Genomic DNA, 126,649 nt, shown 5'->3' on the forward strand with positions numbered 1-126,649 from the left:
GAAATGGCAATTTGGACTTTCAACCCATTGTACCCTAGTGAAGTCCACTATATGAAAAAAAATCCTGAAATGTTTTCCTCAAAAACCTTCATTTCTTTTCAACTGAAGAAAGAAAGACATAAACATCTTGGATGACATGGGGGTGAGTAAATTATCAGGACATTTTAATTCTGGAGTGAACTAATCCTTTAATGTCTGCTACTCATAGTACTAGACCATAAAAAAAAAACACCAAGGCATTTTTCTAAATATCTTCTTTATGTTTCACAGGAGCACGAAACTCAAAGCGACATGAGGATACATAAATGATGACATATTCTTCCCTAGACTCTGTCAGTGATGTCTTCATGTCAAAATGAGGATGTTTCCTTAAAGAAGAGAGGAACAGTGCTGTCTGGAAACTAGTGTTTCTGTTTCTGTAATGTATGCATTATTGGTGAGAATGCTAATTTGCATTGAAATTCAATATTCCTCTTTTTGCAAGGAGTCCTAATCCTTTTGCGCTGAGACGTAAAGACCATAAGCCCCCGTCAGCTCCTTACTTGAGACATCACCCTGACTCCACGCAGGTAACCTAATCCACAGCCATTTCCCAGCACACCCCAGCTGCTTGCTTTCTCCTTCCCTGTCATCACACATGAGTCCAGTCAGGGTCCATTTGGAATGTGATTTATGGGCTGAGATGGCTGCTCTGATTTGCGACTGTAAATCTGGCATGTCCTGGGTTTTTGTGACTAACAAAGTATTGATGAGGCAGTGAACGTGGGCTGCAGAAATTTAACTGCACCACTGTGTATTTAATTTACTATTAAATTAGTGCTCTTTATTAAAGGGATAGTTCACCCAAAAAAGGAAACTCTGTCATTATTTATTTACCGCATGACTTCTGTGGAACATAAAAGGAGTTTCTGCACATATACACTGTACTTATGCACTATGTACTCAACTGTGTAGTGTATACATTTTATAAGCTTATTTTATCATTCAACATTTGAGTCTGATAGCACCGCCCCGTCCACTATGGAATTAAAGCTGCGACAGAGTGCATGAAGTGTCCATCATTCCCCACTTAGTTTTTTCGGTTAATTAAGTGCATCATCTCGGTGTTTAAAGTGCACTTTTTCTTTTTGGAACTTTCAGTATGAACATACACACTATTTATACTATAAAATGTCATAGAATAGTGCACAACTACGTGAATTGGAACACCTTGCGAATATCATTCTTTAACCCTCTGGCCCTCTTTGGTCATTTTTGAATGAAAATTTTAATATTTTGAAATGTTAAAAATCGTACCTTCATCGGAATGAAATGACACTTGGTGACACCGCCTTGGTGACAAGTCAATAATTCAGCCACAAAGCAGTAAAAAACAATTAACAGCAAGTAAGAGGTTACACTCAAAAACAGAGAATACGATATTGAGAATACAAAACAGAAACACCCACTCAAACACACACTCACACACATTCACAGACACACACACACACCATTATGCACACACAAATGAACCAGTGTGGCTGTAACAATATGGTAAAATTGAGCCAAAACTCAAATTAGAGGTTGAAATCAGATCAAACCTTATGCTGTAATAAAACATACCTGTTCATTTTTGTTATATTTTTTTTTTAATTTATTTTTTGATGTTACAGTATGTGTAACAAAATGCCCTCCTCTGTGTTCAGGTTTGACTGTAGTAAAATGAATGCAAAAACTGACACTTCAAATCAACATTAAAAAAAAAAAAAATCTAAACCTTGACAAAAAGCAGTCTTTGAGAATGATAACTTAATAAAAAACTTAATAAAAATAAGTATGTGTGTCTAAAAACCACTAGAGTATTTATGGTAACACTTTACAATAAGGTTCATTATTAACAAACATGAACTAACCACGAGTAATACATTTGTTACTGTATTTACTAATCTTCGTTAACATTAGTTAATGAAAATACAGTTGTTCATTGATTGTTCATGTTAGTTCACAGTGCATTAACTAATGTTAACAAGATTTTAAAAAATGTATCAGTAAATGTTGAAATTAACGTTAACAAAGATTAATAAATGTTGTATAAGTGAAGTTCATTATTAGTTCATGTTAACTAATGTAGTTAACTAATGTTAACTAATGAACCTTACTGTAAAGTTACCAAATTTATAAGCCACTTTATATAGAACTCCATAGGAATCTAGTGGCTACATAATGTTATTACATAAGTTTTTCTTTTTTTACCCCCACCAGATGGCACTAATCTACCTTCAAAAAATGTGATTTTAAATGCCTTAATTGAAAAAAGGCTTAAATGCTTTTATTGAAAAATAATTTAAAAATATATTAGAAAAAACTGTATTATTTTCAATGGGGAAAAATAGCTAATATAAATTGTATAAATATTGCATACTATCATAAAATACCCTCAAAAGTTTATATAATAATCTAAAAATATTATTAAACAAAAATGTATTACATTGGTTTTCCTGAAAAACGAAAAAAGTAACATTTCAAGGCTTCAGTCACTTTTGACCACAAAGATGACAATTTTGGGTGAACTATCACTTTATTGGAGTTTCAGAAAAAACAAATATGGAGACAAAAGCTACAACAACTTATTGGTAGCACTTTATTTTTTACAATACGTATACTTACAGTGTACTTACCCAAGAAAGTACTGTAATATAAGGTAATTACATGGGTTAAGGTTAGGTTTATGGATAGGTTTACAGTTAGCACCTATAGTTATAATCCTTATATTGTAATTGCTATAATAAGTACATTATTATGTACATGCAGAACAGGACTATAAAATAAAGTTAAAATATTGTGTCATACATGTATTTACTATAGTAAAACCAGAAAATGTTGCATAATTTCAAACAACTAACACTAAAACAAACCCTAATCTTAAACCTATAGTATGTACATGTTGTTACAAAATATTGCTCAGTACTTATTTGTGTAATTACACTGTAACAAGGAAAGTTTTAAATAAAGTGTGACTGGTACAACAATACAAACATTTAATAGGTCCTCATGTTTAGTTTCCATTTGGCAGTTTCCCTCAATCCATCTGTTTCAGCTGAAGGTAATGCCTCTGGGTTTTGAAAGAATGGAAGGTTACATTTAATTTATCAGAAGTAAATTGTAGCTTGCAATTTAATTGCCTGATAAAGACAAAACACTTCAGTAACAACAAAACAAGGTGTGCATTTGGAAGCTGCTCCCAACAGATGTATTAATCTTCCATTTTTTTTTACTGCAGATGTTGCAGAGGTACTGCAGACAACCAACACAATTATCAGGTAAAAACCTCAAAATCCATTTAAATTACCCCAATTTACTCTCTTCCTTCCCTCAGACCTCTTGATGGTAATATTCATCCATCTTGAATTATTCCCTCATCCGGAGTTCATTGCACAGTTTCTTCAAGGGGGCTCTGATGAAAGCTTATCATAAGGCCCTTGTATATTTACAGCGGCTCATGACAGCTGCATAAGAGAATCTAGCAGTTGATATACCCTTGCCATCTCCTTGCTCCACTAACAACTAAACGTTCTTGACTGAGGCTGCGGAATGTCTTAGGAATCATAAATCAAGGCCTTGATAGAAACTTGGCAGCCGCCGCAGCGATCCGTTGTAATGTTACATTAGAGTGGACTGGTTAGAAGTTACCAAACAGTTCAGTGATGGACGTTTTGCAGAGGGACAATTTGGTTTAATGATAATTTGAGAATGTCTCTCTTTCGTGTCACTGCGGCCACTGCGAAAGCCCATCCAGAGAGCTGCTCCACATTCCTGCAGTAGATAATTACTGTGATCGACGTGGGGATGCGCACATCTTTTCCATCTGTCTATGATCTACAAGTCGCTTGCTGTGCTACACCTTAAGCAGACACACACCATACAGAAATCCCCTTCCCAACAAAGCATCCCTGCTTGCTGCAGGAGAAACCCAAGGCTGTGTGAGAATGATGCTGTGGGAGTGGGTGAGATCTATTGAACAGCCAGTCACGGCTCAATATGAAGTTTGTTTGTTGCCTCCCTTGTCTGTGGCATATGCAAATCAGCCGAGTGGGAGGGGTGCGTGTGTGTGTATGTGTGTTTAGCGGGGTCAGTCTGTGGGAAAGTGAAGGAGCTAATCCTGAGTGTTTCACAGGGGAGGAGAGGACCATTCAGTCGCCCGCCCCTCCCGTGAGCCCACCCCACCACTACAGCTCATTGCATGCCACTTCTCAAGACAAGGACGTTGTGTTTTCTCTTTGTATCAAAGTCCCCTCTCACCCCACCCCCCGTATACACACAAACACTTTAATGCTGAACACCTGTTTCTGTACACACACATCCCGCTGATGCAGAGACATGATAAAATCCCACGCTCCCATCTACCGTGGACCACAAAAAAAAAAAAAAAAAAAACTTTCGCATACAGTCTGTGGATAATCACAGAATCAAATGGTATCAATCTAAACTGTCAACCTTTTTATGCATTCTTCAAAGTCTAAAATAGACAAAAGTATTCAGTTCCTTAATTAGAACATTTGCAAGTAAATCTGGCACCATAACCCTAGTTATCCCACGCTTGCAATCGAGTGTTACACAATAGAGTTTTACGTACTTATAAAACGATTTCATAACACGTTTCATAACTGCCTTCAAGTGTGCATGGGAAGCTCCTGCTTCCAAGTTATGAGATCACACATTCGAGTCATCACATATTTCACTGGTCAGAGGAAAACTGGCCCCCTGAATGAGCCTGGTTTCTCCCAAGGTTTTTTCTCCATTGTATCACCTGATGGAGTTTGGGTTCCTCGCCACTGTCGCCTCTGGCTTGCTTAGTTGGGGACAGACAGTGCTTAGACAAAGCTACAATTAGGCCTTACTTTAAAGGAACATTCCACTTTTTTCGAAAATAGGCTAATTTTCCAACTCCCCTAGAGTTAAACAGTTGAGTTTTACCGTTTTTGAATCCATTCAGCCGATCTCCGGTTCTGGCGGTACCACTTTTAGCATAGCTTAGCATAGTTCATTGAATCTGATTAGACCGTTAGCATCGCGCTTAAAAATGACCAAAGAGTTTTGATATTTTTCCTATTTAAAACTTGACTCTTCTGTAGTTAAATCGTGTACTAAGACCGACAGAAAATGAAAAGTTGTGATTTTCTAGGCTGATATGGCTAAGAACTATACTCTCTTTCCGGCGTAATAATCAAGGAACTTTGCTGCCATATCATGGCTGCAGCAGCGCAATGATATTACGCAGCGCCCGTGAGCCCCTGCTTGCACAGGGAACATGCCTTGCAACCATGAAGACGTTTGTGAGAGACGCTGCGTAATATCATTGCGCCTGCTGCAGCCATGATACGGCAGCAAAGTTCCTTGATTATTACGCCGGAAAGAGAGTATAGTTCCTAGCCATATCAGCCTAGAAAATCACAACTTTTCATTTTCTCTCGGTCTTAGTACACGATTTAACTACAGAAGAGTCAAGTTTTAAATAGGAAAAATATCAAAACTCTTTGGTCATTTTTAAGCGCAATGCTAACGGTCTAATCAGATTCAATGAACTATGCTAAGCTATGCTAAAAGTGGTACCGCCAGAACCGGAGATGAATGAATTCGAAAACGGTAAAACTCAACTGTTTAACTCTAGGGGAGTTGGAAAATTAGCCTATTTTCAAAAAACGTGGAGTGTTCCTTTAATGTCCTAATTGTACTAACTATAAATGTGCTCTAAAAACATTACTGGTGTGTATCAAGAGACAAAACAATGACAAAACAGTGCAAGTTTCTTTCAGTTAAAACAGCTCAAACATGCATTTTAGTCTGTGAAACCGGGGTTTAATATTCAGCAGTATTATTGATTTGACTGACTATTGGATGAGAACTGAACTGAGCTGGTTTGATTTGATTAAAAATATAGTAATATTTTAAAATATTATTACTATTAATATTACATTTTAATATAGAGTACTGTGCAAAAGTCTTAGCTTTGTTGTTTTATAAATGTTTTAAAGGAGGGGTATCACACACAGTTTCTGCCAATCGCATGTTAATCTTGAATACATATAGAGTAACAATGCATCCTTCATATCTCCGAAAAGTCTTTCGTTTTGTCATATTTATAAAAGACAGTTACGCTAAACTGAGTCTTTCCGAAAAAAAGCTTAGCTTCTGGAGGCGTGACTGCTGTCAGTGCCGTGGGCGGAGCTAAAGAGTCACGAGCACGCACAGCTTCTGCGTAGATATTGCATGCTAGCTCCGACATCTTTATAAGTAAAAAGGGAACAAAAACATTCGTGTTGTTTACATTATATGCGCTTGTGCGCCAACAAAACACAGACACCTGATGCGGCTTTACTCACCACACGCGATCTGCAAATCCAGCGCTGAACTGGGACTTGTTTACAAAGTATTCATCACTGAATTCCGGGGAACAAACAAACATACGTGCACAACGCCGTTGCTGCCTCGAAAAAAACAAACTTCATCCTCTGCTCCTTGGGTTCTTTGGGAAGCTGAAAAAGGTCATCTTTCCCTCACAACCAAAAACACACTTCTTTGGTGAAAGGAGCTATGTCTCATTTTGGAAGCTGTGTCCTCTGGAGGTCATCAAGGAGTAACCGTAATAAAATTGACTGATATTCATTGTGAGGTGTAAAATACTGTAATTTCTTTCTTACGTTGCAATCTAATGGTTATTTTTCTTAAATGAGACCGATGATGTATGAAGCCTTCAAAGGGTGCACCCCCTGAATTGGAACACAGCCATTGTTGAAAAATCTCTCTGCTTCCGTATCCCGAATGAAACGCGTTGACGGGCGTGCTCTTGCTCTGGGTGATGTGTGTGTGCACGCTTATCAGGGAGAAGTGCCTATACAAGGAATTCCGCTCTCTTTTGACATCATACAGGACACGCTCGAAAAAACCTCTCCGAATATTGTACTGAAACCTGAAGTAGTGTATTCGGCATAGAAATAATCTCTCATATGCCCACTTGTGTTTTGAACCTTTGGCCATGTTTAACGTGACATTGCAACTCTTTAAAAGTGTAAATAATTCAGAATGCATGAAACAGCATTACCCCCCCCCCCCCTTTAATGACCATCTATATTTATTCTCTTAATCTCTTTATTAATATACAAACAGAAAATACAGGACATATGTACAAAAATGTAAAAAAAATAAATAAATCAGAACAAAATGGTTTCTTCAGGCAAAAATCAGTATTTATCAAAGTTTTTCTCAAAGAAGAAACAGCCATTACTCCCATCCTCAGTGATCCATCAGAATTCATTCTAATATGCTGTTGAGTTGGTGCTCAAGAAACATTTTTTTTTATTATTATCAATGTTGAATATCGTTGTTCTGCTTGATATGTCATGGGAAACGGTGACATATTTTCAGGATTCTTTGAATAGAAAGTTAAAAAAAAACAGCTTTTACTTTTTTGTAACAATGTAAATGTCTTTATAAAATAAATAAATAAATAAAAACAATTTAAAAAATCCAGGAAAATCCCCAAACCTTTGAAAAGTATTGTAGGATAGTTTTATCTATACAATATTTCAGAATTCCAGAGTCCACCTGAAGGCCTCCCAATCCCCCAATGTCTCCCAGGCCGTTCCATACCTATAGTGTTTCATGATGGTGTTCACTTCATCCAACCGTCTACTGCCCCTCTCTCTGAAAACAAAGCCAATCACCCAGAATCCTGCTGTGCCTCTGCCCCACCATTATCAGTCTTCAACGTCATCAAATCACCAACAGCAGGCCTTGATAAAAAAAAAAGCCTTGGAAAATATGCGGGACACTCCAAGAGCCAAAACCCTATACAGACTTCAGCCGCACTATTGAAGCCAGATGTTTACTTAACGGGCCAATTTTGATAAATGGCGTAATGATAACCATTATGCATTGGGGTAATTTTATATCAGCGCAGCTCCACATTGTTTTTGTTTCGCAGCCAAACAAAGTCTGTCTGTGCCCACGGCCAGGTGCTGGTTTCGACCTAATTGATAAGCAGTCAGCAGGACCGTGGTTTTCATGTTCTTCCAACATGGCATCCACAAAGGCCTAATCTGCCTTATTCTCAGGCTTCAGTGAACTACAGCATTAGAAAAGCTTTGCTATGACACTAAGTGTACTCAGTGCTTATGGCTTATCAAGTGGACACAGTGGTGGGCTGTTGCTGTTGTTGTGTAATCACCAATCCACACATAGACGTTTTTTGCAGTAAAATATCCATAAAAATCAGAAGATTGTTAGCATGGTAATGTATATGACAATGTTAATGTATTTGATCTTGGCAGAATAGATCTGCTATGCTGCTGCTGTAGATTATAGCTGTTGTTGTAGATTATTGCTGCTGCTGCTGCAGAGCAAGTACAGGAACTTGCTACTGCCAATACATACGCCGATACGATGCTGCTGCACAAATGGCATATATCAAAAACCCATATCAGATCTATACAGGTGGAGCTGGGGAAGTTGGAGGGTTTTAGAGGAACTTTGAAGTGCACTGCAACTGCTATAGTGTATGTAACGAGCCATATAAATGTATGAGCAACAAACTCATTGGCTGCAGATGTGATATGGACCAATCAGCTTGTGCCAAGTAGTTAACGCTTTAAGCCGGGGACACACCTAACGATTAGCTGAAACATTGTAAGACTGAACTGAACACACAAACCGATTGTTTCCTTCGACTGGAGCCGATTTTAATCGTTGACAGTCGGAGAAGAACACAAAAGTTTATGATTGAGACCGCTGCTAAGCAACACACTGTGCGCGGGATCTTGAAAATGGATGTAAACAAACAGCTGGCGCTCTTCATCTGCAGCTATATTTGTGCGGAAAATAACTGAAAAAGTGGAAAAACGCGCAGGATATGTGTGAGGTCCTGGCTGGAGAGGCAACATGGATTTGTTCTCTACAGAGAGAATTTGAGGTGAGTAAACAAAATCTCAATAATAGGTAGAATATTTGTAATTCATATGCTTAAATCTATTTTTAGGGCTTGCACTCCGGTGGTGTCGGCCGTTGTTAAGCAACGATAAGCTGCGATCCTCAATGAAGCTTGTTCGACTTGAAACGGCACTGTACAGACCATTACATTACCACAGAAGTAACGTTAACTTTATACTACCACAATGCGACCTCAAAGGGCACTTTCACTTTTGCGATCAAAGGGGCAGGGCTCTTTATATTCTCTCTGTATATATTGTATCAACTGTTAATTTTGTATCCGTATCAGATAAATAATATTGGCTGGTGCTCCAGGACACTCGCCCAATGCCCTGTACATTACCTGACACGTTTAAAGCTTACGCAATAGCAGCCCAGCTTCTTTCCTTATCGCTTCTATTATGGTATTCCTTCGAAGATATGTTGTATTCGTACTCTTGCCAGAGTTCAACCAGTTTTTCTTCCATACCGGTTGTCCAATGTGTTTTTATGTTTCAAACGTTTTTGACGCCATTTCGCCGCTTGTTTACAATCGCCTGACAGTCTCCAAGGAAACAGAGACGTCATCGGTTGCAAATATTATGCTGCCTTCACGTGCTCTCAGTGCTATTGTAAAGATGACTTTCCTCGAAAAACAAAAAACGAAACTTGAATGCAATTTGCTCATAATCACTACTTCAGAAGTGGGAATTATCAAATTTGAGAAGAATCTTTGTGAGGAGGACTGGCAATGACTGTTTCTAAAATTCTAAGACTAGAATCGTTAGACGCAGCACACTGCACGATTTTAAGCACCAACTGTAAACACAGACTGAACGCAACTGGCTCTGACTCGGGCCGATTGGACATGATCAGTCGTAAGTATCAAATTACATTCATAATCGGGCTTACAATCGTTAGGTGTGTCCCCGGCTTTAGGACCCATCAGTCTGCGCCATCTAGAGTTTCATGACAGAACTATGTATATACTGCAGTCTAACACACCCCCGCTCCATGTCATAACTGATTTTTTGGTGACGCATTTTTTTTTCGTTGGGGAGATTGTAGAAAACCACACAGATAACAATTATTACTATTACATTTTCAGTGTGATTATATTTCCCACTTGAAGCAATATGCCATTTTTATTCTCCTACAAACAATACTTTTCATAGTTGGTCATTGATATATTACTTCTGCAAGAAAAACATTTTGAAGATCAGCAATGAGTCCAAAACAACAGTTGCTTTGTAGCATAGCTCATTTTATTGTTTAAACAGTTTTGCATAGGAAATATATCCACTTCCAGTAATTGACTGCAGTAAAAACAGCTGCTAGCAGTATAGGCTGGATATAACAGTAACAATCACAAAAAAGTCAAGCGTTATTTACACTCATTTGTAATCTTGTGGCATTTTTAGCCCCTGCACCAAATTCAACCAACTCGAAGGCAAGGCAGTGCCTATACTGTTTATAGCTGTGAAAATGGAAAAAGTTGAAATCAACAGAAAATAAAACAAGGCCTTCACTATACAGCTTCTTGAAGGACACATGTGTTTCTTAAACTGTAAGTAAAAACACAAAAACTTGATAAAGTGATTCTATAATGTACATTCAGAACATACAGTAATATTTGCATACAACTGCTGTTTCCACAATCACTACTAAAAACTGTTACAACTTATTTGTTGGTGTTAGTGTTGTTGTTGTCATGTTATAAACTCAGTTACCACAATACCACTGAATTTGCAACGGGCATAAAAGTGCCACAAGACCCCCCTCCCCCCTTAAAAAAAAGCAAAAGAAAAAAGAAACAAGTTTACTGTGGAGCTGGCAAAAAAAAATAAAAAAATTCACCTGACATTTTTTGTCATCTATTGTAGTACTAAGTGTAGTCTAGAGAAACACACTGCCCAACTATTACTTGATCTCTGTGAAATAGAGACTGGGGTATCCCATTTGACTAAATTATTCAAAATTGAACAAAGCACAAAAACACAAAACACAGAACCAGGACCAAAAAAAAAAAAAAAAAGCAGAAACATTTGGGGGATAATAAAAAAAAAAAAAAAAAACATGGGAAGAGGCATCCCATAGATTCTATTTTGATTGGAGATTTTTTTGTATTCCCTAAAGAAAATTCCATGTTTTTATATTTACAAGGGAAAGTCCACTGAGACTTTGAGCTGAAACAGGCACTGCTTGAAATATTTTTCCTTTTTTTTTCTCTTTTTTTGTGTTGTTTTTTTGGTAAACGTCTCATAATATGCTGGTTTTTATGTTCCTATTTATGTCAATGATCACTCATGCTGTTGTAAATGCCCTAGAAATGGAAATATGAGAGTAGATGTGGACCAAAATGTCCTCCTGCCGTTTCCCTGCACTGACACACAGAAGAGCTGAAAATAGACATTGCATGAGTTCCACTGGTCCTCCTTGCATAAGTTATTTACATGTGGCTTCTCTAGGGCCATGGACCATGGCTTTCACAACTCGACCAGACCATCATCTTACTGCTTTCAACTGCTTTCTGAATTCTGCAACAAAACACTGCTTTCAAAAAGATCAGCCCTTTGAAAAAAGAAACTACTCTAGATCGCTACTTCTAGCCAGAAATAAGGTTTAATGTGATCGCCGTATAAGCCTCGTGACATTGTATGCTGTGGTGAGGGGAAGTGCCTCGAGCTACCATGACAACATTCGTAGTTCCGAGGCTAATCAGAGCATCATCGCTAGCTAGACGTAATCCAAACAACAAACAAATGTGCCAATGAAAGGGCTAGTGGGAACTGCGGAAAGTGCAAATGCTCAGCTGTTTTCCTCTGTGATGGCAGCATGAAAAAGACATCTGTGGGTGCACACAAAGGCTTCTGGGAGTACCGAGCCTGCCCTGAAAACTATGCAGCATTCATCCTAACATGGCGATCCCTGTCCATGGCGGACATATGTAAACACTGCAGAATGGAGGTGCCTACGTGCAGCAGAAAAATCTCAGCCTTTCAGCCGGCAAATTCTGTACATGGTATGGTGGGTCAGCCTCTATCGACGGGGGAAATAATGCATGCTTTACTTTGCACAAGACAGCAGAACAATCTGTGATGTCGTGTAGCGACATTACCCTGGTAGTTGTTGTTGGGAGACTCAAATCAGGTGCCTTTCTTCTAAAGTGACTAGGAGTTCCCCAACGGTTCAAAAGAACAAATAATGACCCTATTTAGCACAAATTTCCACATTATTTCTTGTCCCATTTTCAATATCACATAATCACATCACACACACACACACTCTATGGCCACACTAACAAAACAACACTTCAAACATTTATGAAATGTCTCAAGGATCCAAGTTAATCAACACGAAATACAACAAAAGACCTTCATCATTTTGTTTTAAACATTTACAGTCCCATACGGGAATTCACTCCACTTTATAAGTACAGGAAAATAAAAATAAAGAATTACATATTTAGCCTCTTTCTTATGTATCGGACAGCTGTCGAGTAGTAACACAAATCGAAACTCAAAACGGTTTTGTATTTTTTCGTTGCTTTTTTTGTTTCACTAAAAAATATGGACATCACTTAAATTCACCAATACAAGTTGTTCTTTTTACAAACGGGGAAAGAAAGAAATTTACAGTGTACACACTTTTGTCAACAAGGCAGGCATTTCAATAGAAGACCCTCATGTACTCTCCTCTCGTAGTGTCAGAGTCATCTTGAAACACGCACTCTGACGTATTCATCTACACACACACACACACGCACACGCACGCACACACAGTTCACATAGCTGCCAGAGCAGATTTTAACCCATAATGACTACTACTGAAAACTATTGCTATTACGATGGCCATCGAGATGATGGCCCCTACCTACGTCCTCCTTCACGGTTTCCAACACAAGAATGACTCAATGACCCTGACACTCCCACCACTTCAGGAGGAAATGCTCAATGCACTTCAGTGGCATCGCGAACGGCCAGAAGGCTGCAAAGCACTTACTTTTTGCAAATCAAAAGCAACAAAAAGACAGAACAGTGCACATTGAACGGGGCGACTCTAGCTTAATATTATATATACCGTATATATAAACATCTTGGTGAAGGAGGAGAGATTCAGCTTGACTTGAGGTCTCAGAAACTGACTGATTTAAGGGCTACAATTTGAAATGTGAGGGGGATTTGAAGTGAACTTTATTAATTGATGCTGGTAATGCCCTGTGAAGCAAAACGCCTGAGATTTTGTGTTGTTCTGTATTTAATTGAAAGACACTATGGGTGGATGATTGCCTATATGCTGTAGGTGCAAAACCTTTTTTTTTCCTTCTTGATCCTCAAGACCATAAGAGCATTAAATTATTCCCTTTCCCCGAAGTCTAAAACAACTCGAAAATAATTATAAAAACTTGAGATAACTATAAAAACCGATTCTCCCCATGGGGGGTTTTGTTGACGGACTACAACCTCAATAAGGCTGTAAATTTGAGCACTTCAAAAGGGAAGAATAAAAACAGTGATATTTACTGATTGTGACAGATTTAACACGCAGCAACTTGCGTGACAGTGATTGTAATGCATTTTTTATAACAAGTCACTTGTTTGTAAAAATTTAAGGCATCTACTTGGGAATTGCATATAGCTTTTTACTGGACAGGGAGAACGGGGTGGTGAAGATATCTGATAAAAAGATGCCAGCATTGAATACTTTGCCCTAGTGTGCGTAATTCGCCGGTGATTGTCGCTCTCAAGTCAAGCTGTCTCCTCTATGAAAGTCGTCTTCTACCGAAAGTCAAACTAGCACCCCATGTGGGAAGTTTGAAGGAGTTTGTTAGTCACAGTAGGCAAATCAGTGACTTTGCAGCCGTATTAGACCAAATGGTGCCTTCTTTGCAGACATGCTTCAACGTGTGGAAAAAAGTCCTCCCCTTATAGAGAATACGAAATAAACGTCTCTCCTACGCACTTCTCTGCCTTTAGGTACACTCAAGGGAAAAAAGACCTTGTCGCACACTGCATAGAAAGCAGTTCCCACTTTGGTCAATTACAAATAAAAAAAAAAGAAAAAAGGAAAACAACAACAACAACAATGTCAACAACAGCAACAACAACAACAACAATATCAACAAAATAAATGTTTACACTATTTGTATTTCTGTACTAGCTTCTAATAATCCACATAGCTAAAAGCACTACCTACATAGGCAAAACTTGGTATTGCATAATTCTTATAAATCTGGACCCGCCCTCCCCAATAATGACTGGAAGATGGAGAAATAAACAAACAAACGATTAAAACAGAATCAAAAATGACAACCACCAAAATACTGAAAAAAAAAAAAAAATGCTGGTTGATTATAAACTTTAGAACGGTAACTATACACAGCCTTGATACGCACTGTAAATGAGAGATAAAGTAGTAAATGAAGCTAAAAATCAACAATGTCACAATTTCATCCAGAGTACAAAATATTTCTTATCATAAAAATGTTACTTTTTTCCCAAAAACGATAGTAAATGCAGCAAAAACAAGTGTAGTGATGTTTTCTAAAGTCGAAGGCAAGGCACGTAACGTGGACTATATATTTTCGTGCAAATTAAGATTATTGGAAAGATTAATTATATAAATATGTCTGATTGGAGAGACAATGGCATTGTGAATGCCGGGAGCAATCGACGATTTCTGGGACTGCGACTGTTGGGAACTACCAAAGTGGGTTTGAAATAAGCACCTTGAGACCTCGCCTCAACCTGCAGGTTAGTGTTGAAATGAGTACAGCTTTACACACATACACAATTTGTTTTAAATTACTCTGCGTTCCTCTTGTTTCTCATGATATCAAAGTGTAAACAGTAGCTTTACAAGCTAATAGCCGACTAAACATGCATACTAGATCGGTGAGTAATATGTCAAAATAAGCCATTTTACACACGCTGTGTGTCTGAGTCTTTTTTCACCTACTATAAGTTTTCATTTTAATAAATAAAAAAAAAACTACCCGCATGTTTGGGTACGGCTCAAAATAAGTGCTGTCTTGTTCGTGTTCAGTTCTGCTCACGTAAACGTTCACTGTCAATCCCACTCTTTTCTTCCACCCTTAGCTTTCCCTAGTTTCCCGAATCAAGGATGTGATTTTTTATTTTCTTTTTCTTTTTTATGTTTTAAAGTTCACCTAAAAACATTTACTCCCCATTCCTTTAGAGTCTTAGGGCAGACAGACTATGATAGCTTCCCTTCAGTAAAATCATTTAAATTGCACTTGCCTCTTATGAGATATTGTCTTATTTTTCTCAAAATCCTTTTCAAAGGAAATATATATATAAAAAATAAAAAAAAATAAAAAAAGGGGTATTGTATTTCTTACCTAGTAATATAGGCCTTTTCTTTCATTGTAGGAAAAAAAAAAAAAAAAAAAAAAAAAAAGGTTTTCAGAGTTCTTAACTCTGGAGAGTAAATTCCAACCTTTACCTTTAAAGGAAATAAGTACAGGACTGACGAGATTACGGATTCAAAAGATTTTCCACTGTAGGTAAATTAAATGTTGAGGCTAATATGAAAATAGAAACATTCAGTTCATTGAAAATTGTTCCTGTGTTTATGTTACGAATACGATGAGCCTCTGATGAAAGTTTGTTCGAATCGCAGCCCGCTTTACAAACCATCCATCCAGCCAGCCCTTGTGTGGCCGCCCCCCTCTAAATCGTTTCGTAAACCAAGACTAGTAATCGTGACATAAGAACAAGAGAAACACTAACAAGAGAGACTAGCATGTCATGCATATACAGTAAGGCATCTAAAGTTTGTATGGTAAAGATCACAGTATCTCAGTTCAGGGGCCTCCTTACACAATGACTGACTGGTGTGGAGAGGCTCATGTCAGATGAGAACACTTTGACCCGACTCACTCTACTGCTCTAAGCCAATGTCCTTGAGAGGGTGGGACAAAGGTCCATGTCGATTGTATAAGTGCTGCTTGCTGGTTTGTCCGAGGACCTGTCTCTCCTGGGTCCAGTTCAATTGCTTGATTCTGCCTGGAGGAGGGGCTCACCAATGATGTTTATGCTGTAATTCTGGACATTTGTTGGCAGAATCGGAGTCCCGTTCGACACTTGGAATGGAATTAAGCTCGCCCAGGTACCAGGACTGCAGACACACAGTGGAAAGACAGATTGTGGGAGTTATTATAATCATGTTACATACACACTTAAATGTGCTGTCAAACGATCAATCGCGATTAATCACATCCACAATAAAGGTTTGTGTTTACATAATGTACGTGTGTACTGTGCATATTTATTATGTATATGTAAATACACACATGCATGCATATATTTAACAAATATATATATATATATATAGTTGTATATAAAATATTTATATATAATATAAATTATATATAAATGTAAATATATATACACATGTAAATATTTCTTAAATAAGTATGTGTGTATTTTATATAGATAATACATATACACAGTACACACACATTTTATGTAAACACAAACTTTTATTTTGGATGCGATTAATTGCGATTAATCGTTTGACAACACTAAATATATATATATATATACACACACATATACATATATACAATTATATACTATATAATGTATTAATACATTTAATTTTTAAATAAAGTTGGAACATCAAATTCTTTAAAGCTGAATCAGTTAATGAAAGAGACATATCAAGTCTAGACTTTTTCCCACTCTCTTTTGAAAACTACCCCTTTCCCTTCTATTAAATACACACACACACACAGACACACACACACACACACACAATAATGGGTTCGGCATAGTGTCAGGGAACAGGATATCCCAGAGAAACAAAGCACCCTTAGTGCACATGCAAGGGGGAAGTTTCCCCAAGAGCACGCATCCATCTCAGCCCCCTGCAGCTGACACCCACTTTTGGATCAATAGGGTTAAGTCAGCGGGACCGTCTACAGACCTTTCCTATCTGCATTCAGCACGTTAACGGCACTACAACACGAGACTGTTAATTGCGAGCTGTGGTGCGAATCTCAGATGCAAAAGCACCAGGGTGCACAAACAGCATGTTGTTCCCTGGGGGGAGGACAGGGGGGCTGAATGGTGCGTACATGTGTCGAATAATTAGGCAGGCCAGAAACCAGAGCCCTGGTATGCCCCCCTCCTTCTCTCTGCCTCCGTCTGAAATACCTGTCTCACCCAATCACCGAACACAATCTTTCTGCTTGCAGATTACAGGCCGTACTCCTGCTCTGTCAACAGTGCCCGGCGCACACAGCCACCTCTTTGTTTTTTCCCCCTCTCGTTTCTTTTTTTTTTGCCCCTGAAAAAGAAAGGGGACATGCTCGAGGAGGGGTGGAGGGTGGTGGGCTGATTGAAGGAGAAGGAAGGGGACTGTTGTCTGCAAAGACTTTTCCCTGGGTTCACTGCTTTGGATGCAGGTGCAAAGCTTTAGTGGGCTTTTCTTCTGGAGTTTGTTGTTTGTTTTCTGAGGGGGAGACGAGGGCTAAAGCCAGTGGCTGGTGAAGGACAGGGACCCAGCGGATGTGGAACAGTGACTTTATTCTTCCTGAGGTAGCCCGGGGTGATACGGCTGCCTGTCGCCTTGAATGCAGCTAATGATTCAGTCTGAGTTTTATACAAATGACTTGCAGCCAAAGCCTGAAATCTTGGTTAAAAAAAAAATTATGATTCAAGTGCGCACTGGGTCAAACTTTAAGGAGAGAGAGTCACAAAGTTGTTGTATGAATGGAAACTAAATCAAATGTGCACTAAACTCTCTTTAAAAAGCGTTTAATATATCACATGAAGAACTAACTGGACTCGGTCTCTCCTCCCTCCTGCTGCCCCTTTCCTCTCCCTATCTCTGCCGTTCTAGCCTGCTAGAAATCATCTAACAGGAAATGAGAGATTAAGTGTTTCAGAAATGTGGACGGGAAGCTTTGGGGCTCAAATCAGACTCAAGTCACAGTTTGGAGGATTTATGACTTGACTTGATAAATATTAATGTACTTGAGACTTGATTTTGACTTTGATGCAATTACCTGTGAGTTGAGCTGATGACTAGAGACCCGTCATTTCCTATGAAAATCCAATAGCATTAAAATTGTGCACCAAAGTTTTTTCTTCTCTCTCTAAGTTTTACCGGACTGAAAAAGCAAGCAGTACATATTAAGTAGTGATATCATCTACCAATATATGCTGGAGTAATGGCTGCTGAAATCCAGCTTTGCCATCTCAGGCATCAATTACATTTTAAAATATACTCAAACAGAAAAACAGTTATTTTAAATTGTAATAATTTCCACAATATTACAGGATTTAATGTATTTATGATCAACTAAATGCAGCAATGGCAAGACCTCATTAAAAAATCGTTAACACTTTAAAACAAGATTGCATTTGTTAACATTAGTTAGCTACATTATTTAACAAGAACTAACAATGAACAATACTTCTACATCAATTAATAATCTTTGTTAATGTTAATTTCAACATTTAATAATACATTTTTAAAATGAAAAATGTAATTTTATCTGTTAACATTACTTAATACCAAAGTCCCTTTCAAGGAAAGTCTGTTCACTCAGCGGCCATATTTGTAACGCCTTTGGGCAGCTATTTTGGGAATTCAAGACCAAGTCCTATCTATTTGAATGGGGCAATCCTGAAATCTCAAAAACTGCTTTGCAAACTCACAATTAAATAACATATTTAAAATCAGCAACAAAATCTGACATTAACTGTTTCATAAATGTTGTTTCTTATGCTTAAATAGCTTTAAAAAGCTTATTTTTCAGGCTAGACTAGTCAATGCGCATGTGCAGTGCTAAGCACGGGTTTCAGGTTTCTATGGGAAATGGCAGCTGCAGTGACGCAATTACATTATCAATCAGCGATTGGCTCTTTTACTTAGAAGGCGGGATGGATTCTTTCGTATTGCGTGTTGCAGTTTCTCCCATTCTAATAGGAGAGAACCATTTTTCTATACCTATAGTCTTTGTTAATGCACTGTGAACATGAACAAACAATGAACAATGGTATTTTATTAACGAACCTTAACAAAGATTAGTAAATGCTGTAAAACACATATTGCAGTTAGTTCTAATGCACTAATTAATGTTAACAAATGAGATCTTAATGTAAAGTGTTACCAAAAACCTTACTGACCCCAAACGGTGTAAATTATTTAATATTAGTTATTTTTATACTATAATATAACTATAACTTAGTATATTTAATACATTTAATTACTTTACAAAAGGTGTCTTGCTAATCAACCCTGCTAAAAAGACGGAAAATACTATCATTCCCTTGTTTTTCACCTGCAAAAAAAGTATGGTCTTTCTTTAAAAGATCATGAACAAAGATCTTGCTGGTTAGATTAGTTAGGAAGTTAAAGGTGCTAAAGAGGATGTTTTGTTTTATACATTTTTGCAATATTACTTGAAACTGTCTTTACTAACTGATAAAAGACTATTTATTAGGTGCACTGAAAGGAATAATATTAATATACATCATCTGTGCACGAGGTAGGGCCTTAAAAACATCAGCCAATCGTTTACCCGATCATTGCGTAAACGATTGGCCCTCTGGCTTGTCAATCACTGCCATGACGTTCCTTGTGAGAGACGTGCGCAGATTGGCCCTCTGGCTCCAGTAACTTTTCACACTCTACAGGCGCCGCATGCGATGTTTTTGTCAGGAGACAGGAGTAACAACTGCAGATTATGAGTTACCTGCGGTGAGTTCTACATAATGAATCCACTAACACGACACAGCGAATGCCGGTGGTAAACACTCATGTTCCAATACTCGTGCATGAGTTTTGGGAGGCGTTCCATCGAAATGAGCTGTGAAGGAGGGGGGTTGTTCTTACGCATACGCTCATTTCAAAAACTCACCAACGTCTTTGGTTTCTCAGACGACGAAAAGATCGGAGAAAAGGATCCAAAACAACATAATGTATGCGGGTCTATTAAACAGGGAAAGTAAGCACAAAGGAACTGCGCTTGCTTTCTGCTTCTTTCCCTGAACGGTAATTCATCGGTCCGTTCCAATAAAGGATTACTAATGGGCCAGCAAAACAGACTACCACCCATCAAGCTCGTAAATTGTCTCATGTACTCCTGCCTTAAACTTTGCCTTTGCAGAGCATCAATAAACAGTGTCTGATTGAGTGCCATGGGGTGGGGTACTACCCCTTGTTTTCCAAGTTCAGGGTTCAGTGTGGTGTTACCTACTGTCTGGTTTCCCCAGTTACCAGACAAGTGCAGATGTGATGGGCCCCCTTCACAAGGGAGATGGGTGTTATGTGGGATAAAAGGGAGAGAAACAAACAACTCTGTTCCCTTATCAGAATCTTGCTTCTTCATGAGCCGCTTACAGGTCTTTCATCCTAAACGTGCACCCTCTTGCAGGAGCAAGCACGGGCCTGCTTCATTTTGGAATCAGACGCTAAATTAGATTATCTAATGCCATCTTAATGGATTGCTGACCCATTTCCTACAGGATGGCAACAAACAAGCCTGGCTTCAATTCAATTTGGGTTGAGCTGTGGACTGGCATGCATCACACTGCGGCACTGCATCTTTGCAAGTACATGCAAGCAACAAATCACATTTCCAAGTCAATGACCTGAACTCAACTCTTCAACTGCTTCAGCTTTCATCTGCAGCACATTGCCTTGCTTTCAAATCACGTTCTATCCGGCTGCAAGCTTGTTTTTTTGCAGTTGACAGAATCATGGTAATTAGTAAACTTTTTAATGAATATTTTAAATGTAACATCTGGGCTTGGTTTTTCAGTGATAAATGTTGAAGCCTGTGCCCCTATTTTATGTCGATTATAAATTTCTGTACGTAATGTTAGAGAAACCGTAAAGGGTGAGCCACTGCTAGAGAACCTTTTTCCCCTCATTCTCCGTGTGGTCTATTATGAGGCCAGAAAAGGGGCTGGAATGAAAGCAGGGGCCTGTAACACTGATGCCTACAGAAGGAAGTGAGAGTGTGTTCAGTGCGACTTCACTTTTCCACACACTTACTGCAGTGAGGAAGTGCTGAGCAAGGCCTTTCCCACTGCAGGGAGCTGGAGAGACCAAAAAAGTGGAGGAGAAAGGATATAGCTCAAGGAAATGTAGCTCACACTAAGCCCACCTAACACAGGGATTGGGTCGTGACTGCTCTAAGGATTCATAGAAGCACAGCTTTCACTTAAAATGTAATAAAATGAGGCAATGAGGTTTATGTACAAATAAACAATTTGTACATAACATATAATTTAACTATAATGACAAAGCAAAAACATTTATTATAACTTTTCAAATTTATTAAATATAAAAAAAAAACCTGAAATATCACATTAGCACAAGTATTCAGACTTTGCTAGACATTTGAAATTTAGCTCAAAAACATTCTATTTTTCTGAATAATCTTTGAGATGTTTCACATTGATTGGAGTAAATCTGTGTCAAATTCAATTGGACGATTTAGAAAGACACACATCTGTCCATTTAAGTTCAGAGAGCTGAAAATGCATATCAGAGCAAAAGCCAAGCCATGAGGTCAAATGAACTGCCTGCAGCGCTCAGAAACAAGATTGTGTTGGGGCAAAGATCTGAGGAAGGCTACAAAAAAAATCTGTTGCATTGAAGGTTCCCAAGAGCACAACGGCCTCAATAATTCTTAAATGGGAGTTTATAACAATCAGGACTCTCCCTAGAACTGGCCTCCTGGCCAAACTGAGCAATCTGGGGGAAGTGCTTTGGCAAAAGAGGTGACCAAGAACCTCAAGGTCACCATAGTTGAGCTCCAGAGATCATGTGTGGAGACTGGAGAAATGTGCAGATGGACAAACAGCACTACAACACTGAGCTTTATGGCAGTGCATGACATATGAAAGTATGCTTAAAATGAGCAAAAAAGCTCCTTAAGGACTTTCAGACTGTGAGAAAGATTCTCTGTCTTGATGAACTGGATGGTCTGGAAAAAAACAGGCACCGCTCATAACCTGCGCAATACCATCCCAACGGTGAAGCATGGTGCTGGTAGCATCATGCTTTGGGGGAGTTTTTTTTTTTTAATTGGCAGGGACTTGGGAATTGTTCAGTGTAGACAGAAAGCTGAATGTAACTAAATACAGGGATATGCTTAAAGAAAACCTGGTCAAGAGCACTCAGACTTGGCCATAGTTCATCTACAGTGGCTTAGGGTAGACTTTGTGAATGTCCTTGTGTGGCCCAACAATCGTCAGACTTGAATCCAATCAAACACCTCTGGAGAGACCTGAAAAACCCCAGTCAACCTGACAAAGCTTGAGAGGATCTGCAGAGAAGAATGGCAGATAATTCCCAAATCCAGGAGAGCAAAGCTTGTCACATCATACCCAAAAAGACTCAAGGCTTGAATTGCTGCCAAAGGTGCATCAGCTAAAGCCCAAAGTATACTTCACTTTTTACGCATACGCGTGGGTTAGCGCACAGTGTTCGTGATGCAAATTTCATCATCAGAAGAGTATGCGCATACTGTACGTGCACTGCCTTTTTGTAATCGCGCGTACACAGGTCGCATATGCGCATTTCATTTTTTTTGTTGCAGTAATTAGTTTATCCACAAGGTGGCAACCATGCCCTAGGGGCGTCGATTCACAAGGTAGTCAAAGAAAAACTGCATAAACAGAACAGAAGAGACCGGAACGCATGCAAGCTACAGTGACTATGGAGGCCTACATATACGAGAGATTGTGCAAAAAGGTTAGAGAGTACCCTCATTTGTACAATGTGATGTTAACATTTGTTGTAATTTGTGGCGAAAGATTGTTCAAAGATTGATGCGTCGACCGGCTGTGTATGCGTACGAGTCTAATGAAGTACACAAGGCTGTGCGTTTGCGTACGCGTAAAAAAATGAAGTATACCCAGGGCTTAAGTACTAAGTTAAGGGCCTGAATATTTATGTGATGTTCATTTTAAATTTGCAAAGTTATAAATCTGTTTTTGCTTTTTCATTATAGGGTATGGAATGTAGATTTATGTGAAATAAAAATGAATTAAAAGCATTTTGAAGGTTGCAATATAACAAAATGAAAGGGTCTGAATGTTTTTTAATCTATTATAATTATTAAAGTTTCATAAATTGTTTCGTTTTGTAACTATGGTAAAAATTAATTTCTGTGCTTGTTCAAGAGAGAGAATGTTGCTTGATGCATAGTACCATTACCAAAAAGCATCTGGAGAGAAGATAGATAGATTCGATTTCAGTCTTTCCCCGTCAGGTATTTATGAAAATATTTTTTTGAGAACAGTGCAAAACTTTAATTCACACGGGAGGGTGAGGTGATTAAACAGAGCAAACAGTCTCGTCTGCCTCAGCTCTGAAACCCCAAGCTTAGTGGTGACCTTTGCAAATATGCAGCTCTCTGCTGTCAGTGAGCCTCAGACAGATGCTACTGCACTGGAGTTCTGCACTTCCCAGTAGTAATCGTCTTCCTAACTTCCATTCTTTCAGGGAAATAAGGATGTTAACCATTAATTACTCTGATTTTCTTTATAACTGAAGAATCATCAGAGGTCATTTTGCTCTGAGACTCCTATAGTCTCATTCCAGAGGTCTAACTGACCACGAATGTCAAAGGAGGCTACCCAAGTGTGACTTCTCATACATACTGAAACAAAATCTTGGAACAACATTCATGGGGAAATCATAAACACTGTTGTCTCTAAGATGGGCAGAGGCTCTTATGACTATTTTGAGCTGGTAACAATAGCTCAGGATGACTGGCTAAAATCATCCAACATCCGTTAGGAAATCTCGATTTTGTTGTTATTGTGGTTCAAATATTTTTAGCAGCATTGCTTTAAAGTGAATGGAGATGGTTCTAGAGTGCTGTGTGCTAACATTAACAATAATTGCTGGATGCCAGTATATCAAAACCTCTGAGAAGTTCAAATGTAGCACCTACAACCATCAAATCCACCACTTTCAATGATAAATTTGTTCATGTTAATGCATTGTGATGTGTGAAGTCTTTATGAATTTGGCCGCAGATTGCTCATCCGGGTTTGCACAGTAACAGTCTTGCAACAGCCTGAAAAAAGTTTTGTGAAGTTCCACTTATTACACTTTGAGAAACCAAAGTTTAATGAACAGCAAAGGAGATGGACCTAAAACATTTGGAAATATAGTTAGAAGTCAAAATGCAAATCAACACATATTCACTTTTCTATACTGTTGTTTGCTTATCTTTATCTTTCATGACATATTTAGCCATTACGTGAATGAGTGATGCACTCATGGCCTTAAACACGAATACATGAACAAAATTCATCACAAATACACTTTTGCGATGAGTGTAAAAACACAGAAAAGGGGGGCTTGATCTGGACTGGGTTGGAGGGGGTGTTGGACTATTGCAGATATAGGTTGTACATAGTAATATTTAATGGAGAGGTGGGTTGAAAATAAAGGAAACGTTTACCTTTGCCAAGAAATCCCCAAAGCCTCCTCTGAGCCATATGACCTGATGTTTTGATTCACGGGCCAGTCACAAATCCTCAGCTGTCAATCAAACACCTCTCAGTCAGACAACTGGGCTAGCACAACGGCACTAACACACATTTAGCATGCAACAAGACCTGGAGCAAGACCTAAGCTCATCTCAACACATATTCTTACATTTATCTGATGTTAATCTTACATTACTACATTAAGAAAACACCATCACTTATCGTCAGGATTAATAATTCTGCATTATGGATTATATATTAGATCTTCTGTTTTAGGCCTAAAATAATGCCTAATTTAAATTACAATTAGATTCCATTGAAAGAAAGTTGCCATCAAAAATGCAAGCAAACAAAAGGCAACTGTCATATGTGGCATGCAATACCATTAGAGGTCTAATTATTAACCGTCCTGAAAGCAAAAGAAGAGGTTAGTATACAAAAATGGGGGCTGGGTTACATGGAGGTTATTAATCTATCCCAGAATACACTAGAGTGGGAGGAAGCACATGCATTCCAAGTGGTGCATGCAGTTACAGTCACTTCACTGCTGTTAGATACTGTCAAAGCAGCCTGTTTTCACTGAAGCATAACATGAAACATGCTATGCCTATGTGAGAGATTAATCTTGGTCACAATTTACAAAGCACCAGTTTTTGAAAATGTCAGTGTGGATGAGAGGAAAAAAATAAACAACTGGTCACATTTACACACAAGCATGCAACAATTTGTATGCATGGAAGTGTGAGAAGCCATCAACAAACAACGGCATTAGAGTAAATCATGACATTTTATCGAACATAGCATTTTGCTAATGCACGTCCACACCCTGTCAGACACACAAGTGCTATATGAGCCTTCATCAGGTATATTCGCTCTCTGAATATTCAATGGTACTCTGTCAATAGTTCTTGCCATTTCTGGAAAGTACCTGTAGACTCCCTTTCCACTGCAATAAATCTAGGAGGGTGAATAATTGATTTTCTATATTTACTTCAAAGATGCTTTTTAGTGTTCACCCGGAGACATTCGGGTGGCTGAAATACACATTTCCCAGAGTGAAAGCCACATAAATTAGGTGAGCAGTGCTAACACTCAACAGGAACTTCACTAGTAGCATGGGGGTCCTGTCATGGGTGTTGTGGATATATATCAAATTATATGTACTACAAATTCAGCAGGGAAAACACGGTAACTACATTATGTTGTACATTGTACCTACATTGTAACTATGTGTAAATCAATTATTTTTTACTATATTTTTAAACTTTAATTCATATTATACACTGGTGTTCAAATGTTTGGGGTCAGTAAGATTTTTCTCTTTGTAAAAAAGTCTGTCATGCTCACAAATGCAGCATTTATTTAATCCAAAATACAGTAAAAAGTAATATTGTGAAATTTTCAGCAGCCGTTACTTCGGTCTTCATTGTCATATGATCCTTCAGAAACCATTCTAATTGACTAATTTGGTGCTCAAGTAACATTTCTTATTATTGTCAATGTTGAAAATAGTTTAATATTAATATTTAATATTTTTTTTGCGGAAAAATGGAAAATATTTTTGTAGAGGACCTTTTTTTCAGGATTCTCTGATGATTAGAAAAAAAAAGTAGTCTTTAGTGTCACTTTTGATCAATTTAATGCATCCTTGCTGAACACAATTATTAATTTCTTTAAAGAAAAATGTTTTGATCTTGTGAATAAAGTGACATTTAGCTGAACATGCTCTGAAGAGTGACTAACAGAGAAATATGTGAGGTATTTTCACATTGCTGTGTGCGGATATCCACCTCCGTCAGTACTGCCAACTCTACTTTAACAAACTCCAGCAACGAGTGTGACACTGTGTGTGTGTGTGTGTGTGTGTGTGTGTGTGTGTGTGTGTGTGTGTGTGTGTGTGTGTGTGTGTGTGTGTGTGTGTGTTCTCGAGTGACCTGAAGCCAGAAAACAATGGCACTGGGGCAAAGTCTGAGGTCAGCTATCAGACTGTTTTGGTAGTGCACATTCCTTCATCCTGTTTTGGTCGACCCCACACATTGAAAAAACACACACACTCATACAATATGCTGAAAGGCTCCTAGATGTATTGTACTGCATGTAGCCTCTGTGTTTAAGTTCTCTGGAATTAAGAGGGGAGATTTCAGATCTTCAGATTTGGTTAATTAAACAGAGACCAAAAACACAACCAACACAATAAATTGGAAAGTGACAAAAAAACAATGGTACTGGTTAAAAAAAGGTTTCTTAAAAATGTCAGCACTGAGGCCCCGTCCACACGTAGACGCGTTTCTGTGTATATGCACAAATTTTGTATCGGATAGGTGTTTCGTCCATACGGACCTGCCGTTTACGGAAGGTGAAACCGCTATTTTTTGAAACCGGGTCCCAGAGTGGATAAACCTGAAAACGGTGCCTTTGCATTTTCGTGTGTACAGCCTATCCGTATATTTTGTGAAATGATGATGCCAACACCCCACATGTCGATATGTACATTTTATATATATATATATATATATATATATATATATATATATATATATATATATATATATATATATATATATATAAACCAGTCTCTCCCAATATACCTTAAATTTTAATCTAAGCACAAGTGTTATTTAAGTGGAATAACACTATTAAATGAACTAAGTGGTCTTATCTGCAATGGAACAGGTAAAATAGGTAAAAAAAATGCCACAGTATGTTGGCATCAAAAACATAATAGTGAGAGACAAGCTCAAAGCTTGAGGTCGGCAGTTACCTGATCACGGGTGCCATCTGTCTCTGGCACTAGCGGATCGGATCACAGAGGTATGCTACAGCAGTGCTAGCACCTTCACAGCTGTGAGTGGTGGGTGCTTTAGCATGTTTACATTAGATAAAGCCAAATAAGATTGTGATCACTGGCCGAGAGAGAGAAGGGAGGGAGAGCAGAAATGCTGAAAGAGAAAGGGAAGAACCCCTGGGGAAAGTGGCTAATGAAATCTTCTCATCACTGGTGTTTTCACAAACACATTACACAGGGGTATCAGTCTAGAGCAGGTGCTGTTGGGTTGTGTGCACGAATGCTCATCTGTCATTCTCCCCTGTGTGTTTGTGTTTTGAGTAAGTTGTGAATGAGCTTGATTTAACAACAGGGCCATTGTGATCATACTTTAAGGCAAGTGGGGAAATCTCTGGCCCTCGAGATCCAATTCGATGGATGGATCTCAAGGGCCAGAATCACCCGCCACTGCTAAAAGGATATCTGTCAATAACTGGTCATCTGATGTCTGTCTGATGCATTATATTTACAAACACGGCCTAAAACTTTTTGCCACACCTGCCAATGGCCAGTGACTTAAGAAAAGGTACTGGCCATAAACATTTTTTAGAAGCCATGAAACATAGATTAATCCTTATTAAAGTAACAAAAGTTATTCGGTCAAGAGCAATGAGTGATTGTTTGTTGTTTTTTGTTGCCTTATTAACATTAAAAACACAGATGACAGCAGGAATATTTGGCTGCTGTGGCTTTAAGAGCTAATGCACAGATCCAATATACTGTTACACATGCGTTTTATTTCTCAACTGTTTATGTTCACTTAAGACATAACTATGTTTAAGAGGATACTTGCCAAGACGGGGATTTTGACATAATTTTGTTTGAATATGTCTGTTCAAGTGCAAGAATATGTGAAAGAGAGCTCAATTCAGTATTCGAGTGCTGTCTGAGACGCGGGTTTCTGGGTGAGTGCTTTGGATGTTTGCCCACAGAAAACTTTCCACATTGCGCATGAGTAATGAATTGAGTTCCCTTTCACGTTTTCTTGCACTTGAATATTTAAATTGGCTTTAAATCTAGCTCTACAAATATTATACCAACAAACCGTTAAACAAGCATTAAACACATTAAAATACTATATTTATTATTTATACTTTTAATATAGTATATTCATGGTTGCCAGGTTGGGAGAAAATATATTTCAGAAAATGTAACCATTAAGAGAAAAGCTCTAATTGGGGAATTTAAACATTTGTCATCTAAGAGCCCTAAGAATGAAAGTTTGTGGAGGCCTGTTAACAACGCAAGAAAATGAAAATGTGGAAAATTGCCAATAACATGACAATTATTTATAATTAATTGTGATAAGCAGAAATCCTGATCACGAATAAAATATGATTAATCATGCAGCCCTAAATCAGCATACAAACTGCCTTTTAAAAAATTTAGGGTCATTAAGAAGTTTTTTGAAATATACCTCTTATGCTCAAAAGGCTTCATTTATTTGATTAAAAAATCAGGTCAAAAATATTAATATTGTGAAATATTATTAACATTTCAAATAACGGTTTTCTATTTTAATATATTTTACAATGTAATTTGATGGCAAAAGCCTTTACTGACACTTTTGGTCAAATGAATGCATTTTTTTCTGACCCCTATGGTGTGTCTACACAAAATACAATTTACAGTAACAACAGTTTTTAAAGATTAACTTCAAGTGAGCATGTAAAATGTAAAGACATACTGAAATGAGCACGAACAATAAATCGGCAAGTCGGTCACAGTTATCGTCTAAAGCAGATATTGTCAAAATGGCCAAATGATAGTCTGTAACTAACTTAGAGTAATTATAGTGTTCATTTAATTATGTATATATCAGCATTATTCTGGTTATCGGCCGGCTGGCTTTCTAGAAAACACTGTCAGCCTTTAAAACACTAGTGTAGTTGACCGAGCTTTCTATTTCTGTTCCAATAAACACATGTCCACGGCTCTATGCGACACTGTCCATACTCTGGATGAATTGTCTCTATAGCTTATCACAGGAAACGGTCCATTACTCTAATGACTGCCATCCCAAAGCTGCCACTTCAGAGTCTGAGCACCATATCATACAGTGTATGTGTGCGGTGACAAAAGACTACAAGCATATTATCTGAAGGACCTCAGGCCACAAATCACAAGCAGCTACGTCTCAAGATCTCACATAGGGGTTATAAGCATACAGATGGTTCTTGTAAATGAAATAAGCTCAAACAGTTGCTATGGGACCAATAGGAGGAGTGATTATGTATGTATGGACACACCCGCTTGATTTACTCACTCCAGTATATGGAGGCTAAAGACACGGCATGAATGTTTATGTAATGGAGTCATTATAGTAAGGGTGTGTTTGAGCATATACAGAGACCCTCTCGATGCTAGCCCTACAAAAGCAATACAGGGACAGAGAGAGAGAGAGAAAAGCACAGAAGAAAAGAAGGAAAAGAAAGAAACACTAAATGAGGTAAAGAGAGAAGGGAAAAAAGCTTAGATTTGAGTGAACAGTGAGAAAATGAGAGGAGGCATTAAGGAACAGAGAGAGAAAGAAAGCGTCCCGCTGAGCGTCTGGAGCTTTCTCAGTTTCCAGACGGCCTGGCTGAGCTGGAGGGAGCACCCTGCCCCACAGCATGCTGGGAAAGGAGTGCTACGGGTCTGTAAGGTGACGCCACGGCGACGGCTGTAATCCATACGCCCCACGCGTCACACCGCACGCTCTGACAAAAGCTCAGCAGGGGAACACAGGTGTCAATACATCTCATAATATCCTATGATAAATCACTCAGAATAAAGGCTGCTATGTACGGAAGACATTATTTACCCAACGAAAGCGCCGCAGGTTAAATCGGGTCAGGACTGGCTATACAATTCTCACTTTTGAGGACAAACAAAAGCTGCGGCTCATGTAAACATGATGGATGGTTGATATATCATCCTGTCTACATTTGATCCCTCTCTCTGTTAAGTGAACTAAAGCTAAAACAAAAGGCATTAAGCGAGCCGTATGAGACACTACAGCAGCTGCGGTGCCTACGTGTGATACCAGCTAAAAGATATTATAATCACTCATTCATCCAGCTCACACACTGAATCGCTGTTATCAGTATCAGTCCTTTAATTATATCCAATTACACCATCTATCCGTCACTTCTGCATCTTTATAAAAAAACTTTCATTGAAGAAAACAGCCCCATGTTTTTTAAATAAGGCTTACAGCACTGACCCTGTTGGTGAGCTCTACATTTCTTGGCCCCGTCCAAGTATGCAAAACCAGAGAGCAATAAAAGCGAGGCTTGCCATTACTGTAACTCAGGAGCAGGGCAAGAGAAAACCACTAATTATGATGTTGCCGCGTGCAGATGAATTCAATTAGAGGAGGGTGGAAAATACTGGCCTCAGACCAGCCCTTTCAAGCTGCAGAGGGCCGTCACACACACGCACTAGACTACTACTCTTTTTACAATACTGAGCATTTTGCCAAAAAAAGATCATTTCACTAAATACCTTCTAAGCCGAGCCTGACATAAACCAAATTGCTCAAGTTAAGTACTGCATTGAGTCATATATCATTTTGTCTATCTGAAGACAATACTAGCTATTGTTGCACAGTAGTTTTAACACAGAGACAAGATAGATTTTATGTTGGAACTGGTCTCGAGGGAGGTGATCGCAATAAAAATTCAAGTCCAACAAATGTCCCCTGCTGTGTATAAATCCATCAATTACTTTCTAACATGAGCAAACTGAATGGTAGAAAAACTGAATGAAATTGGACTGTCTGAAACTACTTGATTTGAATTCGAAGTATAAACATTATACACTAATGCCTGTCTAACTTCTACAGGGGCCCCAAAAAGTAAATCACATTTCTTGTCATTAATTACTCACTCTCATGTCGTTCCAAACCCGTAAGACCTTCGTTCATCTTCGGAACACAAATGAAGATATTTTTGATGAAATCCGAGAGGTTTTTTTATCTCCCATAGAAAGCAATGAAATTACCACATTCAAGGTGCAGAGAAGTAGTAAAGACAACGTTAAAATAGTCAACATGACTACTGTGGTTCAACCTTAATGTTATGAAGCAACAAGAATGCTTTTTGTGTGTAAAATCAAAACAAAAATAACGACTTTATTCAACAATTACTTCTCTACCCTGTCAGTTTCCTACACAGTTGACGCAGTGAAACACAGTGCAGAGCTTCCGTGTTCACGTTCATATGCCAGCTCAGTATTGGCAGACGCGTGAGCAGCACGACACATGCGTGTGATGCTGACGCAGGAACCGGCCAATAATGAGTCGGCATTCTGACATAGAACACGGAAGCTCTGCACTGTGTCTTCAACGTTAACTGCATAGGAGAATGACAGGGTAATTGTTGAATGAAGTTGTTATTTTTTTATTTTATTTTTTTTACTGTTTTAATGATCTCTTTCCTACTTTTCTGGACATTGAATGTGACAATTACGTTGCTTTCTATGGGAGATTTAAAAAAAAAAACTCTCGGATTTCATCAAAAATATCTTAAAATTTATGTTCCGAACATAAACGAAGGTCTTACGGGTTTGGAACGACTTGAGGGTGAGTAATTAATGACAGAAATTACATTTTTGGTTGACCTAACCCTTTAAGGCACACTTAAAATGTAGGAATATCACTGTGTAGTAATAAAACATCAAACTAAGAGGCTTTTATTTTAAAGAAAGATCTTTTGAAAAAAGTGTGTTAGAGCATTTGAACACTTGCTGGTTGTCAAATGCTAATCGGACATATCTATAGCTAATGTGAGGATATACACCTGTGGTTACTCTGCTAGGACGTCTATGTGAACTTGAGGGTAAGTGACCTAATATATCTGAAATCACACTGGAACGGTTTGGTTAACTGCAAAAATTTGAAAAAAGTAGTTAGTTTGCCACGTAGTGTCATCTAGTGTCATTTGTTGCTTTGATATTTTGCAGAGATATTTATACACAAGTATGGCTTAGTTGTCCACCTAACTTTTGGAAGCCACTGTATTTATTTTTAGGTACTTAAATGAAAATGCCTCGGTTTTGACTTAGCGCTTTTTTTTTTTTTTTTTTTTGGTGGACTCTGTGTCTGAATTTATGGAAACTAATGGATTCTTCATAAAAGTAACATTCACTCACACTTGCAAAAACCATAATCCTCTAAACGTGACCGTGGTTACAGTGCAAGTGGAAAGTTGTGCTCAATAACAGTGAGTAACAGAGGAGAGCTTGCCAAGAATGTCAATGGCATTAAACGCTTAATAAATATAATATTCTATGCAGTGTCTTAGAATATGTTACATGTGCCCAATAGGTGCATTCAATTAACAAATGCTGACACAAAACAAATTCAGCTTTCAGACAGCAGGAGTTTCCTCCTCATTTTGTCTCGACAGCCCCGTATCTTCACGGGACCACAACAGTGCCTAAAATTCATGACCAGATTATTTGATGTGCTACCTGTCTGACAGCTCTGACACCTGTTTGGAATACAGAACAGCTGGATGGGGATTTGAGAGAGAACAGGGGAAAAAAGAGAAAGGTAAAGGGGATGGGTCATATCTCACCTGTTGCTGGTGAAGAAAGGCTGGGTCTCTGGAGCTCAGTCCCACAAATCGGTTGGCAGTGGGGGTGCCTGGAGCCGAATAACCTAGATATACATTCAAACAATATCAAATATATTAATACAGCTGGTGTTTACACAAGTAATACACTACTTAGTACAGTTTTTGTTTGTTACACTTTATTTAAAGGTGTCTTTTTACACTGTAATTATACATTTAAGTACGGAGTTATAATAGTTAACTACATGTACTTACTATAGGGTTAAGATGTGGTTTAGGTTAGTTGCATGTAATTAATCACAATTTATAGTAATTAGCATAGTAACTACATGTAACGTGTAACAAAGTCACTGTAAAATAAAGTGTTACTGTTTTTTTTATTATTAAAATTATTTGGTATTTTACAGTCCTGTTCCCCATGTACATACTATGTACTTATTACAGTAATGACAAAAACTGGGTAATAACTAGGTACTAACCCTGAACCTAATGCCTGTAGTTACCTACTGAATATTACCCAGTATTCTTTTAAGTAAGTACACTGTGATTACATGTAAGTACACTCTGTAAAATAAAGTGCAACCAATTAATTAATACTTTTATTCATCAATGACACAAATTTAATTGATCAAAAGTGACAGTAGAGATGGGAGTAACTCACCCTCTGAGGATGTGGTGATTGGCTTGGTGTCCGTCATCGAGAGAGACACCGGTCTGACCGTGCTGTGGTGGGGCGAGGGGGCCAGTACTGGCGTGAAGTGACCCGGTACTTTCCCCAGCACCTGACCACTGCTGTTCGGCTGTGGCATTCAGAGGAAAAAAGTAATCTGTCAGCATACCAGGCCACATGGTTTCATGTTTTTAAATTAAGCTAATGATCATGTTCATTTCTTTTTGTTTTCTATGATTATAGGCAGATTAACGCAATCCTTTGATGTTCTCCCATCTTCTTCTGGCATCGGTGCTAGACAGCTGAGTGTGCACTTTTCATGACTTATTCCAAGTTGATACAAAAAACAGAAAAAGAGGGGGTTGAGGGAACACAGGATTCAGACGCAGACACAGAGCGAGCGTCTACCTCCTTCTTCTCCGGACTGCAGGAGACAGACTCGACTGAATTCACATAGCGGGGCCCTAAGTTCAAAACTCAAACAGGCCTTTATGAAAGAGAATGGTGTCCATGGGGTTCCCCAATGTGAATAGAATGTTTAATTAGGGTGTAATATAATCTGCGTTAAAGCAAGCATAAAAACATCCTGGCTCCCATCCACCCGATTATATGCCCCGTGTTATTTGCAGAGCGATCTCCCCTCACCAAGCTCCAGACCCCGGCAACGGCAAATATTTACGACCTTTATCGTTCCCTGTGGTTTCTCCCAAGTAACAGTTCCAGCATGCTACGCTTCGTCCAGTCTATGAGCCCTTTGTTTACTGTTTGAGCGGCGGGGATATAAAAAAATCGCTCATATCGAGATGTCGCTTCAATCACACAGAGAAAGCAGAAATCCCTCAGACAATCAGCGCTGTGTTTCCCAACATATCAAATCACAGCAGATATTTCTTGCACTCGTTTTGCTTTTTAATTCTTAATGCATTGTTTTAAACAAAACAGATTTTCCCCAATCTAGTTAATAAATAATTAAAACATTGGTTCAACAAAAAAAAAAAAATGTTAACGTTTTCCGCTAGAATTTTTAACTTAAGCCAATTGGGAGAATTACACTGATTCAAAGCAATATTTTGAGTTGATCCAACATAATGTTTTAAGTAAGGTGAAGATGTTTTTTTTCCTACAATAAAAACACATTTAACATGAACTTAATAACTATCATCATGAATGCAACTTTTTAAGTTGATCCAACATAATGTTTTAAGTAAGGTGAAGAAAGTTTTTTTGCCACAATAAAACGCATTTCTAAGTAACATGAACTTAAAAATTGTCAACATGAATGGAACTATTTAAGTTGATCCAACATAATGTTTTAAGTAAGGTGAAGACGCTTTTTGGACACAATAAAACACATTTCTAAGTAACATGAACTTACCAAGCACCTCTTGTCACCATGATGGTAAATCTCCAAAAACCCACATTAACACAAACTCTTCTAAATTAGCATAACAAAACACTAATTACTGCTAAATATCCCTTACCATTAATTTTGTGCAAAAAACACTGTATAACACTTAATTTTAGCATTTACTCTCCCTTTCAAGTGCCATGGGCAAAGCATGATGGGAAATATAAATCCCAGCCCAGTTTTACTTAACTTAAGTTCGTCTAAGTCAAAAGAAGTGTTCATACAAATCAAAACAATGAAACACGTTTACACGTTATCAGATTGTATTTTACGTTAACAGAATTTAAAATTAAATACATTTTTGATTAACTGAAAATGTTAAACTATGACAAGTCATGGTAGTATATCGAATCAATAGGCATAATTTGTGTGTCATCCAAGCTCAATAAAATAACAATTACAAGTAAAAAAGTTTAACAGCATTTCAGAACTTGATTTTTTATTTCACAACAATATATATATATTTAAGTAATGACTAAAGGTCCCCTGAATTAGTTTTTAGAGTGTAACAGTTCCAGCATGCTACGCTTCGTCCAGTCTACGAGCCCTTTGTTTACGGTTTGAGCGGCGGGGATATAAAAATCGCTCATATCGAGATGTCACTTCAATCACACAGAGAAAGCAGAAATCCCTCAGACAATCAGCGCTGTGTTTCCCAACATATCAAATCACAGCAGATATTTCTTGAAAAAATAATTTAAAAAATGAGACTGTGTTAATGGTGATAGCACAAAAAAAAAAAAAAAGGTTGACTTTCCACAATTCCACATAGTTTAAGCAACACAAGAGAGGCATCAAATACCTTCAAGCAAAAGGGAACTGTAAGCATTTACCAACCGCAATATAATCCAAAATAAAAGGAGTTTAAATTTCCCCTTAACAAAATGTTTGGAGAGGCTTGGCTTTTTTAAATTTTGTGGTCTTAATTAAGATGAGTGGGACAGTCTGAGCTGCTTGGCAGAGATGCTGAAAGTTCTTTAAAATGTGACCAAGAGCCACATCCATCACCTGCTAAGGAGGAGGAGTCAGCCACCACGACCACAGCAGAGTCCTTCAATTAACAGGAATGAGGTAAAGTTTGTGTTTTGCATGTTTTTTATGCTTTATAAAACATAATGAAGACATAATGGTCTATATAATAGTATTAAATTATAAATAAAATAAATATTCCCCTTATTTTCTCTTAACTCACACTTCTCAACTCCAGTTAAATGTGCAGTAACAGTTTTCATAGAGTTGGAGACACATTGAGCGCATATGTGTTTGTGCTAATGCGCAGTGGCTGCCATGGTTGGAGTGTTTATTGACTCGCTTTTGTTGTTGTGTCTTCCCTCTCTCTCTTTTCGTTCCCCTTCGCTTCATTTACGCCGCTGCTGGTAAACAGAGTCGCCACAGCGATGGAGAGGCTGTCGTTTGGCTCCGCGCTCGGCTCTGAGCTGATTTAGACAAGGCGCCGACAGAGAAAACCACTAATGATTTTGTGTTCGTTAGCTAAACTGGGTCAATTACCGCACTGAAACAATGTGGCCTGTTAATCAAACTTGAGTCCGATGCAGTGGGAACAACCAGAGACAGGCTGCGAGAGGTAAAGGCAGAAAGAGAAGAAAACTGCGCTAAAGCACCTTTGTGTTTACAGCATGTGCTCTTACAATGAGGGCCTCATTAGTTTTAGGGGGGTAGAGCAGCTTTAGCTCACGGTATGGTTAACACATGTGACAACATGATGATTATGATTGGAGAATTTACGGTACATGTGTTGCATGTTATTTCAAGTTATGTTATAAATGTGAATCTGTTCTTGCGCGTCTCAGGAAAGGGAATATTTCAACTGAGACGTTAAACCAACACCCTATTTCAACAGCTGGCATCTATTATGTATTGTGGACAATGCGCACACAGTCATGAGATTTAAAAGCTCTGTTCCGGTACAGATAAACTGTACTAATTATGTATGATTGCATTAAGGTCAGGGTTAATGCATGTGTACGTTAGTCTTTGTGCGTGTACTTGAGTACTCCATGCTTACCTGGCTGCTCTGTGGGCTGGACGGGTCGTAAGGCTGCATGTAGTTCTTGAGGGAGTCAGGTGGGTTGAGGTGAGGCGGGTAGCGGATGGCGCTGTGAGAGATGTAGGGCGAAGGGGCTGGGGGAAGGATGGCAGTGCCGGAGAACTGCAGTGGAGAATGTGGAGGTGGACTCCTGGTGGAAATTACTGCACACACAGTAAGAACAAGTACTTTAGTAATAGAATTTAATTTGACAACATGTAAACTCAATGAAATTTAATAAAGGTCTTCTCGTGGGTCGTTATTATGAAGCCATACCACACATTTACAGAATAACTATGTGAAAATGTTTATAATGCTGTGTTCAAGTCAGGTCAGAAATTAACAAATTTATGAGCTGAGAGAGCTGACGAAGAGAGACCTTGAAAGTGGTAATTAAACTGCTGGAGCAGTCAGGGAGCTCACAGATTTCATCAAAAATATGTTCATTTGTGTTCTGAAGATGAACGAAGGACTTACGGATTTGGAACGACATGAGGGTGAGTAATTATTGACAGAATTTTTGGGTGAACTAACCCCTTTAAGGCAGCATTAGCATTCAAAGTGTTGTATGGTTGTTAGAAGGTTTGCTTAGATCAGGGATAGATTGTGAGAAGTATTTTTAGAAAAGTAATACCACTATGGCCAACGGTGGTAAGTCCTGGGTGGTGGTGCTGAGGGAAGGTGCTGAGCCGAGGTGAAGAGTCCTGTGGAGATGTGGGGCTGAATAATGGCTTCTCTGGCTTCTTCATGGTGGGAGAGGACATGTCTGCTGAAAAAAAAATGAAATAAAAAATAGACGGGATATCAGATATAAGCTTGCACAAAGCATTAACAGTGTAAGAAATTAAATCTGGGATGAGCAGAATGACACATTTTCAAAAATCAACTTAAAAACGAAAAGAAAAAAGAGTCTAATTACTAATTGACTAGGCGACTAAATCACCAAAATTACTGAACTGAGCATCCAAGAAAACAGTCAACAACATAAGAGCACAAATTCTTTTGACATTTTCATATCTTGTTATGCTGTTTCTCTTTCAAGTTCCCTCTCTGTAGTGAAATGCAGTGTATCATCTATCTAGTTTGATTGTTTAAGAAAGAGATTAACTTCATATAGACTTCCAACAAGAGACAAAAAAGTCTCTTCATCAGCAGACATGGAGGAGACATAGTGCTTGGCCTGCATGTCTCTGGCGCTCCTCCCTGACAATCATAGATGAGATGAGAAAACAGAAAAGAAAGGGAGGCAGACACAGTGAAATCAGAATAATGAAATAAGGAAAAGTGAGGGAGGGAGAAGAAAAGAGAACCGCTAGCTAATGACATATCAGCAAGCACTTCTCATGATGTGTATTCTGTCTTGAGATTGTGTGTTTGGATATGCACAGATGCTTTATATGAAGGAATGAATCACAACTACGTCTCTGTATATTTAACTTCATATTTGCTCCATCTCTCTCTCTCTCTCTCTCTCTCTCTCTCTCTCTGTCTCTCTCTCATTCTCAGTGTTGTGATGGCAGGAAAAAGGTAAATGATCTTTACTCAAAGGCATTGGAATGTAGGGGGATTCCATGTGTCTGTGTGTCTTATTCAGGATCCAAAATTATCAAAATTACTTTTAACACTACTACCAATGATAAGACAATTAAGACAATTTTGATTTCCTATCCATACAATATTATTTTACAGTTTTTTTCATTTAAAAGCATTTTAAAACATTTAAATTATTTTACTTTAATACATATTATACAAAAGATATAAAAATGTATATAATAATGTAGACAGAATCTACAGATAAACCTTGCAGTTACGGCAGTTTAACAGACAGCCATGGACACAATTTTGGCTTTATACTGTACGGTTATGAAACTGATTTTTCTTCCTCAAAAAACTTTTTGATTGCATTTTCCTGTTTCAACATGTCCAAATTTAGCATATGGCTTTCGAATAATATTTTGTCATCACACCTGTTGCAACAGAACATTGGGGGGAGAAAAAAGAAGAAGAAGAAGAAGAAGAAGAAGAAGAAGAAGAAGAAGAAAAAAGCTGTTAGAAGGCAGGATTGCACTCCCTCAGGAATATCCATATGTATGTTTGAGGAGAGAGGGAAGGAAGGAAGAAGAGAATGAAGGTGGGTGGGATATAGAGAGAAAGAAAAGCTTCACAAAAAGCCTATAAAAAATGTGTGTGTGGTGACCAGGGAACAACTACACATGTGTCTGAACACACAGATTGGGAAAACTGATATATTAAGAGCTGCTCCATACTGAAGAAAAAGACATGAAGAGAGTGAGAGACTTGTAACTAAATTGAGGCAGTGGCCGCACAATGACATTGTATTTTTCAGAAAGTTGATTTGATATGAAATTACAAAGGTATATTTCTGGTCAGTGTGTGTGTTTCTGTGCACATGAGGACTAGGCTTTGGCTGAGACAGTTTCCTTCTGTCAAGGTCTCATATGGCTTTAATATTCATGCTTCACTCCTTCTGATATGGGTTTTACAAAACAAACCACTTTCTCATGAGCTCTATTCTACCCCACCCCCCTCTTCATGCAACCCTCCATCTCTCACAACAGCTCATCAGCAAAACAACGGCATGAGATGAAGTCCTTTATAAGGAAATAAAGACGTTTCCAACACAGACTTGAAGACTAAAGTTTTGTGTCACATACCTTTTTTCATAAATAATCAAACTAAATGAACCTGTTAAATTGGCAGCCCTAACATAAGTAACAAAAACAAGTACATGCAAGGAAAATAAAACATAACATATATGTACATTGTAGTGTGTCCTGCTTACAGGGAGAAGAGTATGGAATTTGAATTAACTACAATTAAAGAAAAATAAATTAGCTGAGTATTGTTTTTTTAGCGCTCTAATTCTCCCTCTCTCTCTTATACTGGCCACCTGTTGGTCGTCAAGGGACAAGTTCAAACAGACGCTGTCACACCTGCCTGCTTCTGTCTCACACACACACATACACACACACACTATACAAATACAATCTCTCTTGACTACATGCTAAAATTTTAATATTTCACACGGAAAGTTTTTTTTTTTTTTAATCTAATAAAACTAAAATATTTTAAGATCCGAACTAACTACTACAGAACTGGGCATGTGAGCGAATAAGTAACAAGGGTAACTAATGGTGCAAACTCAACGTTAGAACAGGATTTCTCTCCTTTCATTCCTTGCCCCCCCTTCCCCCTCTCTCCCTTCTGGGTCTGGTGTCTGAACTCAAAGGTCACAACCCTGCTCTGACCTTTGACACACCCATTTTAGAGATCAGGTCAAGTTCAATAGTTGCCACACGCCAGACAAATCCCCCTTTATGAAAGAGGAAGCATGGCTAATCAAATAGCAACCCATTCAGACAGGAAACCAGGCTAGTCTGATCTACATCTGAAAGATTTGTTTTAACACGCATACATTGTTTGTTTGTTCGTTTGTTTGTTTTTTGCTAAAATGAGACTATTTGGGTGATTTTGTCTAAAAAGTCTGTATACTGTAGAGAAAGTACCCTCCATAGACAGCTAGTCAACTTCAACGCTTCAAAACGTTTATAAAGAGATCGTAAATCTAATCCATATGAATTGAGCAGTTTAGTCCAAATTTTGTGAAGAGACTCGATCACTTTATATGATGAACAGATTTAAGTTAGGCTTAATGATCAGCGAACATAACAGAAGCTCAACGGAAACTGCTTGACGTGTGAGAACAAACCTCTCGGGGAAGATGAAACGTGCTGCGTAACACACAAGAATGAACCTCATTGGTTCTCAAACGCCATACAAACATGCTTGAGCTTCCGTTTACCACAACTGATGTGTTGATGAATGTTTATGTGAATAAAAGCCTAAATTCAATCTGTTCATCACATAAAGTGATCATTTATCTTAAGAAAATACTGGACTATATATGGATTAGTTTTATGATTTCTATGAACTTTTTGAAGCGTCAAAGTTTCAGCTGCAAAGGCAGTCTATGGAGGGTCAGAGAGCTCTCAGATTTAATCTAAAAGAGCTTCATTTGTGTTCTGAAGATGAACCAAAGTCTTATGGGTTTGGAACGACATGAGGGTGAGTAATGACAGAATTTTAATTAATTAATTACATTTTTGGGTGAACTATCCCTTTAAACTCGGCTTAAATTGGGCTAAAAAACAGTCCTTTACTACACAATGAAACCAGACCCAATACTGACACACACATGCCCACACAAAACAAGACTGGACAGTTCCACCCTGTGAAAATGTGACATTTCTCTTTAATAAATGACGTCTTATCAATGGTTTCAATCAAAACAAAGAACAGGACAACTGGCTCTTTCTTTCTAGTTATGTTCAACTGCAGTACACTAGAAAGTAGTGCAGAGGAATGAAATTTTTTTACCAAAACCTACAATTTCTGGACACATAAGGCTGAATTAATGTTAAAAGTTGTAAACGTGATTACTTAACTTTACTCAATTTTGTGACTTCACTTAATGAAAAAACAAAAAAATGAATCCCGCACACTATCAACTTGCAAAACAATAAAAAAGAAGCAACGTTTCGAGGCATCATGAAGATCGAAACGTTGCTAATAAAGTGTCTTTTTTATTGTTTTGCAAGTTGATAGTGTGCGGGATTCATTTTTTTGTTTTTTCATATTTTGACTATACTGGTCTTCTTTCCTACGCACCTATCTATCACCTACATGTGTGCGACGTTAATTATTCAGTGACTTTACTTAATAAAATACAGGCCCTAATTTTTAAAACACTGCCTATAGATTGCAACCTCAATTTGCAATTGTGTTTGAAATCTGAATTCAATATGCTTGAATGATCAATCTTATCAAAAGAACTCGTAGTCCCACTCGTTGCAAGTGACATTTTATACCAGTGAAATTTTCAATGGTCATAATTTCAGGAAATCGTTCTTGTCGCAAAAACGTATGAGTGTTAGAAGAACAGCCGAGGTTATGAGAATGCCACAGGCTGACGCTGACTGATGTGTTTTATTCAGTTTTGCATGAAGACTGGAATTCACGGAGTGCTGCAAAAATGAGGACCAGTTCATCAACATCACACTTTACTGAGAGCTGAAGAAAGCGGAAAATCACACAGAAAACATCTTCGCACAGAGGGAGGGTTAAAAGAGAGAAACAGTGCTGAATAGCTCTTAGTATCGCTTAAATGAAGGAAATGAGCTTAATGCTCACATGATAAAGAAATGACCTCAAAAACAAGACTTGACTATGAACAGTCGTCTCTCACCTTGGTCTCTCTCATGCCAGGGTCTGCTGGCCGGTGAACTGGGGGACGGGTAGAAGTCTGGCCCAGTGGGGCTAGTCTCCATACTGTCCTCTTGGATCGTCTTAGGCCGCTTACTGGAGAGGACAGAAGAACATGTATTAATCTGACTTCTGACTTCACCCAACTGTGACACTGTAAATCATTTAAAAGAAAATCAGCAATTTCGTCATTAGAATAAAGGGCATAAGGGATATTTTAATTATCTTTGACCCACACTATCTCTAATGTAACATATTATGGGGGCAAATTTAATTACTTATTTTTTTATTATATTTTATTACATAATTTTTTTTTCTTCAAATAGGGGTTACATTTCCTTAAAAAAATAAAATAATGGAATATTAAAAAAAAATAGCTTTTGTTGTGTTTGTTTAGCTGATTTTGGTCTGATTACAAAATTTCTCTTTACTGAAAATGACACTGAGGACAATAAACAGGTTTTATAGTGTATGTTTATGTATGTGTGTGCTGTGTTTGAACATGCATGCTAACCTGCTATGAGGAGATGAAAGGGTCCGGTGTAAACTCACTCCTGAGTTCAGGTCTTGATAATATGGCTGACTTGGCATGTCAGCCATAGGGAAGTTCACTCCTGCACCCTGTGTGATAGGAGCTGGTGAGATGAGAGAGAGAAAAGACAGTGGTTAGGCAGAGGTAGAAATGAGGAGTAACTTACATCATCAATTTGGCATTAAGAGTCAATCAACAAAATCACTTTTAACACACTCTTTCTGGCTCTCAGTTAGAAGCTGTTATTCAGGACAGAATTTGCATGAAGGCAAACCCAAACATGACTGTAGCTGTAACTCAATCTGAGAGAGAACAGCCGTAGGGGCTGTAACAGTATGAAGTGTGTCTGAGATATCATATCTACAGAGAAACCACAAGAGCCAGAGCACCGTTCAGCGGTCTAACCTCTGTCACTAGCCTCTTTGTTTACATACAATAGCATGACACAGCTAGCTTGGTCTTTCATGAACAGAAAGCTCTAAACCTACTATTCCTTAAATGTTTTCATACCTTTCATATTATGCTGGTGATTTATTAGCTGGCTAATGTACTCTGTTGCATTGAAGGATATCTTTTAATGGCAGTATCTGTATCTGTATCAGTATCTTATTAAGGCAGTGGTGTTGGAATCCAGAGAGCACACGTGCTAATAACACATGTATCATGTTATAAGCTATACGTTTAGCAAATTTGTGTACTTGTGGTCTTATATCCCATCATTAATCATAGTGAGTGTGTGTACTGGTTTGACCTACATTACGAGGACTGTGTAATCAAGTTTCAGGTCTCTACCTTTACAGCATCCAGCTTTGTTTGTAATTATGGTTAAATATACATAAAAAATATTTTTATTAAAAATGTAAAAATGCAGGTTTTTTTCTATGAGGGTTATGTTTAGAGATGGGGTTAGGGGATAAAAAATATTAACCCAGTATATATATATATATATATATATATATATATATATATATATATATATATATATATATATATATATATATATATATATATATATATATATATATATATATATATATATATAAAGATTACACCTACTGGCAGTCCTCATAGTGATAGATGTACAAACAATTGTGTGTATATATATATATATATATATATATATATATATATATATATATATAGCGTGAGAATTCACAATTATTTTGCTTTTTTATAGGTTTAACATGTAACATCTAATAAATCATAATAAAATCTTTCCAAGTATTCATTGGAATCAGCTTAAATTTTCCCTGATGTGCACAAACTCCTAGTTGGAAATCACTTTCCTACGATACAAATGATGACGTCTCACACATACACATTTTTCTTTTCTATCTTTTGCAGTATTTTGAGGAGACGTGCCATGAAGTTTTAGCAGAATGTGTGTTTTCATGTATGACATGATATGGCCTGAGGGTCTGAGGTGAAGGAAACATATGAGAAATTACTGTCAGTCTCTGCTGGCACTGAGCCCAAGACCTCCTGCCGCCACATGAATGCAGGTGAGCAGGTATGACATTTGTTCTAGTACTTAATATGAGCACTTACAACAATATGAACAGTGTTCACTATAACCTCATCTGAACTGCATTACAGGACAACACCATGGCCATTACATTATACATAAGTGTGCAGTAAACTGTCAGTTTTTCAGAAAGTTGACAGACATTCCATTGTTCTGCTGTTTTTTGGTACATGTTGTTTCCTGCAGGTAAGTCATAGGGCTGTTGTGCTTTCCAAAGAGCAGAGGATCATAGAGGCCACAATGATGGCAGTGTGTCTGTATGTGGGACAGATCGCGAGCGTTGTGTTACATTTAGGTGTGACATGGATCAGTTACAGCGTCACCGAGTGCATCATACACCCTTAGGGTGAATATGAGCGTCTTTTTGTGTGTGGGGTAAATGTGTGTGTGTGTGTGTTTCAGGCCCTGATAACCCCTTCGGCAATCTTGCCTGAGGGCAAAATTGTCCTCAGCCATCAGAGAAAGATTCTTTTTGGAACATCTGTCATCGTCTCTAATGAGAACAGGCATGTCTACACATAAACTACTGCATGCTTGTGCAACAAAACTTGAAAACACATGCACGCACACACACACACACACACACACACACACACACACACACACACACACACACACACACACACACACACACACAGAAAACCCGCTAGACTGGATTTTCCACACATGTTCTGGGCAAGTCCCTCCCTTGCTAAATCAGGAATGCCTCAGCATAAAGCATGCTGGTTGTGTTGCTCTGTGTGTTTACTTAGCTATACTTGTGGGTTGAAGCTGTCGCAAGAAGTTAGAGAAAATCCCTTTGGAGACAACCTCCCTAAATTCATTTGCAGAATATATATAAATCCATATAATTATAATCATAACATTCGTATAAACTAAAAAAAGCTATTTTATTTTTAAGTAATGGTTTGGGTTAGTCTAGTCGATTAATAATTATATTAATGTAAAAACAAAAGTCCATTTAGCTAGACAAATGTGCATTTAAAGGTTTAGCTATACTTTGAGACCCACATTTTTGAAATTCACCCAACACATAGTAAAACTTCTCAACTTGCCAGGACATATGAAGTGGTTCTCACTATTTGAAAGTCATGTTTTACATTACATCTACTGATTTCAACAGATTTAACAGATGAGTAGGTTCAGCGGCAGATCTACTGGGGTGGCATGGGATGGCAACTGCCATCCTAAGAAAAAGCATTGCCATCCCATTTGCCACCCAGTATAAAATAACGATATAAGCAGTCTCCTGTAATGCTATTATGTGATGACTTTAAAAAAAAAAAAAAAAGGAGAAAAAAAAATGTACTCCAAAATAATGGTAAGAAATTTTTTTTTCTATAAACTGTCCCTGTGGGTTGCACACACATGCAGCATGCCCAGTGTAGTCAGCTTCATTTAAATGACTCTTATGATTATGAATCGGTTCTTAGTGAGTCAAAAACACAGTGCAACCAGAGTAGCCCAGTTTACAAACTATTTGACTGTTTTTACATTTGTTTGTGTATCTGAAAATTACTAACTCAGAGGTCCTCTGAGAATTCTAATCTTGTCTGTATAGGATGTGAGTGAATTCTATGACTGCCCATTTAACTTTCATGATAGATATAGACAAATGCTATATACAATAACAAGATCACGATCATAGAAACTGATAGCAGAGTTCTGTAAGAATCTAATCTTAATTTACTAGATTGAAAAGTTTGAAAGGCAAATTTTATGTTGGCTTGTCACAAAGCCATTTTTAAGTATGGTTTTTAAATTAAAACTAGTTTGAAGTTAGGGTTTATGCATTTACAGTATTTTTACCTGTATAAAATATCAAGCTATGTACTTGTATAAAATTTCTATGAAAAACCATGCATCTATGGGATGCCCTCACTAACATACAGTAGTGAAACCAGTGTGTGTCTCTGTGTGTGTGTGTGTGTGTGTGTGTGTGTGTGTGTGTGTGTGTGTGTGTGTGTGTGTGTGTGTGTGTGTGTGTGTGTGTGTGTGTGTGTGTGTGTGTGTGTGTGTGTGTGTGTGTGTGTGTGTGTGTGTGTGTGTGCGTGCATAGAGAGAGAGACTTACTTCTGGACACTCTCACCAGCTCCGAAACACTAAAGACCCCTGATTTAACAAAGCTGTCTTCCAAGTAAACTGTGGGAGACAAAAGCATGTTCTTCAGACACATGTCCTTACTTAACACATACACAAGAGGACATTTCAAATGCAGACATCAGAAAACATTTAAGTTTCCACATAGATTCCACATTTACAAATAATCTTTTATCCTCATCACCATTTAATCTTTACTTTCAGGGAACATGACAACACTAACTGTGATTTATATTATGTACAAACTAGATAGATTAGGTTCAGAGAAAGCCAACTAATACGCAACACTGCATTCCAGACTTGTGCCAAAAAAAGACCAGCCCCACAGGGTCAGCCTCCCAGAGCATGCCAGGACATCCAAGTTTTTCCCACAATGCACCGCAAAGCCCAACAGGAAGTGCAGTGAGGGCCAGGGTTTCCAAGGTAGCAGTACTAGCTGGGTCTGAGTCGCAGCCCGAGAGCTTTATTTTACTTGGCTGGGGAAAATGCGCAACCTACTCTTGAGGTAAAGACTTAATTATACTCTCCATGATTTTCATTCTTTACGCATTACCTAGCAGTGACCGTGTAAGAAAAAAAAAAGAACACATAAAAGAGGAAAAGAAAACACAGGTGAGTCCAGGGGAACAAACACAGGTCTCACTGGCATGACAAATAGATGCTGTTAGACGAGGACCACCATTCGCTCCACATGCCATCTGCAAAATCACCGCAAACTAAGATCTGACAGGACTGGTGATGTCATGACATGGCTTGTTTTCTATAAATGGCAATTTCTGTTTTTCTTGTAAAAATCACAGACATGACATGGTCGGCTTTCCAGTTGACTTTAATTTGTGCTGAGCAGAGAGTATAATTATGGTCAAAACCAACATATTCTGATCAAATAAGCCAGTTTCGGTACAATTTCTCTAAAAACGCAAGAGTTAAATTGGTAGACAGGATTATTATTATTTTTTTTGGCACTGTACAATATAAGGAAATATACAATATAAAGGAAAGTTTAGCTTCATGTAGATTTAGATTTGTATGCATTTGTCTATTAATGTATAACGTTGACATACCTGGAGGGTTCTTGCCAGGCTCATTGTTGCTGGGACTTCCTGACTGTTGCGAGTCTGAAAACACAAATAAAGTTGGAGGATTAAAACACAAAACCTAGAAAGAGCACTAGGTCTACAGATGACAGTACTGCACTTCACTGTAATTTATCATCCACTTGGCAGTGTTTTCCCATGTTTGTTTAGCTGTTATGGTTTTTGTTGACATTAGGAAATGAGGAAAATTTAGAAAAATCAAAACAACACAAAATATATAAACAACATACAATAGGATCCAAAAGACCACATATTTTTTTCATTTAAACCTGGAAACAAGTTGAAAACTTTAGGATTTTACAATATGGAAAATCTCTGGTATAAAATTAATAAAAAATATTTCTATTTCTGCAAATTTGTGATTCTGATCATCTGAACTCTTTGTACAAATGGTCAGATGCTCTTTGGATCATCACAAAGTATGTTGGAGAACATGATCATCAGGTTGTACAAATGTTTGTGGAGTTCATGCAGCTCGATTAAAGCAAATGGGCAACAAACCCAACACAAAGAAAAAATGTGCATGGAATAGTAAACCGCCGTTAATGTCGTTGCTACCCCATTGTACCTTCCTGAAAAGGAAACTACAGTTTCGTGGTCCTGACAGGACAGGCCAGATGTGTGCAGTTACATGCTTGTTTCTTTCAGTGAGGGGGAACGGGAGAAGAAAAAGGGAAGGAAAAAGGGAGAATGTAAGAACAGGCAAAGGCAAAGCTGAAATGTGCCTCAAAAGTAAAATGGAGATTCAACACACGCCCCACCTTGTAGAGCATGAGTAGAGGAGTGAGGGAGGAAAAGATGGAAAAATGAGAAGAATCCTGCCTGTCATTGATGTGTGCTTTAAATGTTCATATGATTAATGATGTTACCTTACAAAACCTTTAGGAAAACACCCCCTTGATCCTTCAGTGTTAATGATACACCACAAGTGGCATGCATTCACCCAGTCTTTTCAGGAACTTATTTAATGATCTGCTTATTTAAAGATCACAACAAGCAATGTATTAGGGATACACTGATACAAAAATTCTGGCCAATAGCAATAAGCCGATAATTATTTTCACGCTATGGCCGATAGCAAAATCCTATGTGATTTTTTAATTAAAAAATAAATAAAACACAAATAAATCAATAGCTTTAAAGTGAATTTAGGTATTGCAACATTCAGTATGAAAATGGATATCCATTTTGAGATTTGCATTTTTATGTAGATTACATTTAACAGTTATTAAATTGTTAAATTAATTTAATATTTAATTATTAATGTTTTTAAATATTACATTTAATGTTAAATGACAGCATAAATAGGAGAAATTAGCTTGTACAAATAAATGTCCAATAACAGACGATATATTCTCAGTATGGATTGATACTTATAATAACCAATATAATACTAAAACATCACACATACTGGGGGGCGGGGTGGGGAGGGGGCTAAAACTCCTTTTAGTTAACCAACCAACCAACCAACCAACTTGACATTAATATCGGCCAATGCAATCATGATGCTTAAAAATCAGCTTTTAGTAAATAGAAAATGCAAGAGAGAAAATGAGCTGGAACATCACTCTTGTTCCTTCCTAAGCTTCATTTCAGAAGTGAAAGTTAAAGGGGCAGAGTAAGAGACAGAGAGATAGAAATAAATCCCACCCCCCTCAAAAATGACCATTAAACAGAGCTGCAAAAACAGAATGTTCTTGGCTTCAGCTCAACAATGACAAAGAAAGGGAGGGAACACCATACATTAAGAAGAAAAAAGTCTGGAGAAAATTAAGATAGAGCAAGCGGAGGAGAAAAATCCCCACTCATGGTTTGTCCTGTGCATTTGTGAGGAATTTTAAGAGTTATTTCTTCATTAAGCTTCGACAATTTTCTTCCCACATAATAAATAACACCTTAAATAGAGTTTGAATCATGAAAGCTTATTGGACCATCGGCCAACAGCTGAGTCTTTGATTGGGCAGAAGCAGTTTGGCATTGTGACAGTGCCCGTTCCTATGCCAACTACCCTCCCCCTACAATTCACAATCAAGTTCGACACCATCCATCAGTCTGCTTAAAGACATCTCCTACCATGCCGATGCCCCAAGAGAGAAAACAGAAATGGAGAGAGGTAGAAGAATAGTTTGCATCTCTAAGTACAAACTTGCATGGATGTTGAGTGATTAAACAAAGGGAGCAGCTGGCACACACTATTAAACAGCTCTGATCCAGACACACTGCTACGATACACAATTAATTAAAGTAGCTGGCTAATTTCAGCAGGATATTCAAAATTTTTGCAATAAAGTTTATGTTTTGCCATAATAAGTGATACAAGTGACAGTATGGCAAATATTATACACTCACTGACCACTTTATTAGGTACACCTGTTCAACTGCTTGTTAATGCACACATCTAAATCAGCCAATCCTGGCAGCAACGCATTGCATTTAGGCATGATCGAGATGATCTGCTGAAGTTCAAACTGAGCATCAGAATGGGGAAGAAAGGTCATTTAAGTGACTTTGAACGTGACAAGTGTCAGACAGGCTGGTCTGAGAATTTCAAAACTGCTGATCTACTGCGATTTTCACGCACAACCATCTCTAAGGTTTACGGAGAACGGCCTGAAAAAGAGGAGATATCCAGTAAGCGACAGTTCTGTGGGCGAAAATGCCTTGTTGATGCCAGAGGTCAGAGGCAAATGCCCAGACCGGTTTGATTGTGTGTATGTGTGTGTGTGTCCATGTGTATGGCTATGTTTTACATATGGTGGGGTGTTTGAATAAGCAACCGATGGTTCGCTCTGAAAATAAATATCTATAAGCCACACATTTAAACAGTTTGGCCAGGGCAGTGCTGAGTTTGTGTGCTTGTGTATAAAAAAGAGACAGCTCCCAGAAACACTCTGAGCTTCTCCAAGCACAACAACCCTTGGCACCCAACAGCCCTGCCACTTGTTTAAACAAACAAACTGTCCAAGGAGAGAACATGGAAGAGAGAGGGCAGACAGAAGAGGGGAAAATGAATCTTTCCTTTCTTTGTGCAGTAACCCATGAGGAAAGTAAGGTACAACTACTTTTTTTCTGAAGAAAATGTGGACTGTTTGCCCGTGCTAAACTATTTGCCATCATAGGGTATTGCAATGCAGTTGCTATGGTCTTCTGAGAAGTTTGTAGCATGTTAATATGCAGTTGCAAAGGTATTCCTGGTGGTTGGTAGGGCATTGCTCACTAGCCCATAAGAGTCAAAAGAGCCCATTCTGCACTCTAAAACTCTCTGGGAATTTTACACCCATTTTATCATTCGCCATGTGAAAATTGAAAGTCTGACACACAGAGCCAACATCAACGAACAAGTGGCAATGAAAGCCGTCTGCGTTGTCATTTTGTGTCATCTGTGTCTGGGCCAAAAAAGTAGTTTTTGAACACACCACAAAGACTACAGCCAACTAGCGTGTATGTTCTGCACCCGCGTGAGAAGAAATAACTCTCCGTACCAGCAGGTGGCAGTAGTCTATAGACATCATTCAAAAAGAGGAACTGCAACTAGAACTGCGGATACAGTCCCACACTTGTTTACCATTTCAAATATGAAACATGTTGTTCAGTTAGTCTTCATTCTGTCACTGATTCAACATGCTCAATTGGCTGAAAAGCTGCCGGCGGTGAACCGACAAGTGCCAAACGACAGACCCTCAGCGATGGCCTGACCATAAAAGGCCACACAATCTGAGGTATCATACATGTTTTTAGCACATACAGTACAGGGCTAGCTAAAACACAAGTTTAATTAAGTTTAATACTTAATGGGACAGTTCAGCCAAAAATGAATTTACTCACCCTCAAGTCACTCCAAAACCTGTATTATGTCATCTACTGGGGAATATAAAATGATATTTTTAAAAAATGGCTCTCTTTTTTGTCAATACAATGGGAGTCAAAGGGCACCAAAACTTTTTGGTTACCAATATTCTTCAAAAATATCTTATTTGTGTTCCGCAGAAGAAATAAAGTCTTCGGTACGACATGCACGTGAGTAAATGATGACAGAATTTTAATTTACGGGTGAACTACCCCTTAAAAGTTATGGGTTTGTTGAATTCCCTAACAGTATAAGCAACAGTAATAGTGATGCTTTTCTTGGTGACTAAAATATAAGATGAAGACATTTGATCTAGGATCATATCCACATGAATAGAAGCAAGATGAGCTCATCGCGGATCGCTTGAGCTTCATAAATACAATGCGATAATGTATCCTTGTGCCACCTTATCTACTGGATAGCATCCATAGAGCTGTCACAATTATACCTTCAGCACTTCTTCCACCTGCAATATAACGTAATGTTATTCTGCGGTAAGAATACCTCCAATACTTGAATCTGGAATCTATGAACCCAAACACACAAGGTGCACACACTTACACTTGGCTCCGTCCCCATGTAACCCAAGCAGCCTCTTGTCTTTGTTTTGAGCATGGTTGAGAGCTATCACATACTTCAGCAACTTTAATTCACTGTATCACACCCCCACCCTGCGCACGCAAACGCACACGCAAACAGACCTGCCGCGTGCACACCGTCGACATTTCAGGAGGAGGCGTCTGGCAGCCATTTTAGAAAGCTGCACACATGTACTGTTATGCTTGCCAAAGAAACCAGGCCCGAGCCAAGAACGCTCTCTCTCTTTCACTCTATCCTGAGTCCTGAGCCAAGCAGAGGGAGGGAAGGAGAAAGAGACAGACAGCAGAGAAAACCAGAGAGGCAGAAATATCTCCTAATTATGGGCAGTCCTGGCCGAAATGTTTTGAACCGTACAGCTGCAATTGTGTAAATATTGTGTGTGACTGAGTGACACCCAGCGATTGAGTGTGTGTTTGTGTGTGCTGGTCACTGACCTGCTCTTATGACCTCACGCTATGGCTGACATCAGCATGCATACCCAAAAAGTGCACAGAGAAGGATCTTTGTGTATCTTTCCTTTTCTATTTATACTTCTACATCTATCAACATTTCTCTTCTGTTCTTTTCTCAACGTTTACATCTTTAAATGTATCTTTCAGATGCATATCTCTCTCAACTTGTTTCACTTTTTCCCTATCTTCATTATGGCAATTGTTAAATCACAGCTCTTTATCAAAGTTTGCTGTAACCCAAACATAGATATAGTGAGCAGCGTGCCAGCTCTAGAGATAGAGAGCGAACGTCAGATGAGGCATGTGTAAATCTCTTTTTATGAAAGGATATCAGTACATGGGCTGATGGTCATTTATAACTCATTTAATATTTCCACACTCCTGTAAATTTAAACATTTAATTAACCTTAAATATTGAATTATCATAAAATTATGGATGCTAAAAATAATGTTTATGCCAAAGTATTTTCTTAATCAATGCTATATGCTTACAGATGTGTTAATGATTCATATTATGCAAAAAAATAAATAGCTCAAATCATTCTGTGATCTTTTTTTTTTTTTTTGTATGACTGCAAAACTGTGCATTTCACTTTGACCCACTAATTTCCCAAATATTTTGTATCACTATAAAGCTGCATTTATTTTAACTGCAAAAAAACAGTAATACTGTGAAGTGTTATTACAATTTAAAATAACGGTTTTCTATTTTAACATTTAATTTATTCTTGTGATTGCAAAGCTGAATTTTCAGCAGTCATTATTCCAGTCTTCAGAGTTCTGCTTTAGAAATCGGTTTAATATGCCGATTTGGTGTTCAAGAAACATTTCTTATTATTATCACAGTGAAAAGAGTTGTGCTTTTTTGTGGATGCTTTGATACAGTTTTTTCAGTATTCTTTGATTAATAGAAAGTTCAAAATAAAAGCATTTGTTTGAAATCATTTGTAATATTGTAAATGTCTTTACTGCAACTTTTGATCCATTTAATGTGTCCTTCCTTGTTGAATAAAAGTATTAATTTCTTTAAAAAATAAACTTTTACTGAGCTCAAACTTTTTGGTTGTGTATATTATACAAAGGAATATTCCTTTAAATATTCAAAATTCAAGTTAAGTAAATAAAATATACTCAATGCTTGAAAGGTTGAATAGGTTTGTTGGTGATGTTGGTTTTCTGTATTGGACAATCTTTAGATCTGTAATTGGGCCAAGACTGTTTTTATTAAGGCTTCTGATTCGATTACAACTCCAGTTTTCTCTTATCGAGTATCCTTTCACAAGGGTCTGCAAGTCACAGATCAGACTACACACAGACAAACACCGACCCTTACTGCGACGCAATCTATCCACACGTACACAGACAGACAGGGTGTGAAAATGGGACTAATGCCCGAGTGACAGACACATATCCCCCACCCAACCCCCAACCCTTTCTCAAAAAAAAAAAAAAAGAAAAAAAAAAAAAAAAAGTTTCTCCCCAGCCACACATCCTCACATTAAACACTGGCCTCAGTTTCCCGCCTGATCTCAAGCACTTGATTGCAGACATGAAGAGGGGAGGCTAAAGTCAGAATCTCCAGGGAAGAATGAGAGATTGAGCAGAAAGAGAGAAAGAAAGAAAGGGGGTGGGAAAGAGAGACGGAGTTGAAAAGAGGAACCGAACAATGGTAGAGACAGGACGGGGCTATTAAATAGGAGTGGGGTGGATCATGCTAGGACAAACTATAGAGAGACAGAGACAGAGAGAGAGAGCAAGACTAAAACAAAAGCGAAATTGTGTGTGTTTCAGACTGCCTTCTGTGACCAAAAAAGTGCAAATAAAAGAAGTGTCTGGGAAAACAAGTCACTCAGGGCACCTTACACACACACACACAGACACATGTGCAACTTCAGGCACACGTCTTCACAATATCACACTGTGTTAATAAAGACATACAGGCATATAGCGCACACAATGGCTGAGACGTACACTGCATCACGCAGCGAGCACCGATGTACACATGTTCCCATGTCAGCACAACACTGAACCCAGGGTGGCTCATCCGTCACGTTAAAAATGACTGGACCACTGTGACAGCACTATGTGTGTGTGTGTGTTTTCCACCTCAGTAACAAAGGAAGCCTATAGAGGGCACATCAAATCAAACTCGCTCACAACTGCTCCGTCTGGCCTTACAAACTTTAGTCACACGTTTTTTCCAAAGGGGCCTCACATCCTAGTCGTCATAACACACATCAATAAGTTGACAAGTGTTGACCAAACCTCTCCAAAATCCCCCCCTGACAGCGTATCGCTTCTGCACGTATTGTTGTTTGATTGGCCAAGTGAACGGTCCATTTGCATGAGTGTGCGTGGAGTCATGGGATGCCACCGTCGGCCTGATCCATCCGTAGCTGTGGCAAATGTCCAAGCCTTTTTGTAGCCGTCAGACGTGAGGAAAGGAGGAGTGAAGAGAAAGAGGGAGGGAGGGATGAAGAGACTGAGACTATAGATTCAATTATGCATGCACATTTCCCCATTCATAGAGGCTTCTACAGATGAGGAGGGGGGAGACGGAAGGGGGAACCAATGACATTCTGCCGTATGTAGCTCCTGTCGAGAGGAACACTAATGAGGTGACACTCAGTGGCTGGAGCCCAGCCAAAACAGTCCATTAACTCCGCACAAGTAGTTAAGAGGAGGAGAGATGGGGAGGGGAATGGATTGAGAGAAATGAAGGAGAAGAAAGACAGAGAGGGAGGGAGGGAGAGAGAGAGAGAGAGTTGTGAATGACACGACAGGAGGCCAATGGCTGTGTGGAGTATGTTGATCTGTAGCAGTATAGTGTGTGTGAAAATTAGCAATGTATGCGCAAAACTGCATATTTTCAAAGTCGACAAAGTTGATGTGTGCAATGGAAGGGGTCTCGAGATGCATCAGAAGAGTTCAGGCAAAGAACAAACTGTTCTTTTTTAGAAAGTGTTGTCTTACACAGCACAAGTCCTGGCAAGAATTAACCTCTCACGTGCTTTACAGATCACAACTCTCAATGTTTGTTGTTCAAACTAAAACCAAGCATCTAAAGCAATATTTTATGCTTATTCTATTAGTTGAATGCTCACCAGAGTACTGCTCTCAAAAGTTAATGACTGAAAAATCAATATAGCACTGCTCGTGCATCTACGCATGCATACTTGCACACTTACAGTGTGAGAAGAAATCCTGTTCAACCACTTTGCTATGCTTCCACTGTCAGGACATGTCATAATAAGTGTATCTTTCTTGTACACAATGTAAAGTTACTCTCTTTTAAACTATATTCACATGAACAAAATAATTACATGTCAAGAAGTGCCAATTCAGACAATGTAGAAGTTATGGAGCAAGATTATTAGCAATGAGCTCCATCAATTATTAAGTTTCAGTTTATGCAAGCAGTCAGGTGAGGTGATATTTGCATATTGTAGCACCAGAGCAGGTTAGTCAGAATCTATACCAACATGCCTAAGGGATTTATGTGGTTTGTTAAAACAATTAAAAAAGTGTGTTCTTTAGATATATATAAAAAGTGGGACATTTAAGGACGCTTTGAATTCAGTCAAATATTCTTAAATTTCTGAGAACAGATTAGAGTTGACCTCCACATTGCAGATTTTATGCTAGTTTGTTAGCAATGGAAACAATAAAAACATACATTTTAAAAATGAACTAATATTGTTTCATTATGATTGACAGTGATGCCAATTATTTATAAGCTTCCAATAATAACCAATATTCAGAACCAGTTTTTATTAATTGTTCGATTAAAATGTTAAGCTATTTCATCAAGGTTACCAAGTTGTATCATGTATCTGTAAAATAATATTCAACAACTTTTGCCAATGAAAAATTTTAGTGTGAATACCCTGTTGAAAAAAACAGCATATGCTGGTTAGCAGGTTACCTTAGTTGGTCCTTAGCTGGTCATGAGCTGGTTTAAGTTGCTCAAGTGCTGGTCCTAAGCAACTAGGCCCCAGCTCAGGACCAGCATAAACCAGCTCAAACCAGCTGCCATGCTTCAAAACATACCTAACCAGCATATGCTGTTTTTTTTTCTTCTTTTTTTTCAACAGGGTATTGGTTTAAAGCATGGCAAAGAAAATTGCGTCTTGTTAACACAAACCCTTTTCTTATGTACTGGTTGCGTTAGAATGTAGCTAAATTGGTTCTCTTAAACTTTTATCGTTTGATCATTGACATTCAACTTTGACAAACTGGGGTTGTAGACAATGTCAGCATGCACAAATTCTCACTTTAAAAATCAATGGAAAAACATGTCTTCCACACACTTTTAGCTTACCATTTTCAAAATACTATGATGGAGGTCATGCTAATTCTAATCTCACATACTATTTAGGATGGACAGTATGTAAATTGTGATGCAGAATGGAAAATCACACAGATCAGCATCCCTTATGCAACTGTATTTCCTTCAGCTGCAAGACAGCACAGATCACAGTGCCAAACTCAGTTGATAGCCAAGCTTCCGTTTGTGGTGAGGGCCAATGGGGTGTCAGCTCAAGCATGAGGAGGCGGGGCAATGTGCCAACACAGTAGAGAAGTAGTACCCAAGTATGGCCTCACTCCAGCTGGGCCAGAGGCGACAGACAGCCACTCTTTAGCACCCATATACACACACAAACACACACACACACACACACGCACAACCTAATTAGGATGTTGAGGGAATTATTGGATCATATAATGCCACATCTAAGACGAGATCTTGGCCTGAAACAGACAAAGGAACAAAGCACACACTCATTTAGACAGCTCCACTGGCACACGTTTCTGGAACATGATGGGGGGGGAAACACTGAGTTTAATGTATCATTACAAACATAAAAACTGACTCCCAACATAGCCAACAGATGTCTGAGCACTTTTATAGTGCTACGACACCACTAATTTCAGTGCATACAGAAAAAAACCTCAGCCAGGGCTAAAATAGATGCTGCAGGTGTCTCTCAGTGCAACAGCACTCTATTACCTGTAAACTGCTCTTGACATTGTGTACTTTGTCTCACCTTCATAAAATGCTGAATTATGAGTCCTTGAGTCCCTGGTCTACTCATTTAGTCTCTTGGTTAATGCGCAACAGACTTCTGGTGTTCAAATCCGAAATAAATTGAGGGACAGAATTCAGTACCAAGAATTAGTCGGTTGTGCCTTTAAAAGGTGAGTCCTTGACAATAAGTAATCCCACCAAGTTCATCATGTCATCTATTGCTTGAAGATTTGTATTGCTTTTCATTAATATGCCTTATCATGATATCCCAGTTTTCTCTGTAATAGTCTTTAGAGAGTGATGCCTACAATCCATCAGAAATAGATGAGAAAGAGCAGAGCTCCTTGCAGCAGATGTTGATTACCTGACAGTCCTTCTACTGGACCCCCTCCATTCCAAAAACTCTACTGACTTCTATCAGGTATTTATCAATTGCTCTTACCTCTACATCACGTAGTGTTGATATGTATGTACACCCCTCTATAGCAGGGGTGTACAATCATGTTCCTGGAGGGCCAACGTCCTGCAGAGTTTAGCTCCAACCTGCTCCAACACACCTGCCAGGATGTTTTTAGTAATCCTGAAGACCTCAATTAACTGGTTCAGGTGTGTTTTAGGATTTAGGATTAGGTGTGTAAGTAGGATTGAAGCTAAACTCTGCAAGATGGTGACCCTTCAGAAGCAGGATTGGACACTGCTCTATGGTGACCATTGCTGAAAAATTTGACATATTCAAAGTCAAACATGTCACTGAATATCACTGAACTGTAATCTTTTGACATAAGATCCAAGAAGAGCCTGAGCTAAAACTCTTATGATTTACTCTTAAGATGTTTACCTTACTGCCAAGCTACATATGTGTAGGGAAGCAAAGACATTACTGTAGACACGATTTTAGCCAACTGTTGTAACTATCAGGTACTGTCAACCGTATGCTTCTATCTCCTGAAAATTGGCCCCCACAGCTATGAGTTTTTGTTTTCTGGGATAATTATGTCATTCAGCTTCTTGAGAAAGCTATCATATTTAAAACAAAAAGCTACAGTTTCCTTTTTTGGCAAATGTAGCAAGTGTGTGAAACAGATTGCAGGGGCAGGATGGTGTTCCCCTGACAAAGCCTTTCCTTTGAAGTATGTCAAAAAGCCAGCAGTTGATGATTAATACAAGCGTAATAAAGCAGGCTGTCCTTTCACTCTGGAGAGTGCACACGACCGCTGAAAGGTCAACAAACAGGCCAATAGACCATTCTTGCCGCAGCAACTGTCCAACAGCCTAAAAGAACTCCAGCTAGCCCACCAGAATGGAGTGATGCAATCCCATAATTCACGTGGCAGGATCCCTCGTCCCTGGCAGATGCTCAGGCAGGCAAATCCTCCATGTGCTTCTTTGGCTTGCCGGGGTGGCCTTGGGCTTCAACAGTAACATGTGGTTTGGCTCCAGTGCTCAGTTTATATGGCCGATTGTAAGAAGAGGAACCGCTAAATGAATTTCAGATTCTGTTGTTCTAAAACCATAAACAATATTACACAAAGCCTGGCATTAAGGAATGGGGTCATGGCGCAAAATGAGAAATGCTTCCAATAACAAACAGCTTTGTCTTCATTCTTCTGTAACCTGTAAATCTCTCCTAAAAAAAGAAAAAGAAAAAGAAAAAAGACGCATCTACTTGTAATGAAGTCTCAATGAACGTCTCACTGAAAATATGTTCAGTAAGTCATTTGAGAGCGATGTCTGAGAAATTTCAAAAAGAAAAGATTGTGCATTAATATTTATTTTCACAGTACCTCAAAAAAGTCATCTTTCAGGTTATAGCAATTCTAAGCAAACATATACAAATATAAAAGTAGGCCTTGTGAAGAAGATACAAGAAGTGCAAACAGTGTCACTTTTTTATAAATCATATGCGGTCTAGAATAAGAGTTATGGCAGGCATTCCTGCACAGTGTGGCAACAACCACCCTCCCTCGCTTTAGGGGCTAGAATGCAAAAGGTCTTTGTGTGCGGTTCCGTTTTTTGGGGCAGGCTGCCAAAACACTAAAATGATATGAAGAACAATGCCAAGCTGTCATGCAGCTGAATTCAGAGGAGGCCTGTTAATTCGCCTTCACCTACAAAGGTGGCATTTCTTAACAAACCTCCTAGCAGACACACTCTCAGAGGAAAAAGAAGCTGAGGAAGGCTTAGAAGAAAGGAAGGAGGGCGCAAGCCAGTGTTGGGAGGCCTGAGATGTTAGTTCACGGTTTTTGTTCTATTGACCTCAAAAGGCAAGTTCACGTTAATCACATAAGAGCTCTTTTGTGCAAACGATGTAGCCTCTCCTTCATAAGAATGAAGTGGCGGATGGAACTCTTAGTCCCAACAGTCAGCTTTTCCAAGAGCCAACTCAGGAATTTCCCGTCCAGCATTATTTCTTCTCCTGTTGTTTTTTTCTGCCACTTCCTCTGTTCTTTGCAACTGTCTACTTGACCTAAGCTTAGGGGACTTTTTTACCTTAACAGCCCAACCTGTCACCTTCCATCATCCTTTTTTTGTTTATTAACAATGCCGATCAATGGGTCAAAGGTGTGCGCGTCGTCACACATGGGAAGTGACGTACGCTTCTCCTGCATAGCTCAGAAAGACAAACATGAAGAAGTGTTATTTGGGACAAGTTTCAGAGCTCAAGGAAATGAGTGAAGAAAGGGAAGGAGAAGGAAACAGAGGAAAACAACCCTGTTCTCTCACTGTACGTGATGTGATCTGATCTAGTTTTTCACTACAGAGCAACCACCCCTCCAGAGCACCCCTGAAGACGTTCAGTGCACAAACTCATTGCCACTGTTCTAGACAACGCACACATTGTTTCCATTCAGTTGCTGCTGCACGTTGGGAGATCGGGGCTCAGAGGCACACCCTGTCTCTTCACCTCAAGAAGAATTCTAAGGACCAGAACACTTTTAAGCTCTTTTTACAGCCCAGGTATGCTACCATCGTGAGCATTAATTATTATTGCCTGCAGCAATTTTCCATCGTCTGAGGAAAAACCCAGCTACATTTTTACTGCCTTTTTTCTGCCCTGTATGGTGCTGCCATAAACGTGTAAACGTTTGATCATCTACCTTTTCATTTCATTATAAAGTAAAACTGCACATTGCACAAATATATTCACATGGTCAGGGTTGGATACATCATTTTAATTGTGATATAATTATACAATGCTATAAGGTACAAATGCATCCCAAACGAAATATAAAATATAATGCCCCCTAAAAGTATCAATTATAATCCAGAAATGAATTGTATGTTCACAGATGTAAATTCAAGATGTTATGTACAAATCACATTTTTTATTTTTAAATAAATTGATGCAGACAAAACAAATTGCATCATGTTGTTATTCCAAAAGACAATGATAACAAATGCCTTCACTCCAGTGGGCGTTTTACAAAATGCTCATAAATATTTTACTAAATAGTTTGTGGGTACATTAATAAATCTGGGACCAAACCAGGAACACAGACAGTGCAAGTTTCCCTTTCCCAACTTATCTGTGGGAATACACTGTCCATTTGTTTCTAACCAATTAGCATGGCTTTTGCAAACGTAACTAGACTGTAACCAATGTAAGCACCAACAGTCCAGAAATGTGTTTCCCTCACAATAAATCTTGTTGCTTTACAACATTAGGGGCCTATGCTCAAGTGATACTCCCCTAGCACTAGGATAGGCTTCCCTGCCAAGGCTTCAAAATGTTATCTGCGCCGGGCCTGGACATGCCATTGCATCATGGGAACTGGAGAGAATATCAAAGAGCCACCATTAGATCGGACACACTAATCCACACTCTTGGCAACTGTTTGCATGTATGTATGCCCCCAACCTTCAATACTGGACTACTTTTAAACAGAGAGGAACTTTTTCCAAATGCTCACTAGCAAGTGAGGTCAATCTCACTGCTGACACCAGTGGCAGGCGTCAGGCAGCAGGGCTTCGGCCACAGTCCCAGGCGGTTGGCGGAGGTGCTGCAACATTTCCCATCCGTGGCCTGGGGCCCCAATCCAAGCCACTCGAGTTTGGCATACCTCACCTGGAACACCCCAAGCTTTCATTTGTAAACATTCACTATGGCAAATCCAGGAGGCCATAATGTCACACCGCTAAAAGTACAGTAAAACAGATCCTCCGCAATGCTGAACAGAGACAGAAGGAAACGCTGGGGGAAGGGCCTTTATTTAAGCTTTTCATGCTGAGCGCACAAAAAGCAGGGCATGCAAGGTGGGGTTTTTTTATCATTTGAAGGAATTATACAGATCGTATGTCACCATATGGAATTCCTTTTACACATAATGCATTTCCTTCATGGAGACGGTCTGTGAGAGGCCATATAGCATGTCTACAGGGAGAACTTTTTAGGGCAGAGAAAAAACTCCAGTGACTTTCAGTGCACGTGGGGTGGGGGTGGGGGCCTCCAGCAGGGGCGGTCTCTACTCGCTGAAGAGAAATATGCCATATGCACTCGTTGAACTGGGGCCTGTGCAGGCTCCTCTCAAGGTTATTAGAAAATCCTGCACACCAAGTAGCCAGTGCAAAAACAAACAGTGCAGAAGCGAACTTCAAGAAAGTTCTGCCACAGTCTGTGACTTGCTGGGAACTTTCAAGTAGTCCTGTACAGTCAAACAAAAATTTCTATGATGATTTGCATAGAATTAATTCACTAAGTTTGTTGTATTGGACACCTCGTAATGGCAGTGATTTGTCTCTGCTCCAGAAAGCAGAGCTGCTGCCTTTGACACATAGCTTCCTTCCCCTTCAAAGCGGCAAGCGCCGGGGCTGTGCATCCGCTGCCGCACCCCTGGGCCCTCGTCCACACAAAGGTAGGAAACGACAGCCACAGCGGTTCGCATTGTGACCAGGTCTCTAAATCACATCTTGTTTTATGCACCGCTCTTCATGCAAGTTTCACAAGAGGAAATTATAAACACAACAGTGGCTTGTAAAAGTTTCTGCCCACAGACATTAGAGTACTCTAAAAAAAAAAAAACAACAGGCAACTAATTGAGTAACGCCATGGCTTATTGCAGTGGCATTGAGTTACAGTGTGCTGTAAACGAAGTCTGCACATCTACAGACTAAAGTCTCTGAATCACTGACAAGTTCAGATAGTGCTACATGTACAGGGTACGCATCAGCTCAAAGTTTTATTAAGGATTAATCATAGGTTAAAACAGAAATGTGTGGTCTAAATAAAAGAATGTGGCACAGTACAAATCGTTTGATGATATTCCCAGTTTACATGCATTGGTAAGCAGAAAAGTATATGAACTGCTGGGGAATTTCTGTCAGCCTGCTCTCATTAGGGGGTGGTTAACCTGTCAACATTCCTCCCGTGGTCTGAATAGAGGCCTACCTCGATAGGCAGTAAATAAACAACCAGGTAGATGAATTGGTTCCTTTGCATTAACAGACCATTAGCACCTCGTAAAGAAGCCATTTTCTGTTTTACTACAGATTAACCCCCGTCTTCATAAAACCGGGCCCAGGAACTCATCTGCCGCAGGTATCTAGACCTCACAGTGGGAAAGGGGCTTGATGACATCATCTTAAGTAATCTCTGGTATCTCTAGACCCACAGACACTAAAAGAGTGGGACGGGACATGAAGGGTCATTTGTCTTTCCTCAATCATGGATCATGCCATTACACCATGCTGTAAATTCTTGTACAGAGCAGAAGGATGTGGAAGTGAGCAACTACAGGTCCCTGGAAGAGGTCTTTGTCTCACATGGTCTTGAGGTAAGATTACACAACTGAACGAAGCTGGTGCCTTTCAGGTGCCTTTATCAGTAGAGGATAAACTAGATCACAATATGATGACATAACACAAAGGCGTTCCAATACAATAAAGGAACCTCAGTCTGCAACACAGGAGCAGATATGGATTAGATGTTATGGCTGGATGTTTACACAAACTGTTCAATTTTCACAAGAGGGACTTCACATGAAGGCAATGTGGGTGACTGCTAACTCCCTGGATTAGCTTTGGTTTTATTAGCTGTCATCTCTGGCTGCTCTTTGACAAAATTGCAGTTGTTATTGAAAGGTCTTGAGTGCTTTTGTGGAAAGGAGAGGGTTGAAACAAAGGCAATAACTAATCTTTTTTATTGGATGTTGTAATCACTCCATTCGCTGGGCTGACTGATAATATGCCACTAGCAGAACTTACACAACCCTCCCAACTATCTGAAGTGGGCAGGCTTAATGACAAACCAGCCAAACTAGATGAAACATTTCAGCAAGTAAACGATTTGCTATCACCTTATTTAACCTTGGCAGCTGCAACTAAAGCTCAGTGGAAGACGTCTGGAGTGTTAACCCTTAGTGCACATAAGGTAAAATCCCTGAGCTGCTGTGTACTTGAATCAGCACTTCATAAAACCCTGGCCTGGGTCATGGGAATGAGCACTGAGTGCTTTAAAAGACCAAAATAGTTTCATTAAAAAAACAAGACTACAGGATTTGAAATAGTGATAATCAGTTCTCCATAGAGCTCTTTAAGGATTTCTGTTTTTTTGTAGCATGTGCAAATAACAGAATAATGACTTTAGCAGATAAGTCACATCGCCCACAGTAGTTAGCATGTACTACCTTCAACACTATACACATGCAAGTAAAGCATTTTTTTTAAACTGGTGATATTTGGCCTGTGACATATTAACTGTTTCCTGTCATGTTGAAAAGTGACAGTGGTAGCAAGAACATTTTATGCTGAGCTGCATATTTTTGTCCCCTCTGCTGGGCCTCTAACCATATGCCTGCACAACCCTAACCTTTGTTTTCTTTTCAAGTAGAGCTGCTGCTATCACTTATTCTAATAATTGATTATTAGTTTTATATTAGATTATTGAGTTTTTAGAGTTTTCATAAGCTTAGGGTTGGTGACGTTGAAGTCGTGGGACCATGGTGTAGTTCGTTTATAGCCTACCTTTAACTTTTTACTTCTGGCCAATGCATTTAGGCTTCAAGACTCATAAAAGTTGTTTATCTGTGAAAATGATCTTGATGGACAAAACATGTAAGTATCATAAACCTTTTTTGATCACAGAGCTTGTTTTTGCGATAACCCAAAAGCCTATGGAAAAATCCTATTGGGTTTTTGTCGAGGGAACCAGTGTGACGCTAACTGCCGATTGGCTTACAAAGTGACGTCATACCTGTACCACTCTATAGGGCTCAAACTTATTTATAAGTGCACAGAGTAAGAAGGTAAGGCAAGTACAGCCCTAATTTCTGTTTGCAGTGAAATCATTGTGCTCACAGAGTTAGGGCCAAGGATAATATTAGGCTAACATGCCAAGATAGGTGATTGACAAAATCATAGGTAAAATCAAGGTAAATCAAGCCCACTCAAGGGCTGAAGAAAACATTCAGACAGTATTTTATACTCATCTAATTGTACTAACTTTCCCTCAGTTAACCTGGAATAAGGAAATATATTCTCCACTTCTAAAGGTTTTATATTGTCCTGTCTCTTTTCCTGTAACTCAGCCACACATCACAATACATTAAAACAGACAATGTTTCCTTATTATATGGCTTGAAGTCATCATCAAAGTCATCAAGCAAGTAGTTTTACTTTTCACTGGTGCAAGAGCAGGAGCAGTCCAGACTAACACCTACCTAACTCTCAAAAGCTGCCAATCATGTCTAAGTAGGGCAAATTCTAATGGAGCACATGAAAGTCATGGTGCTAGGCATGGTTTATATTGTGTCTTAGTGGTTTCTACTGTGTGGAGAGAGGATAAGCATCACCCTCACTTTATCTCTTCAGCAGCACTCTGTAGAAGACATAAACATTTGTGCAATCTGGTCTTAGAGGCCTACGTTGGAAAAGGAGTGAAGGCATGCCGTCAAGAAGAGAGGTCATTACAGTAGGCTCCACTTCAAGTTAATGAAGATTCACAAAAAACGGGCCACATTTTATAGCTAGTTTTCTAAAAATGTTAAATATTATAACCTCTTCAACCTCATTGCCTACAAACAATAAGTGGGCACTTATTCCACATCCTCTCCACAAAAAAACGTTTTATTATGGTGGCCAATTCAGACTCATTAAGCATCGTAGAGCACAAACAATGCTGTGCCTGAAATCTCTGGGAGCCTCTTTCAGGGGATGGGGGAATGAAAGAGCTCTCTGTTATACCTGGCAGATGACAGACATATGTATGTGAGATATGTCTACTCACTCAAGTGCAACGCCAAGCACAGCTCCCAATATGACGCTTATCACAGTGCAACTGTACAAGAAACTTTCAAAAAAAGCAATCAATCATAATAGTAAGCATAACTACAAAAGGGACAAAAATATAATAACTGCTGGTAATAATAATAAAATACCAGCTAGTAATGCTTTAATATAAGTTTGATCAACATGTTATCCAACCAATACGCCCATATCGGTTGTTTGTCACTTCCCTGAAATACGACCCATATGAGCGTTTGCTAAAGTTGCACCCCTATCGACAATAGGACACTTTCATTTGAACTTTTATTTGCTTCATATTTCGGGTTTCGGGTAGAGCATTGCAATATACAACTATATGCAATCATGTGATCATGCAATCTTGGGTTCGATCCCAGGAAACACGTGCTCATAAAGTGTATGTGCACTATAAATCACTAAGGGTAGGTTTAGGGATGTGGTAGGTGTAGTTGTTAATAAAATAAATGAGTTTTGCTAAATGGAAATAGGACAAATGGTGTAAAAAGTCCACACATTGCATTTAAATGAATTGTCTTTTTTTAGGAGCTGCTTTGGCAGAATTTAATGCCTGATGCATTTACTAACTTTAACAAATTAAACCTTATTATTTTTGTTACCGCTGAACTTTTATACAACAATGCTGTGATTACCTGCAGCACTTGGCCTAGAGAATATTCAGTAAAACAGCCCTATTTCTTGTGTAATGTTGTTTAATTAAGTTGTGCATGTTTTACATGTCTTGGGACAGATCAGGTTTTGCCAGCATAAACACACAACTGACTCCTAACCAAATTCCTGAGTATATATATGCTGACTAACATATGACAGCAACGGTGCCGCAAATCGGCTAAACGAGTCACCATGTTCTCAATCTTCTCATTACCAACCGAGAGAACGCAGCCAAGAATCACATCATGCACACTGTAGTCTATGTAATGCAATAACTTGAACTAATAAGTTCAGTACATGCTCTTCTACATGCTGGGTCTTATTGGGTACAGACGATAAGAGACCTCTAAAGAATGCTAAAAAAGCCAGATGAATCAGGTTTCATATACAGTAGAAGCTAATCCTACATTCCTGCTCTAAACACAACCAGAGCCATGTCCTGTAAACATAAGTAAGTGGACTTTTGTTGGAGTATTTACTTTATTGTCCCACAGGGTCCCAAAAATAAAAAGAGAGGACAGAAAGAGTTAAACATTGGGAGTCTCTGAAGCTTGACAGTCATGTATACAGTGCAGCTTACAGCTATTCAGCAGGTGACTCTCACCCTAGAGCCTGGTATGCAGCTCATTTCCTGATTACAAGTACATGCAAGTGAAGCTGTAAGAGAAAGAAAGGTTGAGCGAGATGGCGGGAGAGCAGTGTTTGGTTAGTAGCAATATACATTAGCTTAGCTTTCAGTGCTTTAAAGGAACACGAGTACCAACCCCTCTGGACACACATCCCAGCGGAGCTAGTGGGATTTAAGGGCTTCTAAGAATAAACAAAAGTTTACAATAGACTCTTTACTAGTCAAATATAGGTGTGGCCACTATTTTACAGATCATGGAAACTGAACTTAAACTTAACTGGAAGACATATATGATGAGTATTGGGTTCATCTGGCCCTGATCTGACACATTTCTTTCCTGTGGTTAAAGATGAATTGATTAATATTTTTAAAAATACAAATGTTGTGGTGAGATGTTAATAGTGTTCCAAGAGTTGATCCATGTACCATGAATAATATCAGAACATACAGGACACACACAGGACCAGATTCTGTATTGTAAAAGTACTACCATATCTTTCCCTGTCCTCATCTCTGCTTTCAATTTGAAGTCTGGAGAGTCATAATGGCCGGCGTGTTTTTGCGGTTGGCTGAAGCATATGGTGTGTGGTAGCGTGTGGGTTCCATGCTTGGGTGAGAGGAGAAGATTGTGCGATTTATTTCTGCAAAGTTACAACAATAGCGCTGGTTTACATTAGTGCCTGATTTGAGTTGAACAGCCACCAGAACATGAGACATGTATCCCCTGCGGAAGGGTCACACATCACTGGGACACATGTTAAACATCATGTAGTGGGAATGATGATCTAGTAAAAAAAATAATAATAATAATTGCAGCTTTCACTGAGATTTATTGTTAGTTTAACTAGTAAAAAGTGTGTTCACACTATCGCTTTTTCCTTATCTTGTCTTAGAGATACACAAAATGTTGAGTCATCCTATCATGTTCTTTTTAACTCTGATTTGTTCGTTCTTCTTATTCTGACTAGGCCAAAACTGGAAGCAGATAATATCAAGTTTTATTGTTTACAATAAAATGTATTGTTTAAAAATAGTTTAAATAATTTAAAAACGTATTGCTAATAACTTAAAAACGATTGCAGTATAGATTTATTATTTAAAGCTGTCATGAAACCAAAGTAAAAAAACAAAAAAAACAAACCACATCCGAGTGAAACGGATTATCAAAAAAGAAAAAAAAACACGGTTTCAATTATTGATCTTTCTGCACCCTATCAATTATACAAGTAATATTCATGATTATTACTTCTTCTCCCACTGTTTCTGTAACATAACTGCAAACCACCTTCTATATACAAATACAAACCTGTTCCTCTTACTCATATTACTCCAGTTAGATCGAATATAAGCACTGCTCTTTCCCATCAGAGCAATTTTCGCTCAAATTACAAGGAACGTAATTATTATCCTTTATATCTGAAATACGTTATCTGCACCACATGCCTTTTCACCTGTGTTCAGACCAGGCTGTGCTTGACTGCTTATAGAGCTTATAGGTTGCTTTTCCTTGGCTTGTCCCTTATCAATCTCCCTTGTGAGTTAATCTCTCCTTGCAAAGCTCTCCATTTTGTGTTCCTTTCTAGAGATACTGTTACATGCAGCCCAGACACAACTTGCAGGGCCAGGGTGGGGTGGAGGAACAGCGTAAGGCTGATTAGCGCACTTCCGCCCTCCTCAGCATGTGATACATGTGCACTCCGTTTACTCCCTCACTGTGCGTTTTGTGCCACACCACCGGAAGAGTGGGACGAGCGAACGGCCGGTGAGAGGAGATGATGTCATTTGGCGGGAATGCAGATGGCCGGATCAGTGGAACATGGAGTCGCACAGGGTGGACACAAGCTCTTGTGAACTCATAAAATATAATTCATATTACTTATCCTTATCATGTACAGATACATCTCTTATTGCTAAATGAGTGTTTATGGTATACCTTGCAAAGCAGGTCAATATGCATTATGTTTGTAGCATAAATAGCCAGTCTATACAAATCTTGCTGTTATGTGTTTTTATATTAGCAAAAGCATCAATGTGAGTCGGAAGTATCCACAAGCATTCAATTCATTTCCCACAAACGCAGCCCTCTGCATGTGTACAGTTCCAGTAGATGGCTATCAACTAGACTGAGGGGACTTATCTCAAACGCAATTGTGCTATGATCTTATCTGGCCTGTGTGTGTTGTTTATCATTGTTGACATGGAGGCCTGGAGTGGAGTGTGAGGGTTTGGAGTTCCCCTGCACTGATAATCTAGTGAAGTGAAACGGCCAAATGCGTGTGTGTGTGTGCATGTTTTTGTGACATATCAGGACACAAATGTGTATAATGACATGGGTATGACATAGGTATTACAAAAAGAGGTGACTTATGAGGACATTCCCCATGTCCCCACTTTTCAAAAGGCTTATAAATCATACAAAATGAGTTTTTGTGAGAAAGTAAGTGTGTACAGTTTCCTGTGATGGTTAGGTTCAGGGGTAGGGGTAGTGTAGGGGGATAGTAAATATGGTTTGTACAGTATAAAAGCCATTACGTCTATGGAATGTCACCACATTTCACAAAAACAAACATGCACACACGTTTGCTCTTTCTGGACAACCTCTGAGGTGACCACTGGCCTCATGGTCATTCCGCATGTTTTTTTGCTTATTTCTTAGAAAAAGAGAAGGGGGAAGAAAGAAGAATTTTTCTTATATGCAGGGAAGGGAGGGACGAGACAGACCCCCACACAGAGCGCTAGTATGGAAGACAGCGCAAAAGAGTGAGTGTGAAAGGGAGAGCTGACAGAATCTTTTCCTCAGAGGAGAGGAGTGATAGGCCCTGTGTTTACACAGGTGTTTTACGAGCTTGGTAGATTGAGCCGAGCGTTCCGTAGCATCCTACTATAAATACTGCAATGCACAGACATGTATTACAGAGATCCAAACCACAAAATGCACAAAACACACCTTAAATGTTCAGAAACTGAATCTGTTTGACTTTGAAATGGAAAAATAATGACCTCTTTAAACAAAATGGCTATTGTTGTTGGGCTTATGATAACTCTTGCAAACATTTTATAGTTGAGAGTGTACACTGTACAAGCACCTACATGAAAGAAAGAAGTGGCACTTTTCTATTCTTTGACTAAGGCAAAGACAAAAGTGAATGAGAATGTCTGAATGCACTGTTACTATTATTCAACTCTATATATGACAAAACCAACACCACCAAAGCTTTATCATCTCATAAACACACCGTCGTGACCTCTGAACCTTTTGATATGTGGCATGTTTAATGTTACCAGAACCTGTTTACACAATATACTGTATATACTGCTTATAAAGCGTGTAAGCGGTCTGTCAATGAATATGTCTAACCAGAGGTGTTTGAGAAGATACAGGCACAAAATTCTGTGCTAATATATGTGTGGTGTGTGTGGGGGGCTTGAGGTTGGACTGAGGGAGGGTTATCTTGGCAGTCAGGGCTTGTGATCAGGGTTGATGGGGAGCATGTGGAGGGGGCGAGTGGAAATCGTCCAATCAGCTGCCTTCACTGCTCAGTTAAAGCAGATTGCTCCAAAAACAATAAGCCCCAAACCACTATGAAATCCACTCAATATACCCAAAAACCATTGAGAGGGCTCTGACTCAAATGACTCACAGTGATAAATTCTCTTTGTGATTCTGTGGGCCATCTCTCGCCATACGCAAGAGACAGTCCGTGAATTTTCTTAGCGATGATTTTTCTAGGGTAGGTCGCCAGGTCTTTCCCCAACCCTCCCCATTACATGGCTAGGGACTCACACATTTACACCTATAGACAATTTTTAGTGTCTCCAGTTCACCTATACTGCAAGTTTTTGAATTGTAGGGGAAACCGGAGCACCCGGAGGAAACCCACACAGACACAGGGAGAACATACAGAATCACACAGAAAGGCCTTCTGGCTCAGCCGGGACTCAAACCGGGATCTTGTTGCTGAGGCGACAGTGCTACTTACTGAAAAACTGTGCCACCCATATGCAGTATATATGCTCTGCGTGTGTGTGTTCACGGTTTGCAGTGTGTGTTAGTGTTCACTAACTTGGATGGGTTAAATGCAGAGGACAAAATTACATTGCTAAAACATTACTGAAAATTTCATTATTAAAACAAAAATTTCCGTGAATTTGGGTCACAGGCGCTAACAACAAGCTTCTTTTTTTTTACCACTTTCAGAGGAATTTCAAAGACTTCCCGCCATTTTGCAGGGATGTCATTCAGCATCAGCAGCTCACCTCACAGCCAGAGGAATGCAGCTGTGGCTCCACCCACCTTATGATTCTGCTGCATCTGCGAGACGAACTAAAGGCAGATACTGGCAGTGAGTGCATTCACCTCAACAAGCCAAAACTACAGCTGTGAACTCACTGAGGTAATTGTTCCAAACGCTTTGCTCTGACATAGATTACAGCAAAATAAAGCCTGCATGCCAAACACAACACATCCTTTACACTTGAGCTGGAGTTTGTGTGTAAAAAAGTACAAGCGTTTGGAATGAGTTGGTGTGAAAAAAGCATTTGGAATGAAAAAATTATAAATGTCGACGAGTGAGTGGGTTTTATAAATAAACTTTTCACTGTTCTCTTATGTACAAGAAAGAACTTTTATACATACACAAAAACACCATACATAGGTGTGTGTGTGTGTGTGTGTGTGTGTGTGTGTGTGTGTGTGTGTGTGTGTGTGTGTGTGTGTGTGTGTGTGTGTGTGTGTGTGTGTGTGTGTGTGTGTGTGTGTGTGTGTGTAAAGCAATGGTAGTTGGTTGGTAGAGTCTTCTAAGGTAAATTAAAATAATTCAGGTTACTGCAGCTAAGATGTTTGAGCAGCTCATGCAACTGCTCGGTGGAAAGAGCGTCGGAGGCCCCAAGCAGGGTGTATGTGTCCTGTACAACCTAAACAAGCCAAGGTTTACACACAGTCATCACACCCCACACTCTATAAATACACATAGAACAGCCCTTATAGTCTGTATTTTACAGGATAAAGCTGTACCTTACACAAACACACTACAAACATAACTATAACACTTCCAAAGGCATACTAACAGACTAGTACTAAATGACTGAAGACTGAAACCAATACTGACACTAAAAACAGAGCTAAGTTTCCAGGTTTCCTTTGGTCATGTACACATTGCAAAGTGTTTGTACAGGTAGTCACAGCCACAAGTAAAAATACCAAGGCTGGGTATCGATACAGATTCCATGAACTGATTAGATTCTAATTCACAATTGATTGAAATTATGATTCAGCTGTGAGTTAAATCTTTATTTAGCTTAAATATAAAAGTGATTCTCTCTCTGCTATTCTGTAAAAAAAAAAAAAAACAGGGCAGTGTTTCAGACTGATTCAAACCAGTAATCCCTCTTTTTGAACTATTCATTAAAGGGTTAGTTCACCCAAAAATGAAAATTCTGTCATTAATTACTCACCCTCAAGACCTCCGTTCATCTCCAGAACACAAATTAAGATATTTTTGATAAAATCCGATGGCTCAGTGAGGCCTGCATTGACGGCAAGATAATTAACACTTTCAAATGCCAAGAAAGATACTAAAGACATATTTAAAAGAGTTCATGTGACTACAGTGGTTCAACCTTAATGTTATGAAGTGACAAGAATACTTTTTGTGCACAAAAAAACTAAATAATGACTTTATTCAACAATATCTAGTGCTGGGTGATTTCAAAACACTGCTTCATAAAGCTTCGAAGCTTTACAAATCTTTTGTTTCGAATCAGTGGTTTGAGCGTGGATCAAACTGCCAAAGTCACGTGAACCACTGAAATTTCGAAATCTTTCGAAACACTTATGATGTAACGAAGCCTCGTTTACTGAAATGACGTGACTTTGGCAGTTTGATACACGCTCCAAACCACTGATTCGAAACAAAAGATTCGTAAAGCTTCGAAGCTTCATGAAGCAGTGTTTTGAAATCGCCCATCAAAAATATCTTAATTTGTGTTCTGAAGATGAACAAAGGTCTTACGTGTTTGGAACGACATAAGGGTGAGTACATATTCACATTTGGAATCACAGTTGGATCACAGTTCTACAAATTTTTTTCCCTTTTTTCTGTCCCTCTCTTTCATTCTCAAACCTCTCTTTAGTTGCTCTGCACACCTATAAGTACCGGCAGGCCGACAGACAAGTGCCTGGCACTCGAGCTGTTTCACTTACACTCAGACATACACACACACCCACACACACACAGACTGTAAACAGTTTTTAAGGGGACATGAGGCCCTATACAAACACAGCAAGCTTCTATTGAGCTCTCTATTGAGACGACTGCTGAACAATAGCAGGCCAGAACGTCCATCCGCAGATGTGTGTGTGTGTGTTTCTTGCAGACGGTGTGAGTAAAATCCAATTATCAAGGCCATGGCATTAACATTCCTGCAGTCTGGCAGGTGACAGCAGAGCCTTTTCAGGCAGCAGGGCCGCCACACCCTGACAAAGGCCGGCGATGAAGATGTATAGATGCAGAGTGGAGGTCCCGCAGGGGTGCGCCCACAAACACAAGGCCATTCTTAAGGAATTCATAGCTTTTGTTGGTGGAGTACAACAAGACTGTCTGTGTCATTTGACTACATGGCGGCTTAGGGTGAGAGCTGGAGTTTCCCTGTAAAGACACGGTGGACCAGACAGGGAAGGACTTTTAGTACTGGGAAGTCAAATTCCATGACAAAAAATTCTACTGCCAACCTATAGGCAATAGGAAAAAAAAGGAAAAAAAGAAAATAAAATTCAACAAATGAGATCTTTAACTTAACTGTTTCTACTAGACAGTAACAAGATTAAATGGAGAGCAAATTAGCTAAAGTGTTCTGCTTCTCAGATTGTCTCTAGAGAACAAGACCTTCGAAATCTCACATGAACTGGATCAGTGGATCAAAAAAGTGAATCAAAGTTGTCCTAAGAAGACGGTTTTAGGACAACTTTGCTGAAAGTTTTAATCCGCTTCAAATGTTGACTACTTTAAATAAATAAATAAACAATTTCACAAACTGAGCTCAGATTTGCCAGGATAATATCTGCACTCAAAAGTAAGATTTCAGTATAGAATCAAACATTTTAACAACAAAACCAAATTATCGGAACATGATATTCAAAGTAATTTAAAAAATGTTTGAGATGCACCATATCAGCTATAGGCTGATATTACATTTTTTATTTTATATTTATATTAAATTTTCTATTTAGTTGTCGAACTAAATTTAATTTTTTTAATTGGTCATGCTCTTTTCCCAAATTTTTACACTTAGATTACCTTTGTCATCTTCTAATGCACACGTAAAGGTAATTGTTATAAACAACAAAACCATTTAATAACATGTTACACATACTCTTTGGGAAATTTCTAAATAAGTATCATATCTGTATAGTGCATTATAAAGTTGTAATGTGTAAATTCACAAATTATTTTATAGTGTATTATAATTTATTTAGAATAAATAGTACAGAACTTTAATATTCATTTATCAGTTATCGAATTAACGGTATATGGTTTACCACTAATAATTGTCTCATTTGTCTCATTTATTTTTATTTCTATATCGCAGAACACACAAAAAATATATACTTCAGGACAAACATCTCAGATCAAGCTAATACATAAATTAAACTTAAGCATAATTAAAGGGTGAGTTCACCCAAAAATCACCCTCACCCTCATATCGTTCCGCACCCGTAAGACCTTCGTTCATCTTCATTTGTTATTTTTGTTTTGTTTTTGTGCACAAAAAGTATTCTCATTGCTTCATAACATTAAGGTTGAACCAATGTAGTCACGTTGACTATTTTAACAATGTCTTTAGTACCTTTCTGGACCTTGAAAGTGATGATTAAATTGCTTTCTATAAGCGAGTCATATACCTATAGGATTTCATCAAAAATATCTTAATTTGTGTTCTGAAGATGAACGAAGGTCTTACAGGTGTGGAACGACATGAGGGTGAGTAATTAATGATAGAATTTTCATTTTTGGGTGAAATAACCAATTAAGTATAAAAATTCCTGAGCTATGAAATTAACAACCACCCAGAGAAACACTTCTGATTGTATTAAATAATTTAACCTGATAATATGCTATTCAAAGTGTTATAAAATGTAATTTTCCCTATATGGTGGGCATTAGTCTAGTGGCCTGTGTAATCATAACTATACATACTGTGAATTATACTGAGGTTGTCACAGTGGGTGTGCGTGACTAAGAGCATGTCACCATCTACATGCCAGTCTGTGTCCTGCCCTGAACTCAAGTATATATATATATATATATATATATATATATATACACACACACTCTCACTCTCTGTCATCATGCTTGAGATCTTAAAGAGATTTTGTGTGTTGCACATACAAGCAATGCCATGATAGCTTTAAAATCCTGAGTGATTTATTATATAGCAGTGATGTAGCTGCTGACACAGCCTTTCACACACACACACACACACACACACACACACACACACACACACACACACACACACACACACACACACACACACACACACACACAAACACAAACACACATTCTCTTTCAGGGTGATCTGATCTCCTTGGGAGATGCCAGACAAGCACAGTAGCAGAATGATTGGCGGTGGCCCTTTGTACTTTGTGAATCTGCAGGTGCAGCGGATCCCTTACTGAGAAGAGCGAGTGTGTGTGTGTGTGTCGTCACAAAGCCCTGTGCTGTTCTGCTTTCTGCACTCACACATCAGCTCATCTAAGATCAGATCCTCCTTTAAGAGCACCAGCCTTACCAGCTTCCAGCCAAACCGCAGCATTAAGCAAAGCTGACCGTCCAAATCCCACAAGATAACATAAGAGAAAGAGAGAAATAACAAGTGTGAGAGCATTCCTCCCAATGCTGAGGACTACAGAAGTTAGCGCCTGAATGAAGCCAGCAAACTTCATTCTCTCTTGAAAAAGTGAATAAAATTAAAACGGATGCCAGGAGATCCTTGTGTAAATGTTATTCAAAGCCTTCAACTTCTCCAATTCTCTTCAATTCAATGGGATCACTTTTCAAAACACAAGCAAAACGCTTGTGTGAGTGGTGAAAGGTTTGAGTGGTGTTTGCCTGAGTAAAATTCGCCACCACAGGTTATTGTAGGTGGTTTCCAAGGCGGTGATATGTGGTTGCTAACGTGTTCTGAGTGTCCTTTAATGCATTGCTAAGGAGTTGCTAAGTGGTTGCTTACTAGCTGTAGTCAGTGAAAGTAGCAAACATCTCCTTTATCAATGACACATTTTGAAGAGTCCTTCCTGTGTGTGACACACATAATGCTGCATAATTTTCATGAAAAAGTTGAATACTTAGTTGTTTAAATCCTCTATAAATCAAATTGAATTCAAATACTCTAAGTAACAACAACAGTGATTCTAGCCTTGTGAAGTAATGATACAGCTTGTCTATTCTCTACACAGCTGAAGTACTGAAGTGTGTATGTGTATTGTCTGCATCATGAGGGCTTTTCACTAGGGATGCACCGATCATGATTTTTCATTGCCGATTCTGATTATTTTCTGATTATTCTGATTATAACAGGCCAAAACTGATAAACCCCAGATTCAATATTTATATTTTTCTTCCAATATTTTGGGCATCTCGAAGAGTGAGCTTGCTGCGCTTGGTATAGTATTTTCTCTGCTTGCACGTCGCTGTTCTATGGAAGATTTTTCCCCCCATGAAAAAAAAAAAAAAAGGAAATTGCGATCTCACAATTCTGACTTTTTTTCCTCGCATTTGCGAGTTTATATTATAATTCTGACTTTTTTCTCAGAATTGCGGGATATAAACTCACAAATGTGAGTTATAAAGTCAGAATTGCGTGAAATCAAGTCAGAATTGCGAGTTATAAAGTCAGAATTATGATATAACGTCAGAATTGTGTGATATAAAGTCAGAATTGCAAGTTATAAAGTCAGAATTATGTGATATAAAGTCAGTATTGTGTGATATAGTCAGAATTGCAAGTTATAAATCAGAATTATGTGATATAAAGTCAGAAGTATGTGATATAAAGTCAGAAGTATGTGATATAAAGTCAGAATTGTGTGATATAAAGTCAGAATTGCAAGTTATAAAGTCAGAATTATGTGATATAAAGTCAGTATTGTGTGATATAGTCAGAATTGCAAGTTAGTTATAAAGTCAGAAGTATGTGATATAAAGTCAGAAGTATGTGATATTAAGTCAGAATTGTGTGATATAGTCAGAATTGCAAGTTATAAAGTCAGAATTATGTGATATAAGGTCAGTATTGTGTGATATAAAGTAAGAATTGCAAGTTATAAAGTCAGAATTATGTGATATAAAGTCAGTATTGTGTGATATAGTCAGAATTGCCAGTTATAAAGTCAGAATTATGATATAAAGTCAGAATTGTGTGATATAAAGTCAGAATTGCATGTGTCAGAATTATGTGATATAAAGTCAGTATTGTGTGATATAAAGTCAGAATTGCAAGTTATAAATCAGAATTATGTGATATAAAGTCAGTATTGTGTGATATAGTCAGAATTGCCAGTTATAAAGTCAGAATTATGATATAAAGTCAGAATTGTGTGATATAAAGTCAGAATTGCATGTGTCAGAATTATGTGATATAAAGTCAGTATTGTGTGATATAAAGTCAGAATTGCAAGTTATAAATCAGAATTATGTGATATAAAGTCAGAAGTATGTGATATAAAGTCAGAAGTATGTGATATAATGTCAGAAGTATGTGATATAAAGTCAGAATTGTGTGATATAAAGTCAGAATTGCAAGTTATAAATCAGAATTATGTGATATAAAGTCAGAAGTATGTGATATATTCAAAATTGCAAGTTATAAAGTCAGAATTATGATATAAAGTCAGAATTGTGTGATATAGTCAGAATTGTGAGTTATAAAGTCAGAATTATGTGATATAATGTGACAATATAAATTGTAAACTTGCAATTGTGTGTTGTGCAAGAGTAAACATGCAGTTGCATGTTATAAAGTCATAACTGCACGATATAAACTCACAATTTGAGAAAAAAAGTCAGAACTGTGAGATTATATCTCTCTTGTTGTTGTTTTTTTAATGTTTTTTTAGAAAAACATTATGCATGTGAGTTATCTCTGACGGAGTTAAATGTGTTTGTGTTTGAGGTGATATTGGAGCTTGGAACTTGAGGAATTTCTGAGGTAAATTAAAAGAATTTAGGTCACTGCCATTAATGAAGTTCTGTGGAAACAGCAGCAGAAAATGTTAAGTTACATTTAACTAGGAAGTTGTCTTATAAAGCGCAATGTGCATAACCACAGAACCATAAATTAAAATGTTACTCATCAAATAAGGCCAGTGTTTATCCTAATCTTTTAACAAAAGATTACAAACATGAAGGGTCATTTATGAATAAAACAGCTTTGACATGAAAGCTAGAATGAAAGATCTCTAAGAATGAATCCTGTACTGTATGTGTGTGTGTAGCATGGGGCTGGTCACTACTCTTGCCAGTGCTGGTTAGAACTCCCCCACACTCTTACAAACCTTCTCTCTCTCTTCAATAACTCTATGGCTTTGTCCGCAGCCAGAGGGACTGAGCTTAATTATTCTTGGATTCAGCATAGAAAAAAAAAAAAAAAAAGAGTCAACCCTTTTTCTCATTCATTTTTTCATTCATGCGTTCTGGTACTACTCAGCCATTTCAAGCCTGGTATAGTGGAACACCTTTTCCTTATAGCAGTCTGTCATTCATTTTCTATTCCATATGTAATGCCACAATAATCTTCTTACCAACTTTCCATGCATGACTGTCCAACTCAAAGGTCTCAACAAAACTGAGACCCTCTAACTCTACAGTTTCCAAATGGCTCAATTCCAACACATATAGCAAACTCAGCTGCCTTGCTTACTTCTAAGGGAGCATCACAACTGAAACGGACCCCTAATCTAGATTTTACAGTAGTGAGCCTAAAAGAAAACATCATTAGTAACTTTAACAAATATGCCTCCTATAACGCTTTTCAGATCATTAATGTACCACAATTAAAATAAATATAAAGGACATATTTTAAAGAAAATCCCATGTCCAATGTATCTGTCCACAAACCCCTTCAGGACCTTCACGGATCCCTAGTTGAACTCCGTAACACCACAAAAATGCACAGCTGATTTCAATAGAGTTTGGCTTTAGCATGTTGCTAAGCTAACAACTCTGTACTATAATACAGAGCACAGTACTGTACATAAATATTTAACAACAATAGTCTATTTTCATTAGATACAACTGTCACTTATTTTTTGGCATTAAATTAAGCATATGTATATGTATAAAATTCATGCCATCTTGGATGAATTTTTGCTTATCTGTATGGATTGTTCTTCCTGATTGTGGAATGGTAAGACATGTAAGGGTGTCTTGAAGGGTTTGTATTCATTTGAGTTGAGCCAACAGTGACCACTGCAACATACACTTCATCATTACAAACCCAGTGGGAATGTAGCCCCTGACAAGCCACTTCCCGCCACACGTACACACAAGCTAGCTCCAGCAGCTGTGTAAGTGTGCGTGCATGCACAAGCGTCTTTTGGCTACATATATAGTGACCTAAATACCTTAACTATTTCTATTCATGAACACTGTACATGTCCTAATGCTATATGCACAAAAGCACACTCATATTGACCTACACAAAACCAGATTTGATTGACCTGGTGCCGCCAAGCTAACGTCAGCTCAATAAAAACACATCAAGCACTTTAAGACATTTCTCCACACTCGCACACATACACATGGCGGAGGTTTGCTAGGCCAGCGGGAGTAGGGGCAGGTTGGCGAGCTGTGGATTACAGTCTGACAGTGGCCCATTGTTAATTGAATGCCATGTGTGAAAGCTACAGAGAGATTAGTTTGTACAGCTGCTGCCATTTGTCATAACTGCCCTTAACAAGACACACATGGTGGGTTTTGGTTCAAGCCATAAGAGTCCTGGCTTCTCTCTAGTTCACTGCCCAAAACTTCAGCATTAGCTCATGAAGATTTTTCGATACCAAAACACATCACTGTCCTTGAAAGACGTTTGTTGTTTTACTCTTTATTGCTTGGTTTTCTTAAAAGATTTCCTTATTTGAGCTTCTCTCTTGAGCAAATCAATGTGAGTTTTAGTTTTAACTTAGACTGTGTAAAACTACATATTTTAATAATCAATTTACCTGAACTGATCGAAGGGACATTCTGATTAATTAGGCTAGATGGGGTTTACCTGACCCTGACTGAACAGACATGAGATGCGTGCTTGTGTTATAATTCACATGAATAATCTCCCTTTATCGCACACAAACATGCGCTATTTAGAAATTAAAGTTTAGCAATCCTGCATTTGTCAATGTAAGGGAAAGGCTAAATATGATACATCCTCTCTGGAGAACAATGGTCAACTTTCCTCTAATCCTTCTTAACGCAGAATTAAAAGTTCAGTGCATTGTTCTGGTGCTCGGAAAAGACACTACAAAACATTGTAATGCAGCCCCACTTATGGCAAAGGAATGAGCTGGAGGAAATTCCAGCTGGCAGTTATGGATTGGGATGTTTTCAGGTTTAGGGGGAAATGTGGTCAAGCAGGTATCACAAAACTATGGGAAAAGTGAAGCCAGGACTAGTTTCCAACCCAGTAATCAAAAAGAAAAGCCTACTTTGACCTATAAAGTGTCCCCTTCCTGCACGCCTTTTCGTCACAGCCAATTACGTCACCACAATCTGTTCATTTTTAATTGATCATACGTTGCCACACACTGAAATGGGTGAAAAGTAAAAATGCAATGTGTAAGCTTTTGACCAAGCACAGCTGTAGTAAGTATGCTTTCTCTGTCACAGAAAACTTTATTGGACCGCATAATTACATTATTATTTTGGGAAAAAAGCATAAATGTACTGTGGGTTCAGGGCCTATGCACATGTAACATCCTTAATTACAAACTTCCACGGCTGAACTCGGGACCCAAATCTGAAGTGCTTGCACACAAAAATATACTGGCAGTACTGAGAAATGCCATGGCAGAGCTGCGGTTATCAAAGCTGTATGCCTGATTTTGTCTAAATGCAGGCTTCAGGAACTGAAGTGTGGGCGAGCGTGTGTGTTTCTGCATGTGTGTGTGTGTGGGTGGGTGCATGTTCTACAAAAGTCAGAGAGGCACATCGGGGGAGAAGGAGAGAGAGGGAAAAAACAGCAGCTAGATTCCTGGGCCAGCAGAAAGGCAGGCCAATTTGAGAAAAATTCCAGTAATCCGGAGCCAATGCGTATATCCTTTCAGTGCAGGCTCTCATAATGAGGCACATACGTAGCCGTTAAAGCCCTGTATTCATTAGCGGCCCCGTTACCGGCAGAGTGCGTTTAATCACCGCCGCCCAACTGCTAGTTCCGCAGCGCTCTGCGTTTAACACACCAACTTCCCAGAACCCTCGGCCCTGAACTGTCACCGGATAGGGCAAATTACAGGAACAGACTTCTTCAGAAATGAAGAGCTGAAAGCAGCAACAAGTTCACTATCAGTGACAGGTGGATACACACTGGGGATGTCAAAAATAGCAGCAAGTCAAAGACTTTTATACCAAGATAAATGATGGAATGATAAAAGTCTTTCTACAATTAAAATATCGAAAGTCACTAATTTCTCTTAATTTATTGCTTTGCTCTACATTATTGACTGTTTACATGACTTGAGAAACCTGAAATAATTTTTATATTTCATTGAGTACTACCAGGAAAGCTAAATTCCATTGTTCTCATTTAATCTGTAATATTTAATCTTTAAAATAAAAGAATATGTTTGACATATTAGTTTTGTAGTGGAATCGAACTTGTACCGAGAATTGTGAAATCACACTGGTATTCGTTTTGACTTTTGAAATAGTGGTACCATGTAAACACCAATACACTTTAGTGTCTTTTATTTTTAATTTTCTTTTATCACAAACCATGTAATAAAGTGTCACCCAGAATCACTAACTTAATACGACTCTTAAGAATATATATCTATATATGTCTTAGAATAACAATAAAGTGTGGTGAATATTTGCTCTGTGGGTGGATTACTAGTAAAATGAATGAAACTGGTAACTCCCAAACCTGTGTAAACAGGACTCAGAAATAGTCCTTGTAGTACCTGAAGTCACTAACTAATTTTCTAACTCAGACAACTTCATTCTCTGTACTATCAAGGCTATCAACTATAACTAAACTAATTGAACTCACTCCTCTTGTTCTCTCCTGCTCTTTCTTTTTTCTTTCTCTTTTTTTTTTACTGAAATCTGCCCTTATACAATGAAGCCGTGTGAAAACAGGATGCTATTATCACTGGGGGAAAGCGATTGGAGAAGTATGTTTTGACATCTGTCGTTCCCATGATTACCGCGGGTTAGTTTTTATGTTGACCCACCTCACAGGATGTCCATACAGGATCCACTGGGCGCTCAGCTACAGAGAACTAGCACTTGTGTGGCTATACTTGAGGGACCAGAACTAATTGCAGACCTGGAGAGAAGTGTACTTAATAAGATTTTTACATTATCCAAATGGTGCTTTTCAGTGTAAAACTTATTTCCAAACAGTTGCTAAGGTTTTTTTTTTTTTTTTTTTGGTAAGGTTGTTGGTAAGATTGTTGTTCTGGACTTTATCTATAGCTTGTGTCTCTTCTTCAAAGTAAGTATATGTAGTTTTTTTTTTTATATATATCACCTGTTTATCGTCATTCTGGCTGCAATATGCTTCATTGAATAGTAAAGTAATTCTAAAGGTAGGCGTGACTGTTTTTCCATTACTTTTATAGTGTAAGTCTGACTGATGAACATTGCCCTCTCAGGCACAAGAAGGTGACTTAACTTTCCTTGGCTTGCATTAAAACACCTAGCACTGATTAAGAAGCAGATTCCACTATACAACTAATCAGTGTTAAGACTAGACAAAATGCTTTAAAGGAAAAGTTAAGGCAGATAAAAAGTGTGTGACATGTTGCACTATGTGTAATGCTTCTGGAGCAACTTTTAACCCCATACAAAGTCACTCATAATGTGTTTTACATCTTGGGGGTCATCTTTTTGACAGACTTGACCCCATTGTTGCTTCCCAATCCTTCCACACTGTTACCTCTGGGTTGTCTGTCTCAGCGGTGGGGGGTACTGTACCAGACAACACAAAAGAAGAGACGGCCATCACTCTGAATCCTGTCTGCCTTGAAAAGACTTTAACTGTGGGCCGAGGGGGGAGAAGTCACTGTCTCCCATGGCAACCTCCTCGATTGTCTCTGGCCTTCTCTGGCAGCTATTCATCGGGCCCGTCCCCCTAATGAAGGACGCCCATCAGCGTAGAGATGTGAAAGACGCTGACTGTCCCACCATGGAGGAATCCAGACTCTCTCTCTCTCTTCACGTCTGTCTTGTGCCCTCTTCAGCTCCCCAGGTCTCAATATGGGTTTCTCTGCTACCTTAACCCTAAGCCCCCCTTTTGTCTGCTTTCCTCTGGATGATCTCCATTGGTGCAGCTGCATGATTAGAATGTTTGTTTGATGGCAAAAGGGAGAAGAGGCCATTATGGGGTGGTGCTGGTCCAGTCTGGGAGGAAAGACCCAGACACCCCATACAGTGAGATACAGTAAGGGAGGATGGGGCCATCCGTCTTCATTTGGAGGGAAGGAGAGGTCGGTGCTGGTCCTCTTGTCAAGAGGGCCCCAGGGATCACCAATGCATTCGGGGCTCTCACAAAGCCTCCGTCTGCACCAATGACGTGGGGTTGTGTGGAAGCAGCTTTGAGTAACACAAGATAAGTCTTTAGAAAAAAAAACAAAAAGCCAAGAGGCAAAGCAGGAAAGTCTGTGACCCCTGAAAAGAGAGTTCATTTTCCAACATACTTTCCCATTTTTTCACAATAGTAGACTCTGGCATTTAAGTCAACATTCGTGATAGGCTGCGTTTCCACCACTTTTGATAAAACATTCCAAAGGGAATATCCCTTCTCCCGACCACACACTCAGACACCCACTCAAACACGGGGTGAAGCAGCACCCACACTGCAGCACAGACCCTTCCACACTCCTCGTAACCACAAAGATTTATGTACACATTACAGTCTGTGAAAGAAGGCGAGGGAGGTTATAGTGTGCTTGAGCCTGAGGGTATTCAGTCAACAAAGAGTCCCGGAGATAGCGTACACAAACACTCTCCAACACATACATAAACTCATGAGGCCTGTTTATAAAATCTTGAATGCGGCACCTTAGAGGGAAATTGTGCGGTGTAGAAGCAATGGAAGAAAGAAAGAAAGAAAGAAAGAAAGAAAGAAAGAAAGAAAGAAAGAAAGAAAGAAAGAAAGAAAGAAAGAAAGAAAGAAAGAAAGAAAGAAAGAAAGAAAGAAAGAAAGAAAGAAAGAAAGAAAGAAAGAAAGAAAGAAAGAAAGAAAAGCTAAGGACTCAAGAACAAATCTAAAAGAAAATAATAAGATTTCTTCTTGAGAGTTTTTTTTTTCAGATTTTTCTTCACAAATGAGAAAGAACAAAAAAGGAGACTCTTTCTAACTCGAAAAAAAAAAACAAAAGAACAAGAAAAAAGAAACAATAGCAAGAAAGAAGCAACAGGCAACAGGCAACAAGGTAGAAGAGAAACAAAGTGCAGAATGTAAGACAGCACGACAGAAAGGAGAGAGCGAGAGAGAACAAATGAAAGGGTGGGGGAGATTTCCTTTGCGGCAGCATGTGGAGTAACAGTACACCACTGAATTGAACCAACAGCGGGGCTAAGAGGAGAGACTGAGGACAGAGAGGGGCGGGAGCGAATCAATAAGCGAGGCCAGAGAGCTGGAGGGAGCTCTAAATGGATTAGACTAAGGGAATGTGTTCGATAGGTTATGGCTTTTGCGTGAGCTAGTCGCCGTGGGCCATGCAGAATACTAATCAGTACTGCAGCCTCAGCTTCAGAGACCTTACTGCATGCTCAGCACAAACGCACAGCGACCTCATCCCCCTCTCCGCTCCAGCTCAGAGATCATAGACGCATCTGTAGATTTGTACAGCAGATTTGTCCGCACTATCGCGGTGGATCCGAATGTTTTCCAGTGACATTCCTATTATACATGCATCATAAACTCATCCAGTGGGATGCGATCAGATGGCCTTGTACCATTGGGCTGCTTGGAGTAGAAGGGGATCAAGTTCCTCCACAGAAAACCAAATGGATGGTGGAGGTTAAATAAGGCCAGCATATGCCTGCCTATCTCTGCTCTGGTATTTAACAGCTTGCACAAACTGCTCTACTATGCCACCATAAATTTGCAGCTTAAATACTTTGAAATGCACTAGTAGCTAAAGCAAAGGGTGTTTCTGGAATAAAAACTGATTAATCTGCCTTTTAATATGGATTTCTTGAGCAAAAATAAACAGAGATGTAAAGAAATGTTTGAATGTGTGTTTTAGTCAATCAGACTCTTTAATCGAAGGAAACTCAGCAGAAAAGCACTCACAACACCCACAGGCCACTAAGATTATCGTCTGGATTGAAGTCGTAGTGGCAAATCCTTTCACTGCTCCTCCGCCGCCCCCCTCCTTCCCTCTTTATGTTTAATGTGGCGGTACACCAGTGTACTAAAACATCAAACAGAAGCTATTGCCTTTCATTTCCACAACTGAAACCAAGTCGTGCGTTATAGTTCTTTTTTGAAAGCAAAGCACCAACAAATGCGTGGTTCAGAGGAGAAACCGAGAGCAAGGGAGAGAAAAAGAGGGAGCGGAAAAATGAACCATCTGTACTGATTTTTGGGAGCGAGTCAGTAGCTGCGGGCCATCAAGTGGATGTGCTGAACACTTTTTGTCTCTCTCCAAAGGACAAACTCTGCCGCCACAAGGGCTCGCTGGAAACAATTAACAAATAAATAAATAAATGACTAAACAAAAACAAATGCTGTGGCCCTGTTGCATTCCATACACTTGTAGTTCCGCATCGGTTTTCCTTCAAGTTTTGGGTATGGTCCCAAATTGTCAATGGATTTGTGTGTGTGTGTGTTTTGTCCCAGCCAGCTGTCCTTTTAATTCTCATTATTACAGCACACTATATTGTGTCAGTGAACACTGCCAATGGGGATGATGCATCCCATGGACGTAAAGGAAAAATCGCAAGGGTTTAGAAATGAAGAGCTGCGTATAGAAAACAAAAGTTGAAAATAGGGATGGTAATCATAATGAATTTAATGGTCCCAGTTAATTGTATTAATGATTAATTTCCACTGTCAAATTGTGAATAATTTGCCTGAGAATATATCTATAATATTCTCACAAAAGGTGCATTTACACAGACGATTAAGAGTTTATTTAGAGATGGCATAAATACAAGCCAATAACAGGCCTCAACTATAACAGTACTAAACAAGCAAAAGTGTGGTAAATTATTTTTTAAATTAATTCTTAATAAAATATTACTCATGATGTCCACCTTTAACTACGTTGTCATATGATAAACCAGTCAGTGTGTATGGATTTAAGTCTCACAGTTAGATGTAAACTGTAGGTGCTTGATTCAATAAAAAAAGAACTCATAAGGTCATCATTTTTTTTTTTTTTATCAGGAATTGGACAACACTGGTTGAGCAATGCACCCGAATCCAATCTGCAGTATTTCGGCTTTATTTCAAATCTTTCCATAACCCTAAAATACCTCTTGCGCTTATACAATAAAATGACACAATCTGTCCATCGCTCCATCGTAGTTTTCTCTAGTGCCTTTAATCAGGAAGAACAATCACACGGTGGTTTCAAAAATACTTCTGGTCTAACTTTCCATGTATGTGGACATCAGAGACAAAGTGAATTAGATAGGAGGAGACAGACAGGAAGAACAAAATTGAAAGTGGAGAAACCACAAGCTATACTTAGTCACTGACAGGGGTGATGACCTCTAGGTCACGCTGGCTAGTCCTGACCCTGCCGTATACCCAGTCAGCTGGAAAACTAGCCGCAAACAGCTCCTCTACAGAGCACACACACACACGGCTAATAAAGGCCCAATAGGGAACTCAGTGTGTGCGTGTGTGTGTATTTGTGTGTTGGGGGTTTTGGCAAGTTAAGAGAGGGAGTTTGATGAATGACCAGCTCTTCTGAAGGAGTTGGCAACCGCTCCGCTGACCCAGACATCCAGAGGTCATGAGTCAGCTGGGGGTCCAGGTGCCCCCCGAAACGACCCCCTGGCCTGCCCCCACGCGCCACAGGTCGCCACCTTGTTTTCAAAGATCTGTTGTGCTCAATTAAACTTCACATGACACCTTCCACATCTTTAGCGAGGTCTTGACACCGGGGGCAAAAGCTAAGTCCTGCAGTCATAAAACAGACCTCTTTAACATACTAGAACAAATGAGAAATAATCCATCCGACACCAGAAAAGCGGCCAATAAAACACTGGCTACTTTACAGGGTACCAAAATAAACATTACGGAGTCTGGGCAGGAAATCATGACACCTTCACATTGTTACTGATACCTTGAGCTCTCGCGATTGTGTAACTCCTTCTAGTTGTTGAGTAATGCTGATTGTGGCTGCACAAAACATGACAGTTTATTGATGGCGTTTGAGGTTGAAATTGACTTATTAATTGTTCATTCATTTTCTTTAATTATTTAGCTTTACAAAAGGACAGCTAGGTTGAAACAAACCAACTGCCAAATAAATGTAAATATTTATGAAAGGCTTGAACCGGCACTTCATTTTCACTAGCATTTTTGAGGTTTCGTGTTTATTTGAAAAATAATGTCATATGTTTAGGATAATGTAAACACTGAGATAAAGGTTGTGAACATATTCCAGAATGTGATGGAAAATAAATATCTTGGGTTCAAATGAAAAATGCCTGTTTGATATAAACCGGCTGGTTTCTTTTCAAATCCATTTCTGCTTAGTCACTGTTCTAGTATAAAAAGCCTATACCAACATTTTTCCTCAGAGAATAAAATGCAGCAGATGCAAAAAACAAAGGTACATTAATGAAACACATGTTATCAATCATCAGACAATAAAAATTATTAGCATACTTCCCTTGTCTGAAAAGAGCCTGGCAAGTCATGATTTATGAGTTCTAAAGTGAAATGAGCATCACTTCACATGTACAGACTTGACTTGTAGGGAATTAGAGTTGCAATAGCTGAAATAGCTGAGTTGCAATAGCTGGAACAGTACAAGCAACTTTAGCTGAAAAGTTTCAAAGCATGGATAATATTATTTATTTGAAAAATATATAAGAAGAAAGTACTAAATAAAGACTACAAAAACAGAAATTAGTTAATCACATAAAGCAAAACACAAAAAAGTATATTGTCTTTTGTTTTCTCATTTGCTGGAAATCTGATTGTTCAAAAGTGGTGCTCTGAATTCTGTTTAAACATTTTCAATAAAGAATAACTGTGATCTTGTTAAGGTTCTAATCATTTTACGAGAGAATGGAGCTGAACAGCGCATGCACAGGCACAGAAACCGGCACAAATGACATGGCCAGACTTGGTGAAGTGCAGAGGCAGGGCATGGCACCATGCCCACAAACAAGCTTGCCGCCCCTCATTCCTGTCCTCTTCGCCACCTTTTCAATGGGCATTGAGCTGGGCATTTACTAAGCTGCTATCGCAAACACCGGCGAGTCTGCTAAGCTTTCATCCATAAACCCGTGGCAAACCGTTTGATGCCCCTATGGATGCCAGGTGCTGCGGATAGCGGTTAAAACACCTTTAAATTTAAACCAGACCATGAGATGAATTACAAAGAGTACACACACAACACTTACAATTATACTGTGAAAAAAGTCAAACGTTCTATGAAATAAATAGAACAAAAGCAGTAATGGTTTTCAGTCCCTTTACAAAGGACCCTTCGCTGGCATACGGACATCAAAATCAGCTGAGCACTGAACACGATTTACTTTTTTCAGTTCACAGCCACAGACCACAACCACAATTTCCTTATGATGTGGGTAAAGATTTCCTTTTGCTTTACATTCGGTTTTATTTAGCTGGATTTTATAAAAGTGAATAATGTCAACTGCCATTCCACCGCCGTCAGGAAACTTTCCTCCATGCCCACTGCATTGCGGATGCCAACTAACGAATCAAAGGCATGCAGTAAGCAGACAAAGAGGGTTTCATATCAACGGCCATCCTCAGTCACTGGCACTCTTCCTACCACTCTCCTGGCACAACGCTAACAAAATGGCCGCCTTGGGTGCACTGGCATAATGTGAGGGCATTGTCTAGAGATGGGCACTGGATACTAAAGGCAAAACACACCGCACTGCCACGGTAAGTACTTAGTAGAGAACCCAATATTCATTTACTGACACTTATTTACTTCAGTAGTTTCTTCCATACTCTTCTTTTTTTCAAATTATAGAAAGGTCAGAAATATCTTTAGTGAGTAACATTTATAGCACGAGTCAGCCACTACGATTATGCTAAAAAAACAGTTCAAGATTTTGAAAATACATAAAATACCTTTTAGAATTTATATACAAATTTCTTATATACAAATGTTAAACATGTTATTTGTAAATAAGAGTGGAGACTAAGGTCAATTCAGAGCAGTATACAAGAGATTTAGGCTGTCGTGTGAGTGCCAACAGGCGAATGCACGCCATCTTACAAAGACACAAAAGAGATTCTGATGCCAACCATGGTGCCAGTGGCAACCATTATTGTCCCTCCGCTCTGCCTTCTGCTTACCCTGGCACTTCAGTTTCACAAAATGGAGGTGCCATGCCTGACGATAATGAAAACATTTACATACTCACAAAAGCAACACTTCTATGATGTTAAAATTATTTTTGTTGTGTAATGATTCTTATAAATAATTGAATTGTTGCTCCCTGGAAAATATGGATGATGTCCAAATGAATACATCAAACAGAAAACTTAAAATGGAAATAAAAGGAATAGTTTATGTTGTAGTCTTCCTTATTTTTAAGTAATTTTGAATAAAAGGACATGTTAAATGAATAAATGTGAAGGTACTTATGTGTACAGAAGAGTAAAGACCTTTTTCCTTTACTTTGCTAAAATAAACTAGCACAAATAACTGTTAAAATAACTGAAAAATACCAGAACAGATCTAGCCAGAAAAAATAGAATTATAATAGAATGTTAGTGTGTAATTGTGCACTTATTCTCATTATTTAATACATATTTTGCATGTATTTGTATAATAAGGAGTACTTGTATGTTTTTATACTTTATAGTATTTTATTTCTGATGTAAATTTTGTCTTGTATTCTGATACTAACCTGGTCATAAAAAAGTGCTGCTTGAGAATTCTGTCTAAGCTAGCTCATTTTTACAAATGCATGCAATTCCACCGTGTGCAAAAAACTTTTGTCACTCGTTCTCTTTTTATATGCCAACTAATCTGTAAAATGTAAAATATGTTAAAAATATAAATAATTTTAATACTATTTAAATGTACCAAAATAGATCAGTTTGAAACTTTCTTTGCATGTAAAACAAGATATGTATGTCCTTATTCTTATATACATAACAACTGGAAATAGTAGTTAAAGTAGTAGTAAAATGGTAGTTAAAGCAGCACATGTAAATCAAGTCAAGAAATGTTATTTCCCAACCTCCCCTTGCACTTACCTTGGTCCTGGACATAGTATGCCAGAAACAAGTCCAGCTCTTTCACAGAAACAGTGATGTGGTGGGGCTGGACGCAAAGTGCCGGGTTGGTGCAGTGCGGGGACTTGACCAGCCGCTCCCCATCTGTGCTCTCCAGCGGAATACCTTTGAACAGGATGACCATCACCAGGTCCAGCCGCCACACTTTATCAGCCTGCCTCAGGCAGTCGATTCGGCGGATCTTGCCCTTCTGGTCGGGGTTGGAGAGAACACAGCACGGGTGCTTTTTGCCCGTTACGCTGAGCACAAAGTCCTCTCGGTACTCCTGCCGGATGTCCTTGCGCAGCTTGGCCAGGAGACGAGACGCCCACTTCTGCTTGATTTCAGGCTTCTCGCTGAGAAGCTCGTCTTTCACGGCCCGTTCCTCGTCCTTGGACATCCGCTTTTCGTGCTTCTTAAAGTACTTGCGCTTTCTTGCCTGCAGGTTGAACCAGGTGTAGGCTATGGCACGGACATGAGGGAGCAGAGCCTCGATGAAGGGATGAAACTCATCCTGAGAAGAGAGAGAGCGGAAAAGGAGAAAAATTGAGCAGGAGCAGAAGTGACCTTTTGGCATGGATTCTCGTCTGAATTAGCCAAGAGCCCATGCAGCCAAAAAAATAAGGCTGTTTAGAAACACTGCAGATAAAAACTATTTATAAGACCCAAAAGTAGATAAAGTTATACAAATGACCATTTAATGGTCCAGAAAAAAACAATTACATAAGAGAATAACAGAGTTACAGTTACAAATATACTTTTCTAACAACTCTAGTCTTCAGTTTCCTGCTTTTAGAGAACTTTTAAACACTAAAGTTATTTAAAATGAGATTTTAAAGCATCAACATGAAACATTCATCTACCATTTCCACTGCGACAGGCAGTGCTGGCCTGCCTGCAGGTGTCGGAGGCACGCAGAAAAAGGATGCCACTGTTTACCGCGTCTGCCCGCGCCGTGCCAGTGTAAAGCAGACAGTTCCAGAATCACCAATCTTTCACTACCCTTCTCTCTCTCTCTCTCTCTCTCTCTCTCTACCCCCTTCTCTCGCTCGCTCTCCGTCTCCAGCCACGCTCAAAGCACCGGTCCGTGTGTTGGCACAAGAGAGCAAGCACCCCCCATACTTCCAGATCTCTTATCAAAGCGCCCTGCATTCCTGAAACAGCCCTTACCACAGAGCCCCACAGAACCTCTTGGAATCCTGGAAAACCCAAAAGATTGTCTTTAAATGCCTTGGACAAGGACAGCTGAGGGCATTATTATCAACCACAGTTTATAAAGAAAGCAAGACAAATAGGGACATGTCTTTTGTCTAAAATGACAGGACAAACCTTCCCAAGGCCAGAAGCACTAGGTAAGGCATTTAAGTACAGAAAGAAGAGTGAAGAAAAGCGGGGAGTGGGGGAGGGAATCAATTTTACACCTTTTTTACACCTTACAGCTTTTACTCTTGACTATGAGGAGGTGTTTGCGGTCCTTGGAAATCAATTTGTTAGCATTAATGTGTCACAATTATTACAAGGCCCACCAAAAATCAAATCTAGATGGACAACGAAAACGACATCTTGGCAGAAAACTCACATTCTTTGGGCCTCAGAGCTGTTTGGTAAGAGTGGCATTAAAATGCCAAACCAAAACTAAAGCGGCCTGACTCCGCAAATAAGCGGCACAGCTAATTCACACTTGTCTTATTGAGCGTAAGGCGTTTTTGTCTTCATATGCCTCAACTTGCTATATAGCTTTACACTACAAACGGAGTAAACTTAGTGCCAATTTTACAGAACACTGACATTTTCTCAGGGTTTTTTTCACACATATAATCTCGTCATCGCCTCAGCGAGTGAAAATGATTCAATATTATCAAGCAATTTCAATAATGTTTTAAAACATAAAATAGAACAGCAGGAGAATTTCACACACCAAACAATAAAAAATAAACACTAGCACTTTCTGAAGCTTTCCTTTATCATTTTTCTGTTCAGCACAATATAATTATTCTTTTATAGTTCTTTTTTAGTCAAAATATCAATAAGCACTGCAAATTCTTATCGATGGATGAGAAGGTTTAAGAAAAAAAAAAGTAAAAAGACAATGAGATCAAGTGTGCGAGAATCTCAACACAATGAAAAAGACCATCTTACACACACTCTGCAAACTTCTGTGTATTTTTTTTTTCACCGCCACACTGAAAAATGAACAAGGGCTGCAGTGAATGGATCGAAGAAGAGTTAAACCACATATTGTTCTGTGTGCAGGCGGCCGGCAGCTCTTTGGGAAACCACAGCCAGCACACCACTGCCTATATTTCTCTGACAGCCCCACACACAGCCCACACTCGAGCACTGTATAAATACCATACAAACTACACAACTTAGGAATGCATGTGCAATGCTTCGTGCGACAATGTGCAATAGTGTGTGTTGCACAAGAAAAATGTAACTCGCCGAAGAGTGTGAGTTTTCACACTATGTGGTGTAGACCTGGAATGTATAAAAACCCAAGTTCATTCAAAGTGCTGATTTTCAAACAAATCCGATGACAGACAATTGAATTATTTTTATATTTTAGCTACATGCAACCTATAATGTATAATGTCCACAAATCCACACAACAAAAACGATGCTCTAATATCGAAATAACTATACTGATAGTATGCAAAAAAGAATCTCCATTAAATCAATTTTGTTCTGCTATAAATTGAATGGCCCTATTTGATGACACAAAAAGCTGTGATAACTTTTCTTTTTCATTACTATTCTTGCCATAATGAATTTAAATAAATACAATTCTGAGGCCTTGCAAGATCACACATCCCTACAACATAACATTAAAATTAATGTAAAATAAAAACATTATTGAACTTTTGTCAGCAGCTGTTATGCAAATTTATTTCAAATCGCAATGTTAAGGAATGTCCTGGAACAAACAATAAAAATAAAATAAAATAAAATAAAAAAAATCAAAGAATTTCTATTTTTAATAGTTCAAAGTATAGCACGAGGTTGTTGGCTGCGCAAACTCGAGGTCCTCTGTACTCACCATATCTCAGTCAATCACTCCCTGATGCCAAGGAAAATATAAACAGTAAAATTGTGTCAGCCAAAGCCGGCGGACTCTGTCCAACCGCTGAATCAACGTTATCACTGTTTTCATCTTAATTCACTCTGTGAGAGAAGCTTCCAAGTACAAAATAAAGCAAGGTTTCTCAAAGAAAGGTGAAGATACAACGGTGAGCTCTCAAAAAGTGATTTCAAAGTCATCTCCCTTTTGTTAACCTCATAAATGTTTTCTTGTTTAACCAAGTTTTTTACCACAAAATACATTTACAGACGACGTAAAATTAGATTTAAGTCAACACTGGTCTATTCAGTGATTATTCAAAGAAACGTCTTCAGCTTCGACTGATGCGCGCAGCGAGCTACATTGTATCACATAGCCTTTACATCAAGTTGGATCTCCGTCGGATTTTTACCTAGCTACTTTACATCGACTATACTCTTGAAAGAAAGAAAGAAAGAAAGAAAGAAAGAAAGAAAGAAAGAAAGAAAGAAAGAAAGAAAGAAAGAAAGAAAGAAAGAAAGAAAGAAAGAAAGAAAGAAAGAAAGGTTCTTATATGTCTTCAAAGAAACAACTTATCATTAACCATTTCTCTCTACAAGGTTCTTAAGTTGGTTATATAATTCTGAAGATTAAAAAAGTTATTGTACCAGCCATAGGTTTGTCAGATTAAGGTATTGGTTTGGGTACTTTAAAAAAAAAAAAAAAAAACAGTACATAGAAGGTTTTCTAAAGAACCAGAGAATAAAAGGTTCTTTGATGCATTTAAAAACGGCTTCGTTCTGATTTGAATATTTATTTTTTTAGGAGTGGTTTTAAAGGTTGCAGTAAAATGAATCGATTTTCTCACATGGCTTTTGTAAGACAACGTCGAAGAAGTTGTTTAAATACGATATTGAACTTTAAAAAGACAAGAGGGAGGTGTACAATAAATGCGTAATAGCAACTGCAGCAATTTTAAAATGAATCAAAAGCACATGCAGTAAATAATGTAGGCAAAACAAGCATAAAGAATTAGATACTCAGTGATGATTCAAAAATGTATAATATACCTGTGTGAGACAAATCGGCGAATACATCGTAGATCGCGCGGTTATCAAAGTCCTGAAGGGTATCAGATGATTGATATTATCGCTTCATTCTTCAGAGCCCGTGCTGCTCCGTGCACGTTTGAGTAAGACCTGATATCCTCATTCAAAAAAACACGCTCTTATCCGGAAACAGAGAACAACTGGAGATCCCACACTTAGCATTTAAACGATCCCGGAGACTATTTAAGAGCACAAAAGATTGTAAACGGAGTGAATCTAGACGCATCTACAGCGCGTGAGATGAACCCGCCGCTGAGTAAAAAGCTACCGGAATCTGAGAGTTGAGTTTCAAATAGGAATCTTGAATAATAGCCTATATAAGAAAACTTGAAGGCGCCTAATTTCTGATCATGTGTTCGCTTTTCAAACTTGATATAATATGGGCCGGTAACACCCTCTAGTCTGCTGGAGCCTAACAAATCAGTCTGAAGATTTTTTTTCGCCTTTAATTACACAGTCATACTCCTCCTCTTCCAGCAAGCGCATATCCCATATCTCCAGCCCACCTCGACTGCACCTCCGTGACATTGACAAAGATTTAAGCATTTTCCAACTTTTTATCCAAATGACATTTTTATGTGATGAGCACTTTGGGCAGGCATGTAAAACTATAGGCTATCATGTAAAGATTTTTGCTGGCTTCTTCAATTAGCCTCAAAATTAAAACAATTTAGGCCATTAATATCTGGTTTACTATGAAGAAACAACAAGTGCATGAATCTTATAGCCTACGATGACCATTCTTTGCATCTAGGCTATATGTTACTTTAGTTATATAAATATGAATTAATTTGCTTTTGACTTTGATTACATTTCATACAGTCCACAGTGTCTTAATTAAAACAAAATATGATGCTTATGATCAAATCATATCAGGGAACATAAAGAAAGTTATTTTGACTAGCCTACTTTTTTTGTTTGCTTTCCAATACAGAGATATGGCATTACTTATAAAACATAAAGGCTTTGGTATTACATCATACGCTTGGATAAGCACAGTTTATTAATGCAAGTGTGGGTCTGCATGCAGAAGAACTCAAAGTAAATTAGTCTGTGCTTTTTAAAAGATCCCTACATGACAACGGTTTCAATTTTGCGAGAAAGGAGACAAATCAACAGCAGTGCACGGTTATATCACGAATCCCAGCGAGAGAAGAGCACAGGGCCAGCCTGTTTGTTGGACAGATAATGATTCCCTTCGCTTTACATCGGCATCTTGTGTCGAAGTCAAAGCCCACCCCCTCCGTCCAACTCATATGTCTACAAGGTTCAACAAAGACTCTATGAAGGACACTGAATCAATTGCTAAAATGTAACTACAATGGACCGCAACGCAACAAAGTCCAATGTTCAAGGTTTATGGACGTAAACATTCGGCTCTTCTGCAAACAAACATCGACGTAATGTTTCTTACATTTAAAGTATCAAAGAACAAAGTTACAGAAAGTGAAAGAGAGTCAATGCAAGCGTCGCTACGTAAAACAGCCCCAGTCAAGCATTTAAATGACAGAACAGTGTGAGTAAATATCAACACGGCTTGTCCAGGTATTCACGCTGCTGCTCCGTGCCAGAAGCGCACTGCTATTCAATAGGGGAGAGTTTTAGCTAACACAGGATGCATGCCAAGAGGCACAAACTCGACTTCTGACACAACGACATGACCCATATAGGACGTCTGCCAATGCATGACATAAACAATCTAACATTGCTATCATTTTGCCTGCCGTTTTAAAGTGTCTTGCTCAGTTCAATCGTGAAACGTAATGCTATTGCTCTGTTGAGATTACATACGCGCAACACAGTAACTCGAGAAAAATATTCACAGAAATGTTAGTAAGACAGTGTTTTCCATCATAACGTACCATTGCACTGTATTGCATGGAATTGAAGGGGGTTCCTGGAGGCCGGATGAAATTGAAGCCGGTACGCTCACATGTCTCAAGTTCAAAAAATTGTGCTTTTTTATTTTTTTTCTCTTTTCGTTTCACGTTGTAGTGCTTACAAAAAAGAACACCGGAAGAGAATTCTTGGCAGACAGGCGGCAAAATCAAGTCAGCGAGCACCTCAGATATTTTTTATCTTCCTTCCTCTGCAAGTCAGTCTTTTGGATAGCTTTTGGTGGTTGAGTTGAACGCGGTCCAGAATAGGCTGAGTTTTTGGAAGTGGGTAGGTCTGCGCCTTCACTTTCTCTGTCTGTCGTCGCTGTTGCTCTCGCAGGCAGCAGCCAAACGTAGCTGCGCATTTGGAATTACATCCTTGTTTCTGATTGGCTGACGCACCGGTGGAGCTCCGCTCGGCGTTCCATGCCCTAGGCCCCTCACTTCCGCTCGGCAGGCAGTGTCACTATTTGCATATTAACATTGACCAAGTCCCATCAAAGCGAGACCGAGCGAAATTTAGACTAGTGGCTTAAGATAGGTCAAATTCCTCTGTCCGTTTTGGCCTCCGAGGGATTAAGAATGGTTGGACAGGCATGAAAGCCAATAAATTACTACTAAATCAATTAGTTGCCTATTTTATTATTATTATTGTTTATTTATTTTCTTTTTTAAATTGATAACGGTTCTCATACTAATTCCCCTTCATGCTGTTGGTTGTTTAGTGTCCGATTTTGACAATCTGAACCACATTGTTTATTGTGAAACTTTGATGACTTTCCACTAATAGGTTACAGACCGTGTTTAAATCGTTGGAAATACTAGGCTATAGGTTGTATTGCTAAACCATTGTTAATATTTTGAATGATATAGCAGAGAAAGTCACCACTGTTAGAGAGCACAATGATGGCATTGATCCAGACCAGAACACCAGAGCGCCGCGCGCGCACACACACACACAAACACACAGAGAGAAAGAGTCCAACATCATATGAATGAAACGCGCATTAATCTGAGCGTGTTTACCGGTCCAGTGCCATTAAATTAGGCACTATCAAACATAGAAAAGCAGTCAGGAGTAATACAACGGTGTTTGAGTATGTATTTACAGTCACAAATAAATAATGAAAAATAGTAATAAGTGTAATCAAATAACAGACAGCACACACAATAAATCTGAATGATAAGCAATTCTGACGAATTATATATATATATATATATATATATATATATATATATATATATATATATATATATATATATATATGCCACAAGTCATGCTATTCAGTGGTAATTCAACAAAATGTATTGTGTCTGTGTAATGGGTCTGTCGTTACAAATTTACATTTAAGTCAATCGCGCTTAGCAGAAATACAGGCTACATAAAACTCTGCATGTATGACAAATAAAATTATTTAATCGTTCGTAATTTTGCTGTTAACATTTTTATCTGTTATTTCTATAATTTAAACCGAAGAAAAGTCATTAGGGCTATCATAAATTCTATCTTTCCGATACACAAACTGTCTTTATAACAGTTTTCGTTTTGTAACGGGACTGTCATCTTGTGAACGTCGTAAAGTTCGTTTTGCTTGTGACTGCACTCGTGGCTAACTAAATGAATCTGTCAAGATAAACGACTTACATGCCTAGAATGAATAGTTTATTCTGGTTTACGCTGTCACCCTTGTGAAACAAACAAACAAGCCCTGTGTTTGAAACAACAGACACCGGGCTCGTTGGATCATTATTTCGAGTAGGTGGAGTGTGATACGAAATGAAGCGAAAGGGCTCCAAATTCTTAGACGTAAACTTTGGCAAGTTCAGTGGCGAGCGGAGGACAGGAAATCATTATTAACATATAGAAAGATCGATGTCCTTCTGAAGATTTTAGAGATCTGTTTACTCGTGCGCCTGTCAAGTGCCACATGAGTTTGGATAGCCTGTGCCGTGTGTGCGCAGCGAGCCTCGAGACTGCCTCCGTAAGTTCACTGCATTTCATGTTCAGAGGTTTCTGTTCTCTCGACTCTAGACGTTCAAAGCCAAACTTTTCTCGTCATTAATTTGACTTAGGCTATAGCTGGTGCCTTAGCGAGTCCCTGATATTTATGCGTTTCAAATGTTTAGAAATTATCAAAAAGATTCCGTTCCCTTTTATTAAAACCTGTTTTCATGTTTTCACGGGTTAGGGAAGTTAGTATTTAGCTGTTCAGTAAGTATTTAGTCCTAAGAGTGAATAGTACTTGATTATTAATTATGCTACATCGATATTTATTGCTTTAAAAATATAGTTGCTTGCAACGCGCAAATTGATTTAATGCAAAACAGTGACCTACTGCTTAATAAATTGCATCACCCTTTTTTAAGTCCACAATAAATCAGTTAACTGAGCATCAACAATTCCATGATTGATCTGTTCTATATGCCCTCTTTTTATGTCATTGCAAGAGATGTTACAAAGGTATTCTTTTATTTTAAGGTAACTGATAATAGCCCATTTAATTTGCATTTTAACATTTCACTCTGAGACCTATAAGAGCTTGTTTCCCATAAATTAGCAGGTTTTCTAAATGTATTATATTATCAGTGTATGTCACATTTTGTCTTATTGAGACAGAATTTAAATTTTATATGACAATCAATAATTAACAAAAAAATTAGATATTATTTTATAAAGATATTTTAAGTCAAGGCATAGCTAGGTAATCTTTCTCTTTTTGTAAGGATCAACACGATGCATCCCTACAACGCACCAATTATTGTTATTATTTTTTCATAAAACTACTCTATCCAAGCAAAATGTGCAGTCATGATGGGTTTGGATGTGTGTTATGTGTTAAAGAATAACATGGGTGTTTCACTGAGCAATTAAAAATTGCACTAATTTGTATTTATAAAACTATATATGTTTTCCATTATTTTATTAATTTTTTATAGCTAATACATCTCAAGGCAGATTTGCAGAAGTAGGCTATAGGCCTACATAAATATGAAACTGATAAATAATAATTTTCACATTGCTCAGGCTCTCTCCAAGTAACGTAACTTTCCCATTTTAACAAGATTATTGTGTTGAATATGTGTGAAAAACACTAAGCTTATTTTTTGTGAGCAAGTGATGACCATTCAAATTCAGGCTATAATTTCATATTTTTCATAATTTTTTCATAATTATCATATTTTAGTAATTCGGCTTCATATGGAAGCTCTGTGCAGTGCTAAATTCAACACTAACATTTAAAAATGAGCCTACACGCCATTATCAGTTTTTGCTCGGTTCAAAACTACAAAACAGGTAAAGTGTTTGTCGAATATTATGCTATTAGTATTTACCAGAGTTATCTTGAAGTGGTATTTGCTCTTAAGTGGCCCAGAGAGCCTATAAATATTATGTCGGAAAGCTTTTCATATTGCGCCACAAGGCCAAAGTTTATTTGTATCAGCGGGCCTAGACTGCAAGCGGGGTAATGTGAAACAAATCATAGTGTATTAGATTAACACTTTCGCAAGGCGCATTTTTCATAATTTACAACAGAACGTAGGCTATGTAGAGCGCATCCTCCTCTAACGTAAGAGTGCAGGAGCTGTGAAACTCACACAGGAGCACGCGCCAGTGACCTCGCTCTGCTCTGCTTTAGTCCCATTCATTCACTCGTTCCGAGAAGCACATTGTCTCCTTATATTGTCGTAAAACCTGTAACTCTAACCTTGGAAATCTAATAACAGCTATTTTGTCCATTTATTCGCTTTAATTTTGCGGTTTAATACTTTAACAACAGGATCACAGAGTGCACACATCATAGCCACCTGAAGCCAGACGAAACAGTAAGCAAGGTCCAACTAATTTAAAAACACTGACAAGATTTTGACATACTTAATGACGTCTCAAAGCGACATATTTGTTCAGAGATATTGTTACGATGCTACAGTCGAAATATACTAACATTAATACTGTTTAATAACCTACTATTATCTTTATAAGGTTAAATTGTAATCGTAAACGCATGGTGCTCTGTGTCTGACTGCCGTTTCCCATCTGCTGTCATAGCTCGCCGTGATCGTATAGTGGTTAGTACTCTGCGTTGTGGCCGCAGCAACCCCGGTTCGAATCCGGGTCACGGCAAAAATAAATACAGCGGTGACTTTTACACTTGTTCTTGATTTAACATGACAGAAAAAGCGACAACGTGTCACAATCAACTGGCTACTAGTAACATATTGTGTTGTGGTTGTCGGTTCTACACTGGCATCTTACATTAACCTGGATAGGCCAACCTTCACTGAAAGAAATGAACTTTTAAACAGCATGAAAAATGATGGTTTTTGCTTTTGGTTTTATAAAAACTTAAACATTTGTTTTTGAATAAAATATTTGCTCTTTGTCGATCAAATAACCTTGTTCGTCGAAGGCAGAACCACTTATTAGATAACCTATTGTATAGAAGTTATGTTGGGGAGTGTATGTACAGCGCAGTTTACGTTCAGCCCACAAGGATGCGGTAGTGAACTGTGTCTGACAGCTTTTGGCGTCCCAGCCCCGTGCCGTGATCGTATAGTGGTTAGTACTCTGCGTTGTGGCCGCAGCAACCCCGGTTCGAATCCGGGTCACGGCAAACATTCCCACACAAGGCTGCTCTTTTGAGTGATACAATTATGTGCTCATAAAAACGCTAAAAAAATCTCTATATATCACCTACAAGTCTGATAGGTAACACTAGGCTATATAGCCTATAATGTTTGGTTAAAAACAACCCAAGTTGGGTTGAAAATGGACAAACCCATTTGGGTTGTTTTAACCCAGTGGTTGGGTTAAATGTTTGCCCAACCTGCTGGGTAGTTTTATTTAACCCAACTACTGATTAAAAATGACTATATGGCTGGCTTAAAATGAATCCAAAATAAGTGAGAAATTAAAAATCAGACACATAATTACTAGAGGCAACTATAATAATCAAAAGGTACATTTATTAATAAGCAATTTAATAAATGTTTATTGTTTATTATTCATTATCTTATTAATAAATGCTAATTTATTAAACATTAATAAATGTTAATTTCCAGCATATTTTTGGGTTCATTTTAAGCAAGCAATACAGTAATTTTTATACAACAGTTGAGTTAAATAAAACTACCCAGCACGTTGGTCAAACATTTAACCCAACCACTGGGTTAAAACAACCCAATTGCTGGGTTTTTCCATTTTCAACCCAACTTGGGTTGTTTTTAACCCAGCATTTTTTAGAGTATACTAGCCTACCATGTACTGTCTTCAACTTTGTAACACCTCTATTTATTTAAAATAATTTGTATCAATTCATATTCTTGTATCTCAAAATATTATTTTGTATCCCTCTACAGTAATCACAAAATGGATCATAAAAGCATAACCAACATCTGCCTGACCTGTGTGTTTTTAGGTTAGCTGTAAGTGCAGTTATACACACCAGATGATTCAAGCACCAGAGGGCAGCAAACGACTATGTATATGAAACCACTGCCTACAAATGGATCAAAGAAAACTTGGCAGAGATACAGGCTGATTAATTACCTTACTGTGTTCGTTTGAGATTACTGCACCTGTAGTAATTCTAGACACTGCTGTTTCTGACTGTTACTGAGATGGAAGAGACAACTAAAAGGCCAGATAATGTTATTCAATAGAAATGCTGTGAAAATGAATCAATAATTAACCTACCCAAACCAATCAAAGTTTTGTCAGATAATTAAAAATTATATTAAAAAAACAGTTGCTTTGTTTCTTTTACGCATTCACCTATACTTATTTAAAGTTAGAAACATGCACATGTCCTTTGTTACAATGTCATTTTGCTTAGTTTGCTTGTTTCCAGTCTCTTTGCCTCGTGATCCAGCCTTGACAAAAAAAATCTCACACTTACGTATCAAACAAAAACACACACTCAAAGACATGCAGAGGGAGCTCTTATGCACCTGTTGACAACCATGAAAGACTGGCCTTCCTCGCTACCACGAACCAGCAACCAAGAACAAGAGCAACAACGAGACGCACGCTCAAATAAACAAGGAGAAAGCTTATAGTAAACATGGAATCCTGCCAAAACCACTGCGTCCCTTTCACACTCACACACACCCGTGCATGCATTGCAAATCCTTCAGCTTCGAGAAAGAAGCAGCAGGCCTCCACAGAAGAGTCAGGCAAAACTGCTGTGTACTTGCTTTCTCTCTCTATGTGCATCTGTCTCACTCCTCACTTCAATAGGTCTTGATTGACAGGACAAGCATGCACCTATGTCGCATGAAATGTGCATCCCTGCAGGCCTTTGTCTGGTCTCTGAACACATGTTCCTGTAACAATGTGCATCTTCATTAGCCACGACTATAGAAGTCTCGCGGTCTGATATTTGATCTTCTCTAAACAGGGTTTCCTCCACAAACCTCAAAAATAATGGCTAAAGTAGTTTTCTTGTGATCACACCACACTAAGAGAATGTTAAATGATACCAATAATTTTGACGTGCAGTATTGTGTACTATAAATACTCCAAGAAATTAGAACATCAAATATGGAAGTTGGATTCTCTGTAGTGGTGATGAACCATAACAATTATGATGTTTAAACGTACTACACTGGACTATTGTTGTATCACTTTGGCATCAATAAGACAGTCCATTTACATGAAAATGTTTAACTCTTCTGTTTGAAGATCAGATGACTGTTTGTGTATATTTCAATGACATCTTATCGGTTGGCACTGGATAGTTGAGCGCTGAAGCATATAAATGAAGCAGCTTCAGTGAGATTAATAAACATAAAATCCAACAGTGATTCTAACTAACACTTTTTAGTTACTTAATGTCTTAACTGTACAAATCTAGTAATCTGTACTATTCACATACTATATCTTTTTTACTCAGAAAACACAAAGTTATGATTAACTGATTAGTTGGAGTACCATTTTGTCAAGCAAAAAGCAATTCTTAATAGACTTTTCACTAATTTCCTCCACTTCCAGCTATTTTTCTCTGTTTGCATTCACTGATTTCCCAAAGTCATCTTAAATGTTTAAATGAAATGAAATATTTGAATGAGCATCACATAAGCTTACTTCATAAACTGATGTTGATGTTCCTAAATGTTTTAGTTCAAACTCACCACTATGATGTTCAGTGTTCATTGTGGTTGGGCAATTGGAACTTCATTTTTTATTATAGTAATTCTCTTCCTTGATGCAGCGTATATGCTTTTTTAATTCGATTTTACAGTGTACTTAAAGACACAGTTCTTTGTGAGAAGTAAAAAAAGACCATATTTTAAGAATAGTCATGTCTAGAATTTTAATTCTTCTTGTAGATTATGTTGGCATGACTCTTCTCATATAACAGTTTAGGGAAAATGCTACAGGTATAAACGATAAATAATTTCATCAAAATATATCCATCGGTCTCGCATTTCTTCTGCAGAAAGGCATTTAGGTTGTAAGCAAGCCTGAATTAAGTGAATTAGTGACGTTTTCTGAAATCATTTTGTTGATCCTTCATCTTAATGAGCTATTACTCTAAAAACTCTTAAAAGCCTATACTACACACTTATTGATGACCTGAATTCATGATCTTAATTTATGCTCTGAGATCAGTTAATACAAGTTGTCAGGTTACACCTATATAGACTGCTTATAGATTAAATGAACTAATTTAATAATCAATACTGAACTGACTTCAGCTGAATAACAGCTGAAATGCATCATTTTCCTGTTATCACTGTAAAGCACTATATAAATAACGGTGACTTGACTTGATCTATACACCATTCATCCATGCAGCAGTTCTGGCCCATACCTTGACGCTTCCCTTTTTCTTCTCTCAAGCCTTCCTTCTTTCTTAACGTCCCCTCATTGACCCCCCAACCCTGTTTAGAACAAAGAGGCCTTTTGTTTTACTAATTGCCCTAAGCAGATATTCGTCAGGCATGGCTACACACCGCTGTAGCAGTTAAAGAACCCCTGGTCGATCATTCTCTTCAAAACGCTCCTCATCTGATCTCTAAAAGATAAGTTAACTGATAGTCTGCATACCCATATAAGCCTTTTCACAGCTTAAAAAAAGTCCCCACATGTACATGTGCTACATGTGAGAGTACCATATTCACTTGCCCAGTGTTCCCAGAGGACCAAAAGTATGAACTCTTTATCTTAACAGTCTTAAAAGTACCATCAGGTTGCATCTGAATAAACATACTTCCTTAGTATATAGTAGAAGAAAAACAGTATGTAAAAAGAGAAGGATGTCCAAATTCACAATATTCATGAAAAGGTAAGTGAAAAATACCCGGATGAGCCTACTACTTCTGTGATTCTGAAGTGCACATCTACTGGACACTTTACTATCCCATGTGTTAGGGTTAGGGTTATTAAAAATAACTTATTTACTAAAAGATAACTTATAAACCATTTAAAGACAGACCTACTGTGAGCCACAAGGTTGTTAATCAATTATATATGTTTTAGCTAAAGCCGTCAGTATGCATTTTTTCAAGTTTTTAAAAATAATCGTATTTAACAGCGGAAGTATCTATTATCCAGGATGCTCTAAAGAAATCTGAAACAACTGAAACAAGAAAATTGTGCTAAAATAATTTTTTAGCACCTACCCAGTCCCATATGAAGCACTGTGAATTATGTAATCAATGCATATTTTGCAATAAACACATATATGTGGTTTTTATATACACAAACAAAATCTTTATATTTTTCTGACATTTGTAATATGCTTATGTCTTTCGCAATGCATCATTGTAGTTCTTTTTCCTCATAAAAGCTGCTTACACAGTCTTGTAACACGCTTGTAACAAATACGTTTTTGCTTCAAATTAAAGTTTGCTATGTTGTGATTCACCTCATAGTTGGTTAGTTTTGGTCATGGCTTACAACTCTTTAACAAAATCTTTTTAAAAATCTCTGGGAAAAACGAATGAGAAAAATACTTGTGAAATTTAGGCCGCTGAAAAAGTGGGTGGGGACTGTTGCACCCTAATACACACATACTAATGTCAGGTTTATGTTCTGTTGTTTTCTTAAATGGATTTTAGCTTTGTTCTGTTCTCTGTGTTCCTGGTTTCTGTGTTTATTTCCTGTCTTCCTTAGCTGACTAGGGCTCTGCCCGAAATTGCTACCTATACCCTTAAATATGGCACTATTTGATATGACATCCATTTGTAGGCCCTGTCCCAAATGGCACCCTAAACATTCACGGTCTTCCTACGAGTCCGCACTTTCGTGCCGTAAAACCGCTTTGACTGTCGGGAAGATGTCTTGCTGCAGAGCTCACACCAGTGCGGGGTCGGAAAGTGCGCATTGAGAGCACATATCACCCCTCTGAGACCTAAAATTGACAAATGGGACACCATCTCATAGACTCAATAGACACGTGTACGCAGCAGCCATTGTAAGTCCACAAGACCGAGAGTGCTATGAAGTGTGCCATTTGGGACAGGGCCATAGTAGTGTCCAAAAACAAAGTGGACGTTATTAAGTGCACTTATTCAATCCCACAATGCACCACAATAACCAGTATACAATTGATGTACGTTCAATGGCTAGAGAATACCTGTAATGCACCGTGAGAGTTGCACTCAATATGAATTCCCGTGTCTGAATGAGCAGCCGCTGCTAAATCATCCATCCATCCTTTTTACAAACCACTGGTCCAATGTGGCTACAGCGTATATCATACAGGTATACTTCCTTTTTAATGGATTAAATTGTTTATAAAGGTTTATACATAGTTTCCATGACAGAGTTCAAGATAAAGCTTTTCATCTTACAACTGGAGCTGCCAGTTTGCTAAGTTTCAAATAATTATTAAATAGCAAGCACAAAGCGGCAGTCCCTCCGGCACACTCAGTGACTAAATTCGCTCACTCATTTTTATTCACTCCCTCAAGCGAAATATTTAAGTGAACTAATGTAGGGAATAGTGAATGAGGATATAGAGGATGATTTTGGACACAGCCCTGGTGTCCTAGTTCATGAAGCAGTGTTTTCACTATGCTCTGTGGCTGAGTGGCTCTCCATTCACTGTTGGCGAAAAAGAAGAGGAAGACGCCACCACTCAGACGCAACCTCCGCAGCCAACGACCACCATCATCATCATCATCATCATCATCAAGTCTTGTTACAGTGACCTCATCCTGGAGGCCTAGGTGGAGTCACAGTGACGAGAGGCCAAGGTGGAGCCAAGGTGCTGGAGGACTGAGGCCTCCACTGGTTCCCTTCAGTCCTTTGGCTCCTCCTCAGTTGGCTCCAAGCAGCTTCTTGGATCTGCTTCGGGTTTTCCCGTCTCCTGTGTCTTCATTGGTCCCCACCCAGCTCCACGTCTCCTGCATCTCTGATGGTCCCACACTGCCTCCCTCTCCCACCTCCTCTACTCAAGACAGCCAGTTACCAACCAACAAATCGGATCCACCTCAGGTCTTTTAGTCTCCAGCTCCGCTTTGACAAGGGGATCCCCTGGTTCTACGTCAGCCTGTCGAATAGTCGACTCCACCTGCTCCACCAGGCTCCCTCGTCCTTCCGGCTCTGCCTTGGTCAGTCTTTGCTCTTGGTCAGTTGTTGCTCACCGGCTGCACTTCAGTCCTCCGGCACCCTGGCTCCTCCTCAGCCACTTGTCACTGCTGCTCAGCATAGGCCTCCAGGACCTAAGGTGTTGCCCGGTCTCTGTGTTTCCTCAGCTCAGCCTGGGTCTCTGACTCTCCTGGCTCCACCACTGGTGGTCAGACATCTGACTCCACCTGTCATCGGTTAAGCTGCGGAACTTCATCCTGGCTGTGCTACTGGTCACTCCCTGGCTCCTCTTTCCATAATCTTTTCCCTTGGGTCCTCCCTCTATTGTTTCCTCCATGGTACTTCCCTCTGCCAATTCGCCCACCCTCCCACCACCACTAAGGTGTAGTTTTTGTTTATGGTGCCAGGAAGCGTCTACCAGGAGAGGGGGAGTAATGTCAGGGTTGTGTTCTGTGGTTTCCTTATTTAGATTTTAGCTTTGTTCTGTTTTGTGTTCCTGGTTCCTGTGTTCTTTATGTTTTCCTTAGTTGACCTAGTTTCCTAGTGCGTCCCTGTTTGTTACCACAGTAACCTATTGTGTTCACCTGTCCCTCATTGATTCACTCATTTAGTCCTGAGTATTTATACCCCCAGTTGAGCTCAGTTACTTGTTGGCTGTTGTCTATGTTTGGTGCTCTACATTTGTGTTCTTTTTGAATTTATATTATTGTAGAAGTTTAGTTTTGTAAATAAAGAGTGCTTCCCTGGATCCAAGCCTCTGCTCTCTCTGTGCCTGCATACTATAACAACTTGTGGCGACCAGGGCGGGCGAGAGCCGTGAGGGAACGGCGCGAGGCCGGTGGCGCGGGTGTTAATGAGCTTCACCTGGGAGGCGCACCGGCCTTGAGTCCCTCACGGAGGAGCTCCGGGAGCATAAAAGGAGGAGCGACTACAGTGAAGGTCGAGAGAGGACCAGGCCTGGACTTTACGTTGTGTTTTATTATGTTTGTGTGGCCGGCAGACGTCCGCGAGGGTCTGCCGGCATTACTTTCGTTTTGTTCTTTGTTTATTTTGGTATTAAAGTTTTGTTGAATGTTCGCCGGTTCCCGCCTCCTTCTTCCCATTTACAAACTACGTTACACAACTATATAAAACATACTTTTTAAACAGCCACAAAATAATTACTTATTCAGAAGTACCCATTCAGGAAACCAATCGCATATAAAATAAAACAACTACAACTATTAGATATTTTACATATTTATTTATTTTTTTGATAGTCCACTTTAGACATTCTGCTAACTATAAGTAACTTTTCAACTGCATGTCAACAACCAGTCATTAGTAGCTGTCTGCATAATATCTGCTAACATTTTATTTTGATGGTCTTACAACAGACATTCTACTGATAAATAATAAATAACTTTGCAAGTACATGTCAATTTATTCTACTTACTCTAACCTAATATTCTACTAATACTCTAATGAGAGTTAGTTGACATGTAGTTGCAAAGTGATTAGAGTTAACTGACATGTACTGTAGTTGTTAGAAGTTACGGTAACACTTTATTTTAGGGTCTTTTAACTAGTTGCTTATTAGTATGCATATTACTAGAATATTGGCTGTTTATTAGTACTTATTAAGTATATATTAATACCTTATTTTACATGACCATATTCTACATTCTTAATCCTACCCATTAACTAAACTTAACAGCTAACGTACAAACTATTAATAAGTAGTAAATTAGGAGTTTATTAAGGGAAAAGGCATAGGTAATAGTTTATATGTGTTCCCTATACTAAAGTGTTACTGAAGTTACTTGTATGTGTAAAATGGACTTTTTTAATAAAGTGTAACCTTTTTTCATCTCTGTATTAATTTGACTGCAGAGTATAATTAAGCTTGGGGAAGGCACCATATTATTATTAATCATTTTTTCTCATTAAATATGTTTTACAAATGAAGAAACCAATTATACTGTTAAATATTTATAATAATAATTTATATTACTACTACTACAACTACTACTACTACTACTACTACTACTACTACTACTACTAGTAGTAGTAGTAGTAGTATTTTATTTTATTTTATTTTATTTTTATAAGTACTATTTGTTTCTTTATGTGTCAAACATTTAATGAGAATAAAATTCTGAGAGCACCTTTAGTGGTTGTTTAATGTGGTACTAGTAGTGGTACTAGAGGCTGATGGTGAGATGAAGGTGGCAGAAGCTGTAAACATGCTGCTCTGATAATATACAGTGCCGGCAGACAGCAGTTAGAGAAGCTGAGCTTGATCCCTATGATAATGATCACACAAACCTGAGGTGTGCTCAACAGCTGAAATAACTAACACTGTGATTATGGAGAAAGTTTTGCTTCCAGACAAACAATACCATTTCTTTGTTAGATCAGTCCGAGGATTTGAGTCTAAATCAAAAGTACTAAGGTGACCCATCTAAAAGAGCAACATCACTACTGTCATAATGTAAGTTGATACTAATCTCATGTTGTGATCAGTTTACATGCTAGTCACTGAAGAATTAAACCCAAAGCATTTCAAGACTCTTATTTTAATAAAGTTCTTTCCCGAAAACTTGTTAATGTTCATACATGTTTAATTAGTATGTATTTAGACATTCACAGAATACAGTCACCACAACTGGCATAATACAGACATTCATTAGTTAAACAAATACAAATTCTAATAAACTTTGTCTGCCCGTTATAAGCCAGTCAACATGTTCTCATCATCTGACCAACAGTCCTGACCATCAGAGTCCAGTGGTCATCCAATCAATATCATAAACACAGTTGTCATAGAATTTGCTCATTTATTTCTTCCCCTACCGCTAATCCTTTTAATTACTGCCTTACTCAATGCTAATGTTATTCACGATTAGTTGGTATTATGCTAATCTTCGACCCACATTCGGCAGGAGAGCAGGAGTATCGTCTGAAGGCCAGATTGCTGGGAGGCTGCATGCAGACTGACATCAGTCTCCCAGCTGCACAAAGCAAGCCAGACAGGGGACTCTTGCAAAAAGGAAAAAAAAGGGACCCTCAATAAACAAAAAAGGGGGGGCCGTAGTGTGTACCTTAATGAACGACTGTTGGCCACAGGGATTAGCGATAAATGCTGCTTTCCTCTCTGCCTAGCCCACCCCAGCATCTGCTGACAGTGCTGACATTTTGCGTCGGTTTCTTAGTCTTGAGTGGTCAGCATTTCGATCTGAACCATGTCTGGACCTTGTCCTTGTTTAGATGCTTATGTCTATCTGCAGGTGAGTCCATGCCAGATCCAATGTGTTTTATATTAAGCATTATGAAAACTACTTTGAAATGTGTTATGTTCCAAATTCTTGATTAAACTCAAATATGCCATTGGACACTGGTTGAGAAGAATGAAATCTCCCATCTGTCAAAATTAAACTAAAGCCAAGGAGAATGTTTATTTGGATTTGAATATTGTACATAAATAGAGAGAATATTCAATGGTAAACACATGACATCTTTTCATTTCTTATTAATGTACACATATCTACTGTATAACGTTCATGTATACTATAACATTTGTACTGAAAATGATTAAACATAAAGGTAGTCCCTTACTTGTATGTGCTTCCACATCAATTACTGCCTTTTTATTTAATCATTTTCAGCAAAAATGATAAAAATCAGCATATTATAAAAAATTAACATTTAAAAAACTGCATAATAAAATACTACATTAAGGAATGTGCAGTTATCCTTCAACATATAGCCTCTTTAAATTATGTATACTAATTTAATTTATATTTGTATTTGAGTTCCAGAGTTCACTTTTAATGGCTCAGACAGGATCCACAGTTTTTGTTTTTTAAACACCAAATTATTGACTTCATAACTGAAAATACTAAAGTGTCATATTGGTTCCAAATGAGCAAAGTTACCACTAAATTTTTGACTTTTTCTGGAGCAAAAAAAGGTGATACATGTCTTAATATTTTTGTAGTTCTGAAACATTTTAAACAGTGGCTTAGAGGCATCCCTTTACACCGTAATTATTGTCATTGTCCTATGAAATAACACAATAATAAATACATAACTCACAAGACAGCTAGCAGAAGGAAAAATGTATGACTCTTGATGCAAAATTAACATTCATAGTGGAATGAGAACTAGCAAGGAGCTTCATTGAAAGCGACGCTCAAACAAGAGGCTTTTGTCTGCCAGGACGGAAAATAGACAAACAGAGAGAAAAATGTCAACAAGTGCAGAGCAAGACCACATCTTGTGCGACAGTGTTCGTAAGCTGCATGACCAAAACCAGGGAAGAAAGTCACGATCAGAAATATTAACGGAGCAGCGGCTGCAAGAAACATCATCTAGAATATCTGATTTCTTATAAAACTTCAAAACTTAGTTTTTCATCTGAAGGAGTCCCTGATCATCTCCGACAAACTTTCAAAATCCCCCAAACAATGAGAATTGGGAAAGATACCTTCAACTTGATTAAAAGTATGTTATAACCCGGCATAGATCAAGTATGTAAACAGAAGAGGGTCTCTGAAAAAAACCTTGACCTCCTGACAGTCAAGCGCAGGGTCCTGACCTCACGTGACACCAGTGACATCCCTATACAACATGCGCTTTATTGATTATCAACACGTTAGAAGACTAGGCATATATAAAGCAGGATTACAAACAGCAATATGCTAAAATTAATAAAATGAAGTACAGCAATAAAAAAGGAAGTTAATACAAAAAAAACATGATATTACACTTTTACACAAAAAGCTTCTGTAAAATACTTCTGTAAATATATCAGTAAATTTTTTCAAATGATAAAACAATTCAAATTCAAACAACTGCTCGGCAAAACCTTTTCTCTAAGACATGCTATGAATCACACTGAAGGAGGAGTTACGTCACTTAAAAATTGGTGGGAAAAAAGTGAAGGAGGAAAAAAAAAGCTCCAAAAAAGCACCAAACTTACCATCCACCAGGTCCTGGCTGTCATGTCATAACATAGCTGCCATTTGATGGAGCTGTCTGCCGTTTTCCCAGCCATTCTCCCGTCAGTAGCTTTCATCAGGAGCAGCTCAGGAGTAGATAACACACTAATCAAGCCTTCATCAGACGCCACTCTCTCAGCCCCATGTAGGCCAATCCTTATCACACTGCATTATGGGAGGAAAAAAGTGTACGCGCACACACACACACACACATGCACGCACATAGCCCTGTGCTCTAGCGATGACTCCAGCCTCCAGTGCTGCCTGTAATGACAGGATCAGGATCTGAATCCCTCACACACACACACACACACAGAGCCCCCCACCTCGGCCAGGGCTTTAATTTTTTAAGCTGTGCAGAACAGGAGCATGGATCTCTCTCTTTTTTCTTTTTTTTTTTTGGCATCTTGAGCAGTACAACAAGTGGGCAACCAATGAGGTGCCTGTATGCGTGGACGCTTTTTAAAGTTTATTTGCATTTTCATCAGTTCTATATTGTTGATTTGTGGTTTTTGGAATCCCCCCCGACCCACCCTAAAGCCATAAATACACACACACATTTTGCCCCCCCCTCCCCCGAGCACTCCTCATTCTGTGTCGATGAGGGGAGGCCCAAATGGGAATTATATTCCCCAAACAAAGACTGGGGAGTTTCATAGACATGAGAGCCGGGCACGGTTCAGATATCACAGACTTATACAGCAAATGAGGGAGGGAGGGAGGGAGAGAGAGGGAGAGAGAGAAGCTGGGAAGAAAGAAAGAAAGAGAGGCGCAAACACCAACAGGTATTCCAAGTCCATTCACTTACTAGCCTGCCATACTTACTTCACCGTGCTTTGAACGCCACTTTCTAAACAGCAAAGGAAAAACACATTTGATTTAGAAGCAGCAAGAGAATTTAAACATCTTCTTTATTTACATGTAAAGGAAAGAAACTGTAAGTTCTCTTTAGCCGTGGTGTCATGTTCTCAAGTATCACTTAAGCATTAGCATTAGCATGTAAAGAAAGTCAAAAACAATTTGAGCTTAAAGTTAACAGACTTCAGTTTTGTTGTGAAACACCACAAATGTTTTTCATTGAGAGGAGATAAAATAAACACTGAAAAGCAAATTCTAATTTCTAATAGAAAACATTACAAAGGCACTAATCTTATTTGTTATATGTTAAATATTTGACAGTTGATATGAGTTTTAAGAATTTGTAGTCTGATGCAACATGGAGGGATGAATCTTGAGATGGAGAAGACAATGGGTTTATTGTTTCAAAATACATACAGAAGTAAAAACAGTGAACGAATATTGGAATAGTGAACAGTTTTCTGCTGAATGTGTTATGCAATGTTAGTAAGCCCACTATTAAACCAACTGAACTGTAAAGATAAGGTTAAATAAAAAAAAAATGCAAATATTTGGGAAAAAAGAAAAAAAGAGAACAGACAGTTTTGGCAAAAAAAAAACAAAAACAAAAAAAAAACCCTAAATTAAATTAAGAAAAACCCTTACCTTTTCTGTATTACATCGTTGTCTTCATATTACTGTATATAAGACAAACAATCAAATGTTTGGTTATTTGTCTTATATACAAAAGTGTGAAGCTTATTTTTTTCCCAGGCTGACAGGCTTTTTCAGACTTTTGGATTTTTGGAACTCCAGGTGCTTAACTGGATTATTCCATGACGTTCAGCATCTTCTTCTCATTTTAAATTTTATTAGCTGGAATATATCACTTTCAGGTCTGACAAAATTGTTTCCATTAAATCTTTACAGATTCTAAGAAAGGTGCTTGAAGGAATTCTGTTACAGTATGCAAAGTGTATTTGTATATAATTGTAAAATTTCTATATTTATTATATTTTAATCAAAAATGTATTTAATTTTTACCCTAAAAGTTGATTAAAACAAATAATTTTAAAATTATATTTTATATACTACTATATTTTAAATACTTTGCATAGCAACCTTATTAGAAAATACCACAATTATTTAGATGTGTTAAATCCACTCTGGATGTCTAACAAACATTTCAGTTCATGAATGAAACATGAAGTCTTGAAATGAACATGATGAAACACACTGTAAACCCAAACAGTACTACTAACTTATAAAGGTTGAGTACACTGCAGTTAAAGTCTGTTAAATCATTGATGCAACTTAAAACAATTACATTTTAGTTTTATTTTTGTGTTGCTCAACATTTTTTGAGTAAACCCTTATACTTAAATTATGTTTTTTAAGTTCACTGAGAGACAAAAAATGACGTCATCCACATTACTTCGTTTCTCTAACCGACGTTATCAGAAGAATCCATTCAACAATAAACTGAGTTGCAGCAGATTTCAAGTTCCCAGCATGCTTTGCATCACACTGTGAAAGGAGAATAAATGTTGAAATTGAGTGTTATTTTGTGTGTTTTTGCACAAGATTAAAGGGGAAGATGTGCATTTGTTTAATGTTCTGTTATTTTGGTATTTAAAGGTGTTTCTGTGATGTTGAAGTTTTTAGGGAAGAGTAGTGCCTGTGGTTAGGTTGAGAATGGGCTGTGAAACTTCAAGGCTGCATACTGCATGCTGATCAACAGTTCATGCAAGTAAATAGTAATAGTGTCTTTGATGGTTACATTAGTGCATGCTGTTAGCATGTAGTGCTGTTGTTAACTAACACGTAACCATAAAGATTAGGTGCTAGTTTATCCAATATTTAAATTAAAATGTCATTAGTGAGTTTGTGTAGTGCAAAATAAATATTTTTAAGTTCTACTATGATAATCTTTGAGTTGTTTACTTAAATGTTTTGAGTATTCTGAACGTTTTGGGTTTTACAACCACATCATTACGTATGGTAAAACGTTACGTATGGTAGAACGTATGGTAAACAATAGTTTTAATAGTTTTAAGTACAATGCATGACTGTTTTGCCAATCATTCTTACATATTCGGGTCTTTACCGACCCGGATCTATATCTAACACGGAAGGATCTCTACCTGTCGCGATAATATAAAACTCCTGATATTAGAGTAACAATTACAGAAGAATAAATTAAATCGTATTTTGTTACCTTTTGAAGCTTGAAAGGGTTCAGTTTGCCATCATCACTTTCCTGGTCAGAGCTCATTTCACAGTAAATCCAGCAAATAATAGGCTAGTTTTATGTTTGAGGTCACGAATATGAGCCCATTCGCGATCTCAAACGAATTCTCAAAATTATATAATTTTCAACATCTTCAAAATCAATATTTTGATCGCTAACAGCTTCACCAGATTCATCCTGTAACAGTTAGTCACATTTGATTGCGTTCAGTACTTGGCTCATCGATTTACTGCAGAGCATTTCATGTTTTTCTTATTTCGTTTTCTGTCTAAATGAGTCGTCACTTCAGCATTGTGTATCAGACATTGCCACCTTGTGGAATAAATATGAATTGCACTTATTCCATCATCTAAGATTCAATGATTGTTGTGCAGAAAAAATATACGTACACTCATACACATCTCGGGTCGTTAAAATTTTTACAAAAAATGAATACAAAAATAGGCATTCTTTTATAATTTTATTATTTTTTTCTTGTTATGTTCTTTATAATGAATTGTTTGAGGAATACCAAGAAGGTTGATGTCTAACTTTAAAAAATGAACGAGGAGGAGGGTAGTGAATGATGTCCCGGGTCACTAAAGACCCGAGGTATGCATTTAAGGGTTAAAAGATTTTAGTTGCTTCACTTAATTTTTTGAGGTAATCAGTATGTACAAAAATGGAGTATTCTGAACTCAACGGGTTTTACAGTGCATAACAGAAAGTACACTGTTTCAATTTTTGAACCTGATCTTTAAACAACAAACACTGAAACTGATAATGACCGACTCTGTAAACATCTAACATGCAGCATATAGATGCCATGTAAACCAACATCAGCTTCTTGACTGCCGAGGAGGCACACAACAGCTGCGAGAGTTGGTGAGAGTAGAAGGTTTTAAAATATTCAAGCAGTCAGAATTTCCTAGAAGCAAGTGCAAAGGCATCAGCTAGCATGTAATAACTGGCTTGCATTAATAGCATTAGCGCAGCTCTGGCTGTTTAAAGCCAAGCAAAGCAGGCTTTAAAGACATTAACCAATTATAAGGATTCTCTTGTGTCAGAAGGCAGAAAGATGCGATGTGCTGGAGCCACTGATTTACAGTTCCTGCCGAGCCGCACAGCAACCTCATGTTTGAGGCCTGTAAAGCATGCTCACATCCCACTCCTTCAGAATTATGCTTAATACACATACATGCAAACAAATGAAGCACTGCTCGTGCTTTTGACATTTGCAGATTTACGCATCAACCTGACACTCTGCTGTGAGTAGTGGGGTTTAACGCTGAATGCCAGCTTTGTTCCATGTTTGGGACTCTCTTTGTAACCTATCCAGACCTTTTTCCCTCGGCAGCGCATTCCCAACCTCCACCTCCTCACAGAATGTTCCCGCCTGCAGCTGCTTCCCTCCACGTGAATTGTGGGATTGTGTGAGAACGTCCCGCGAGTCAGGGCACAGCGCGTCTGGCATTCAGGGGCCGAGGTGGCATTTCAGAAGCACCATGGCCAGAAGAATACCTAGAGTGTTGTTTATCCTCCTCGCCTTTTGCGTTGTGTCTTTCCATTCATTTCCGAAACCTTTCCCACATTTCCACACAGGGTCCCAAAGAGATTATTCTGTTTTCTTACACTTTGGATTTCAGGGGTCATCTAAAATACACGCTGTTCCATATATAGGCTCATTCAATGTAAGCATTAGTTGAATAATTAAAATAATTTGCAAAATAATAATAATAATAAACCAAAGTACAATGTTATTGATACATGAATGTTAAATGAAAGCAATCAGACAAAAGAAAACCGAGAACAATTCCATTACTTTATCAAATATTGTGAGGTGTTTTCACTGTTTTCTGAATGTGCTAACTGAGTTCATGGACATTGACATTTCACTTGAATTTCCCTAATGTGTGACGTATTGATTTTGATGCTGCAGATCAATACATTTTCTAGCCTTGATTGGATTAAGGATTACCTTTTCAGACTCTAGTTTTAATTGGATTTCTACTTTCTTTCAGTCAAGTGTTTGTAAGATTTACATGAAAAATCAATAGGCAAATCAATAATTTGAAAGCCCAGGAAGTGAAGGCTGTTGAATCAATCCAAGTAATGTGAACACCTGCTACAGACTCTCTGTGTATATAAATCTGTTTGAGCTATCTACTTACTACAAATCATAACAGCTGGAAGATATACATAATTAAGTCTTTTGGTCAACTGATACATTTATTTAATTCTAATATATTATTTATATGAATATTATTATCAATTCGTGATGTAAAAGTTGAATACCTCAAAATGCTTCTAAAAATGTCATGTCAACCTTATTTTACATGGAGCAAACACAGCAGCCATGGCTGAGAATCATTTAAAGTTTATTTGAAACTGAATGTACAAACTAGTTAATGTTGACCCATATGGGTTGGGCAGTCAGACAATTAGGAGAAAAGAGCACGTCTGTTACCAATTGATGATTACTAATGTCTAGAGATGCTTTTTAATCCTAGTCTAGGACTGTCCAATGTCCAAGACACATTGGGATTACAATAACTGCAATCATATAGATGTGTAAAAGAGATACCATCCCAAATATCACTCCTCTAGACACCCTGTTAGGTTTTATTAAGTTTTATTCCCATAATTCCCCCTTTTGTTTAACCAGATGTCCACTCCTAGAACAATAACAGGTGGCCATTTGTTTAATTAGGCCAGTTTACTTAGCGGGCCAGACACATGGGCAAGCGGCAAATTATAATTCAATATAAATACAATATGTATTCAATATACACCATTCAAATGCATTCATTTAGATATTGAAAAGTGATGGACTGTAATTGGTGCCATTTTTCAGAATGAAACAGGACTTCAATAAACAGTAATTAATGTCAGAACAGACAATGATTGACAGTAATGGAGTAATCTTGGCTAAAAAAAAAATTAATTACAAAACCTATTGCCATGATCTGTTGGAGAGTCTAATTTGTTCACAAATGACCACCTGTTGCTCCACAGAAGAAATTATGCCTGCTTCAAGACAATGGAGAGAAATCAGGGCTAATTTTCTGAAGCTATAACACTTAAACCTAAGTGTAATTTAAGTGTCAAATTAAGTGTCAGTTCATCATTTGAATTCTGTTATCACCTATTCATGAAGAGGTTTGGCTGGATTTATTCAAATATTACCCTGAAATAGAAAAAAAAAAAGATGTCTGTGAAATAAAAATACATTAAAGTTATTGGCCAATATTTGTGGGAAATTTCAGGAAAATTTCTGTAAATAGTTGAGCAACAACAAGGGGATGGGTTTGATTCACAGGGAATACATGGATAAAATCATCTACTAAATGAATAAATGTGATAAAAGGCGAAAACAAACAGCTTCCTACTAAAAGACCATAATGAAAAGCGATTCAATTCCAGTTATAAATGCAACATGTCCAATGATTAATTTTGGCTGAGAGGAGCGACGCAGGCGAACACTTGCTCAGAGGTCATGACTCAGTCTCTCAGTGAGAGAGCGACATTAAAGAGTCCCAGCCAAGACGTTTTTTTCCCTCTGGGATGAGGTGGTCCTGCCATCACACAGGCAATCTTTTAGGATAATTCAAGGGAGGTACTATCTGCTGTCACTCAAGTGAAGAATGCCGAACGCCGGGGAGCCAGTCACTGCTGACAGGGGCCGTCATTCACACCACCACACAGTGCAGGACACACGCCGGGCCAATCAACAGAGGCCCCTACTGGGAATGGACAGCATCAGGGCGGGAGGCATCCAACCGTGGCAAGGAGAGAGAGGATGGGAGCGAGTGGGCGTGGGACCTTCTGGGGCAATGCCAAAGTTCGACAAGAGTTAATGGAAGCAACTAAACAACCACTAGGATTAGAGGTTGAGATACAGATTAGTTAAATTAAAGGCCTTGACATGATAGCATTTAGCAAAATGACTAAATAATTATCCTATTATATGAAGAGTCCATCAAATTCTTGTGAAATATAAAAAAAAAGTGTTGCATTCAACTAATTATGCTTACTTTTACCTAAAAAAACAGAAACTGATCAAATTGCATAGGAAATGAAAACAACTGCTTCAGGCAGAAGTTCAAACAAGGTGGGGAGAGGACGGAGGTAGAGCTAGTTCTTAATGGCCCAGACGCCACCTTTCAGCAGGGCACAACACATACACATTTCGCTGATTCAATGAATTGTTCTTTATCCGACACACCATCCAAAGCCTCTCTAAAAGACGTCTCCTCGCAACCGTCCCCTGTGCTGCAGTATTAGACCTGCCAGCCTAGAGGAAGTACATAAGGAGCCCTTTGTTAGGTTACACTGGAGGGACATTGTGTAAAATACAGTGCCTGCCCAAGATAAAAGGCTTGCCTTTCCTCTCATCTGAACTAAGTTTATCCTCCCTGAAGTCTCTCCTTTCTGCCCAGCAGACAAAGGGATGACTTTAGTCTTAGGACCAGCTACCTATCAATACATTCATCATCCTAAGAGAAGAAAGTCATGGGGATCTTGCCAGAAATTGTTTAATGTGGGAGTGTCGTAAGCATGTTTATACACAAAAAAAGGGGAAAAGGCCCCTTAGTAAACTAAGAAAAGTATAAGTAAGACCTAACTTATCTAACTGAAAATTGGTTTGCTCTTTGTTTAAGCCACAAAACCCTTTTCAAAACATCCCATTAAACACTACAGGTAAATTCTTTATAGGATTAAACTCTGCAAATTGAGTCTTGGCTATCAGGTGGTCTGTGAAGAGCAGTTGGAAGCAGAAGTCAGCACGTTCATGGCTCAGGTAACTGGGGTTTTGGTGTAACACTGAGCCTTGAATGGAAAGGACAACGACAAACAGGAAACACACTGTGCATTTCCATGACAACAAACTTCCATGGGAGCCAAAGACCCTACATTGCCGAAGATCAAAATTACCAGGCTTTTATTTAATAAAGGATTAATTATAATATTGATAATTATAATGTTTTAACTTAAAATGTGAGAATTTAAAATATAGCTACAACAGCTAGTTTTGGTCCTCAAATCTGATTGGCTGAGTGGTGTTCCAACTGGCTTTGTAGTCCAACACAGAGCCGTTGAAAAACAGAGTTGGAACACTCACATAGTGTTGTGTCATGAGGCAAACAATAGTTCCAAACACCATATAATTCCAGCATTAAACCCCATTCATTTCAGTGTTCCTCAAACACATTTGCTGGTAAGTTGATGAATGTCACATTTGATCTGTTTGAGTTTTGTTCGAGTTGTTATCCTGTTGGTTTTGTACTGTTCCCAGTTCAGTTTCCTTTGTCTTTATCCATTAGTTGCCATGGTTTTTGTTTTGCCCTCATGTGTTACACCCATGTCTAGTTAATCATCTAATTTAGTCACTATAGGGTGTTTGAAATCACCCCCTATACCCTTCACTATTCCACACATTACTCCACTAGCTACTATTGCTACATTTCAATAGCTACTATATCTACTTTTAACAGTTGTTAAATTTTCTGCCATGTTTCTCTCCCTGGAGGTTGAATGAGTTTCTATGAAAAATAGCCCATTCAAGGAAAAACTTATCTAGCCCCTCATTGTATATATTATACAATTTGTGTTTTGGTGAGGGCAGTGGGTTGACTACTTATTTTTTGCAACACAATCATTGAATTTGGATGGGCTTAGATTCGGACAGGTTGCCTTCCTACCTCCATATACCACCTGCCATTTTTCAGCTTTCAGACGCAGCCCCTGAAGCACCTTAATTGTATACTGCTGTCACCTCCTACTTGGAAAAGGTAAAAAATTGGGAACACCACTTGAAGTTAGACATTTAACCTGTGAACTCAGGGTAGATTGATCAACCCTAATCTCAGCAAGGTTTAACCAACAAGCATTTGTTTCAATAAGGATATTATTACATGTAAGATAATTGATGGCACCTCAGTACAATGCTTGGGCCAATGTTGATTTTTAATTTTGTTTTATGAATCTATATAATTTGTTATGAAAAATAGCAACCTACACATTTATAAACTAAACTATAACTATAGCTATAACATGCAACAGTTGTAATATAAATCTTGTAATATAAAGTGAAAAATATATTCTCTTAACATATTATAAATTTTACAAATTAGTCAAAATACAATAACACAATAAAATGTAATCAATTCTAGTAAAGGTGGTCAAGTTTAAAAAAGCTTTCTAATTAATGTTGGTGCAGGATGATGTTTTGTCCTTTTTCATCAGTCTTTTTAGCTTATGCGGCTGTTTTAGATCATGTTTGACTTTCTCCATAGCGTTATAAAGTAGTAAATTCTCAATAGAATTCAAATGGGTTGCACATTTTATCATCGACATCATGATAGGAACGGCTCGAGCAGATCTTATCACACTTTTGGAGTGTGCTGGTAAATGCCCAGAGTATGTAAGAGTAAATAAACTGAGCTTCAGTCATATTGCACTGATAATTGGTCCATTCAGTTCTGACGGGAACTTAGTGCTTCTAAAAGCTCAGAACGCGCAAGGTGGGTCATGGTGGGTCAACAGTGAAGCACCCTGAGACATCCATGTGTGGGGTTGCTTTTCATGCTTTCACGTCCAAGTGAGTGGGTTCTCACATTTCTGCCCAAAAACATTGCCATGAATAAAGAAGGGTATCAAAAGGTCCTGCAAGAGCAACTTCTCCCAACAACCCAGGAGCAATTTATTGATGATTGGTGCATTTTCCAGCATGATGGAGCATCGTGCCACAAGGCAAGATTCAGAGATAATTACATTAACATTTAGGATCTGTGGCCAAGTAACTCCCAGATACTAATCCCATAGAGAACCTGTGGTCAATCTTTAAAAGGTGAGTGGACAAGTAGAAGTCCACAAACTGTGATCAACTCTGAAAACTAATAAGGCAAGAATGGATTGCCATCAGTGAGGATTTGGCCCAGAAGCTGATATCCAGCATTCCAGAGTGAATTGCAGAGGTTATGAAGAAAAAGGGTCAACACTGTAAATATAGACTCTTTGCTTATATTGAATATTTTTTGCCAATAAAAGCCTCTAAAACTTATGAAATGCTTATTGTTTTCCAGTATACCATAGAAATATGTTGAAAAATAATCTACAAATACTGAATCAGCAAACTTTACTAAACTCAAACTTTATGTCACTACCAATACTTTTGGCCACGGCTGTAGGTACTACACTTGTTGTAAGCTTATATGTGTGTAGTATGAATGAAATCTGGACTTACTTCATCTGCCATGTTGGCTCTGTCACGTGACTTACAGCGTCACAGTTGTGTCACTTCACTGCAATTCACATCTCCTTTCCCATGGTTTCTTGGGATAGTAAAGTGTGCATTGAATGTACACACCAGAAACTTGGCGGAAGTAGTAGGTCATCCAAGTAGATTTTGCCTATTGTTTTTCTAATACTATGAATTCTGAGAGTCTTCGGATACTCTTTTGTATGTACTGTTTTTCGCATTCTACATATTAGGGAAGTAGGCATATTTGGACACAGCGATTCTTCCAGGAACAAAACACTGCTACTGTGTTCACCTTTGTTTGGAAATATTTACACTAGCAGATAAATGGCCATTAGAGAACTGACAACACTTGAGTTGATTAATTGAAGTTCACAACCGTAATTTTGGGAGGAGTGAATCCATCTAATCTTTTAAAGAACTGCCTAAGCATATAAGAAGCCACTCACCTTGCTTCGGCATCAGCTGTTTTGTCATCATCTGGATGTTTTTCCGTTCCCAAAACATGTCTGATCTCCCAGTTATTCCCATCAGAACGACAAGCTCTCCAGTGTCCCAGAGACACATATTTTTTCTCCTCAACATAGAGGACGACCAGGTCGTTCCACCTTAGATTGTGATCCACCACCTGAGCGCCCAGGACGTCAGCTCCAGCGCTAATACAAGCTGAGGTCAAGAAGACCGTTCTCTCCTCCTCCACCACGATCGACAGCTTCCTCCGTCTCTCGTTCTTCTCCTCCTCCTCCTTAGACTTCATCTCCACCCACTCACACAGACACTTCGTCGATACCTCCAATTTCAAAATGAACTGTAAACAGCCACTTGCTAATTTTGGTATCCATTTTTCATGCAGATAATCAAAGATCCAATTATACAATCTTCTGGCAAGTTCTAAAAACATTCCCAGCCCTCCTATACTCAAAACCCTAAGAGCAAATTTCAAGCAGAATAGTCACTACCAGTCTAAGCGTGCTAATCTCAAAGCAACCACTCGTATTTCCTCGTCCACTCACATCTTGTCTCGGTCGCCGAACATAGTTCTACAGTGGATCCCACTCCAAATAATCCTCACACTCCTTTTCAGTTGAATGTTCTACCCCCCTACCTTCTCCCTCTTCTTCTGAAGATCAGAGTGAGGATGCCTCCGCAGTCCGTCCCACCTTTTTCTTTTCTTCCTATTGCCCATTCTCTTTCTGCAACTATACTTGTCAGGAAGCAGGCACTTCAGCACCCTCTCACCCAACTTTCATGAGAATACCCCCGCAAACAATCCTAGCTTTTTCTTTTCCTCTTAATTCCCACTCTTTTCCATCTGCAACCAATACTAGTCAAGAAGCATCAACGAGGATGCCTCTAGCTCAGCCCTGCAAGTCCCAGCTCGCTAGTCATCTCATACCCTTGTGTCAGCAGAACTTCTTTCACCTTCTCCTCAAACAGTAGCCCAGGAACCTCCACCAGTATCTTCACAATTTCGCTCTCTAATCCTAGCAGGTGGCAATGTTGATCTTCCTTCGTTCCTTACAATAGTTCCTACCAATGAATCCCATAGCTCTTTCGAATGTGGTCCCTTCACCACACACCTTAAAGACTCCACCCCCACTACCAAACAAGTGCTCACCTTTGTGAAATTTTGCATAGCTTTCTGTAGATTAACAGAAGTCACTTGTGCCATCTATCCCACAAGATGCAAAGAGCTCAATTATAGCCAAGCTCAGCTTTTTTTTTTTTTGCAGTAGTCATTTCTATGCATACCATAAACTTTTTTCCGCAAAATGTGCCACTCACATCACCCACTGGAATAAGTGTCCATATTGGGGGGGCTCTTGATCTCGAACTTTACAACAGTGTTTTTGGGCTGTCGAAGTCTCTCCTTCACCATTTGCAGATCGATTACTCACACAACTTCGTCTAGTCCACAGATAACCCCTAACTCTCCCTGAACCACAAGTGCCCAAGTCTACATCACACATCCTCCATTCCAGGAGTGAACGTAGCATTTAGCCCATCAGTTTCAACTCAAGGAAACAAGTCTGTAACAACTTTAATAACTTTGGCATATTTGCAGTTACTGTGGAGGAACTCACGCCTGCTCTGTATGTGCTGTATGCCGTTCTTCAGCAAATCTAAATAAAAACCTCAAAAGTAACTCTCTCCCCCTATAATCATTTCCTCTCTAGCAAACAAACTAAAAAAACATCCGGACAAAAACTTTACACACTACCTCATTTCAGTTTTGAAAGAAGAATACGATCTTGGTTCGGAAAGCCTACCAAATTTCAGTTTAATCTGTGACAATGTCCAGTCAGCCTCAGCCATACCAGACTCCAAAGAGGCCCTCATTAAAAAAGAAGTTGATTCTGGCTTCATGATCAGTTCACCCCAGCCATTTTCCCCCAGTATCGTCCAAAAAGTCTTCACACAGTTAGGAGTCCCCCTCTCCAAACCAACACCAATTCTTCCCTATTCAGAGCTCACATTCCCGTATACCATCCTATCAGTCATCTTTACACCCTATGAATGGAATCAATATTGCAAGGTGTGTTTCCTAGAGCCCTACAATCCTACTGGACAGCCTGGAACTCCTTAAACTAAAAGGTTATAATTTAGCTTTCTTTTTTTTTCTTTTTTTTTAGATTTTTCCCTCCTCTCCATCCTCTTTTATTTCCCACCTTAACAGTACCAAATCCATTCCGCCAGGATTCATTAAAGTCTACCTCAGTGGTATACATTTCTCACCCATGGCCACCAGTGCCCCGCTATCTCAAATTACCTGACATCTCTTCTTATCAAAGACCTTCAAAAAATTCACTCTATACCAAACCTGATACCAGGCATGCTCTAACTATCGACCTCCTAGGCAAATGTCTAACAACCCTCCGCTCCAGGTTTTTCTCTCCAAACCCAACCAGAACCCTAGATGCTATGCTCAATTTTGAGTTTTATAATTCACAAGCATTTCTACTTCCAACCCAGCTATCCATCCAACCTTCTCAATTCTTCAAATTTTAAACCATGATATAATTTATTTCAACATTTAACAGATTATCAGTCCCTTGCCGGCCTTCCTAACTTCCTAAGATATTCACAAATCAACTCTCCGCTCGACCCTCTATTTGTCTATTTGTCTACTTGAATTACCGCCCTGCATCCAGACACTGGTTTCAGAAAAAACTAAAAATTGTCAAATTGCCTAAGGTCGGGCATCCCCACTAAAATTTTTCCTCCCACTCTTTGCGCATAGGAGCAGCCACCACTAGGGCCTATCAGAAAACCAGTTAAAAATGCAAGGTGGGTGGACCTCCCATACTTTCAAACCTACGTGATATCAAACCTCTTTCACATCAGACAAGCCCATCAAACTCTCACATCCACATAATCTCACTGCTATTCTCCCGTTCAAATGCACGTGAGCTACCACGGCTGGTGTGGGCTCTCCCATTTTAATCGCTGTGTGGGCCCTCCCATTCGTCTAAATCGAGTGCTTTCATGTCTTATGTTTATTGTGAGCTCCCCATTCGAATTGCAGTGAGGGATCTCCTGTTTAAATTGCATTGTAATCCCTTCATTCAGGCGCAGTGGGGGCTTTCCCTTTCTGAATCGCTGTGTCATCCTTCATGTTCTATGTAATGAAGGCTCTCCCATTCGGATCACAGTGTGGGCCCTCCTATCCAAACAGCGGACTAGAGGAACCCAGAATTTGTCCCTCCACCGTAGCGGACCCATGTTCTTGAGCGATTCAAGCATTGCATCTAATACATATCGTACATATCTTTCTGTGGCCAAGGGAGGGGTTATAGCTTTAGATACTGATTGTCTGGCTACTCCAGGGACAAGGACCTCCTTCCTCATGCATAACATTAAGAGCTCCCTGCTATTCTGACTCAGGGGCTCCATGTCATGAATGCTATGGCGGGACGTACTCCATCTCTACCACGTTTCTACCTCCAGCCACAGCAGTGCTCACTCACAACCCAGGTATATAAACGCAGCTGTCACAGATCCCCTGTCTCCCTGGACTTCAACTCCCATGATCCTCCTGTTCTCCACACCTGCACTCACTTCCCTCGTCATCTCCCCATTTCCACTCATCACCTGCACCTGGACTTGATTATCTTCACTGCCTTTATATTGCACTCACTCCCTTCACTCCTCGTCCGTTCTCTGTTGTGTTAAA

General features: G+C 38.6%; 1 protein-coding gene and 2 non-coding genes across 14 annotated transcripts; 2 read left to right on the forward strand and 1 right to left on the reverse strand.

Annotated features, from left to right (window-relative positions):
- Window positions 1–10,195: 10,195 nt before the first annotated feature.
- On the reverse strand, window positions 10,196–112,379 carry LOC137031142 (nuclear factor 1 B-type-like). 12 transcript variants are annotated; one of them, XM_067401819.1, is made up of 12 exons: window positions 112,129–112,379; window positions 90,588–91,119; window positions 47,443–47,496; window positions 46,352–46,420; window positions 42,736–42,856; window positions 42,205–42,317; window positions 37,576–37,704; window positions 36,918–37,102; window positions 33,475–33,613; window positions 32,817–32,899; window positions 24,404–24,483; window positions 10,196–16,080 (listed from the first exon to the last, which is right to left on the reverse strand). In XM_067401819.1, exons 1-12 carry the CDS (start codon window positions 112,222–112,224, stop codon window positions 15,951–15,953), a joined length of 1,731 nt encoding a protein of 576 aa, XP_067257920.1. In that variant the 5' UTR covers window positions 112,225–112,379; the 3' UTR covers window positions 10,196–15,950. The 12 variants fall into 12 exon arrangements, with proteins under 12 accessions (XP_067257920.1, XP_067257919.1, XP_067257917.1 ...); XM_067401818.1 differs by having other exon boundaries at window positions 37,576–37,707; window positions 112,129–112,377; XM_067401816.1 differs by having other exon boundaries at window positions 37,573–37,704; window positions 112,129–112,375.
- trnah-gug (transfer RNA histidin (anticodon GUG)) lies at window positions 100,680–100,751 on the forward strand. Its single transcript has one exon. It is a non-coding gene; the product is annotated as a tRNA-His (tRNA).
- Window positions 101,170–101,241, forward strand: trnah-gug (transfer RNA histidin (anticodon GUG)). Its single transcript has one exon. It is a non-coding gene; the product is annotated as a tRNA-His (tRNA).
- Window positions 112,380–126,649: the final 14,270 nt, after the last annotated feature.

This window comes from Chanodichthys erythropterus, chromosome 11 (genome assembly GCF_024489055.1).
Source record: "Chanodichthys erythropterus isolate Z2021 chromosome 11, ASM2448905v1, whole genome shotgun sequence".
Classification (NCBI taxonomy): domain Eukaryota; kingdom Metazoa; phylum Chordata; class Actinopteri; order Cypriniformes; family Xenocyprididae; genus Chanodichthys; species Chanodichthys erythropterus.

Bases quoted from the DNA above. Each gene is read 5' to 3' on its own strand.
- LOC137031142 (XM_067401815.1), bottom strand. From the start codon at position 112,224: ATGAAAGCTACTGACGGGAGAATGGCTGGGAAAACGGCAGACAGCTCC. The intron at 46,421-47,442 runs GTATGTCAACGT...TGTCTCCCACAG, and splicing joins GCCTGGCAAGAACCCTCCAG to TTTACTTGGAAGACAGCTTT. The intron at 32,900-33,474 runs GTGAGTTACTCC...ATGTATATCTAG, and splicing joins AATCACCACATCCTCAGAGG to GTTATTCGGCTCCAGGCACC.